The 105899-nt window shown below is 42.9% G+C and overlaps 10 protein-coding genes across 11 annotated transcripts; 3 read left to right on the forward strand and 7 right to left on the reverse strand.

The window, feature by feature from the left end:
• The first annotated feature begins 710 nt into the window (after positions 1–710).
• Positions 711–7292, forward strand: LOC142994106 (cyclic AMP-responsive element-binding protein 3-like protein 3-A). The gene is made up of 9 exons (XM_076144777.1): positions 711–797; positions 1148–1457; positions 3825–3955; positions 4245–4355; positions 4515–4621; positions 5790–5858; positions 6444–6528; positions 6871–6964; positions 7075–7292. The coding sequence occupies exons 1-9, from the start codon at positions 711–713 to the stop codon at positions 7290–7292; spliced, it is 1212 nt and encodes a 403-aa protein (XP_076000892.1).
• Positions 7293–11827: 4535 nt separating this feature from the next.
• LOC142994260 (relaxin-3 receptor 1-like) lies at positions 11828–15578 on the forward strand. Its single transcript, XM_076145008.1, has 3 exons — positions 11828–12031; positions 12878–13318; positions 14861–15578. Exons 1-3 carry the CDS (start codon positions 11828–11830, stop codon positions 15470–15472), a joined length of 1257 nt encoding a protein of 418 aa, XP_076001123.1. The 3' UTR covers positions 15473–15578.
• A 3252-nt stretch (positions 15579–18830) lies between these two features.
• On the reverse strand, positions 18831–24791 carry sirt6 (sirtuin 6). The gene is made up of 8 exons (XM_076145113.1): positions 24606–24791; positions 23946–24073; positions 22231–22413; positions 21473–21532; positions 20090–20185; positions 19764–19844; positions 19305–19428; positions 18831–19185 (listed from the first exon to the last, which is right to left on the reverse strand). Exons 1-8 carry the CDS (start codon positions 24669–24671, stop codon positions 18883–18885), a joined length of 1041 nt encoding a protein of 346 aa, XP_076001228.1. The 5' UTR covers positions 24672–24791; the 3' UTR covers positions 18831–18882.
• Positions 24792–25381: 590 nt separating this feature from the next.
• On the reverse strand, positions 25382–29325 carry LOC142994150 (ubiquitin-conjugating enzyme E2 R1-like). Its single transcript, XM_076144841.1, has 5 exons — positions 28591–29325; positions 27767–27853; positions 27562–27659; positions 27232–27366; positions 25382–27074 (listed from the first exon to the last, which is right to left on the reverse strand). The coding sequence occupies exons 1-5, from the start codon at positions 28774–28776 to the stop codon at positions 26864–26866; spliced, it is 717 nt and encodes a 238-aa protein (XP_076000956.1). The 5' UTR covers positions 28777–29325; the 3' UTR covers positions 25382–26863.
• Positions 29326–29965: 640 nt separating this feature from the next.
• cactin lies at positions 29966–34323 on the forward strand. The gene is made up of 10 exons (XM_076144680.1): positions 29966–30302; positions 30483–31104; positions 31224–31319; positions 31435–31580; positions 31694–31856; positions 31946–32060; positions 32197–32389; positions 32503–32625; positions 32747–33120; positions 33219–34323. Exons 1-10 carry the CDS (start codon positions 30004–30006, stop codon positions 33707–33709), a joined length of 2622 nt encoding a protein of 873 aa, XP_076000795.1. The 5' UTR covers positions 29966–30003; the 3' UTR covers positions 33710–34323.
• sema4e (semaphorin 4e) lies at positions 33875–40792 on the reverse strand. The gene is made up of 15 exons (XM_076144681.1): positions 40496–40792; positions 38860–39147; positions 38595–38740; positions 37984–38046; positions 37795–37893; positions 37572–37671; positions 37368–37478; positions 37126–37277; positions 36730–36908; positions 36485–36641; positions 36105–36327; positions 35906–36021; positions 35641–35798; positions 35499–35551; positions 33875–35420 (listed from the first exon to the last, which is right to left on the reverse strand). Exons 2-15 carry the CDS (start codon positions 38966–38968, stop codon positions 34759–34761), a joined length of 2328 nt encoding a protein of 775 aa, XP_076000796.1. The 5' UTR covers positions 38969–39147; positions 40496–40792; the 3' UTR covers positions 33875–34758.
• A 640-nt stretch (positions 40793–41432) lies between these two features.
• On the reverse strand, positions 41433–45945 carry stap2a (signal transducing adaptor family member 2a). Its single transcript, XM_076144778.1, has 11 exons — positions 45838–45945; positions 44892–44963; positions 44684–44803; positions 44547–44603; positions 44301–44452; positions 44081–44212; positions 43902–43971; positions 43448–43550; positions 43246–43341; positions 42961–43089; positions 41433–42850 (listed from the first exon to the last, which is right to left on the reverse strand). The coding sequence occupies exons 1-11, from the start codon at positions 45943–45945 to the stop codon at positions 42795–42797; spliced, it is 1095 nt and encodes a 364-aa protein (XP_076000893.1). The 3' UTR covers positions 41433–42794.
• Positions 45946–46918: 973 nt separating this feature from the next.
• Positions 46919–55792, reverse strand: LOC142994134 (endophilin-A2-like). 2 transcript variants are annotated; one of them, XM_076144816.1, is made up of 9 exons: positions 55588–55790; positions 53214–53282; positions 52897–53113; positions 52411–52544; positions 52104–52262; positions 50407–50510; positions 49960–50093; positions 49776–49832; positions 46919–48948 (listed from the first exon to the last, which is right to left on the reverse strand). In XM_076144816.1, the coding sequence occupies exons 1-9, from the start codon at positions 55630–55632 to the stop codon at positions 48761–48763; spliced, it is 1107 nt and encodes a 368-aa protein (XP_076000931.1). In that variant the 5' UTR covers positions 55633–55790; the 3' UTR covers positions 46919–48760. The 2 variants fall into 2 exon arrangements, with proteins under 2 accessions (XP_076000931.1, XP_076000932.1); XM_076144817.1 differs by lacking the exon at positions 49776–49832 and having other exon boundaries at positions 55588–55792.
• A 734-nt stretch (positions 55793–56526) lies between these two features.
• LOC142994033 (nuclear receptor ROR-beta-like) lies at positions 56527–69918 on the reverse strand. The gene is made up of 10 exons (XM_076144691.1): positions 69464–69918; positions 63174–63259; positions 62928–63069; positions 61892–62422; positions 60879–61000; positions 60553–60685; positions 60279–60386; positions 59558–59668; positions 59103–59215; positions 56527–59013 (listed from the first exon to the last, which is right to left on the reverse strand). The coding sequence occupies exons 1-10, from the start codon at positions 69468–69470 to the stop codon at positions 58852–58854; spliced, it is 1515 nt and encodes a 504-aa protein (XP_076000806.1). The 5' UTR covers positions 69471–69918; the 3' UTR covers positions 56527–58851.
• Positions 69919–83658: 13740 nt separating this feature from the next.
• Positions 83659–94759, reverse strand: LOC142994191 (semaphorin-6B-like). Its single transcript, XM_076144920.1, has 16 exons — positions 94639–94759; positions 93899–94010; positions 93492–93552; positions 93308–93370; positions 91882–91980; positions 91701–91791; positions 91368–91487; positions 90712–90800; positions 90252–90469; positions 90042–90173; positions 89661–89810; positions 89360–89536; positions 88605–88745; positions 87892–87969; positions 86899–86960; positions 83659–85653 (listed from the first exon to the last, which is right to left on the reverse strand). Exons 1-16 carry the CDS (start codon positions 94757–94759, stop codon positions 84668–84670), a joined length of 2700 nt encoding a protein of 899 aa, XP_076001035.1. The 3' UTR covers positions 83659–84667.
• Between the last annotated feature and the right edge of the window lie 11140 nt (positions 94760–105899).

Here is a 105899-nt window from a genome sequence, read left to right on the forward strand (position 1 = left end):
CAAGGTGATTAGACAAAAGATTTTGGAAATGAAGACAGCCGCAGATTATAAATGTGACTTATTCTGCATTTAAAAGCAATAAGCATAAATATGATGAAACACAAATCAACTCTGTCTTACAGAGAAGATCATGAAACCAACACGTCTTATTATCAAAGCTACCATCTTAACTAATTAGTCAGTAATAGCTGATTGGCTCTCTAACTTGTGAACTAAGCACAGGATTGGACACTGATTACCTGGGTTGGGAGAACACAATACTCTGATATGGCATTTCAACTTTGTCCCGTGAATCAGACTCAAGCTTTACTTCCTCCACATACCACATCTGGAGTGGATCTGTATCTGAACTGGATTTTTATTCCTGGTGGATTGTTGAACTGAACATTCATCAGCACTGCTCTAATGCTGGAATTATGACACTGATTACAGACAAGGTAAGGCTTCTTTGTATTTGAATCACTGGCTTCAGTCAGAGCTCAATGAATAAGTCGTGAATAATTCATACGGAGTGTGCACCAACACAAATAACATATTCAAACAGGCTGTCAGTCTTAACTATCCTACCACCTTACCTGAATCTCTTAGCCATCCTCCTAAACATCCCAGGCCGGCTGGAGAAGCGGCTTATCCTCTGAGAAAACGAGGAGCGTCGGTTAAATCGAATTTCCAATATTTAGAGTAGTTCTTCATTACAGGTACATGGTGGAATGGACCTTATTGACCTCCTGCTCAGGAACACAGATGAAACCATGGGTTACCACAGCAACCAACCTTGGAATACCATAATTCAAGACGTAAGTACAGTTGTCACTCTGCAATTCTCTATTGAATTCATTCATTCAAACATAATCGCAATTGGAAATGTATTGGAAATGAGACAGCTCAATATGATTTGTATAACAAACCTTTGGAATTTGTAAGCTATTGAGTGTTGCACTTAATTTACTGCGCTATTGTGTTCGGTGCGGCTGAATCCAGCAACAGTGATTGACAGCAATGAGGCCCATGGACAACTTATCTCAATGAATTGAATGATATGAGTGCATGTATAGCAACACAATCATCGTATTAAGTCGGTCTGCGAGGGACAGCTGGAAGTGTGAATGCTGATCATCACGTACATGTACTTCTCTTTTCATCTCAGACACTGAGCCCAGAGGGAAGTGGCTCTGATGACTTTCTGGACACCCTGCTGGGTGAGAGTGACTTATCCTCTGCTCCAGCATCCTCTGCCCCAGCGTCCCCCCTGTGGTCTCCCTCCACCACTGACAGTGGAATCAATGATGAACCCCCAACAGATCCCATAGAGAGCCTTCAGCCTCAACCCACTTTCTTCGCAGCTTTCCTGGGCTTTGACACACAGTCTTTTGCTCAGCCTCCACCTCTGTCTGACCATCCACCCTCTAACAAGCTCCCACTACATGACAGCACACCTGATATTTCCATTGATATAGGTAAGGCTGCACTTAATTAAGACATGCTTATTTCACAAATTAAACAAATGTGAAAAGGTCTAGTTGCAGATTTGGCATGAATTGGTGGATTCAGATCATCCATTTGCCATTTTGATAATTAGTGCAGGACAGCATGCTTGTTAATTATAGCAAACTAATGTTGATTTGTGACCCCTGATCACAAAGTGCATGTCTGTACATGTACAGCTACGTTTGCACCATCAGGCACGACTGACCCAATTCCATTTTTTTAAAGCTCTCATGTGGTACGTTTCAAAGATATGTTATTGTAAATAGGTGGAATCAGATGCATTTTGTGGCATATTCATACACAGTAATAAATCTCCTTTGTACCTGATATTTGACAATGCAGTTCAAATAAACACACAGATCATAATGCCCTTGTCATTCTGAGAACCATGTCATAAAATGCAACACTTTGTCACTTTGTCCACAAACTGTACAGAATGAAGTTCAGTCAGTCAGTACCTGTGATCTGAAGTAAAAAGGAGCATAGGAGCCTATTGACTTACTCTTAGCATTAGCAGCCCTGTAAGGCTGTAATGCTAATTTCTGATTACTGGAAAACACAACGGCTTTGCTTGTTGTTTACATTTTGCCATAGATAACTCAAATTAGTTCAGCACCTCAGTTTTATTTAAGATTGGTTATGTGTCACATTATATGCTAATATTTTGTTTAGTTTTTTATAAAGTTTAGCATGTTCAGCATTCCTCTACATGTTTGTGCTTGTTCCTTCGGTTTGTATTCTGGTATTTGCATTATTGCTTCATTAAGAGCCAATTAAAGTTGTTTGCCTTTGTATATGTTTAGTTCTCAAAGGCTAACATTTAAATTAAATCAGTGTTTCTAATTCAGTTAATCACATTGTGAGTGTTGGAACTTTGGGCACTTTTTAATGTGTGTAAAGGTATATACAAGTTATGTACATTTGAATGGCCAGAAGAAGCTGTAATAATCAGTGAGAAATCCAGATTGTTCTATGATAGCTTGGTAGACATCTTTGTTACATGTTGCTAAAGCCTGATGATGGACATTGGGGAGGCTGTGTCTGTTGTTAACAGCAGGATCTCTACACTAGAGGTGGTACAAGGGTGGTACAACACAGGCTGTTTTGCCAAAGGGGAGCACCTGCCTCTTGCAGATGGTGGGTTCCTCATCTACCTTCATGCCTCGCCACAGTAATGGTTTGTGCATGGATGGTGCATAACGTCTTGCTAAGTATGGTGTGCTATGAGCCACCATCCAAAAGAGCATAAGCATCAAATACTTTGTTGGTGCTCTGAAGGATGACACGACTCAACTTGAGAAGCATCTGGCTGCTGCTTGTGGGCCAATCTACATACAGTGTCTCTGAGATGGAATTTACCAAGCAGGTGTTCTCTTCAGTTGCTATGGGCTTACCAGATGCTGCTGGTGCTCTGGTGTTGCCGTGATGCCCACTAAAGCACTAGAGACTTGGAGGGCAAACGACTTGAAGGCTCTGACATCACCACTCTTCATTTTGAGTCCATCCATTAGATTTGAGCTGCCGTTGAGGTTGACCACACATCTCAGTGAGTGCTCTCATGGAAGCCCTTAATGGGAATAGAGCTTTGATTTGTGTTTCATTGTATTTATGTTTAGAATAGAACTGCCCAAAATCTGAATGGCAATCACTACTCAGCAAACATTTAGTGTACAACGGTACACAACAGAAACTATACTCTAACAGACTATTATAGGATAGCGGCTACCTCTGAGTCATGTTGGTCAAACAGCAACTTACAAGTACAACAACAACTATTAAATCTAAATACACAAATATAAACACTACCTGCATGCACCTAAAAAGGAAAATGACTCACATCATTATGGACGCACATGCTACAATAATTGTTCTGTGGTCAACACTGTTATCTGAGGCAGGTGAGGTGACATCATCTGCACCTTGCACTCACTGCTGTGTTCATGTTCATGGCACACTGAGGGAATATGTATAGCAGCATAACCTTTTCTATAGTAGGGAATTATCTATTTGTTTGTAGGCATGCACAATATTAAGAGATTTTCAAAGCATTCAAAAAACGAAATAGATTGGTTCCCCCATTCAAAATATTTAAAATTATTTTTTCAATTTGTCTTTTGAGGCAGCTCTTTTGAGCAATGGTTCTTTTGTACGGGGCTCAATCAACACCCAGCAGTGCATTTCAAATGGGATGTACACATTGTAAAGAAGGAAAGCACAGTAGGTCACACTCAGAGTGATCTCATTAAGTCTCATGCAACAACCTACATTTTGTTTCTGTTTTGTATGAGTGACATGAAACTACAATTTTGTAAGGTGTCACCTGCTGTGTGTTTCAGACTGGGAGCCCAGTGATCTCCAAGAGCAGTTTGGCATCGCCTACTATCTCACTACGAACCAGAACTCCCCACTGTCCTCCAGTCAGGCGCTGACAGTAAAGGATCTGTTGTTATCCAACCTTGGACAAAATGTAAGGAGACAGGAAGAGGAAGTTAAGAGCAGAGTGTTTCTGGAGAAAGAATGATCAATTCTAAAGTTTCAGTCTAACCTAGGAGGATGTTAGAAACCTTCCAGTCACAGTGGGTGAACACACATATTCTCAACAGACCTGCTGGTGGCCTGTTCTTCTCTGAGAGCAAGAAAGGCCATCTAGTGTCAAAATAAACAGAATATTATCTATCATTATACATGAGAGGCTTCTATGGGTAAACTGCCATGAGAGTTCATTTACTGGGATGTTCTGTCCACCTGTTTCACAGGCGCAGCAAATCTCCCAGCAATCCCTGAAGGAGATTGATCTTAATGAAGATGAAAAGAAGCTTCTGGCCAAAGAGGGAGTGGACTTACCCAGCAAACTGCCTCTTTCCAAGGTGAACACACACACACACACACACACACACACACACACACACACACAGAGAGAGAGAGAGAGCCTCTGCCTGCGACAGCCCAACCACTTTCTGCTCTGTTACCTTCCATTCATCATTCCTTCTCATCTCTGTCTTTGTGTGTTTCATCTCCCTGACAAGTTTGAAGAGAGAGTGTTGAAAAAGATCCGGCGGAAGATCCGTAACAAGCACTCGGCTCAAGAAAGTCGGAAGAAAAAGCGGGAATATGTGGACAGTCTCGAGGAAAGGTATGGTGCAACTACATTCAGTATCCTCACTCAACACAACAATAAACCACTCTGATCAGTATCTGCTTAGTCACACACTTGTGTTTCTATCTAACAAACTGCAACATGCACACAGTGTGCACAGAAAACCACCCAGGCAGTTACACACTCAATTACCATGTAAACATTAGTATTCACATTGTACATGTTGTGTTTAATGACCAAAGAGTAATTGCGACAGCCAAGTCAAAACCAAGCCGAGGTGCTCCAGCGCAGTTATAAACAGTACAGATGTTCTTATTTGCCAGGATCGAAGAAAGTTTTTGTACCGTTTGATATCGGTCAGCATAAAAGAACAGCTTAAGTGCGCTACAGTGCAGCTGGGGAGGAGGAGGCTGAAGATGTATCTCTCACCACAGAGGTAGTGGGAGGTTTCTGACCGAACTAGAGTGGAGTTTAGTAATTTGCCTTCTCCAGGCTGTGCAAAATGCCAATCACACAACAATCTTTGGTGTCTGATATACTTTATGTGCCTGTCTCCCCCATGCTTGTGCTATATCACACCACTACAATCAAAAATGTATGGATAATGCAAGGATTGGTAGCGTGTTTCTTCTTTTATGTGGTGAACCACCTCAGTAAGAACGATCTAACAAGGTCCTCTCTGCTGGAGCTGTTATTAAAGCTGTCCACTTCATTTTTCATGAGCACATGGCATTTGTTGGATCTTGATCTTAATAAATCTTTTAAGTGTACTTTGCTCTGCTTGACTTTCCACAGTAGGCACCAAATATTTCAACATCTCACTGTCTTAAAATCCCTTGTGTAACATGCATAGCACCAGCACCTGGAAGTTAAAGCAGTCATTGTTCATGTTTAAGGCTCACTCATGCTTGAGCTGTTGCTGGTGGCAATCGGAAGTTGCATGATGAGACGAGAATGACATTGTTTTGTTTGGAGCCAAGGCAGCTGCCAGCAGAGTGCATCTCCAGGACATCATCATTATCATCAGTCCTCTCAGTCAGGTCCCATCACAGAGGGTCAGAGTTGGCCATATTAGCAAAAGGAGAAAATTAGGTCATACATCATGCACCATCATTACAGTTTTAATTATTTAATATTCAATATTTGATGCCCTCTTTCCCACCTTCTCCTCTTTTTGCTTACCTTTGTCTCTTTCTCCTGCTAGGATGTCTGCATGTAACGCTCACAACCTGGAGCTACAGAGAAAGATCCAACAGCTGGAGCAGACCAACAAGTGAGTCCCCACATGAACCAGAAACACTGTCACAGATCCGGCTAAGCAGCATTTGTTTGATCTGTATTCCATGCAATGGACTCTCTTGTGAGCGTCATCTCAACTGGGCACAATCCCAACAAAGTCCTCTTTTATGTGGTGCCTTAAGCATTTGAACATCTCAGTATGTTTCCTTTTTGTCTCTGCTGTTTGGCTTTGTTATCTCAGCCTCTGTTTAGCTGCTCTGAGGCCTTGATTCATTGTTAAATAATGTCAGGCTGTCAGTTTATTTGCTCACCGTTTCTCTCCACCTCCCTTTGAAATGCTACGTGTACTTGGTCACCCTAGATAAACTTTGTGCAAGTTTCAAGTCGGAACTTATTTTTATTTTCTCTTCATCCTGACATCTCATTATCCCTCTCTCTTCCTAACACCAGCTGAGTGCTGCAAGGAATTGAAACAAAAACATGGGAAGAGTGAGTGTAAGATAGTGCTTCCCTGCTGTGTGCCCTTCACCTTTGTGTTGTTTTATTTACCAGTGATCACAGAGCATAGGGTGACAAATGTACAGTCTATTTCATCCTCCTCTCTGTATTTGCATTGCAGTGCTCTGATGGAGCAGCTAAGCCAACTGCAGGCTCTTCTTCCCTCCAGCTCCAGAGGAACATCACATAGAGGGACCCGTATCTTGGTGAGACATATATAAAATACAACATAACATTGATATGCACTGTTGGGGATATAGCTAAGATATATTGCACCAAGTAAATTTTGGATATATCTTACCAAGTCCAAGCACATCATTGATGCACAGCCTATGCGCCACTGCTGAGTGCTGCAGTGTTTACCATGAAGACTTTCATCTTCAAATGTTTGAACAGAACTGTGCTGCACTCATATTTTATGCAGAATTATATACTGGTTATGATTAGTAACTTCAACTGTTTCTCTCATCTACTTTTGGTCTCTCGTTTATCATTTTTGATTGACATATTTGGTCTGTTTATCTCCAACGGCTTGCCTTCATGTCCAGGTTCTGCTCCTGTCCTTCTCGCTTCTCATTTCCACAAATCTTAAGCCAGGCTCTTACAACCAAGTCAGCCAGGCCGACTACACAGAGGCCAAAGGTCTGTGCACACGTATGCTCTCACACACACACACACACACACACACACACACACACACACACACACACACACACACACCGACTCCTCTCAATGGTTTCTCTACTCCTCAGTGCCGTCACGCTCCCTGCAGTCAGTTGAAGCAGGAGAAGTCCCTCCCCCTCCTCCTCCTTGTCCTCCTTCTCCTCCTCCTCATCTCCCCTTTCGGCCTGACAGAGAAGCTCCGGCCCACCCTGAAACTCCAATTCTCCCACTACCACGATCACAGGACAAAGGATGGGTATTGACCTCCACAGGCTCCCCTAGAGGAGAGACAGCGGGATGGATCTGACGCGGGCTCGGTGCACAGCCTCCCCTGATCCCATTTGATTGATTTTTCTCAGTGCTACTCAACAAAGACTGCCATGTTATGAGATGTTTCTCCACTCAACCACATAAAAGATTGAAAGATTGAGAAAAGATTTTTCCATGCGAGACTGTATGTTCAGTAACTAATGGAGGTCAGTGAGACGGTCATCCATACAGATTTTTTATTTTGCTGGGAAACTGAGCCTGACCCAACAAAATGACCAGAAAGGGTCATGTGTTATATTAATGATGTATCAAAGTGACTTACTGCACGAGATGTATCTGTCTGTGGCAAATGTATATTAATTGTTGTGTTTTATTAAAAATGTTTCATGTTTAATAGCATAATGAAGTGTGATTAATCCAACACTGACTGAGAATGAGGCAGAAATTAAATGTTGCAAAATACCTTTTAGTCATAGTAACTTGTTATTCTATGAATTAATGCTTTGCTTCTCATAATACACTCTAGATGCAAGTACATATCTACTACTGTATCCTCAAAATTAGATTTTCTACACAGCATCTAAGCTGTTAAAAACTGAATTTACTTCTTTTTTTTAAATGAATATCAACATTGTTCAGCCTTTGGAAAGAGAGGAATCAACCCGGAATCATTTCCAAAAGAATCATTTCACTAAGTTATGTTTCTATCCACATTGAAGTGGGTCAGATTTTGTATTCATCTCTTTTCATCTACAGGAAATTAGACATATTGCATGAATTGTTTACCCTTACAATATATTACTAACCTTGTCCAGTTAAATTTCCAATACACCCCACAACACGGCTTGTGTGGAGCTTGTCGGAGACTAATTTGTTCTATCCTTGACCCTCAAAGAAACGTAGAGTTACTGACTGAGTTACTAATGTTCGTTTTCTGTGCTGTTGTGTATTATTCACTGGGGCAATGGGAATTGTTTGGAGGAGGGATTTAAATGACTTTGTTGGAGAGACAAAATAGAGAATAAATCTGTTTAAGGTCCTTAGTAATTCCTTGTGCGTCTGTCATAGAGCTCAGACTGAAGTGATCGTGAATTAGTTAAAAAATATGTTTATTCTTATCATTTATCTTGAAGTCAGATACCTGCGGAGCTACATCATTGGATTTATCTTTGGAATAAAATTATAACTACAATAGACTACAACCTTTTAGAAATCACTGCAGAATAGAAAATGTTTAAGTTGTCTATTCAAACCCTCTCATGTCAAGGTAACTGCATGATATTGTTGCACTGAGAGTGTATTTTGGTTAAGTGTGTGTGATTCTGTTATGTATCCTGTCAGATCTACTTTAAACAGTTTCAAGTCAAACTCAAACTGTTTCTGCATTTTAATCCATCTCGATATTTATGGAACGTCAGAGAAGAACTGAAACCATCAGATTTGCATTTGTTGACAAGTGTTTATGTAACCAGACTGATAAACAGAGCTGAGAATAAATAAAACAAATGACCTCCAACTGCATTGAGTTGATACAGCACAGCATGACAAGCGAGCAACATGGAATGACACAAAGGCACCATTCATCTTGATAAAGCAACCCAAGAACTGTGTAAGCAACCTTGTATAAAACATACACGGTTGAGTAAATTAGTGCTCTAAAGCAGGGGTCTGCAACGTTTTTCAGGCCAAGGACCCCCAAAGTGATGAACGGAGTGGAGACCCCCACTATATATATTGTATAAAATTGTGTTTTATATCAAACTGGGCCTAGTGCCTTGTATAAACATAGATTTTCTCATCAATGTCTGTTGACCTTGGAGGGATTTGAGACTAGTTTGGAAGTATTCAACAGGTTTGTCTTTTACGTGGCTGTGGGTTGTCTCCAAGTGACGCTGCAGCTTTGATGGCTTCATAGATTTGTTTGACAGCACAGTAGATCAAATGACACACATTGGTAATAGATGAAAGATAACATCTTCTGCCTCCATTCATCCGTTCACTACAATATGTTGGATTCATGTTATTGTGTATATAAAGCAGTGGTCTCCAACCATTTTGCCTCATATTAATCTCAAAGAAAACAAACAATGTTATTATTAATTAACTATTTAACTAATACTTAACCTTTCATATTTCACATTTGTCTGTCCACATATCACTGTCACAATTTCCCTTCACATTCCCTGTAGTTCCCATATCATCTGTACTTCACATGCATTCAGTCTGTTCTGATGTTAGTGAGATGACAGTGAGTGTGGTACTATTTTCGTGAGGAATTAAAATAGTTTTGGAATGTTCTTGCAGTGAAGCACGTTCTCTGTCGTACAGTTTTGGAATGTTTTCCTGTTTGGAAGAACATACACTGGATTGAGTGGACATGACGGCTTAATTCTGCAAATTCTGCATTCTGCCTTTATGTTGTCACAATTGTTAAAATGCATCCAAATGCTGCTTTTTCCCAGCTGTCACTCATCTCTGCTTCTCTCTGTCCTGCTCTGTACCTGTAGTAGACCGTCAGCACGTCCCGCCCCTCCCTGCTAAATGTTATGATCCTTGTCTCTTTTCATGTGAATTGGTCGAACAGCACAACATCAGTTCAAATGTTCAGTCTTCTCCGTGTTCATGGCACGGAGAAGATCAACCTATCATTCTGTCTTGTTTTGAGTTGCAGAAAAATAAAAACAGCTCTCGGACGGGAGCCTGCTCTCATCGTTCAGCCGGCTCTTTGAGCCGCTTCGTTCGCTAACGACACATGACGCCCTGCTGGCAGCCGGAAAGTCCGGTGAAAAGTTGCTGTGGACTCTGGTGAAGTGGCGCTCCGCAGACGCGTCCGCACCGCAAACGAGACACGCACACATTTGTCATTCACATCCGTACATTTTTGAAACTCCTTATGGAAATAGTATATTTGTTGCCTTTTATCGGGGCTATTTTCACAATTACCCCAAATCTAATCTGAAACCATAAAACCTGTACATTGAAAATAGCTGCGTTGCTACAAAAAAGTCAAACAACATACATATATAAATATTTATATAAAAAATACATGTGTCAGCATTTAATTCATTTCTGTGAAGAAGACAACTTACTTTAAGGATAATGTTCCCCCTTTTTTGTAATTGTATATGTGTGGGGGCCGTGGGGTCGTCAGTATGTATACATGGTAAAAAGGGGTTTCTTAAGAAAAAGGTTGGGAACCACTGCACTACACGGTTATTTAGAGTTAGCAGAGCGTCAAAGTGAATTCAATTGATGGCAGGAGCAGCATGATGTAATCCTTCTGTGGCAGATTCACAGAGAAACATTAATCACTTTGGTTTCCATCGATTATTTATTGTCTATTGTCATGAAAGCAAGTTTGACAACTCATGAGTTGACTTTTGCTTTCAATTCTTTCATTCAGTCTGACTTTAAATTGATGTTGAGTTTATTAGTGGAATTTTGAAATTCTGAAAATTTAAATTTTAAACAACCTTAGTCAATTTAATGTGTTTATTCATTTACATGGATGCACAGATTACATGTTTTAATATGAAAACAAGTGGACCTGTAACTATGCTGCCATGTGTTTGGTATTGTATTTGTCCTTTGGACCTGCTCGTATCCATGAAGCATTGTTACAGAAGAGTCATGCTGAATGATCTTTCTGCCATCATGTTGTGTGTGTGTTCTCATGAGCTTGCATGAAGTGTGAAGCTGATAATGGTCACAGAAAACAAATGAAGACAGGTTGACAGGGAGACATACAATAACTGTATTTCATACCTCACTGACATTTGACTTCCTTTTCCTTCCTTCACAAATCTGAACACAGCCGTGCAGCGTCTGAATCCCATCGATGACCTACTAGAAAATGCAAATCAAAACACACATCTTCCTCCCTCACACACTCTCTCCCACACCTTCACAAAGATTGAAAAGGGCTCCGAAGCATCTAATTTACTATTCCTCTGATATGCAGTATATCAGGCAAAGAAAACCTTTTTGAAAATCACCCTGTGTAAATTACCTTCATATCAAATGCGTAAATATTTATGGTGATATTTCAGATACAGATTCATGTGCACTGGAACCATGAAATCGATCTTAATTATTGCAGCCTCACGTGTGTGTCAGTCATCACTCAACACACATAACACATGTGGCTGTGTGAGACTGTGGACCTAAACAGCTTTTCATTTCTGAAAGCTTCACTAAAGTCTGTATTTCTGCTCTATGTTGAGGAGGTGAGCGTCTGGATAGAGTGCCACCTAGCGGCGTAAGATGCTTTTATACTAGCAGAGTATAAAAGCGTTCAGTCTGGCTTCTGACAGCATCACTGCTTCATGTCACACTTAGGCTGAACGCTCCACTACTTTCTACTCTGGGTTGTTTTTACTTTAAGATCGAGCAGAAATGCATTGAATTTAGTCAAATCAGCAACTCTGATTCTGATCTTTAAAGAAGACGAAATTCAGTGGTCATGATGGGTGTTTTCTCCATCCACACCTGCACTCTGAGGCTTTAGGGAAGAGGACACCGCAGGAACCGAAGAAGTTTGAAAGTGAAAGGCGCCTTTCCTTCTGCAGGACCATGCAGGATAACAGCAGTGCGCCCGGAGCCCCGCATGGTGTGAGTGTGTGCGGGGAAGAGGCTGAAGGCGACATCTCCAACCTGGTTCACCCCACAGGAGCCGTATCCAGCCCGGGAACTTACAACCTGTCTCTGAACTGCTGGCTCCAGATCCTGTCCAGGGAGTCCACGCTGGACCTGCACGGAGACAGCGCCAACCTGGCGGTGTGCTCACTTCACTTAAGTCTCTTCTCATACAGAGATCGACGCAGCTAGACGTGAATTCTGCGTCAGTCTCGACATATATGCGTAATGAAAATGCGTGCAAATGTTCCCATGTCATGATTGATGTCGCGCGCGCCTGTGTGTGATTATTAATAATTCATAGTCTTGATGGTGAAGTCATGCATTCAAAATGCTGCTCAAGTGAATGCATGACCCAAATAAGTAAAAGAAAGTCAAATAAGTAAAAGTAGCCTAAATAAGTAAAACATTGTCCAAATAAATTGAAGCAATCTTGTTAAAAATGCAAATTTTGGAAATGTGTCTCTTCATTAACGTGTATGTATTATACATCTTAATATATACATTTTTTTTAAAATCCCCAAACAAGAGTTAAACGAGACTATGCTTTCTCCTTTTGTCTGAAGTCATAGTGCCTTTGAGCAAGGCTGAGATGCAGCTGCTTTTAATCCGACACCAGCAGTGATTTTACGCTGGTGGCGGTGACAAGCACGATTGCCTCACAGCGAGATGGTGCTGCGTTCATAGCCCAGTCTCGCCTCGCAGCTTTCTCTGTGGAGTTTGACCCGAGTGCAGGTTTCCTACTGGCACCATCAAAGACACATTATAGTGAATCTTTGACTAATAAATGATGTTTAGAGTAAATCTTGTAACTTGTGACTGTAATTAAATAAAAGTGGAGTAAAAAGTACATTCCCCACTGAAATGTAGTAAAGTAGCCAGATCTGCAGAATGGAAATACTGAAGTAAATACGGAAGTGCCTCCAAATTGTGCAGTACTTCATCTGTGTCAGACTCTAATGAACATGTTGCTTTGATGTCTGACAGGTGCGAGTGCTTATTGCTCTGATCTACCTGGTGGTGTGTGTGCTGGGCCTTGTGGGTAATCTCCTGGCTCTCTTCCTGCTCCACTCCCACCGCCGGGGCCACCACTCTTCCATTGACGGCTTCGTCATGGCCTTGGCGCTGACGGACCTGCAGTTCGTCCTCACCTTGCCTTTCTGGGCCGTGGACACGGTGCTGGATTTCCGTTGGCCCTTCGGTCGGGTCATGTGCAAGATTGTGAGCTCCGTCACCACCCTGAACATGTACGCCAGCGTCTTCTTCCTTACAGCCATGAGTGTGACGCGCTACCACACCCTGATTACCTCTCTGAAGATGGAGAGCCCCAGCATCACCAGGGCTCGAGCTAAATGGGCCAGTTTAGTCATTTGGATTGTGTCACTGGTGGCCACGCTGCCTCACGCTTTCTACTCCACCACAGTCCAGGTTTGTTTAATTCAATGGATACATTACATTACGATCATTTGGCAGACGCTTTTATCCAAAGCGACTTACATTACAGTTACCACCCTTCGCAGAGGGGGGAGCAATTGAGGGTTCGGTGCCTTGCTGAGGGGCACCTCGGCAGGGGCTCGAACCGGCAACCCTCCGGTTCCCAAGAGCTTCCGCTTCCCAAGCATAAGTTCTACCCACTGATACTTGTAATGTGGCCTTGGCTGACATACAAAGTAAACGTTACTTAAACTTGGTTAAATGACAATGTTCAAGTTTGACTTTTTGGACAGGAAACCCCGGAAACATGTTTTGTTGATTGACACTAGAGCAGGGGTGTCAAACTCATTTTAGTTTGGGGCCACATTCAGCCCAATTTAGATTCAAGTGGGCAGGATTAGTAAAATCCTAGCGTAATAACCTATAAATGGATGTAAATGGACAACTCCAAGTTTTCCCTTTGTTTTAGTGCAAAGAAGTACAGGTTCATATTGCAAATACTTACTTTTATTTTACTATCTTTTTACAAAACATATAATGAACAACCGGAAATTTCTTAACTCCAAAAAAGTCTTGGAGGAACATAGAGAGTTTGATTCTGCCTGGACAGTTACAATTTGCTTTCACTGACAACAATACCTGTATTGTTGTCAGTGAAAGAGAAATAATAATAATTAGTAATAATGTGTTTGCTTTATGGAGAGAAATTAAAAAAGAATTATAATAAATAAGAGAAGTAAAAGGCAAAATATTCAAAGACATTTCCAGAACACGCAGCATTTACTGCAAAGTACAAAGCAGGAAATGAAAGTAACATAGCGATTTGGATACTGCTGTGGAAAGCTGGCGAGATCGATTTGAGAAGATCGTAAGGCACGGAATGCCGTTCAAGGACGGAGATTACATGAAAGAATCTTTTACTAAAATATCAGAGAATCTATCCTCGGAAAATCACCTTCCTTAAGCGCTAAACTGACGCTGATATGGAAACGCTGCATTTTAGTGGCGGGATGCCGTGACTTGTCACAAAATCGACATGCGTTGTGGGAAATGTAGTTTATGGACAATTTACGCTTAAAAGCTCTTTGCTCTCACGAGCCACATAAAATGACGTGGCCTTGAGTTTGACACATGTGCACTAGTGGTAAGTGTTGGTATTTGTGGGTAGCTCAAAGGTTTTTTTCATATCAGATTCCATCAGTGGAGGACCTCAATTTATGGATTCTTATTAGTGTGGAATGAGGATTTGAGCAAACTCTACAACAAAAAGTTACATAGTGCAGCTTTAAAGAAAGGTCAACATGGAAACCCATTTAAGCACAGATGGATGTGGCACACAGGCTAGAAAGGAGAGATGGCAGGAGGTCAGCTTTCTATAATTAACAGACTATTTGTAAGATGCAGCATGGCCTACATTCAATCTTGTGGTTCTGCTGACCAATCACGGTGCTTCAGCCTGTAACAACAGTGGGATTTTGGAGCAGTGTCCACGGTTGGTATTGCATTTGACGAGATTCCCTGTTGCTGTGTTTGCAGGTTTCTGCCGATGACGAGTTGTGCTTAGTGCGGTTCTCTGACTCCGATTCAGGCCACTGGGATCCCCAAGTCCTGCTTGGACTCTATCAAATGCAGAAGGTCCTCCTGGGATTTGTGGTTCCCTTGGTGGTGATCAGTGTGTGCTACCTCCTCCTCCTGAAGTTCATTCTGAGCCAGCGCACTGTTGGCTGTGCACCTGGTGGGAGCTCCACAGAGAGGTCAGACTGCGAGAAGGGCCGCCATCGCCGCCGCTCCAAAGTCACCCGCTCTGTCACAGTTGTCGTTCTGTCATTTTTTATCTGCTGGCTGCCCAACCAGGCTCTGACGCTGTGGGGGATCCTGATAAAATTTGATTTGGTGCCCTTCAACAAAGCCTTCTATAACGCCCAGGCCTATGCCTTTCCCTTGAGTGTGTGTTTGGCCCACGCAAACAGCTGCCTCAACCCCGTCCTCTACTGCCTGATACGAAAAGAGTATAGGACAGGTCTGAAGCAGCTCCTTCTGCGAGTGTCTTGCTCCGTCCAGAACGTTCTGACTCTGGCTGTCAGAGGGAGGAGAGTGGAAGAAGCGCCGCCCAGCGTCATCGTGCTGCACAAAGACGTCAACATGTGATTTTGGATTGTGATATTATGCTGCACACAAATATACTTTCATAGATTCCACTCTGACAAACATTCAAATATGCTTCTGAACGAGACACACAAACCATGCAATTACACACACCACAGCTATATTATAGTCACCAAAAATCACTTTGCTTGCATGCTCCTGGGTGATTTTAGTCCAAACTTAAAATTGGTCAAAGTAACAAATTACAGTGGGCTTAATTTTTACACAGACAAGACAAATACAGTCTGTTTGAACAAATTCCACCCTGTGAATGTGTACTTTGCACCCCATACATCCCTGCAGGCAAATCCAATCAATTTTATCATTGCCTCACTTGAAGAATGCAGGGTCTTTCATTCAGAATTGCTGTTTACTCTTAAACTGTCTTAATATGCAGAAAGAGTTGGTGTTCTCGTTGTAAAATGTTATAGTTAGATAGATAGAATGTTTGGTTATATTCATGCCTCTTGGTGTGTGCCTTGCTGTACCATCGTGAATATATGTGTTGTGAGTACATACATGTGCTGTGACATAAAATAAAATTTGTAATATATATCAAGCAAAGGGGGTGGAAGAAAAGGAGAGTTAATCTCATCTGTCGTTTCTCCCCTGACGAAGGAAATGAGTCAGCCACATAAAAAGCTGTTCCGAGTTTTTGCCCTTTTGCAACCTTTAATTCTGAAGTCGGATAGTCATCTTCAGCTGCCAACAGACACGCACACAAACACACACGCGCGCACAAACCACATGCACCACCATTGTTGGTCTATCCCATTGGGCTAGTAATTACCACAATCAAGTGAGTTCTTCATGGGGAGCTGTGATGCAGCGAGTCACTGAGTGGGTCTCCAGGACTGACAGGAGCGGACAAAGAAAATCCAGGGCCTCAGATTGCTTATTGCTTTGCTGCTCGCTGTGCAATCAAAGTCAGGAAAAGTCAGTGCCGATTTAGGACCAAACAAGTCATATTAGTCCTAAACTTCAGTCTTTAAGTCATAATGTGCTCAGTTTAATCTATCAGCTCAACATCAGGGTTCATAGAATTGGCACATATTCCTTTGCAGATTAATTACATAATTACACAGGCATACACACAGATATGAATATAAAGATAAAACATTGATCATTTTACCCCATATTACATTACAAATAATGGGAAAGATATAAATCCATTACAAAGGGGTCAAGTCCAAGTGAAATCCAAATCAGAGTCAAGTTTCAAGTCTTCTGGTTAGAGTTAAAATCACGTGTCTTGAATCCACAATATTCACAATATTGATATTAAAATAATCTGCCTCAACTGACTTTCACTGGTTTGTAATACATTATTCTATAAAATACAACAAACATGCAGAGTTTTTGACCCAATTCTCTGTTCTTACCATACACAGGTAATTTATGCACGTTTTGTGTCCATTGCCCTTTCATTTACAAGTAACTAATAGCTGACTCGTACTTTTTGGACTTTACTGGACTTGACTTTGGTTGTTTTTACAGCCACGGAGCAGTCTGATGCAGCGCTCACTGCACACTGCACACACTGCACACACTCACCCTGACACCAGCTGCTTGGTTTCTGCTGAGTTTGGGTGCTGTCATGATCTCATTCAGCTCATTTTTTTAGTTCAATCCTCATTGTTTGTGATTCTTATGCAACTCCTTATTTACCACAATTAATATGAAATTGTTTCTGTTTATTTCTGCAACGCGAGGTTTATAATCTCCTATAAGATAATGGATGGATTTCATGATTTATAATACAAATATATCGCAATCATTACCAAACTACTTCAGGATTCTATACAAACATATCCATGTAACTATCACAAATGTGTCAAAACTGTTTTTATGTAGTACTGCAACAGCATCTGGTCATCTACACATAAGGTGGTTCAGTGTTTCTTGCCCTAAACAGCAATTCTGGCTCAAGCTTATATTTTAGCCTCCCCAGCCTTATACAAATGTATATGTACCAATGCTATCATTGGATGAATATACAGGACTTTCTTCTTTTTTTTTACAATTTCAGATTGGTGTATTGCTCTTGAAATTGACAAAACATTTGTATCAAACGATGGTGTTTCTGAAAGTCTCATGACTGGATCTCTAATGGAGTCTTCGGTTCGCCTGCCAGTATACATCAAAATCCCTTCATACATATTCAAGTCATCCTGCTTAGCAACAAACAGATGTGTGTTAGACAAAACACACAGACAGTTTGAGCAGATTCAGGAACATTTAAGATGTATGAAGTATATAGGTTGAGAAGGATAAAAGCATTCTGTGCAAAAATGTGTTTCTCTGTTACATTTGTGTTGGGTGACAATACGACTTAATAGCCGAAACATATTCAACATCAGGCACAAAGCAACATGTCCACACCAGCAATTACCTGCTTGCACAGACCCCTGGGGCCCTGGAGATGTCTGCAGAACAAGTTCAGATCATGATACAAATACATGATTTATCCTCTTCCTTCCTCTATCCTGGAGAGTTGGTTGTTAGGAGAAGGCGGGTTTTATTTCCTACCATGGTGCATAATCCCAAACGCCATATGTTGCATCCAGCATGTTATCAAGGCATCACAGTCACCTTTAAATACATGAAACAGTCCTTTACAGCTTTAACCATCTATTAGCGTTAGCATTTTCAACGACCTCTGTGACGCTAATGAGTTCCACAGCAAACAGAGAATCAAACCATTATCTCACACCCACACACACATGCTTCCACCTTCTGCTTTGAAATGTGTAATTAAATTCACATGTCGGGTACGAGTGACTGACAGGATACATACCAACACAGTGTGTACACAGTGAGGATCACCAGCTGTTTATTATAAAACACATGTATAAAAAACAGTAAAGACAACAGTGTGTACCATGTTGGAATGCAGTGGTTCTCTCTTAGGAACATGGAAATGTGTTGCATGATCAATCATCTATGAACCAATGAACACATGTGTTTAACCATGCTGTTGTTACGGCAACGGACTCATATGTGAGCTGAAGACTCCACACACCCTAGCAGCACGTCCTACATGTCCGTGTGTCCTGCAAACCTGAAAGCTTCCCTCTCTGGCCCAAATCTTCCATGCAAAGTGTCTCCATGGGGACGTCACAGACTGTCCATGGTTGAATGGACTCTAAAGCCTGACTGGTCTGGTGGACGTTAAAAGTAGTGTACAAAGAAACAACATGAACCTTAAAGAACCTAACCTTGTGCTGTGTCCTCACCCTGAGCACGATCACGTAGCTAATGAGGCTTTATTAGGAGGTCGGTTTGTCTATCTGTCTGTTTGGCTCCGTTTCATTTGTCTCTGCGAGAACGTCAAACACCAGAAGAGTTTTTGCTCCAGTGAGCATCAGATCAGAAGATAACTGGACAAGTTTTGGGATGAAAAACACCCCAGGCTATTTCTCATCTTTTATCCGAGCTGGGGATTCTGCTCTTTCTCTCTTCAACAGAATTGTCTCTTCCTTCAGATCGTCTGGTTGTGTCCTTTTCCTCTCCTCCTTAGTCATGTCCTTTTCCTTCTTTTTCTTTGAGGTGACCTCGTGCGGGGGTTTAACGTCGCTGCTCGACTCAGAGTCGGCCGTGGAGCTCTCGCAGACGGTCGGCCCCTCCCACTTCGGAATGTCCAACCCCAGCATGTCCATCAGCTGTTTCATGACCTCGTCCACATAACCATGGATGAGCAAGGTCGCCTGTTTGTCCTACGTGACGGAAAAAACAAACACGTAGAGGAGAATGAGACGCAACTTCCATCTGTAGTCCCATTTGATATACGCTTTCTGAGATGTGGTTGTATGCCGCGTCTAGGAATGTGACTCACATGCTTGGTGGGCTGCAAGTTGACGATGACCACTTTCCCGCCTTTGCGCTTGGTGAGGAGAGGAAGATTTCCGCTAGGTTTGATTTGCAAGGAGGTACCCAGAGTCAGTGCCAGGTCTGCTTGTCTGTGTGCAGATGTTAGAGAAATATCACGCATACACGTGACATTGTTCTTGTTTAATCTCATTCATTAATCAGCATTCATCGATGCAGATCAGGCTCAGGGACGTCTGGCTAATCAGTGGTAGGAGCAGCAAATCACCTCTTTGTCAGTCAAGTGTTACAAAAGCATCTATGTGGGTCAGAGTGAAAGCGTGACACACATTTCAAGTAGAAATAACAACAATGCTAAATGTGGGTGTGGTATAGAGAGGCACATGGGGGGGGGGGAGAGATTTGAGAGCCTGATGCATGGAGACATTTTGAATTGAGGGCTCTTTGGTACGACAGGACACCTCACCTGCTGCACTCCTCTGCTTTGCTCAAGTCCTTGTCTGGAAGAGGGTCCTCCCAGTCCAGTATGGTGCTGATCAGCTTCCCTCTGTTTACGCACGCGCACACACACACACACACACACACACACACACACACACACACACACACACACACACACACACACACACACACACACACACACACACACACACACACACACACACACACACACACACACACACACACACACACACACACACACACACACACACACACACACTTGTGGCTTGTGGCTTGTGGCTCATGTAAGGTTGAACAGCAAAGTTGTGCGGCAGCGAGCGGGCTGTTTACCTGCAGGCTCTGAGTCCCCTGGAGCGGACGACATCGCAGCGCCGCCCGGTTGGCTTCAGCCCCATCACACCGATCACCTTCTCTCTCACGTACTGGCTGGAAAACACAGACTCATACGCTTTAGTTCTTTAGTCATTTTAAAAGGTAAGTAAGTATAAAACGAGACATTTCATGCAAAGATAGGCTATAGGAAGTGTAACGATAAACACCCAGTTGCCACTTGATAATGCTCACCCACTTACTCGTACTGCCTACATCAGGGGGGGCTAACCAGTCCAGCTCAAAGAGTCACAACCAAACCCAACAACATTTTCGAAGAGCCGCACTGATACCAGACCATCAATAGCATGAAATGGTTCAACCTAACAAAAGAGCCATAAAGAAGAGGTGACGGAGAATAAATCAACAGTAACTTCGGGGTTAATCCCGTCACCTTTTCCAGCAGCAGCAGAATAACGCACAGGAAACTCGGTCGTTCTTGGGAAGTTGCCAGCTTTATTTCCACCAGTCGCTGGCACACTGAACATTCATATCTTCATACCCAGCTGACCCTCTCTCTCTCTCTCTCTCTCTCTCTCTCTCTCTCTCTCTCTCTCTCTCTCTCTCTCTCTCTCTCTCTCTCTCTCTCTCTCTCTCTCTCTCTCTCTCTCTCTCTCTCTCTCTCTCTCTCTCTCTCTCTCTCTCTCTCTCTCTCTCTCTCTCTCTCTCTCTCTCTCTCTCTCTCTCACCATAATTAAGTACAAACCACATTGGATTACCCCCCAAAAAAGTTTCCCATGTCAATATCTTATCCAAAATCTTAATATCTTAATATAATTTCCAGTAAAATTGAATTACAGAGACATTATTTCCTGCTTTTACACTGCAATAATTGATTTTTCTGTTCCATTGTAAAACAAACAGGCCTGGGTTTAGTTCAGGTAGAGTCAAAGTCCTTCAGAGTGGGCCGGCATTCTCTTCATTTTCATTCTCTGATCCAACAGCCGAGGCAAACTCCTCTCTGTCAACTGTGACGCTCTTTCACTGCCGCCTCCGTCAACGAGAACGTCGTGGGAAGAAGGGAAGTTCTTAAGGGAAATATTCTGTCGAGTGTTCTAGAACATCTACACCTGCCTTTTTACTCATTCTCTAATTTAGACTGGCGCCTAACTGAACCTGAACTTCAAGCTTTTTACTGTGTGCTGCCAAGGACGTTTACCTAATCAATTAGCGGACACTGAGCTGAGGATAATTTAAGGGTTTTAGGATTAAATAGGTGTGTGTGTGTGTGTGCGTGTGTGTGTGTGTGTGTGTGTGTGTGTGTGTGTGTGTGTGTGTGTGTGTGTGTGTGTGTGTGTGTGTGTGTGTGTGTGTGTGTGTGTGTGCGTGTGTGCATGCACGTACCTGCCACATTTCTCACACTCCTCTACGAACATGTTCCCATGAAGTTCTGCCAACAAATCCCTGGCAGAGTGAGACGGAGACATTGAAAGATTGAAGATCACAAAAACAATATTCACTCAGATTCATGTTAATACGCAGGTCAACACTTCCACGCGTCCAAAAACTTTCCTATTTCCTTTCTTTACAGCTCACTTTGAAAAACATTCTCAGCACTCCGCTCTACTTCTGTTCCATTTGGGACCTGCACAGATTAGTGCCAGCCAGTTTACTTTAGCCAGCTTCTTCCTTTTCTCAGTGATTTCCTCAGAGAATTACATTCAAGTCTCCTCTGCACCGTCGGAGTTTGGAGGGACAGGTAAGAAATGGCTTCCCGCAAAGGTGCGTCTAATGTGTGAAATATTACATTCCTGGCCTCAGGTTATTCGGGTATGATTGCTTAATGCAGACCAAGAGTTTTTCCATTACACTGGCCATTATTTCTGTAATTGAGGTGCCGCTCATTTCAGACATTCCACAACTGCTGTGATCGCCAAGCTGCTACTTCATATTTAACACCTTTAACACCTTTTCACTTGTATATAAAGCTGGATCTTAGGCTTCATCACATAGTACCTCTATATGTATTTGTTTTTTGAAATGGAAATGGATTAAATAAATTAGGTGGTTAGATTAGAACCGTTGTTTGCATTTTTGATACAGTTTTGAAATGAAATGTGTTGGTAGTTGTTCATATTTGATGGAATGTAGTGCAGTGTTACCTGGGGAAGCCAGATCGGACGTGCAAGCCGTCCACGTTCTGGCTGATGAGGTATTTGAGGTACCCGGCCCTCTGCAGTCCCAACAGTGCCATGTGAGTCAAACTGGGCTGGGCCTCTTCAAATGTGATGTCAAAGCGTGGTGACTCACCCTTTTCCTCCAACGTCCAAACACCCTTTGGACCCCTGAAACACAACACAGTACATTTATCAAGACCCTGACAACTGCTAAGCTGTTTCCAGGACACACAACCTATCTTTTTGAAAAGGCTTTGCTTCATGAAAACGCTCCAACAGAGGCATGACAGTCCCATCTCTCACTTTGCATTTGATATTCCCAGCACTACAGATGCAGCTCCAAGATTGTGCAGCAACGACCAGCACAAAAAAATTGGCAAGAGCATGAAGAGAGAATCCTTGAATTTTAAGACGCTTATTAACGTGAGAAAGATGCTGCAGAGCATGGACGCCTGTGAGGAGGTGAGAAGATGAAATGTAAGCACATGGTATCCTTGAGTCGATTAACCTGAACCATTTATTACCTTCAACTGGAGCATATGTGTGCACATGAGTGCCTGTGTGTCTGAGGAGTTAATTACTGACGCTATACAAGCAGTCAAGGCTAAATCACATATACACTATATGCTGTGGCTTTAGTTTGAACCTCTGCTGTAGAGTGGCAAACCAATCAAATATTAATTTGTCAAGTTCCCACTGTGGCCATTTCTAAGTGTGTTTCCACAGTTCATCCTTCAAACACTCTTTACAAAGATTTTTCTTGCTTGAGGCAAAATGTGTTTCCATAATAACCAAGGGAATCCCCACACTGTACTAGAATAAAACAAAACCGATTCGATGTAGTTATTGCCTTGTGTATTGTTATTTTGCACAGCAGCTTTGTCCTATGGAGCCACTCACTGTAACAGAAATGTACTGCCCTCATCTGCTAACACTGTGGTATTACAAGAGGAACCAGAGGGCTGACCACAGGGAGGTGCAGATGAGATGCTGTCAAAAGTACTGTGGTAAATATATCGAAAACCTGTGAGGCTGAAATCAACACAGCATGCAACACAATCACAACATATAGTTCAGACTAAATTCAGTTCAGACCACAATGCTTCTCTCAGAATCTCTCAGTGTAGAACTGGTAGTAGCACTGGTAGTAACTCTACTTCCTGAGGAAGTAGAGTTGGTATGTGCAGCAGGAGCTTGCTCCTCTTTTACCAGTCTGTTGTTGACTTTTCAGAATTCTTTGCCTCAGTCGGCTGGGGCAGCAGTATCAGAGCCGGTGAAACAAACAAACTCTGCAAACCGATTAAAAATGCTGCCTCTGTACTGGGAACAACTAGACCCAGCTTCTCAAACGTGATGATTTGCTGCTTTAATCAGATTCATGTGATTCATGTAATCGTCCGTAAAAATCCCTTTCTTTAGCTGCTCAGACAAACATTGTGTGCAGACATTTTAAGCAGTTGACAATTTATTAATGATTTGGGAAAAATACATACTAACAACAATAGGTTAATTAAATCATTTCCCTTAGCTATAGCCCCAATTCAAATCTTTTATATCTGCATTACATAAATAGTTCATGCTTGATCTTAATTTTAAGGACATTTCCCAAAAGATGAAAGTTGGATAGCTCTATTGGGCCGTTTAAAGAGTGTGTGAGAAGTGGTGTGTGTCAAGTTGCAGTAGGCTTGTAGACGCCTCACCTGAAGTCTGGTATCCCTGCTGAGGTGCTGATTCCTGCTCCAGAGTGGACGACCAGGTACTGAGATTCTTTTATGAGCTGAGCCAACGTCTCCACCTTTGCCTTCAGCTCCTCAGGACTATCAAACACCTGTTAACACACACAACACAGAAAGTTCAAACAACACTGATATCATACTCTCCAAACCAGGGAAACAAAGATAACATTTCAGATTTGCTACAATGTTATAATCAAAACCCCTCAAAATATATAATTGCCATATTTATGTTATGAGAATGTGTCACCCAGATTAGATTTCTCAAGACAATAAGGCCACAGGTTATGTCACTGGAAGGGGGCAATCTTACTGTCAATACTCTGGAGAGTTCATATGTTATCATACATCACAGCATAGTAGTTACGATCAATGAGCATAAAACCCATTCGGAGACTCGATGTGAAGTTAGGAATAATGGCTAAATTCAATAAGCAGGTTCCACCAGAGAAACTCACATTTAGCCATTCATTTCATTGTTGTAACTGATGGTGGCATAGAATTGTTGTATCTGGATGGCTTAAGGGGGGTCATATTTATCCCAAATATTAAATACAGAGCAGGAAATGAGGCTCATCGGTCCTCACCTAGCCAACAAAGCTAACAAATCTAGCATTAGTTCTTTACCTCAGGAAGTCCGCATACGCCTTTATTATCATACGAAGAGAGTCCAGCAGCATAATTGACAGACATGGCTGCGGGTTGACAACCCTTTTTGTTATTTATAGTCTTAAAGCCGCTATCATATCACGCGAGCGGCAAGAAAGAGACGAATCTTTTCAGCGGCTTCTGAAATGTTTCTGGTGACATCATCCCAGCGCGACGCGTGGATGCGTGCTGCCTTTACTGACACGGAGAAATGGGTTTGCTTTGCCTGTTCACAACAATTCTAAGGTGTGGCTGAGAAACCGAGATGAACGTATTAAATGTACAGTTAATGATGATAAACCGAAAAATGGACGGAATCTAAAGGCTGAATACATCCGTACTCCGTCCGTCCGTACTCAGAAGAAAGTTGCGGGTTGTTGTGTACTTGAATGCAGCACGATCGTTATACCAATATAGACAGTTTGTACTGCGGTGTACGTATGTTTAAATAGGAGGTTACATGACAAATGTTATACGTGGGTTTTTGTCTGATATGTTCTGAGCTCAACAAATAGATCTGGGGTGTTGCCATTTTCAACGGCATCTTCCAACTCCACACCTTCTCCAACAATGCTGGAGGGAGTTTCAGCCAGTTTTACTACGTCTTCCATGGCTGTTCTCCACATCATCATCTTAAGCAAGTGGTGAAAATCTGATCAGGTGAGTCCACCACACAGGGCAGATCCATAATTTGAGAGGCTCAAGCAAATAAGTAAAATCATTACAGCAACAACAGGCATATTAACACAGTGCACTTCTTCCCAATAAATCTTTATTTTTCAGTTTTCACAGGTGAATAAAACAATAAGGTGCTCACCCATACAGCTACATGTGCATATCAGTTATGTTTCCTGTTGAAGCTGTAAACCTTCTTTGAAGACCACCTAAAAAGTAAAATAGCTTCTTGAGGTTTAACATTTTTTTTTGAATGTAATTATCCTGAGAATTGCAGAATGAAGTCCAATTTGAATGAATGAAACAAGAGATATTGCTCTTAAAACTCTCCAAAGCATATCAATACATGCCCACCCTCCAGTAGCACACAAAAAGAGTAAAGAAACGTAAAACATGGTGGCCTCAAACTGTTTTACTACTAGGGACTTGAACCATAGTTGAAAAATATTTATAACCCTGACTGATACAACAACATTTTTGACAAACTCTACCAAATAATAATATACCCAATAATCTCATCACAAAATCCATTCTCAAAGCAGGCAAAATGTCTAACCAAAGAAAACGACTAAAAAAACACAAAGCAAGAGTGAAAACAAAAAACATGGACGAGATTACAGCAAACATTAGTCATGAAATGTTTTGCGCTTTCTTTTACACTCATGACTTTGGCTCCATCAAGCCTCTCAGAGAGGGAACCTGAGGACAAACACGATTCTAATCATTAATTAGTTCCGCCCCCCTGATAAGCGTCATCATCTTACACAACACTTGACCATAGCTACTTCAAAAAACACAATAACTCAAAAAGACAGATAAACACATGACAGTTATCGCAAGAAAACCACAGCAAAGATCAGTTTCATGTTACTGAAATGTTCACATGAAGCTTTGACCCAGGCTGCTCCTCCCGCTAAAGAGTTCTCTGTGATCGCCATCATCACAAGTGTTTATGATCTCACTGAGGTGAGGACACATCAATAGGTAAACAGTCCACCTGTAAAAGAGACAAAAAGCGTCCAAGATGTTCGGGCATGCAGAAGAACTTTGACAAAATCATCTGGTGACAACTCGGGTCCCTTCCTTTAGAAGCAAGACAGACTCTGTACCCTGGAAATGTGAGATTCAAAGTGCCTTTGCCGAAGCAGCGCGAAAAATCCTCAATCTTCTGTCCAACAGATGGTGAGCAAGACCCGGTTACAATTAGGGAAATGAAGATATGCAAGAGAGAGTCGGAGCAAGATTTGTAAGTCTTTGCACCAGTGCAAATGTTGCTTTTGTGGACAGTGGTATTAAACCCATAATACTGGAGAGTGAAAATCACACATATTGTAGCTCCTTTTCAAAGTATTCTATAAAGGTAAGGTTTTGGGTGAAAAAAAAAATCGTATGACTTTTGTGCTGGTGCAAATCTTACTAGATCGGACCCTTCCAGAACAGTCCGGAAAAAAACTGTCCTGTTCTCAGTTAATTAAGTAGGCGGCTTAAACTCTTTCTTCGCTGTAGACGGCAGCAACCCGGAATCAAAGTGGGCAGCATGTGTCAGCTAAACTGGAAGCACGTCACGACTCTTCGTTGCCTGAGTCATCTTCGTCGTAACAGCAGTCGCCATCCTCGTCCTCTAGGTCCTCGTCGTCGTAGTAATCGTCATAAAAGAGGTCAGAGCCTTCGTCGGGGGGCGGGGCGCGTGTACGAACGCAGTACTCTGCCAGTGTGGTGGGCACCTTCACGCCATCACGCTCAGCCTCTGCTTTGGTGGCCAACACCTGTTTCCTGAGGAGGGTATTAAAGAATATTTAATAAGAATATTTGCCTGGCTGACAAAGATCTTTGGGTCTTGAAATACAATATATAATAATAAACTGTATGATGTGTTTTGTCAGATCGGGCGAAGCTTTACCTTTAAATTTAAAAGTTCTAATCGGTTTACCTGATGATTTCGACGTATTCCCTGTCCTTGCCTTTGCTGTCTCTCCATTTCCGATACATGACGGAAGCATCAACATTGGCAGGAGAGAACGTATTGGGTTCATTCAGCAGTGAGATGACGCTCAGCAAAATGGTCCTGAAAGCAAACACAACAGAGGAAATAGTTAGTAAATGTATTTTATTCAAAAACACAAGTGTTCCTTTCTTTGTGAGTGAACTTTGACTGAAATCACATATACACAAAAAAGCTCTATTGGTTAAGTAAGATAGAGTTTGGAAGTTGAGAGTAAAAACAAGCAGAGGAGAGTAAATAAAACAAGACGGTACTAACCGGACGTTCTGAGTGGGATTCCATCTCTCTGAGGGCAACTCTCCACTCTGTGGGTCATCCACTGGAGGGTGCAATATAGAAATACACACGTCGCCATTCTATAAACAGAGACAATGAATATGTTGTTTAAATCACATGACATAAACATCACATATAATTCAAAAGTCAAGTTAGGAGAGTTACACAATCAATCATCATATTTCACCTCATAAATGTTTGGGTGCCACATCTTGGTGAGGAAACGGAAGGCAGGAGGAGAGTACGGGTAGTCAGTGGGGAACTTGATCCGAGCCTGGAGCACAAAACAAACCGTTCCATATCAAATTCAGTTAAATAACATCAAGTACAGCAAAATCACAGCAAACAAAAAACAAGACCTGATAAAAAAAACATGAAAACACATTTAATATGACTTAATAACAGTAGTAAAAACTAATAAAAAGGCATAATATAATAATTACTTGTATCCCCTATATTTCTTTTATTGTCGAGTTAGATGACTCCATTCGATTTTCCAGGTTAAATAATCAAGCTGCTGAAGGATGGGTGAAATTTACAGGTTTTGGATTTTAATAATGAAGAATTGACCATAACAATTGCAATAATTCATAATGTATATATATATATATATGTTTTTTTTTTCTGTACAACATTGAGTGTGGTGATCTGTACAATCCATCCACTAGTGTGACAACCATGACATCAGTATTGTGTATTTTCCATGTGCAATATTATAAAGTGCAAAATCTATTTATGTAGTCGTTATATGAAAGTTTAGACTTTAGAGCATAGCAAATGTGCTAATTTCAACTCTTGCCACTGGGTGTAACTTTTCAGCATCTGATATGGGAACTGGGAGAGGCGTTGACCACCATTTTACACTGCATTCTGTTTACAGTTGTATCCTCTCCATCTCTGATAACGCTTCGATTCTCTCTTCAGCTGAGAAAACCCGGGTGCTGCTATAACATGGCGGTATCTGACGTCTTCCCTCCGATTCCCTTGATTGTTCGTTAGAAGTGCCCTTACCTTAAAATAGCCGCCTTCATAATGAGTATTGGGGGGCCCGAAAATAGCCACTTCCCAGTTGTACAAATCGGCTTCATCCACGAGTGTTATCTTGAATCCTTCCACTGGCTCCTCCTGAAGACTCTTCATCTCCAGCATTAGCGCTTTCTGTGAGCTGGCTACGCGAGACGAATCGTGTTGCGCCATACTTTACAAAAACCTAACCTTTCGAGATAATCTGAAGTAAACTGGTCGATTTGTTTACAAAGCTTCCTGCCTAAGCCTCGCTAGCCAACGAATACAATGAACAGGCCAAACCACCCAAACTGCGCACAAGTCAAACAAAGGTTTTGTGTGTATATCCCCTAAACCGACGAGTTATTTACCAACGTCAGTACTAAAAAGTTGGCAAAGTGGCCAAAGCATGGTGACTAAGCGGCACCAGAAGTTATACGCGAACCAACCTGTCAAAGCTGTGACGGAACCGTAAATCTGACGCTAGCTGTTGGCTAACTTCAGACAGCTAACACCCTTTACCTGGAGCTGCGGCTGCACCAAACCGCAGCACGGAGTTTCTAAGTCGCCGCTGCTGGCACAACACGGCGGCGAAATAACAGTAACACACTATAGACTTGAAATAATATTTACGAAACCATCAGTAGGTATAGTGAGAAGTGTTCTCGACGTCCCGAATGTAAGGTCGGGTAAAGAAGAATGTAGCTGAAAGGGGTCCTCTCTTCTCTCAAAACAGGCGAAGGGATCTGGTGCATTCTGGGACTTGTAGTCCGATGTGACACATAAACATGTGATTTTCTTTCTTTTAAAAGCCACAAGAGGGATACACAAGTCTCAAAACATTTACCAAAGTATCCAATTTTACATATAAGTATAAGCTAAATTTGAGAATTCATCAATTTTACGGATAAGATGTATCAAGACTGATATGAGAGAACTACACCCACCTAATTGTCTGACCACAAGACAACACGGAAGTTTGTGTTTGTAAATCTGTTCTGACCCGTTTTTTCTATCAAATTATTTGCGTACATTTACAGATCTCTTTGTATTCACTTGAATGCTACACGCTCAGTGTTCTGTAGGAAGTGTACATATAAACAAAGGATATTTATTTGCACGTAGTTTCTCTTTTCGAGACGTGATTATGAGCCCTTTGAAGTGCGCCGCATTAAGGACAAGACCATTTGAGGTGGCTCTCTGTTGCCTGCGTACATTATTATAAAAAAGTATTTAAACGCAGTTTCTGCTAACAGTTGTTTAAAACCAATGACTAATTCGTGTTAGTAGGTTTGAGAAAAATGTTTCACTAATCCATATTTAAGCTGCGTTCTGCAAGAACGTCAAACCTTTTTGAACGATACCTCCTATTTACGCGACGGGCTACAGTCAGGACCCAATGCTGGCAGACACTTCGAGATGAGTTCGAAAGCACGCCGTCGGTCCCGCTCCAAATCCAGAAGTCGGAGCCGGGAAGCGAGAAACAGGTCCAGGGTAAGCAGGACTCCGTCTCCGGTGGAGAGGAGGGGCCGCAGTCGGTCCATGGATACCAAACGAACCGCTCGGGGATGCAGCGGAAGTTCCAGCGGCAGTGATCGCTCTCCTGGCCGCCGTCGGCCTCAACAAAAAGACCGTCCAGGCTCCAGGAGCGGTTCAGAGAGCGAACCGAGGAGAGTACTGCACCGCCGGAGAAGCAAGTCCAGGGGCCGATCACTCAGGTAGCGATCTGTATGTCTGATTCTGATGGAGTAGATCCATGTGTGGAGTTAAGTTTCATATGTGTCGACAATAACAAATACTTTACGATGCATTGTTCTCCAAAGATCTGATGTCTCCTTCAGTCTACAACACTTGGGGTAAAATGTCTTTGTCTTTGTCATTGTCCTTTTCTATTTTAGTTGCGATTCAGATGATGCGAGCACGAGGAGAATGGAAACGCAGAGCCGGAGAGGAACTTCACGAGAAAGGAGAAGGGAAAGATCCCAGTCCGCCTCAGATTCTCGTGGTGGGAGCAGTGACAGAGAAAGGAAGAGACAGAGGAGTCCTAAGAGAGGGAGTCTAATCAGAGAGAGACAGAGGAGGGAGGGAGAAAGGGAGAAGGAGAGACGAGGGAGCAACAGCAGAGACGGAGACCGAGAGAGAAAAGGAGAGAGGGAAAGAAGCAGAGACGTAAGGAAGAGGAGTGAAGATGGGGACCGAGGGAAGGCAGAGAGAAGCACGGGGAGGGATGAGAGAGACAGAGGACAGCAGCGCTCCAGCTCACCCGAATCCTCCGACAGCTCCATGCCCGGCGGGGAGGGACGCGTAGCCAAAGAGAAGGAGAATAAGAAGAAACAGAAGGAGATGTTGAAGGCTCTGGAGACCCCAGAAGAGAAAAGGGCCAGACGACTGTCCAAGAAAGAAGCAAAGGAGAAGAAGAGGAGAGAGAAGATGGGCTGGAGTGAAGAGTACATGGGCTACACAAACGCAGACAACCCCTTTGGTGACAACAACCTGCTGGGAACCTTCAAATGGCAGAAGGCGAGCATGACACCAGTCTCCTTAAGGCTTTGAGTTGATTTGAGGTTAAACATTTCAGATCCTAGAAATTTTGGAAAGTTGCCTGTTGTGACTCATCTGACATGCTTTTGTGTTTTTAGGCGCTGGTGAAGAAAGGCATCGGTCATCTTGGAGAAAAGGAGCTGAAGGAAAGGAACAAATGCATTCAGGAGGAGAACCGCAGAGAGCTGCAGAAGGTAAGAGCAGTGTGGGTCTGAAGATGCAAACTCAGCTTGTATGTTAGGTTCAGTAACAAGACATCTCTTGCTCATGCTTTGATTTTGTAGTTAAATGGGGAATGTGCGTGTTCAGGTGAAACAGCTGCGACTGGAGAGGGAGCGCGAGAAGGCCATGAGAGAGACAGAGCTGGAGATGCTGCAGAGGGAGAAGGAGGCGGAGCACTTCAAGACCTGGGCAGAGCAGGAGGACAACTTCCACCTGCACCAAGCCAAACTACGGTCAGTGTGCATCAGCCAATACCATCCACTCCTCCCTACCGAGCTGCCAACACCTCAGCACCCTTTTTTAAATTCTCGCGCCGACTCACCAGCCCGTTTTCGTTGCACTCCAGATCTAAGATTCGAATCCACGATGGCCGCGCCAAACCCATCGACCTGCTGGCGAAGTACATCAGCGCAGAAGACGACGATCTCGCTGTGGAGATGCACGAGCCTTACACCTTCCTCAACGGGCTCACCGTCACCGACATGGATGACCTGCTGGAGGACATTAAGGTGAGTGTGTGCGCCCAAATGTGTAGTCTTAGAAGTTAGGGGGACCTCCATGTTTTGAGCTATTGTAATAAAGGTTGTTGCACTGGCAGGTGTACATGGAGTTGGAACAAGGCAAGAACGTCGACTTCTGGAGAGACATGACCACCATCACCGAGGATGAGATCAGCAAACTCCGAAAACTGGAGGCTTCTGGGAAAGGGCCAGGTGCCTAGTTCTATATCCTGTTTCTCTGTGTCTCCTGCTGTCTCGTTACACATGCAGCCATATGCACATTTAATCGTTGTGTCGTGTTGTACTCAGGGTGAAATGCTGAGCGTCTCTCTATGTTTGAACTCCTCAGGTGATCGGCGTGAGGGCATCAACACGGCAGTGAGCACCGATGTCCAGACAGTGTTCAAAGGAAAGACGTACAGCCAGCTGCAGGCGCTGCACCTGAACATCGAATCAAAGATCCGAGCTGGTGGGTCCAATCTGGATATCGGTTACTGGGAGAGTCTGCTGCAGCAAGTCAGGGTCTACATGGCAAGAGCCAGGTACACGTGTGAACCGTACACCTGGCACAATAAACCATATCAAGCCAGTATTGGTGGGCGTCAGTTTCCATGGATAACCAGTTAATGTGTAAAAACTAAATGTTATGTTACAGGTTGAGAGAGAGACATCAGGATGTGCTGCGTCAGAAGCTGTTCAAGCTGAAACAGGAACAAGGAGTGGGAAGTGAACCTCTGTTCCCCATCATCAAGGAGGAGCCGAGGAGCGAGGAAGAAAAGTAAGTCGCCCCCAAACACAAGCTGAAGACATTACATGCAAATTTCACTGATGTTTGTCATTAGTGCTTTTGCAGGCTACAACACTGATGTTCATACGTGTATTGTCGTCTTTCTGTACAGAACAGCAGAGCAGATGGGTGAAAATGCCACAGAACAACCTGGCCAATCATCTTCCTCCCCCTCAACCAGTAAGAACAAAGAGACTGAAGATGAGGATGATAAGGAGGAAGGTCCGACCACATCCACAGCAGGAAAGGCAAAGAATGATGATGAGGATGGGGGAGAAAAGGATGACAAGAAGGAGGAAGAGGAGCAGAGTGAGGCAGTGTTGACGGAGGAGGATTTGATCCAGCAGAGCCAAGCCGAGTATGACTCGGGACGCTACAGCCCCAGACTGCTCACAACGTCCGAGCTGCCGCTGGACACACACACCATCGCCCCCGAGGAGGACATACACAGGCTGCAGCTGGCACGCAGACAGCTACAGGTCACAGGTATGGAGACCACACACACACACACACACACACTCACTGCACTTCTAATCCAAACCTGCGTCAGAAATGGACATCTGACATCCTCTTTGTCCCGTCAGGTGATGCTGGCGAGAGCGCCGAAGATGCTTTTGTGCGTCGCGCCAGAGAGGGCATGGGTAACGACGAGGCCCAGTTCAGCGTAGAGTTTCCTGTCACGGGGAAAATGTACCTGTGGGCAGACAAATACCGTCCCAGGAAACCTCGCTTCTTCAACAGGGTCCACACAGGTTTCGAGTGGAACAAATACAACCAGACGCATTACGACTTCGACAACCCGCCGCCCAAGATTGTCCAGGGTTACAAGTTCAACATCTTCTACCCGGATCTGATCGACAAGCGCTCCACGCCGCAGTACTTCCTGGAGCCCAGTCCCGACAACAAGGACTTTGGGATTTTAAGGTTCCATGCCGGCCCCCCGTATGAAGACATCGCCTTCAAGATCGTAAACAGAGAGTGGGAGTACTCTCATCGCCATGGCTTCCGCTGTCAGTTTGCCAATGGAATCTTCCAACTGTGGTTCCACTTCAAGAGGTACCGCTACAGGAGATAAGAGGCCAAGTACCAGTCAACATGGACCAATAGCCCCCTTATTGGGTTGTGTAGTAAGTAAGAAAATGCACTCAGTGGCCACTTAATAAGATACGCCTGTACAATATCATTGACATAAATTCTACCATTATGAACCTGGGAAGTTTTAGAGGACATCGTTTCTGCCTCATGTAATTTGGTTCAATTATACAGTGAAAGTTTCTATACATTTCAGCCTCACTAAAGGATTTAAAGCGAGGGTGTCACTGTTTATTGGAATGTACCGGCGTATCTACTTAAGTGACCACTGCATAGTTCAAGTTGTATGTTAAAATGTTTGGTGCTCTTAAATGGAAGAGTCGTTTGTTAAAGCTAAAATCAGCTGTTTTGTCTGACAAATTATTTTGTAATGTACTGAAAATTACACACCAATTAAAGATTTGTTTCCCAAAACATTTTAATCTCAAATTCAATGACACTTAATCCTAAAAACACATCTGTGAACTTGAGTCTAAAGGTGACTCATGAATGCAGCTATCTGTTTCACACATTCTTGACAAGACGAGTCAAGTCTTGCTGAAAACTAAACTCTGTCAGCTGCAGTATGTTTGAATACTACTGGAATAACTCAACACATCCGATTTAAAAAAAAAAAAAAAAGAAAAAAAAAAAAAGCACTTTAATACCATAAAAGAATGCCTGCCACTACCTGCAACATGTTAGAAATAAAATGGCTCAATCAGGTAACAAAATCCCTGTGAAAATAATTCCACTCGAGTTAATCAAATCTATAACAGGAATTGCATCAATAAGTCGGAAAACAATCCATTAAAAAATGTTCTTCCAAACAAAAAGTCCAGTGCTGCCAACACTTACATATACAAAACATTACAGCATTGTTTGGCGTATTTCAGTCTCAAAATGTTTCATATATGTTTTGTGAGAATTCAGTTTCCACCAGAAATGTCCTCCAGGATGATTTGCTTGATGGGGCTGTTCCCTCTCGCATACACACACACACAGGCTTTCACTGCACTCCATGGCAAACTCGAAACAAGATGCTCGTTAATTTCAGATTTCCGACTCATCATCGATATATTGCAGCGAGGGCAGGGTGACAATTTCTGAATCATCCTGCTCTGCAGCACTCAATGCCACCTGCCCGCCAGTGTGGTTGTTATTGCTGCTGTGTGCTGACACCAGGGGCTTGTGCTCTGCAAGTTCAGGTCTCGGTTCATCTTGGCGGGTCACACCGGTGCCGCCTTCCCCTTGCTCTGACGGCTCATGGGGGTCAGATTGTCTATTGTTACGTTTGCACACCCAGGGCAGAGGTAGATGGCCTTTGTAAAAGTTCCAGCCCAGAAGGGCGGCAAGAAGAATCACTAAGATCACCACAGCAGCCTGCAATCCAGCCACAGAGGCGCCTTGCCTCTGGGCCTCTGGCAGAGACTTACCTGAACCTCTAAGACTTACGATGACCTGGTAGTCAGCCACAGTGGTGGTGTACTCGGCAGCTTTGGAGCGCTCGACAGAGACACAGCGGTAGCGGCCAGCATCATTGCTTGATGCATTGAGGATAAGCAGTCCGTCTTTTAAGCGCTGGAGGACGGGCGACGGGGTGAGGGGTCGGCCGTCCCTCTTCCAGCTGGTCGTTGCCAAGTTGGAGGGTTTAGGGCAACTGAGCTTCAAGTTTCCGCCTGGCGAGACGGACTTATTCTCAGGCGTCACAGGATCTGAAAACAAACACAGGTCTTCCACATTTGCATTTGCATTTTGACAACACATTTGTCAAACTGTTGTTCTGTACTCACTAGAATCCACGCAGAGACTGGCATTTCCTTCTTTCACACTTTGGATTAATTCTCTGGAATAAACAATAATTTTATGTTTGAGTGTAACAGAAAATCTTACAGAAAAAGTTTGTACACACATCTCATGTATACTGATGCTTACCTTTTAGCGTTAGACAGAGTTGTACATTTGGCAGTAGTTTTGTCCCAGCCACAGTAAGGGTCTCTGGCTAGTACACAGTCCATACAAGAGAAGGACCTCCCACATGTGGCCAGTGGAATCTGTACCGCTCCATGCTGTGAGCCTGCATACAGCTGACCCTGTACAGGACCAATCACACACAAACACAGGGCAAGAACAGTGAAGTAATGATGAATTCATTCATTTGGAAAAGACATTAATTTGATGAATTACTTAGTGTCTTTACCGTGACATTTGAGAATTTGAGAATTTTGATTGGCTCTGGGCCCTGGAAGACTTGCACTTCCTCTATGATGAACATCTCTCCATCATAGTTGACAGCTTTGAGTATGCTGCCTTCCTCTATTTGCAAAAATAACTAACTGTTAAAGGTGATTTTTAACATGATGTATTCGTATCAGAAATATGAAGAATCGTGCACAAACCTGTGCCTATGAACATCACATGGTACTTCTCTCCATCTGCGGCTTGAACCTGGTTGACGATTATGCGTGTAAATGTAGTTCTCTTCCGCACCAGAAGGGGTTTATGTCCTATTGGCTGGATAGCCTGGTCCATGAGGGGCTTGTCTCTGATAAACTGAAGGGTCCGGTCTGGGAGGTCAGTAGTCTGATTGAAACCTTGTTTACGAGCTTCATTGTCTATACACTGGAAACAGTAGAGTGGGAGGAAAGAAAGGAGAGAGCAAGAGATTCAGAACAAAAAAAAGGTAAAAAAAAGAGGCCTTTTGAGATTTGTCTTTGTCTCTCTCTCTCTCACTCATCCATAGAGCGAGACAGAGAGAGAGACTAGTGGACAGACTCACAGCTCCAGGCCGAGGGAAGGGGACTTCACCGCTGTACATCACCCACTTAACAAAGGAGGTTTCAACTGGTACTGGGGTCTTGTACTTCCCCTCTGCAAACACTTTGCTGATGTCAGACACACGGTACACACACACTGCAGACAGGTCAGATGTGTCCCTGAACCACAAAGAAAATGACCATTAGAAAGAAAGAGACCAAATCCCTCCTCTCACAGACACAAACAAATTTGTACAATCCAACGTACGCCTGTGGTGTGAAGATGGCAAAGAACAGGCACTTTTTCCAGTGCTGCTGCGGATCACACCAGCGGTAAGTGTCCTGGATAACATATGGCAGCTGGGAATCCAGGACTGGACAGTCCATCCTGGCTTTCAGGAAGGATGTCCACTTCTTCTGCAAGGTCCTCAAACCTCCAGTGTCCCCCTGGGAGGACAGAGCGACATGAGCGGAACGTAATGCCACACAGACGAGTGGAAAAACACAGACCAGAGCCGGCGTGGGAAGCAGTGCGGTGCAGCGGAAAGGACCGGCGCGCACAACAGAGGGAGTACTGTTAATATGTTATTGTGGCCCTGGAAAGCAGAGGGCGGGGGCTGCAACAAATGAGTACATGCATGATAATGTGCATGTACTTACTGACCTTGCAGACACGGGCCACACGGGAGACCACCAGTTTGTTGTAGCAGTCGCACTCCACAGCCGCCTCACTGAAGAACAGGTAGACTTTGTCATCGTCTCCCTCAGCACTTTCTTCACTCTCTGGCATCTGGGCCATGGAGACAAATGTTGGCTCTGGCAAAAAAATAAATAAAAAGGACTCAGCTTTGAAACATGTGCAGTCTGGACTCATCTCATAGACTCTCAGGTCCGTTACAGTTCTACCTTGGAGCCAGGACCTCATGAACTCAGTGCGTATGGAGACTGGAGAGCTGCGCATCACCACAGGCTGAGAACCCAGGAAGTTCATGGATGTGGCAGAGTACAGGTCATTTCCTGCCAAGAGAGCAAATAAAGAGGGAAAATAAGATAATTCTCATACACAACTTCTTCCCTGCGGCTTTATGCTGTTATGCAATCACTACTCACCAACCATGATGGAGGCGTATCTCTGGAAGGGATCAAACGGACACTTCCCTTTCCCATCCTCTGCTGCCTTCTCAAGAGTCAGTTTGCCATTTTTATATGACTATGCATGCACGCAAACACACAAACAACCCAACTCAGAATGTGTCAATCTTTTGATCGTTCATTTTTTGTACACGATTATGACAGCAGAGTGGAGAACACTGCTGCTCCTCATCTGTCTCACCATATAGTCACATTCTGGATCAAATGCATTGGTTCCACACACATACATCCGGCCGTCCTCCATGGTATGCAGGATCCTGATGTAGTTCTTGCACTCCGACTGTGTATGCAGTTAAAAAAGAGATGAGTACATCTACTCAATATGTGGGCATTGAAAACAGAAGAGTTCTAAATGATTGAAGTGACCCACCGCAGCGTCTTTCCCTTTGTTCTTGCAATCAATGTGTTGATCATCTGTCACTTCCCATTTCACCTAAAGTAAAAAACGATTTTCAAAACAGGTTAAAACGTGTCAACAAGTCATCTATAAATCAATCAAGTGTTTGAAAGTGTGTGAAATGCAATGTCACATCTTGAGGTTATGAAAAACCGGAACTGTTATCACAACCCTTTACTGTTATTCTGACATCAGTTACTATTAATACCAGCAGTGCAAGGGCCTTGAATCTGTTATGGCAAATTGATTGCACAAGACAAACTGTGGTAATATTACCACCAAACCCAAACTTCCTAATATGGTGTGAACAAGTGTTACTGCAACACTGACTCACATACACGACCGCAAAAGCTTCAGCCTTTAATGGAGCATTTCAGGTATTTAATTCTAGTGATAAGTTTTAAAACTTCAAACTGCACAATCTTTACAGAATATTTGACATTCCTTTGATTTCATTCAAGATCAATTACGTTTCACATATTTGTTCCATCTATGCTTTGGGCCAAGAAGGGTTTGGTAAAGTACTTTGCAGCCTGATGTTAACAACTCTCTCTTGAAGTGCGAGGGAACAAAGATGTGCCTACTGAGGCGAGTTTCTTGGTGATGTTGTTGAGGTCCAGAGCGTAAACAGCCTCTCTGGCGCCCAGCACAAGCAGGTCCAAGTCTTCTCTCAGCAGCATGATGGAGTAATCCAAGCCACCTTCATCGTGAAACAGGTTAGCATTGTCCCCTGGAGATGGTAAATGGCTAATGAACAGGGATCGCGCTCAAACTTAAAATATAGACAAAGATGAACTGTCACACTGAAAGTTAAAAGAAAAAAAATATAGACAAGATGACAGCACTCACTATGATACGGCACAGTTCTGCGAGGGACGCAGTCCAACTGTGCGTCATCTTCCATCATGAAGGCCGTGGGCAGCAGCCAAAAGACACCAAGACATATCAGCGGATGCATGGCACCTTTGTTGCAAATGCTAGGAATTTAAGCGTTTATTGTGTATCTAACGGTCGTCATACGGGGGTAAAGACAATATGCAGCATCTGTGACATGAAGAAGCCTGAGTGGAAGAGAACACCGGCCCCTGTGCGGGCCCCGCTCAGCAGCCCGTCCATGGCGAGATGGATGACACAGACCTGAGGGACAAAGAGGAGGAGGAGGGTTGAAAGAGACATGGTTGTAAAGACATCATATCAATGGAAGACTATGAGAAATCTGACATAGAATCCAAAACTTGACAACTGCCAAACAAAACTAAGTGAAATGTTGAAGAGAAACATTCAACCACTAGATAAAACATATAAAAGGGGAGAACAGAAAAAGTGGAGGAAGGGATAGAAAGGGCAGCGTGAGCTAAAGTCAGCGCAGCAGTAATTCTGTCAGTGCCATAGTGATGGTAATGCAGGGCCATGAAAGGCATTCAGCAGGGTGCAGGGATGTCAATTTCAGCTCTCCTGCAGCACCACACACAAGTGCACAATGAGAGAGTCACAGACATTGCCAAAGTCTGGGGAAGCCTACAGGAGGAAAAAAAACAAGCCTGGTGCAAGAGCTGTTGCACACACTTACAGGAAACAGCTCTGCTTTTTGTATAACAAAACACAACCTCCAACCTTCCTAATCCTACCTGTAGGCAACCGGGTAACAAACCGTCTGGGCTTGGTTCAAATCTAATGATGGTGCTGTCACAATAACGGCTGTTGTTTCTGCCATAGGTTTTACCTGCTGAGTGGGTGTGTGTGCTTCCCTCCTAAAAGAGGTGTGTTGTGTTTTACAGATGAGCTGCAGCATGTCAGAGAATGCAAGACCTGATGAGATGTTTCAAATAGTTTCACCTGGGGCCAAAACCTGCTTCAGTCAACACTCACCACCTACTTAAACACATTTGTCTCTCTGCTATGGGGTCATTTTATTGTCTTCTGTTCTTTCCCAAGGATAGTGGTTCTCAATAATGTTCCTGGCACTGGACCGTTTCCCCAGTATTCCCTGATTACATAAACCAGGTGTGTTCACACACCTGATTTAAATATTGTAATCAAGTGTGTACAACGAGGAAAGAGGGAGAAAATGCAGGAATACAAGAGGACCAATGGTCAAGGAAGTACTTACATTTTTGTGACACACACACACACACACACACACACACACACGCGAGAAAGAACGCGCTCAAACGTACAGTTTACATTTTAGTTTGAATAATATCAAACTGCTTTATAATTCCAACACTGGGCGTTTCGAGTTATTTCCCAAACATGCAATACATATTTAAATGGAAAGAGCGGACATTTAATGCTGGTGCACAATTATCTACAACAAACACAACTATGTACACACTCACCTGCTTCCAGACACGCCCAAGGGTGCAAAGGTTTCCATTTAAAATAAAACAATCACAACACCTGCTAAACTCACTCAATTCTGCACACTTCTGCTTCTACAAACGAACTAAGTGGTGATATGTCTTACACTTTACGTGTTGCTTACCTTGACAACAAGAGGAACTAATTCGCGTTACCGCGTAAGAAACGTTCTTGAATGTTGGATGTGCTGTAAGACGTGTAGAAACGCCCAGGTTCAGGTCTCAAACCCCGGGCAGACAAAGCCCGACCCTTGCCCTGCAGTCCTTCGTGTCTGGGGTGGGTGAGACGCCGCTGTCCTCCGGTATTGTTCTCAGAGTTTCGGCGCTCACATCCCGTCGTGTCTAGGAGCTGAATGAGCTGCTTCTGCGTTCAAGCTTCCGTTTTTTTTCTACTGCCTGCTAGCTTCACTGACGGCGAAGGGCGCAGCTCTCTGTTGTAATCAAGTTTTCATTGTTCACACTAATTCACATGCGTGCTAAAACGTGCGTGTGTGTGTGTGCGCGCGCACACGCATCATTTTATAGTAAAACATATGGCTGGCGTGTGTGTGCGTGTGGATAAGCTGCAACTACCAATTATTTTTCGTTATCCATTAGTTCTGTTCGATTGTTTACCCTATATAATGTAATAAAATGATGCCCATCACAACTTCAGTGGCCAACACAATGGCTCATTGTGACTGAAATGAAACTTGAATATATTTGCGTCTCTGAAATCTGATAAGGCATGCTGGGAAAATGCAGTCCCAGGCCAAACTTTAAAAGAATGTTTTGCAAAATCTTGGCAGGTCTTCTTCTATTTGGAGGATATTTTTCATCATATTCTACACACAGATGATTGTCCAGCATTCCGATCATTCTCCGTAATATTGATTCTTTTCTAGCATTATCTAACTTCCTCATTCTTTAGCTATTAATGTTTCTTCTATGTAATGATGCACTTTTCTATCAAGCATGGTCTGCCTCTTTACAACAGAACAATTAATATCCATGCAAAAACAATTTAATGCCCTTGATATTCAACAAACATTATTATTTGATAGTGACAACGTAGACACCACATACAACAACAAAACATAAAAGAAACGCTTCAGTGTAATAAGACATTTATGAGCCAGTTGATCAAAGATTGCCATTACTTCTCAGACACTGCGTATGTATACGTACAAGGACTGGTTCAATAACTGTGCAATTGTCTACCTTCAGTTTTGCAGTAAATGATAAGCTTGTTGTTAAATTTACAAAGGTATGGTGTTTAGTCATCAGTAGAAAAGATCAGGTCTATGCTACAAACAACTTGAGTGTTTTGTTCATCTTAATCTCCCCATAGACAGTGAGTGGAACATTAAGTTCTCACATGGGATTAGAAGTCCCATAAATTGACAAATAGCTATCCCACAAGAGGGCCGCCGCAGTAATAAATACAGTAGATTGACTTTTTTGAGGAACACACCAACAGAAATCTCCAGGCAGGACTGAGCACTTCATAGCACCATACAGTAGCACATACACTGTAGCACAGAATAAGGAAACACTTCATAAAATAAGCACCAACAATACAGTTAAGAGTACTTAATGACCCACTGCATCATAATTGAACCAACCATAGAGTAAAGGATTCTTATTAATCACTAATACAACTTGCAACAGCAGATTGAGCAGGTTTCAGTTTCTGGCAAGCAACACCTCGGCAGTATTCAGCCAAATTCAAAGCCATGTAACACTCCATGAGGTGAATAAGGGAGTTCAAAGTAGAGTATGTTTATCTTGTTTTATCATCAGAGTTGACATTGTCTTGCATTGGTCATGAAAATGTGTGTTTGTGTTTGTTTGCTCTTATCTCCAGCAGCAATAGCAGCAGCTCATCTTGCAGACATAGGCTCAGACAGAAAAGCTCAGCTGGTGGTCTGACGTGTATATGTGTGTGTGTGTGTGTGTGTGTGTGTGGTGTGTGTGTGTGTGTGTGTGTGTGTGTGTGTGTGTGTGTGTGTGTGTGTGTGTGTGTGTGTGTGTGTGCGCACACGCGTGCATGTGCGTGCATCTTGAATATGTTTTCAGCTGCCATTCATATTGGATCAAAGTTAATCTGAACACTTGATTTGTTATGGCACTACCTTTGCTCAAAGGTAATCTGTAAACAGTTAAATGTAACTATACAAACTGCAAGTGGATGTCACCCAAACAAGGAAGGCTGCATTGTGTCAGGTGTACGAATTAAATCCAGCTTTGATCAGACAGCCTTGTTTTCATAGAGCCAATCAGTGGGGTGTTAAGTCCAGCCAATTTAAGTCCAGTAACTACATGCAATTTTGATAGTCACTTGTCTTCCATCTAGAAGGCACAGGATGAATAGCTGCAGTTAGAAGGAGTTTGGCACCGAAGATTGGCTGTGCTTTTCCTTATTGGTTTTGCTGCTTGAGTAAGTCACTCCTGACTGGCTCGTCTCTTTTCCAGTTTCATTTTGAGCTCCTCGTTGAATGCTGTGGCGGGAGAGTAGACAAATACTGTGAATGAACTGTGCATATTCAACTTTGTGCGTGGTTACATCAGTCAGTGCAGCCAGCATGGTGGTTCAGCACGTCATACTCACTCTGTGCAAGAGGTGAAGGAGAGAGAATAAGTCGTCTCATCGGGTTGGTGGGTGATGCTGGTACGGGTGAGGTCAGGATACGGCGGTCGGGAGCCGGGGATCTGGACATGGGACTAGTGCACCAGCGATCTGCAACAAACACAACTGCGCTATCACTCACTATCAGCAATCACTAAATATCACCACTCACAAACAACCTAGCAAATGCCTAAACACACATATTCTTGTAATGTAGGATTTTCGCCTTATTACTGTCTACACATGCACCAAGTGACGAAGTGAAACCTTGTTTTGGGGGCAGGGCAGGAGCCTTTGGTAGGGGGCTGGAGGGGGCAGTGTGGAGGATCCTCTCTCCATTCTCATCATTGGCAGAAACATAAGCTGGGGACACAAGCAGAAGGAATCAATGACACTTAAAAAGACTAATAAAACGATAACTTGGGAGTCTTGTACCACATAATAACAACAGTTTGTGCTGGTTACATACTAATATTCTCCTCATAGGGCTCCTCCAGTAAGAAAGGCTGTAGCGTCCCTGCTGTTTTCACTACCAGGGCGTCGATGACCTCGTGAAGTGTAGCACAAGGAATCTACAATGGCAATCGCAAAGCTGTTGTAATATACCTCAAAGCTGACAACAAACACAGAGACATCAAATGCTTGTCACTGTATGAAGTTAGTGAGATTTGTTCTCATGTTCGTGTTTTATTTGAAATTAATGTTTACATGTTACTTTGTATGTTGAGAAGTCTGTGTGATATTGAATGCTTGACTTTCCATTTGACAAAACTGTTTTGTTTTTAATCTTTTCATACCAAATCTGCAAAGGATCTCTAGTTCAAGTAGTACCATACAAAAGTACAATATAAAATAATTAAAATTCCAAAGTTGGGATGTGTTATCAGATATTTGAAGTCATTTTACTGATTGAATGCACTTACTGGATTTTCTACATCAATGACATAACCACCTTGGTCCCTCTGGGTGACACGGTAATGTCTGAACACTGAGCTAGAGCAGAAGAAAACAGAAATCATGGAACATTTGCAATGGCAACACTGATGATGTCTGACTGTGATCTTTCCAGCTGTGGCTCCGCCTGCGTCCTATCAGGTGTTACCCATTGAGGTCCTGCCGTGTGGTCACAGCCAGTGAGATCCCGTCTCTGCCTGGACGGAGCAACATGTTACCACAGTCTGGATGTCTCTCTAAGAGGACTTCGGCTTCTGTTCGAGACACAGGGCGAAAACACCTGCATGCCACACAGAAATAGTATTAGGTACACAAATAGCAATAGAGATGTAATACGCCAACTCAAAACAATATCGAGGAAAACTTACGCTGGTATCTCTCCTACTAAAGGCACAGATAGAGGTGAGGGGGGTGCACGTGTGGGAGTGCGTGTTCTTCTTCTGCACCTTTCTTTGTCCACCACCTCTTTCAGCATCTGCAGTTGGCCCGGCAGCAGGGTGAGACAGGAGGGCACGTTCAGCTGCGATTGGAGAAATGGGATCATTTGGGGTAACACAGCACAAGTGACATTTTAGTACAAGGATGTGGGTCTGGTGGGTGTAAAGAACATTTACGTCTACAACGGAGTAGAGGAATCCCTTCCACAGCTCCCTTGATTCCAGGTTGGGTGCCTGATAAGATGACAGCACTTTTAGTCCATGCAAATAGGCGGTAATGTGTGTGTAATATGCGTGTGTGAAGGTATTATTACTGTAAGTTTGGTCTCTCCATCCTTCATGCGCAGGAGGAGTCTAGCTGCCTCCAGGTTCCTGTCTCGACTGCAATCGTCCTTCAGCGACACAAACCCACCAAGGTCCAGCTTCTCCACATACTTTCAAGACAAACAGAGAAATAAGCTTCCATGTCAATATGCTAGTGTCCATATGAAACACAATGGCAGGTACACGATCAGATCTTACATGAGTGTCCTTGGCATTATTGAAGAAATACATTGCATTCCCACACAGACAGGTCCACAGTCGCCTGGGTGCCTGTCAAACACAGGGAGGAATGAAAAAAAAAAGAGCATCATAGTGTCAACAACAATGGTATTTTTTCACATCCGTCTAATGGATTTTTTTTTTTTTACCACCACCAGATCTCCTGTCCCCAGAGATGTTTAATGAGTAAACCTCAGCTGCTGTCAATCTGTGGCCATAGATCAGTGCAATATCCTGCACCTGAGCCAGCCTCTCAAATTACAAGTCTATATTTCATTCATGAAGTCCAGTGAGACAGCAAGGGGACACACTGGAAGTTCTGTTTTTTAATCAACATGCAGGAGAATCCGTGAGGAATATCTACAACTTTGCACGTACATATGTTTAGAGTGCATGACAGGGAATATGTTGATCGATTTCAGATCACTGTGTCACTAAACATTTTTTTTTTGGGTTGTACTGAATCACTCTGGGTAATGGAAATGCGTCGCAATCGCGTTCTGACACATACTGTAGGTGCGTGATTATTAAAATACTGGATCCAGTAGCAGATCATCGAAGATAGAAGATCCGATTTTGAATGACGAGATGTTTTGACAACAATCAGCAATCGGGTTTGACGAAAACGACGTGACTCGTTGATGGATTGCTGGACGCTTTGCCTGTCAGATTGTCGCGAAATCAGACACAACAGCACAAATCTGCAATCGGCTATGTGGGGAAAAAATCCCTGGCAGCAGCGGATCGTCTCGCCTCGCCCATTCTAACACAATAAGGAAGTTGACAGCTCGCTTGGAATGGGGGGGGGGGGGGGGGGGGGGGGGATCGGCCGGTACCTCACAGACTCACATCTACACACACCGACCGCCAACTACAGCATGCAGCCGGAACAACATGGCACTGGCTATGCACCGGGCTAACCTACCTTCTCCTTCGGTCCTCGCTTCTCCAGGTAGCCCTCGTAGTAGCAGGGCGGTAGCTGCGCCCGGGGTCCCCCCGGCCCGGAGCGCTGCTTGACGGGTGCAGCCGCCATGCGTGTCGCTGGATGGGGACCGACCGAAGACAAAGGGGCGCCGAGTAATTCGGGGAGTGACACGCCTTCCTAGATGGGAAAGTGCTATGGTAACAATCCAACAGCTGGCTGGTGGAGCCTGCTGTGTGGGGGTCATGCAGACTGGCGGTGCAGATTAAAATGTGAAGGCTTGGAGGATATATGTCCAAAACACGAGGTAGTCTACTCAGCAAAATTAAGCAAGTGAGGAAATAATAATGGATGGATTAATAGATCAATCAGATGCAGGGAAATAGATCATCTATCACTCAGGATGTGTCAATTTATACAAATCAAAGTACAACGCACTGTCTATGACACAAATAGGGTCCAAAATATTTAATAATTATTTATTTATTTATATTTATGAAGAAGCAAATGTAGAGCATCAATCCCCCTATACACAGAAATATACCATACAATGGAGATTATATTTAGAAAATAGGAAATCCATACATCATAAAGATAATCCAGGATAATCCCACATTAAATCTCCCCAAAGAGTGTCAGACTTGCAAAAATAAGGCATTACTTAAGTCAAGAGGCCATAGTGTATACACATGCAAAACAATAACATTTTGACATATAAAATGCCATTAAGACAACTCGGACAACTAAAATAAAGCTTTAAATTCTGATAATACTTCATTCAACAATATTGCAAAAACGATATGATGGGTGTTGAGGTATTACCACCCAAATTTTATAAAATGTCAGCAGGAGGATTTGGACAACTATTTCAGCCGTGACAGCAGCAGAGAAAAATTGATCTTAGCCCTTTGTTCCATGACATCCTTCATCGTCAATGTTGTATGAGCTGCATAATAGCTCAACCTGAGCCTGTGAGCCTGTGACCCTCTCCCCCCCACCCCCCACACACACACCAATCCAGGCCTTTGATTTAGTGTAATGAGGCATGCTAACCCACACCTGAACCACATAGATTACTGGCCGGCACAGCCAAAAACCATATCCCTTTACATAACATGAATAAGATAAGAGATGTATAAACTTAACATTAAGAGGCATATACTATGATTATTATTTATGAGATGATTGTAGAGATGGAGCAGGAGGGCTCAGGAGGCACAATGGGAATAGCGATGGGGCAGATAATGAGAAGGGGGTAGTGGTGTATGGGCAGGTGGTGAATAAAAGGGGTGGGGGGAGGGCATAATCCACTGCTGTGTGCCCTTTCCTACTGAAAAGGCCTGTCTGTTCCGCTCCCTGTTCAATAAAAATAGGAGAGATGAGTGGGGCTGGGGGGGTCGGGGGGGCGGTCTAACAAGGGGATTGTGACAGGGGGAGAAAGTTGGTGGTTTTGTGAACAGTACAAACCATCACAGTTGATAGTCTGCTTGTAATAGGCTTATCTGAAACTGAAAACAGCCATTATCCCACTATTGTGTACAGGGCTTACTAATTATTACTAAGGCCTTTACTCAATTGATGGGTGATAGCACGTTCTATTGAGTTTTAGCATGAAAACAGTGGCTGGTACAAAAAAAAATTCCAATACAAATCAAATTAATTTTCCAGGCTCAAGATAATAAGTTTGAGTAGCAAAGCCAAGCTGAACCGCGCTCTGAAGGAAAATAACCCAGACCTAACATTCATTAACAACGGCAGGTTAGAAGCCCACACAACTTTGGGAGTGACACCGCCTGCAGCATCAATGGAGCCTGAGAAAACTGAATTCAAGCATGTGTGCTGATGACTTTGGTATAATGCTGCAGAATATTACAGGGGAATGTTACACGCAAGGAAACACATTTCTGTTTCTTTGTTTGGTATATTAGTTGTATAAAAAGAAAATAAACAAAGCTAAACTTTTCTCCCTGATAGCAAGAATGAATTTGGGAATCAGCTGTCCGTACCCTGACTCTTCTGAGTGATATAGGGTGTATAAAACATTGGAGTACATTCTCACTGACAACTTAGAACCCAATATATATTTCCATCCAGAAATCAATCCCAAAACTGTTGGTCTAGAATTAAACTAATTCTTTTGTGTGACCAGCATTACTGTAAAAAAAGCAAAGACAGCTAAATGCATTGGTCACCTAACTGCTGACTGGCTCAAAGTATTTTTAAGATCTCTCATTGTATTCAACATCCACACTAAGATTTAGAAAAGCAACCGAATGTGTATTTGCTAAAAGCAATAACAGAAGCTATAACAGTGACGGCAGACCCAACAAAGACTGATCTCTGGTACCACTAGGTGGCATTAGAGGGTGGTCTCAGGAGCAGATCAGTCCACCATATTGATTCCAACACATCCATGATGACAACAGCACTAGGGCCTCAAGACAGAGAAATTGAGAAAGGGGGAGTGTAAGAGCACAGGGCCTTTCTTTGAATACACACAAGCACAGCATGCATGCGTGTATGTATGTGGGAGTGTGTCGAACCAATAGGAACAACACACAGACATTGTGAATATAAAATAGATTAAGAACATGAAAATAAAGTTGTTGCACTTTTTAGTGTTTGTTAATTCTATTGGCGATGTCAAAACACATCCGTCATTGTTGGCGTTTCTTCATTCGTCCGAGGGGGGGGCGCTGTAGTGTACAAGGTGCAAGGAGAGTGAACATGAAGACTATATAGGCTATGATAAATTACACCCAAGCATAATTTGCACCCCTTTTCACCCTTAATCCATTTATACAAATAGAACAAAAAAAGACATTGTCCTCCAGCTTTACTCAATCGCTCCAAGAAACAAAAATGTCGGTCCCTCCATCTTGTCCCATCCTAATGTCCTAACATCACCCGCCTTGCCTTGCTGTTTTCAGTGAGGAAGGGGCACCATCACTTCCACGTAGTTGTTGGGAAAGAATCCGGAAATGCCCCGAACGGTTCCCTCGTACCAGTTTTCGTCGATCTTATTGGTCAAGGTGATGACGTCGCCCTCGTTGAAGCCCAGCTCGCCGTCGTTCTCTGGCTCAAAGTCAAACAGGGCTTTACAGCATGGCTCGGCTGGAGAAAGATACACAGAAGCAGAGGGTCAAAAGGGAAGCGGAAAGAGCAGTGTGGCCATTTCGTGAAAGATTAATTGGCTACAGTGGTGATAAAAAAGGGGAGAAGATAGGCACATAATTGCCCTTTAACGAGATTAGTATACAGTGTTGTAGCAGGATTACTGTGTCACCGGTTTGCTTTGCAGTTTGCACTCTGGTACAGACATGAGGACTAGTCTCATTAAAATAAAAGAGAATTAAGATTAGATTAGATAGATTTTGTTAGATTAGATGATGGAGAACCTTCTGAATCTCAAGATCGAAGTTTCTTCTTTGCAAGAACACCATCACAGGGGTTATGTTCTCATTTTAGGCCTGTGACCTTTCACATTCACTTTCAGAACTCCTTGAAATGGTGAAATGTTGAATATTTTGTAATTGAATATGGAAATGTAGGATTTCATATTGAGGTTCAGAAGTTTTGTTTAAAGTTCAAGAACAAAATGAGAAGCACGTTATTCAGCAAACAATGACTGCGGGTACATTTTCTTAGTGTATTTACATTTGTATTTTATGATCTGACAGCAGGGGTTAAGTTGCCACACATGTGGATAGTCTGAATAAAGGTGGAAGAGAATGGTTTACTGCTTCTATCAGCCTTGGTTAGACAAACATACACACTGACAGGCCCCACCTCACTCTGGGAACCTGACAGACTGCCACAGTGGACAAAAGGATGAGTGAACCCAACAATCACCGATGTTACAATGTTAGTACTCCTGACACATGAATGCGCAACAATGTCTGTGCGATCAGTGGTTTTCTCTCTACATCTGTCTCACTCACACAGTCTGCTCCTGACGGAGGTTCTTTGGGAGGATGGACCTGGATATTGTGCTGGGGCTGGTTAGGTCACAGTAGTAAAGACATGTCAAAACTGAGATCTGTTTGCAATTGTGCTTTCTTTAGAGCAGGCCTGAACAAGTAAACACAAAAATGCTCAAACAAAAGCACACATAAAGAGGTTTACCGGCAGAATAGGACGGAGGGCTTGTTGGACCAGGTGCGTATCCTCCATTGGACTCCTCAGTCTCCCCGTTGTCAAAGGAAGGTCTGGGTCTGGCTGTGTATTCGCGCTTTGGACGAGACTGAGCTTCAGTCATCCTGCATAAGATGACATGTCTTAAGTTTAAAAATGGGGGGCATACAAGGAAAACAACACAAAGCAAAAAGGTTCACAGTGTCTCAAAGTGAAAACTGAAGTATATTTAATCTCACAAATAAGACAGATGTATGATCATTTGGGCCTCCTAAGCTAAAGATAGTTCTCTACAAAGTATAAATAAGTGGTCTGTACTCAGCATCAGGTGCTACTTAAAAGAGCAGGTGGTACTGCTGAATTCCACATCATCAAACAGAGGACACAGCTTCAGCATACAGGCACATCATGTTCCACAAACACTGTCATGATGCTGACCTTTGTCCAAGTTTGTCTGACAGCTCCTCCAGGATCTGTGAGGCCTCCCTGTGGTACTGCAGCAGAGACTCAACAAAGGAAGACAGCTGACTCACCTGCTCCACCTACACACACAAGAAAATATTTTAGGATGAGACCAAACGTAAGAACCTCTAACACATCTTATAAACACCGGTTTAGCAGTGAACCCTTTCCGGGTCCTGTTATCTAATCTCCAACGCTGCCCTCTGTCAGCATGATCACATCATACTGGCATCATGACCTCTTCACTACAAACACACCTTGTTAGGCTCGCTATGATAACTGTAAATACCAAACAGACATGTTAGACAAGTTCAGACTATTGCGAAGCATTATGTAAAAAAAGCCACATCACCTGATGTAGTCTAGCTTTTAGAGACACAAAAGACGTGACCACTTTTGACATAACATTACAGTGAGTCACATGTGTTTCCAGAACCAAATACCAGCAAAATATTATAAGGTCATAGCTCGTCAAGTCAATTTTATTTGTATAGCTTGACTTCACATTCAAAGGGCTTTACTGGTCAACGACAATAGACGGTTCCCAACCCAGCCCAAAGGAGATCCCCCCCCCCCAAAAAAAAACTAAATATATAAGGAAAAGGCAGAAAACTTTCTGGAAGAGATCAAAATAGAAAAAGAAAAAAGGTGCGGCTATCATTCTTTTGTGTTGGGGTCTAGTACATCAAACTAACTTAATGATAAACAATTCTAATAGTTAAGGTTCTGCTGAAGAAAATTACACTAGTGGTTAATTTAAGGTTTAATAAGAAATACAGCAAAAAGCTCAGTAATGTCTCCATCATGTAAGAAAGAAAGCCATGAGGAGATTTTTTAATGGTCAATGGTAGGGCTGGGGTGACGCATTGTCAAGGCGGCCGGTCAGTCGGGCCGGATCGCCGGCCGGGTGGGCCAAATCGCAGGCAGGGCGGGCCAGATTGGCCGGATATTCCCCACCCCTGCTATAGATTAATCGACTAATCAAAAAAATAATCTGTAGATTAATCGTTACAAAAATAATCGTTAGGTGCAGCCCTAGTCAATGATGCTTTCCCCAAAGAAAAACAGACAACTTCTCAAAACTTCTCAAGTGTGTAAACTTTGAAAACAGCAGTGCAGTTTTGTGTGACTACTAATCTACTGAGCACAGTCTATACTTTTCGGCTAATCTATTTAACTGTCTCTTGCGGTGATGCAGCATTTCCACTGGTACTGATGTGCGAGAGGTTTAAACCTGCAAAGTTAATGTTACACCAGATGCCTGAAGCTGAACTACAGTTAAACCATCACGGGTTGACACTATCACAGTGTGATAAAAACTTGAGATTCCGAGACACAATAAAGACATTCTGGTGTACAAATACAGTATGTCTAAAAGTACTTACACAACTCCTCTACCTCTGGCCCTTAAACTTTCTCAATCATCATTTAATGAAAACCGTATATATCATAAAATCTAATTGCAACACTTTTCAAGTACTGAATCATGAATTGAATCTCTGTTAAGACAAGGATTCACATTTCAACTAGTTTAATGAGTCCACATGTGTAACATGACCCTCATGTTAGTCTATACTGAAACATAAAATAAAAAGAACGAAAACTAAGTGCATGAATACATGAGAGATCCTAGTAACTTGTAAGGTGCCTTCTGTAACACATTTGCCACTCACGTCTGTTTCCAGCAGATTGTGCATGGAGCTCTCAGCCAAGTCCTTGGACTCATGGAATTTCTCCAGGGCAGTCCTGATCTCTTCATCTTGAATTTTACCCTGTCGCTTCTTCTTGTAATCATAGTCCAGGCGGCGACTCTCAAGCTTCTTCAGGTGGTGCTGACAGAGCGACAAAGTTTGGGAGAATAGATTTCAGGTATTTCTTCATACCACACTAATGCAGCTGACACATACAGAGAGCTAATGTCATTACATAGTGCCTGAACTGTGTGTGCAGAAACATACAGCACTACTTATTCCATTCTACCTGGATGTCCTTGATGTCCTTATCGGCAACCACTTGCAGTGGGTCAATAAAGTTTTGCTTTACATCAATATCCAGACAGTCCTTGACCTCCGACATCCTCTTCATCGACTTCCCTACATCTGCTAGCGCTCCACCTGAATTGTGCATACACATGAAAAATACAACTTAAATGAGCATTAAAAACTAAGGCAATACATACATTTTTTCAAACATGTCAAAACCATGATTAGACTGATATCAGCAGGGGACAGCATTTGCTTACTGCAAGTTACAGCTCTCAACTTATGCATATATGTCTTACTTGCCTTTTTCCGATGATTGCTGTAAAAACATGCGCGCATGTAAACAAAGTGACTGTCTTTCGTGTTTGTACTTTACATTCTGCTCCAAGCTATCTCCCTCTCTGTTTTTCAAACAAACACATCCCACAGCACCATCTCATCTACCCTGCACCTTGTCCAAATAATACTGACTGATTGATCTTACCAAAGTTGGTGTCCTCTCCCAACTCCATTCCATACTTAGTCATGGATTCCCCAAGGAGGCCCTCGGGCTGTGGGTAGCCTGGACTGTTTACCTGTCCACGGATTTTGGACACTGTGGTGAGCATGGACAGCTTAGCTCTGGTTGTTGGGTTGGGCTGGATGTACTCTGATGTTTTACCAATGACCTCCACCACTGCTTTACAGGTGAGATCTGCTTTCTGGTGACAACATATATCAACACAGTAAAGATGTTGTTCATCTGCACATGAACTTTATATATTCAGTTTAATCATAACTATAAAGAGCATTAAAAGTTACCCTCTCCAGGTCTCTAAAGTCTTCATCCAGTTTGGTCCCCTCAGCACCTCCAACCTTCTCACTCATCATCTTTGAACACAGAACAAACAAAAATGAGGTGGACTACACTCAGCATATTCACAGATCATGAATGAAAGAACAGTCAATGATTTAGAGCTGATGTCAAGATATAAAACTTTGATCAACTCTCACAGGGACATTCTCATTTTGCTCACGCTGCTCCAAAGGAAGGTCAGAGTGAGGTGTTGCGTGAAATATGAATTACAGAAAACATCTTTGCTAGAGCTTCACAAGTTATCTTTTAGCCAAGTTAACACAGTACTTCACTTCTAAATATGACCAGATTTTCCATCAGTGAAGGAACTTCAGCAAGTCTGGAGGAAGCAATGAGTGCTGCAGTCTGGACTTTCCTCACTGTTTAGTTCCAAAAGGAACCAACAAAGGGTTTCCCATTTCCATTAGCTCAGCACAAGCATTGCAGTTTCCTACACCACAACCACATGTATGCATACTTTCATTCAACATCTACTGTATGCTAACCTTCTTGTTTTAGATTACTACTTCACATTCTCACTCACACATGGCACCTACTGTATGTACATACTCACACACGGAGTGACAAACTTGACAAAATTCCTGTGCAGTCGGCTGGCAGACTCAACATTTGCTCATTGTGTGTGTGTGTGTGTGTGTGTGTGTGTGTGTGTGTGTGTGTGTGTGTGTGTGTGTGTGTGTGTGTGTGTGTGTGTGTGTGTGTGTGTGTGTGTGTGTGTGTGTGTGTATGTGTGTGTGTGTGTGTGTGTTGCTTTGTTTTGACTTTGTGCAGCTGTGAGCTCCATACAAACTCTGTGACCAGATGGGTCAATCAATCTGTTCCGTTTATATAATGCTATGGCATGCTTTCATTATTGATTATGGAAAAAAACTGGCCAATTGGTGGCTCCAGTGACATGACTGAGCTCCCACATTCACTCATTATGAACTTCAATCTATTATATAGATTTGTGGTACCAATTAGAGCTGGGTTTTAAAACTTTGTTTTGTTGTTGATCACAATTTGCTCCTGATAATGATACACTTTAGTACAGAACACTGAATAGACAGTTTTGGCCATATGACAGTATGGTTTGAGGAATGACTTGAGGCCACAAACTTAGTTAAAGGTTTCACCTCCTCCCTGTTACACCTCCACCTCTCTTTTCTTTTCATAGCCTGCGTCACAAGATGCAAAACTTGTTTGCCATACCAGTGCTAATAGAGGGTGGGATTCCATTAAAGGTCCCATATTTATACAGTTCCCTGTATATTGTGGCTGCAGTTTAGCCAGTACCACTGCATGACACTAGGTCACTCACACTACTACTAGTTTAAGCTGACACAATCACAGTCAAGTAAAACCCCGGATTCGCTATGTTAGTTTAACTGTTCACTTACTGACTGAGTCCATTGTAAAGTTGGTTTCTAAATGACTGGAAGCTGGTTTGGGGACAGTATTCACATTACAAAGATGCCATTGCTCAAACTGAGGTACACACCCACTAAAGAAGGAGAACATGGCAGCACATTGCTGAGCAGGGACATGTAGCAAGACAGGTGTAATTAAGCTTTGAGCTGCATACCTTTCACGGGAGCTTTAACTTTTAGACTAAGAAGGGCAAAATAGTAAGATGGACGTATTTTGCTCTGACTATGGGGGCACAGAGTGCAGCCAAAGAGTCTCCAAGGAATCCAGAGCTGTGACAGTGACACACTAACTACTGCGACTGAATATTGAACATCACCCTCTCAGACTTCTTTCCATTATCGATTTATGTACATATTTTCTAAATAAATACTTAACTATGGTAAGAGCCTAGACCTCAACTTCCCAAAGTTCCAATGTGACTTGAAAATCATAACAAAAGGACAACAACTCAAAATCACAGGAAGCATATTTAACATCCTCTGCCTGCCTCCTGAGTGAGCAACGAAAGACACTTCCTATATATTTTATAATAAAATGACAACTTGGATGCATATTCTAACTCTCAAATTAATGTCTGCTAGTCTGAACAGGCGGCGCAAAACAATAGACAACTCTAAAATTCGGTTAATATTAAGTTATGTTTACTCTCTAACTAATTAAAGTACCACGTTAACGTAAGATATTTGACAGATAATACAGCGCTTATCAACAACATAAACGCGTAGTTTATGGCCAGGTAAAACATTTATTCTTATACTCAGCCATGAAAAGTGCCGCTTTGGTTTGGTTTGGTTTGGTTGAACCAAAGCAGTTAGCTGTAGGCTATCAACCCGCGGTGAAAATAATGTTTTTGTCAGCTAGCTATGCTAAGCTACAGGCTAATGTTTAAAGGTATGCGTCTTGCTTTACCTGACTTGCTTTATAAAATTGCTTCTTAAATCCCGCGACGGACATCTTGTGAGGGCGTGGAGGATCAATTTTAGCAAGAAAGCGTATTTCTAAAGTAAAGCTGTAAGTTTGCAGTTTACTGCACAGGCGACCGCCGAGCAACGCGTCTTCTAACTTTATACTGTGGATGTGGAACTTGCTAGGCAACCAATATTTCCTGGCCTGGGCTCCATGGGGGAAGTGAACTCACGCACACGCACACGCACACGCACGCACGCACGCGCACGCGCACACACCCACACCTAGAAAATGGGGGGAGTCCTGACTTTCCCCTATGTTTTATTAAAACTTCACTTTATTAAAATGTGTACATCTAGGGAAAACAAAAGAAGAACACACATATTACCCAACACACCAGCATCACCACACACACTGTCCTGTGTCATTCTGCAAACTGGACCATGTACATGTTAGCAGTCCATATACATACCGGGCAATTAAAGGGGCCTCAGTCATGCACTCTGACATCATTTTTTCGTGCTGACAACTGACACTTACCAAATGAATTACTGATTTGACCTCCATGTAAGGGTGAAGTCTATCTTTATCTTGTTCCCTTGAATTTGCATTTTTATGTCTGGGCCACAAGAGGTTTCAGACTTTCATTCAATGGTACAATCCTTTACCACCATGACACATGGCTTTTCCCTTCATCCTCCAAGCTGCCCTGTTGTCCATTGATCCTTCTAATCATGAATATTGAGCTCGGAATAAAAAATCTTAATTTTTTAAATGTTATTATTACATCTTTGATTATCCAGCACCTGTTGTGTGTATATTCCCCCAGCATACAACTACAGTCTACTGGTCTATCGTTACACTTGAGAGCTGTGCTTAGCTGCAGTACAATAACTTGAGATGAGTAACTTCTTTTGTGAAATAACAAGAAACATTTCAAAAGAAAAAGAAACCATTTTATTACATTCTTAAAACCACATATAATGTATCCCATTGGACAACAATATCGAGCTGTGCGTCTCAGTTACTAGTAATATACCTCTTGTACATTTTGTCATACAGGGAAAGAGCAGGGAGACAAACTATTCTTGTTGCGTGGTTTCCTGATCTTTCATCAATAAAAAAATTATCACCGACTTTACAAGACAAAAGGTGAAGACACAAAAAGTGTGTAAAAAGTGGATAAAAGACTGAAAAGTAAATGAAAATCACAGCAAAAGAAACATTAAACCCCAATAATCTAACCGATTTGTTTTTTTTATTCCTATGTCTTGCACATTTCATGTTACAATATTAGGACAAATGGGAAGGGCTTTGATAATTTGTGAGCAACATTCACAAAAATAGAGCTTACGTCCACAGTGATTATGGTTATGGGTCTCATCTTAGGTGCAAAGGTGTGAGGAGTACAAGGCTAGAGGACAACACTGGTAATAAACAGGGACAAGAGATCACAGCTAGCTCCCTGAGTGGCAGGCAGCAGGTCCTCGGACTCTGCTCAGGAACTACAACCCCTCCCCCCCCGAGTAAGACATCATCATCTCAACACTATGACAAACATCAGAAAGTATGTATGTATGTATATGTAAAACATAAACACCCTGTATGATGGGATACGGAATAAAAAAATAAAACAATGTACTGGAAACTGCTAAGTCTTACTGGCATTGAGGCCCAACTCAGGGGGCAGCTGGTAGCTCTGTCTGGCCTTAGACTAGTGTCCAGTGAGAAAGAGGAAAGTGTAAGTGCTTGCTATTTGGACAGGTGTCGGGTTTGGTGCTAAAGGAGAGAGGAACAGCAAATGTACAAAAATAATACAGTTGCTCTAACCAGCACGGAGGGTTCTTGATGCATGTGGACCACTGTCAGTGTGGCCTTTATCCAACTGAACCACGATGAGGGAAAGACAAGTATAGTACACCTGCTGTACTTGCTGCTGGTTAGAAACAAATAAGGAGACGTCACGTATCCCCTGTGATAGAGTTCATGAAGCCAAGTGTTGCCTTGCTGCCTCTTCTCCTCAGTGTCCTGTTAGTCCTCTGGTCTCTTTGGGCAGGGAGGGGGACAGCAAAAAGCTCTCCGAGTTCGAATGCAAATTAAGGCAAATGTTTTTGCCTCTGTGTGGGGCGTCTGCCTGCCCTGCCATGACGTATTTGCAACAATTGTCCACCCCACTGCTTGCATGACAACTACAAATAACCCAGGCGCGTTGCTGTCAGGGCAAGGGGGGTTGTTGCTATGGAAACCTGAGAGTAATTTCAAGAGAGAAATAGTCCAGAAAAAGAGTCCAAACATCTGCTTTCCTAAGTGAAACATCCACCCCTCTTCATCTGTCAATCCATTTTTCTCTCTTCCCCTCTCTCTCTCTCTCTAACGCCCTGAACTAAAATCACACATTGTATCTCTCCCTATACTTATACAGTCATCTATTTACATTCTTATTTAAAATATTTTTATAAATGTGTATATAAATTAAAGATAATTTCATCTTTTCCTGTTTCTAAGTGGCATTTACAAGGGAAGGGGTGTGTGGGACTGAGGTTTCTCATTGCATTATAAGAGCCTACAAAAGGCAGCACCGAACACCATCTACATGTGTGAAATTGGTTTTCAGCTGAACCAGAGGGCCAGACTAGGCCAAGACCCATATATTATCTGTGTATCTCCGTTTACATAGGAGAAATTGACTTAAGAGATTGGTCCCTAAGAGATGGTCAGTTTGAGGATAAGGTCTGTATGAATACGTAAATATGTATACGTACCATACCGAGATGTATAACTATGGTGATAACACACAATAACTGAGGGCTAGTAATATTTAGACCCGTTGATCAAGACAACCTCATTCTAATACTATACGTAAAAAAACTGGCAGGGTTGTACATTCACTGTTGATGTGTTCTGGCTTGTGCATTGGTGCTTATCGATGAGGTACATTCATAACTGGTTAAGTGATCCACAGTGGATCGGATGTTAAACAAGTGTCAGAGCTTGGAGCTGTCGCGTGCTAAGAGGGCCACAGTGTTATTATGACGCCCATTTGCTTGTTGTTAATGCTATGATATAAAGAGAACCATGAGCATGTGTGGCTTGTAGTGTAAGGTGCTTTGCCTGCTGGGTAAGTGAAGGACTACTTTGGATCATGGGAGACTGACTATTTCAAGTCCTAGATTGTCCCTTAATTGCTGGTTCTTAATCTTAAACTCATCTATCCTTCTCTCCTTTTGCTACCTGACCTCTTTACACACTCTCTCCATTTCTGTCCATCTAATTATCAGTGGAGTCAGGCAGAGACAGCTCACTGCCAAAAACTTCCCGGTACAGAGGTGGGAAGTTGTAGGCCGTCTCCGGGTGGACCAAACGGAAAAACTCCAGTTTATCAATGTGGAGCATGCAGATGGACTTCATTATGGGCAGCTTGGACACCATCTATGGAGGACAGATGAGACAAGCATGTGTAAACATCTGCATGCGTTCATCCAGCAGTGTGTGTTTAAAGTTATGACAGCTGGTTTTACCTTATCCAATTTCTTGTCTGAAGCACCGCTCTTCTGTAGACTGTGCTGCAGAGCCAGGTAGACTTTCTCCTGGAGTTTCTGAACTTTTTGGCACTCCGTCAGCCAAGGCCGATCTACAGGCAACACATTAATCATTACTTAAACAATGATGCCATGTGCTACATCTTGTCTTTACCACTCAACTAAATCAAACTAAAGTAAAATATTATTACAGGATATATGGAGAAACTTAAGGGAAAAATAAATGTTTTTTAATGTATATCTTTTGCCAGTAAGTGAAATAATTTCAGACAGAAATAATTACATTAAGACAAAAATATTGACTTTATACAATTAATATGACTTTTTAAAGCTTGGATTACAAGTCATATATATAATTTTAACAATGTTCTTGATACGTATGTACGAAATATGTATGTATGAATATATTAATATGTATGCAGAAAAATAATCACCAGGGGATAGGAGGACAGCAGCACTGAATAAAGCCATCTCTTCATCAGACAGCTGCAGACGGCAGAATACTTTTCCCAGGTCAAACACCGCATTGACCAGGTCCTCACATCCTGTATCAAGGAATGAAATCAACATTTAGTAGTCTATTAGGGTGCAGAACCCTCCAGATCAAGACCTGAAATTTCCACTCTGCTTTGTAAGACAATTCAGTATTTCAATAATTGTACTATTGTGTTAATTTCTCCTTAACAACTGCTGTTGTTTGAATAAACAGTTCCAAGAAATACTACACTCCTGACTACCATAATCCATCATGTAAAATAAGGTGACTTGGCTAATATTTCTTCCAGATTCAATCATTTGCAGGCATAGGAGTGCATCTGTTTCATGACAAGTGATAGAAGAATAGAAAATATTCAGTAAATGTAGCTGATGTGAATCTCGCCATTACAATAATCTCCAGTGAGGCAGGTTTTACAGGATTAATCTGTTGTCAAGAGGATTTCTGTATGTGGTGTTATCTTAATGTCATATAAAGTGATGTTAGTCGAGTTCCTCTGTTTTGAAACAGAATTTAGACTAATTTACTTTCCTTCCTTCTCGGACTGTAGTTGTAAAGGCATGCAGTTTCCCTACGTGAAAGAAGAACTACAGGTAGTTGTGTAATGTGTGGCATCTGTGTCACTCTTAAAAAAAAATACACTCCAATCTGAGCCTCACCAAGTGCTTTGAAGAACGGAGCTGAGGCAAATTTTCCATTGAAGAAAATGGTGCTGTTGTTGACATTAAAAGCTCGGCACATACGGATCAGCAGGATCTCCAGACAGCCTGAATGGATAACCACAGATAGAGCCAAGAAAATGGAGGGAGAGGAGCAATGGGGAGCAGAGTGAAAGGGGGGCAGAGAAGGCACAAGATACTCCAGTTAGGGTTTGTTTACTATGACAGAGTGAACAGTGTGAAATAAGCAGATGAGCATAGACGTTACACTGACCTGCTTTCAGCAATATGATCTGATCGTTCTGGCACAGGTCCATGAAGCCAGCGATGCGTTTGGCAAACTCCACCACATACTGGATGGCATTGGTGATGTGGTGCGCACACTGCTGCCACATCCACTCAGCTGACTGAAGGACACACGAAAAAGAGGAGATTAGACAAGTCTATTGACTCCTGTGTCAGTGGGTATTGATTTAAGTGCAGATGGGATGCTATGCAAACATTTTGACAATAGAGAGGAATGGTGGATATCATAAATACAGATGAGATTCCAGGAGGCTTTACATCTCCTGGATTTACTGTTAAGTATGTGCCAGGTACCTTGCTCTGAAAAACACGCGTTTCCTCGGGTGTGTATTGCCCCCAGGTGAATCTCTTCATGTCTTCAGCACTGTACTGACACGTCTCCAAGTGGGACTTCACAATACCCTGAGTGATGTGCTCTGTTAAAAAACAATTAAACAGGATTAGAACATACACAGAGGAATAGGATATCAGTGGTTGATCATCATGTATATGTGCCTGTACTGTATGAAACAGAAGTACACAGTGTACTTGTTATGCAAGTTGGGCAAAATTATTTATTAATGTGAAGTACTTGGTATAATAACAGACTTTCCGTAGAATTCAAGTGTGTACCACCAAAAGGTGCTTCATGCACCTCCAGTGGTACACATATCACAGTTTGAGAACCACTCCACTATGATTCAGTATCTCATAATCACACCTCTGGCCTTTAAAATCCCTACTAAGCACTTAGAGATTCTGATTATTAATCTAGTGCTCCAAGGGAATAGTTTACATAATCATTGGAAAGTGCAGTAAGAAAGAGCAAACATCAGAAGATTGTTGTTTCCAGCTAAAAGAATGATACAAAAAAGGCACAGAAATGTCTCTATCCTCAAGGTCTCCATGGACCTCATGTCAGGAAGAACATCTTTTAAAAATTCTTTGTATCACAACATCAACCATTTACCTGCTCTTGTTCTGTCTCAAGCTCTTACTGCTTCATGTCATGCCACCCCTTTCCCCAGTTTATCTTATCTTTGTTTCTTTCTTTGATGTGAAATGCTTTCAACAATTCTTTTGAACAACGACCCATCTCTGTTTTTCTCATACAACTTTGGCTTTATCTTGGCTCGAACTTATCATTTATTATTTTACATTTTAAGATGACTTTTATTAAATTATTTGTATTATATTAAATGTACTTCATTATAATCCTTTTTGTTGCCCGTCGCCAAGCCCAACACTGCTAATAATTTGTTCTTGTATTGCCCTGTGTGTTTAAATAAATGATGATTATAGGAAACTTGTCATTTGTTAATACTCACCGAGGTCCGTTAGTGTGCAGTCATCAGGCAGATGGTCCAGCAATGCTGAAACTGTTTGTCCTAGAAGCGTGTGCGCGTGTGAATGCAGGAGCTGGATCCTGTTGCTGTCTGGCACATCCAGCATAGTCTGCTGTGGGGAATTCTGATTGGACAAGGATGAAGAGGAGGAAGAAGGGGATGAGGAGTTGGAGGTGTTCCCAGTGCTGGCTCCTCCACATCCGCCGAGCAGCTCCAGGCTGCAGTACTCGCTAGCCTCCTCAGGAGTCAGCGGCAGGTCAAACAAGTCGGGCAGTGCTGCAATGTCATCCAGATCACTCAGGGTCGAGGTGGAGCCTCCACTGCTGTAGGACCGGCTCAGACCCTCTTCGCCGTCCTCCCCGCCAACGCCACACACGCCATCCTCCCTTGGTGAGGATAAAGCAGAGGAGCCCACACCTCCGGCGCCCTCACACTCCTGAGACTTCTGATGCTTCTGCACCTCTGCGTACAGGCTGTCACGCTGCTTTTTGGACATACGACCAAACTTCACCGCTGTAGACAAAAACATAGCTTTTAAGACTACAGGGCAGTAAAAGAGGTCAAAGATATGTTACAAGTAATTGCAATAACCTGAAGTGAAATGACACCAAATCCATCCTATCCCCATAAAATGTCTATTCTCACATTTACCTCAGTGATGATAAACTGAACTACTTTTATTCAAGGTTACTGTCATGGCAACTATTACGGCCAAAGTGTAGCATGCAAAGATATTTTTGTCTCACACTGGCTCTTCTGACACCTTATACAAGAACTATATGTTCTTGTTAAAACATTCAGTTTGCCATCACATCTTAAGTCTCCATGCTGTACTTTGTTCTCTCTGCAGTCTATAAAAGGGGGACAGCTGGAAATGAAACACTGCGGGCCTGAAATTCTCTACTGCTATCAGCTTTACATTCAAGGAACACATTTACTGGGCTGCACTGGAGAAATTAACTCCCATATCGCCACCATATGCTACTAAAATTTAGGCCCTGATATTATGTGTGTTTACCATCTCGGCTCATGCCCAAAGCCAGACACTTCTGCAGACGGCAGTGCTGGCAGCGGTTGCGGTTGGTTCGGTCGATGAGGCAATTCCTCTGGCGGGAGCAGGAGTACATGGCATTGTTCTGCTGGCTGCGGCGAAAGAAACCCTGGAGACACAAACGCATACATATAACATCCATCTACTATGAATGATGTTTTTTAGACATAACAGGTCAGCTAAAGTTCACTCCAGTGATCAGCATCTCCTCACCTTGCAGCCTTCGCAGGTGATGACTCCATAATGGATTCCTGAGGACTTGTCCCCACAGATCTTACATGGGATGACCTCAATTTGAGCTGCAGGGACAAGAATAACATTGATTAATTAGACTATAAATCTACTGTCTTCTGTACCATCAACACAGAAAAGCATTAAATAGACATCAAAGTGAAATGAAAGAGAAGTGCAGGAGTTAAAACTTTTACCATGTTTGCATGTGAACGTACCGAGTCATACATTGCCAACGAGGCAAACATTTTGGCCCAGTATGTCAGAGGATTTGCCAAGGCTTTACTATTTTTAAGACTTGTAAAAATTCTACATGATGAATATATTATATAATTATATTTTATTGCTTGTGAATAGATTATGTAATTTTCAATAAGTCATCTTTAGAGCCAGTTTGATGTAAATAACTTTATTAGGTGCATGTGACTGGGGTATTATGGACATTAAAGACATCTTCTCAATCTGAGGGGACAATTTTGTGCTCATTATTACTCTATAATATTTTGTCACCTTTAGGCAGCTTGTTAAGCACCATCTCAAGTTCTATAAGTCACTAATCATTTGAGTATGATTTTTACTTTTAGCCTCCCTTTTGATGAATAGGTCACTAGTGATTTGTGACCATGTTTCCTCTAACAACGAATCAGAGGCAAAATTAGGTCTTTTGTAACCTTTACAGCCCTTGAATAGGTCACTTGGGCTTTTATCTTGTCACAGTAGTTTACTGCAACTTCTACTTAGGGGTCAATAAGAAGGTCATCTCCTGCCTGCGGCGGGTACAAAAAAGAGCAGCTCAGCTTTTGACCAAAGTTCAAAGATTTACAGGAAAAGGAAACTTGTTATATTTTAGTTATTAGAATAAATGTGATATCTTAAGGAAGGTCCTTGTCTCTAACACAAATCTCATTATTAACATTTGTGACAACACCTTTGCTGTGCAGGCCCTAGCCTAGGCTATGGATAACAAGCTACCAAATGAAATTATGAACTTCATTATGTGAAAATGTCATTTTCCCTGATATGCTTGTTTTGTCCAACGTTTTAGACCTCTCTATCTACAGTATATTATGATGTTTTATGACTTACGAACTTTGCTTGACACGTGTCTCGTAAAACTTTGAAACGTTAACATTAAGGTTATTATTATTGCTACTGTTAATGTATAATCATTAACACATTGAGGAAACTGATATAAGGGTTATTATCATTATTGTTAATGTAATCATTAACACATTGAGGAAACTGACGGATAAACAGTATTCAAACAGGAACAATCTCTCATCTTGAATAAAGCACAAGCGTTCCAAGCTGCAACAACGCATCTCTCCTCTGTCACATTGTATATTCTTCAGACTCTCCAATGACGTCAAGGACCTTGCAGTGAGTCATCCTACCACGTCCAAGAGACAAGCCCTCTTTACAAGAGAAGACAATTTGTGAGAGACCACAGTACAAAAATAGATATGGAATCACATTAAAGGTGTGATACATACACAAAGACTCCACGAAGACAAGAAAGCAACAACGATACTAATAGTTACTGCTCAGCCTTGTTGTGTGTTAGAAAGATTGGTTTACAAAACAATGCTATTCGTGCCATTCATCCTCAGTGGACAGTGTATGTCTATTTGATTTAAGGCATTGTTGTACTTTTACATATTGGAATAAACAACTTTCCATTTCTTTTTGCTTAAATGAATTACTGTGCTGTCTCTTCTCTCAAGCTGTTGACTAAAATACTCAGACTGATGAGGGCAGCTGCAGGCATGCAGTGGAAAAATCGCTCTCCTCCCCCCGCGACCCTCCCTCTCAGTCTCTCAGGTTCCCCCCCACCCCTCCCTCGTCTCACGATTATATAACTCGTCTGTGAGCATTCCACACAACACTTCAGTGTGCTTGCTCTAGCAACACCGACACCCCGCCTTCCTCCGCCTGTTGTTTTCCCACTGGCTGAACGGCGCACAGAGCCTTGTTGGTATTGGCTGAGTCATCCATCACTCTGGTGCTGTAGCCTGTCAGCCCATGTGGACATTCTGTCCTACTGACACACTTTCCCACTGCAGGGGGGAGGGAGCAGGCGTGATCGCGGCTCGCTGCAGACCCGTTTTAAGGTGGAGCTGGAAAAAGCTCAGACTTCTCATAAAACATTTCATTGAGTGCTCACAGCTTGCATCAGAAAATTGTGTATGTTACGTAACAGCAACATTTACCAACCGAGGCCATGATATCAGGCCTTAAATAGCACTCATCAGCTCGGTTAATACAAATATAGACTCTTGAGCATGTGGTAAACTTTCAAATAAAATGTTTCCCCAAATAAAATCTACATTTATATGCAATGGTGTTTGTGTAATGGACATTCATACACTGTGTAAATTATGAATAAGAAATCAGATTTGATTTCACTGCGATGAGCCACGCAGTGCCTGGCTCAGGTCCATTGGAACCACACATACTATGAACTTGAATGTCAGCTATTCAGCCCCCACCCCTTTCCCTGTGTTTGACATTGAGCTTCTGCTTCAACCATTCCTATTCTTGTCCTGTGCTGAGAGACAGAATTCACAGATGCCACTGCTGCTTCAACTACACTTGCATGCTTTCTCACTCTGAAGGTCTGCATTTCACAACACAACCCAGAGACATTAAAAGTCCAGAGACAATCCTTCTTTTAATGGCATTTTCTTGTCCACTCTCCAACAGAACATATAAATTAAAAAGTAACAATTAAATGAATAAACCACTTGATAAGGAACAGTAACTACCAACCACTAGAGGGGTTCCTCTTTAATATTTATGGTACCAAAGCGACAGTGAAACCCAATAACAACAAATGTAACAAACCCAAACTCACCACACCAAGAGAAACACAGGAGCAGCAGTCAGACTACATTTTCCTTTAAACCTGAATCTCAACTTTGACCTTGCCCAGACAGCAGTCTTGTACATTTGACCTTTAGCTCTCTAGAGAAAGCTGTCCTCCCAAGCAGATCAATGCAAAGCCTGAACATGATGCACGAAAGCACTTTTTCCACAAAATGGTATAGTGGAGTGCACTCTACTGCATAGAGCAAAGTTGCAAACATGAAGTGGGTTAATGAGGGTACATCTGCTTTGTAGCACACCCAAGCCTTGACTCAAACTAAAATTAGAACAGTAAATTCAACAGCAAACTATCCTGTGTGTTTATCAGTTGGCTAAATGTGTTATCTTGTTATCTGTACAAAAGTGTAATTCAGCAGGGCCGGAGAGAGGAGAGGCAGGGAAAAGCATTGACTTTACTCTCCAATGGTTCACTTGTTCATTTCTAATGTGGAACAAGCAGCCAATAATTCCCCAGCATGCAGCCCCCTGACAAGTGTGTCAGACAGTCAGTGTGTCAGTAGTGTGACAGATAACTTTTGACCGTCCACATATTCAGCACTAATGTAAAGTCACATGAGTACATGCACGCACATCTCCTCTTTACAATGTTGCAGGCCATTTAGGCACAAGTACAGGTTGAACTTGTTTGCTTATTACACAAGGCAAAAAGCATGCCATCATACACGCTTACAAGAACAGAAAACACCTGCAACACACATATTTCAGTGACAGATTACATTTTTACCAACTACTCGAATCAACAATTCACAGCGCATCAAGTATCTGAAATGGGGGTGGGGTAGGCTTTGTGCTTCAGCTCTATACTTATTGGCAATGCTGGAGCACTTGTTGTGTCATGCTACATAGTGAGGTGCAGCCTTTTATTACATGCCAAACAAAAGCAAGCAGCATTACAGTGCGATTGTCCCCTCCCTGTCTTTTGAAATCCTGTTGGGCAAATTGACAGTATGAATGCTTGTGAATAATATCTAAACATTAGATGGGAGTTCACTTGTCCTCAAGGCAGATTTTAACTCCAGGGGAGCAAATACAGTGTGTTCTGACTTAGGAGGAAAAGTCCCCATTTGTGTCCACGTATGCTGAAAGCAGCTGTTTCTTCCTGATTAAAGTTGACACCTTCTACCGTGTAACATTACACCTTCTACCGTGTAACTTTACTCCTTCTACCGTGTAACTTTACTCCTTCAAGTAATGTGATATCCTTCAAGTAAACCGGCAAACTTCAAAACAATGCTTTGGAGACTTCACTCAACATAGACAATATGCACATCTATAATCCAGCTGCCAGCAAGCACTCAACATGCATTTAAATCAATATGCTCAATTTTGAAAGATGCAAATACCAGAGGTCAGGCTGAGCTGAGGCCCACAAAAGGGGGATTAGAACAGAGCGGCCTCCGCTACACCCCGAGTATGTGACCTGCACGTTATGATCATTTAACCTTGAGTCTAGAAGTACAATATGTGCTGTATTAGAGAGGAAGTACACTCTGCTGCACAATAAACCAGAGGAAGTCACAGAGGTGCAGACAGCTCCATAGACCTCTAAATGTCAGTGTTCGTAAGCTGCTGGAATGACTCAACAATATAAATGTAAATATTAAGCTCAATTAAGCTCAATTAAGTTCAAAATGTCTTATACATGTTCAAAATAGGACGAAAATGCTGACATGTTGTTATTGCAGAGCTATTCTAGTCAGGTAAGAAGGAGTAACCTAATGTGTGACTAACCTACATTTTCTGAGGAGCTAAGGCCGGGCCTGGGTTTGTTTACATTTGGATATCCTGCCAGAAAGAGAACCTCCCTCCAACAGAGGCCCCCTCTGCTTCTTCATCTCACCGCCTAAACTCTTCCCTCCCCTGTAGAAGAAGCCTTGAAACTAATCTAACATCCTGCACAACAAAAGAAATGAAATGTGGATCTTTCTATGAGAAAACAAGCAAAACAGGAAGTGCAACGTTAACACACGTTGGTGCTTGCTTCTCTGTGATAAACATAAACACTGCAGCCTGTTTGATACTTGATTTCGGAGGCCAATGTTGATAATGATAATTGAGTGCATGTGAAACAACATGATTGCCAATATTAATTTCTCATCTTCATAGATAACACAACACTGACAATTTGGCAGTTATCTGTCAAATGTACAAGCAAATAAAATGTTCCTATACTGTATATCTATTTTAGATTGAAAATATAGGATTCTAATAATACAAGGCAGATATCAAATGTGTTCTTTACAGCAAAAATATGTATTCCCGGGGCTTGTTGTGGATTTGCTTCCTCATGCAAGAACAGCAAACCATTTTCATTTATTTATTTAATTCTATCTCCAGTATTTAAACATATATTCCAAATGTGGTCCATATGCTTCGACGGTTCGCAATAAAATTCTGAACATTTAACATTGAATATATCTTGAATTATTTTTGTGCTTTCTGAATAAAGTCTGTCTATTCTCCGATGCCCAAGTTCAAGCTCAGCCTGTCAACGAGCGTCAGCGGGCGCTGCAGCGGCACATGGCCCTTCCAACAGCGGCGCCCCCTCCCTCCGCTGTGGATACTGTAATAACGTTGGGTGACATAACTGGGTCAGTGGAACAGCCATGCTCCGCTCCCTCTGCACACTCACACAGCCAGCCATGCTGGCATCGCCATCACATCACAACAACCCCATAACTACGACAACGCTGCCGGGATTCAGCTCACAAAACCGGGGGACATAAATTTAGAGTCATCGCGCGGCTGATTTATGATTCAATCTAATTGAAACTGTCATATGATGAGCGAAATTCATATACACGTAGAACAGGGAAACTATCTTAATATGTGATTTAAATAATGATCGCCCAGAGGTTTACGACAATCACTATGTTTTTCCGATATACTTCAGAAATAAACACTCAAAGTCTAGATTACATAATTCTCGTTTTGATTAACAACAGCCTCCTGTATGCCCCTCCCACTCCTCATTGCATAACTCTTAACATGGATCCCCTGGCAAAAATTTACAGATGGACTCCCAACTGAGATGTGACTCACATTTCTCCATAAACACCTTGTTTGCTTCTTTCTCCGTTAACCACATAAAGCACATATCTGGCGGTTTAAGACTCCTCGGCGATGCGTCAGAAGCACATTGTAACGACTGACTCGGTAGTATTTCTGATTAAATAATACGCCCACCGCCCGGCACTAAGGTTGAGTGTGCAGCAGGCAGGCGACCGCGGCTCCGTGCAGCTATAATCCCGTCATGAGGGATTAATGCTCACCGGGAGGCAAACAGGCTCACATGTGGGCGCGCACAAGACACACACACAACGTTGTTAACCAAGTTCAACCACATATGCAAAGCAGTATGGTGAAAAAATAAAAAATAAACTTACCTCTCATTTTGGTGTTTTCTTTTTCTTGACAAGATGGTTAAAAAGACTCGACTACATGTGGTTAATGTAGATGACAAGACGGTGCGGATATGAAAACGCGCCTGGGCCGTGTTGGCTCTGTGGAGGTGAACTTCGTCTCTCGGGCTAGATGGTGCGCACGGCTACAACTACCCGCCACTCGTCCCTGTCTATCGCTCGATCAAGTCCGGCGTCGGTAGAATAAGAGTTTGGATGATCGCTGCGGGTCGCATGTTAACCGTCCCGGCGCACTGCTCGATGTGTGAACTTTCTTGGTCCCTCGGTGGTCGAGTTGCTCTTACAAACCTCTCGGAGCTCGGACCCCCCGGTCAGTGCTGTGACTCTCGGCCTGCTTTCCTCTCAGTCTACCCTGCTAACCCACTTTCTTCAAGCATGGACTCTCACATGATCTCACTGCCGACAGCTCCTCTCTCAGCACTCTCGGGAGCGCGCACGCGAGAGCGAGTTTAAGGTGGCTTGGGAAATGATTGACTGCTGCCCCGGTTTATATTCATAGCACAAATAATCACATAGATTAATAAAAATAACACCACTTCGTACGGTTCTTTAGTTTAAACATATAAAATCACATAAACATCATTTGTTCTGTTTTTAAGTGGGATTCTTGTTGTTTTCCACTTTCTCTGACTTGACAAAAATAACACCAGTCACTAATAATAATGTCTATACCTTATGAATCTGTGCAATACATTCAGATTCAAACCAGCCTGGCAAGATGTTTCCAACAAGCAGCAACAAGTCACATGAAACAGATATCTCTTGCTAGACTTGTTGTGTAACCACGTTTAACTATGCATTTGGCTTCTTCAACTTAAATCAGTGGCGTTGACCTCGTGCTCTTACATCATACTTTGCCCTGAGTCACCTTGCGTAAATGAAACCTCAAAGTCTGATGCTTTCTAATAGCTGCTGCCTCCCTCGACATCCCAAAACATTCTGCACACTGGGCACTTTGTATTTGCCGTGATTCTTTGATTGCATAATCACCCCGGAAAATAGGAATGGCACACATCCCGTGTTTCCATCAGCATTATCTTTTGGGGGAGGAGGGGGATTGGGATGTTTACAAACTTGAGCTATGCCTTCCATCCCTCCCCTTCTACTCCCAATACAGACATTTGATTAAAGAAATCTGTGGTAAGGAGGATTTCATGGACTTGCTCCGTTGTGGTTTTCTGAAGTAGAAAGCATAGCATTTTCCTTCCCAAAATATTCCTGGCTATCGTCCTTCACCACTTTCCAAATTTGTACTCAGCGAAGTGGCTTCAGATTTTACACCCAGTGACCTTGCAAGCAAGTTAGATATGCAAGTACTTGCTTTCATGTTCACATTAATTAGCTGGACATGCAGTGACATGCCTGGTCATACTGTAACACATGGATTGTTGAAGGGTGCAACTGATGTGCTTCCCACTTCCAGCTGCAACAAACTTCTCCAATACAAATCCTATTTTAAAAAAGTACATAATGTACTGGTGTGTCCATTTCTTTGGACATTATGTACAGAATGTCATATATGTGCCAGGCTCATTTGTGTAGCAGATTCCCAAAGCTTTAATGTACGAAGAAAAGGAATTTGGATTGTGACGTGAAATGATTGTGGTGTGTTATGTGCTGGGACAGTGTGTGACTATGGGTGCGGACCAGGAGGTGGTTCGGTGGAGGGTGCAGAGAGAGAGAGAGAGAGAGAGTGTGTGTGTGTGTGTGTGTGTGTGTGTGTGTGTGTGTGTGTGTGTGTGTGTGTGTGTGTGTGTGTGTGTGTGTGTGTGTGTGTGTGTGTGTGTGTGTGTGTGTGTGTGTGTGTGTGTGTGTGTGTGTGTGTGTGTGTAGAGGGGAGGGGGGGTTGTCTCATGATGCAATGTCCTGGCAGCAGTGTTATGAAACAGCATGAAGGCAGAAATAACTCAAACTAGGTTAGTAGAGCAGCCCTGCATATCTGCAGCCACAGATCTCTCTCTCTCTCTCTTTTTGTCTCCTTTTCTCCATCTAAACGAAGCTTGGCGCGTGTATCCATGCTGAAAACGCACAAATCATTAATTTTACAGCCCATTTTGAACACCCTCAGTCCCTCTCACGGCCGTCTCCGCTGTTTTTCCCCCTCGCTCGCCCCATGCACATCTCCACTAAAGCCCCTCTGTTCTACGTCTCCCTTGACAACAGCAGTGACACTTTGACCCGAGGTCTTACGTAACCACTGTGCAGCTCACTTGACAGAAGAGAGAAGGGAGGAGAGGGAGTGGGAGGAGGTGGAGGGTAAGGAGGAGGAGGAGTAGGTGCTGCTCCAACATGGCTCAGACATGGCAGACATTTTGTTGTCCAATGATAAAGTAAAAGGTGGAAGAAAAGAAAGGGAAGAGCTTGAGAGGAGGATTTTGCAAGTCTGCCAGTAGCAGGAAAAAACAGGATGAGGGAACGCATGGAGGTGTTGACATAAATGATTCATACGTGTCAGAATATCTACATCATTGCTTGTCTGGTAACAGATGGATCAACAACATACACAAGGAAGTCCATTTTCTTTTGGGTGCCCACATTGTTTGTGTCACCAAAGCAAAATTCTGCCTGACAGAAACGTAGTGCAGCATTAAACCTTAAGCTTTTCATCCCATTTCACACCTGCTAAAGATTATTATCACTTCTCTAAGACAAATTACACCGCAAAAGACAGTCACTACGTTTATATGGCAACCTTGAGGCACAAACTCAGCTCAGACAGGTTTCTTTAATAAGAGTGCTTAAGGCAATTTGCTGTGTTGGTGGTTTATTACATGCTAAGATGGTTATAGTGTTAATTGTTTTTACCTGGAACATTAACATTGTGTATAGCGTGTGGCTGTGACCGTTGGGATCATTTGGGTGCAACTGGTGCACATAAATCACTTTTAATAGAGGACAGGAATCACAGAGTGTTTTTAGACTGCAGTTTGAATGCACATACAGATGCTTTGGTTGGTATTTAATTCAAAGGAAGGCTTAAATCATAACTCTACTGTTAGCATTTCGTGCAAGCTGTTTTGAAGGTTGTCTTGTTGTCAGGAGTTGACAAGGTTTTCCCTGGTTTAGATCAAAGCAGCAGAGCCTTGTGACTCCCCAGGGTTGAATTTAAAGGCCTCGCTCACATCAAAGAGTCTTTGTAGGGATGAGGGAGCAACTGTAACTGATTGGCTGCACATGGTGTCAGTGGGGCCCCGTAGCCAATCTCAGTTTTTCCAGCAGCAACCGTACATTCCAGTCTATCTTCTCACAGGCCGTGGTGCAGAAGGTTTGCATTAATTCATTCACGTAAAGGGTTGTTTTTGCATTTTCATTTACCTTCATAGCCGGCTGACGCTCACACAAAGCCAGAAACATACACATACGTGAATATAAGCATGTACTGAACTGTTCCTGTCAGTTTTGTCGGGATTATTTCAGCGTTCTACCATCCACTGAGCTGTAATCCCTCACTCCTACTTCCTGCATTTGGTTAATCTCCCTGTTTTCTCCTCTCTGAAGGTCCCATTAATCCCACTCTCCTCCTCCTTACCCACTGTAATCTGTGAGCTTTGTTGCGTCTCTAGGTCAGTGTGTCAAAAAAGGTACGTTCTTCCATCTTTGCAGCTCCTGTTACAGCTACTAACTCCTGTACTTACTCACTTACTCCCAGCCTCTCATCTTATCAGCTTCATTCTTCATACACATTGAACTGTAGAATTTGATAAAGACTGCTGAATAAATAGAATATGAGTTCAGTCACAGGTCATTAGGTGGAGATTGTCTCACTGAGCACCCACGCATGCCACAGCAAGAGCAGAAACATAACCATTAGCCTCTTTGTTCACTATGCACTCAATTACACCGCTGAAAACACACTCATATTTAATGTGTAATAAGAATAATGACATGTGTAATGGAGCAAAGGGCAACGATTCTTGTGCCATTTGTAACTATACTTACAACCAGCAGCTGTATTGTCTATACAGAACATGGAACATACTAAATCTATAACTTCCACATTTGGAATGTTTGCATTTTATGTACAATCTCATCGGCGACTGTAGAATTTGATATAAATGAATGATAATTAAATCATAATTTAAAATGTACGCTTGCTGCTTTCTTTTCTTAAAAGTGTGATTAAGTCAAACAAACCTTTTCCAACATCATTTAAATTTCGTCTGTTGTTTTATTCTTACTTACACATTTTTATAGAGTAACATACAGTAGTGAGGGATTATGTGTTGAACGTTGTCAAATTTGCCAAACAAAACCTGGAGCTTGACCCACAGGTGTGACACAGCCCTGAATGGTTTGTTCTAGACCTTTACTTCCTCAATATATTCATCAACACGTAACACATTTGGATTTAAGCACACACCTGGTCTGACACACCCGCACAGTACAGTAAATCGCTGGGTGTGCTCGGCTCAGGCCAGATAGATGGGGCCAATAAGAACAGAAGATGTGGAATGAAATGTGCTGTTTTAGCAAATGATGGTGCTGCAGCAAAGAAGAGTAGAAGTGAATCAGTGTTTGTTGGTAATTGAAGTGCATCAGATCTGGCAACACATTTTGTCATGAGAAATTCTTGCCATTTTTGGGTTAGGGTTCTTTTGGCCTGTGTTTTCAAAATATGAACGAAGAAGTCAATTACAAGTAAGACATCACAGAAATGTTTCTCTCAAAATTCTTTAAGGGTTTTTAAAAAATGCATTAATCAAGTTTTAAATAAGTCTGCTACACTGTGACAGATGATACAGTAGCAGCTGTGCCTTTACGAATGACACCATAACTCTGATTATCACACAGGCGCGATCTCGTACAAGCATGACTCCTTTCTCCTGTGTCTCAGATCTCGCTGAAAGACTTAATAGTAAATGTTCGTCCATGGCTGTTTGAGCACATAAACATATATGTGCCTATAGAGTCACAGCGGTGTTTACAGCTTCACTGTACGTCCAAACGTGCCTTGACAAACACAATCATCAGTGTTTCTCCATCCCCCACCTCCATCCTTCTACATCACTCATCCTTTGTTTCTCTTACTGCAGGTTCAACATTGAAAGAAAAAAACATCCGCACCCAAACAGATTTGAATAGAGAGAGAGGATGTGTGCTTTTGCCATTTTCATAGCACTGGAACCCACATTAATTATTATCCAGACACAATACATCATGACAAAAGAATCAGCATGCTCACAATAATCAATATTAACACTTTGTGTTTTGAACACAAATATAATTCAGTTTTTAAAGTGAGACTCTATGAAAATATGTGTAAATGCAAATGTTGATATGTGACATGCAAAGATGTGGTAAGAGGTAATAGGAGGTTTCCAAGGCAACTGGGCTGTGTTTGTCTCCGGTGTGACTCAACGTGCTTTGCCATGTGATCCTGACCCACTTACACACAAGTGACTAAATGCACACACGTAGGTGTACGTACGCACACACACATGCTCATCATTTTCATTTAAATAAGGTCAATGAGTACAGCAAGGTGGAAAAAGGAGTTATTTCCTTGTCCTGCACATTTTCCTCCACTGTGACTCTTCTTCTTGCCTTCCGCCTCGCATCATCTCGCTTCTTCCCTCTTTGGCCTGATGACCGACATCTGTTGTCGGCTCTGTGCCATCCGCAGGGCACTGCTGGACGCTCGTACAATGCAAAAGTTACTGTTCTCTCACCCTCTCATCTACTTTCTTCCTCCTGTTCCTGGAAAGAATACAAGAAGTGGATCTTTTGCTTGATCTGAAACTGTTAAACATAAACTAGTTCCGATTCACAATTTAGAATCAATTACCAGTTAGAATGTAGTTGCAGCTGGTGACCACCTCGTCTTTTTCATCACATTTGAATCTTGCAGAAAATACATCCATACCATTTAAAACACACATTTCTCACCACAGATCCTTGCTTGGCTGCATAATATTCTGATTTTGAAAAGGAGGCCTGGGTGAGTTTTGGTGATTCACTTCACATTATCCTCCTGATGACTCATTGCAGCAGCGCCAGCAGAAACAGAGACATCCAGTGTTTGAATTGTGACATAACATGCTGGATTTATGTGATTTTTGAGACTTTGCCCTTTTTCGTGCGTATTTCATGATACAGTCATGATATATAGACATCATCATGGACAAACAATTATAGCCCAAAAGACGTGGCGGGTTACCAGTTCATCGTTTTTCTTGGTTGAAACAATGCAGCTGAGTACTGTTTCTATCGTATTCTATTGCTTTTATGCACAAACGGCACAAAGAGAAAGAAGCTCTAAAACGATGCCAACAAAGCAGATTCACACACTCATACGGTCACATTGGATTTGACCTGTCCAAATGTCAGTGACTGATCACAGATTGACTGCCAGAAAACGTTACGTAATGCTGGAACGCTGTGCAATTTGTCATCCAAACAAAAAGTTGGACTGAACCGTCGAATCTCTCGATGATTAATAGATCCATATGGTGTAAATGTGTTTAACTGTGGTGTCTGTGAAAGACGTCTGTGTCCAGTTGATGTGTATTTGTTGGATCCAGATGTCATGTCTCTGTATCACTGTCACCAACCGAACAGCCGACTCGGACTTGTGTCCAGGGGTTCGCTGCGTTTCTCTGATCCAACAGAGAAAAGGGAGGTGCAGAAAGGCTGCATTGCGTCACAGCGGGGAAGCGGAGGGAAAAGAGGGGAGAGGGGGGGTGGGCGAGGGGCGCAGTGTGTGTGTGTGTGGGTGGGGGAAGTGGGGAGTGGGGTGTGTCTTCACTGACCTAGATACAGCAGTGGAACACCCCCCCCCCCCCGCTCCCCTCACCTCGGTCCCTCTCTCTTCCACCCACTGGTTCCGCCTTACTACTGACGTGTAGAGGGCACTGTACCAGATAGACAGGAATGAATACAGAGAGGCTGGAGAAGAGAGATACGGAAGGAGCTGACGGGGGTGACCTGCACACACACACTCCATGGCACAAAGGCAGACGTGAGCAAAGAAAAATTAAATAGAGGCTGAAGAGCAGACAAATATACCCACAACCACAGACCGGATCCACGTAACCCGAACTTTATCGCTATGAAAACAGAATAAGCCTGCAAGGATTTAAAATAAATTAATACCAACAACAGGCTACATCCCAAATATCCCACATCCACTCATATCCTGTGCAATATTAGATTCCTTTCTTTTTTTTTTACTGCGAAGCATTGTTTAAATATGAAGCAGCTTCTAATAACAACAGAGCAATAAGTGCAGTAAGAATGCAAACTGTAATTCCTGAAAGAATCTGTGGTTTTGGTGTCCATCTGAAGGTCATTGCTGGGATGAAAATCAGCATTTAGTAATTAGTAGTATATCACAGAAGACTATGTCTCTAAATTTGTATTGTAAGTGAAACTCGTAACTCTACTCTGACTTGTATGCAAACATTGGATATTCAAGACAAAGAACAATGAAAGTGAATCCCATAGAAAGCATTAAGCCATTGAGTTAAACAACGGTAATGGTTAATGAGTGCAAACTAATAAGCCCAATTTCTGCCATGTAGTAGAACATAAATACGTAGTAGCACAAAATGGACATTTGCCACTAATGCTACCTTGTACTTAACCGCAGTATACAAGTGAATATACTGTGCCTGAGCATCACTTACTTCTCTAACAGGTTGATGCTTTGGCTGTAATAATAATAATACAAATAAGCCTCATATGCAGTTTGCAGCCCAACAGTGAGGCGAGTAATGCACAAGTTGATGGGGCGTGTTGAAACACTCACAAACCAAACTGTATCGGCTAAAAATAGATTTCCTGTTCAAGATGACGACTCTCGGTCTGCAAACCTCTCTGCTTTATGACAGATATGATTTCCAATTTCAGTCTGTACTTCAACCATTTGATTTTTCGTTTATATTTTAGAATTTCAGAATTTCGCACTGGGCCTCCGCTGATTGTTTTGCTTGCTGCATATGAGACACACTTTGCTCAGCTGATTGGACGAAATCAAGTGGATGTAACTTGTGATGCCTGGATTGTTGTCGTGATATTGATTCTGTTTTAACCTTTAAAGTGCCACACAAAGACAGGAACGCTTCTATCCCTATAATATGAGGCATGTATTGATGGATGGCTGGCTGTATTCCATCATCAGACACTCCTTCTTTTCCTTCCATTCCTTGCTAACAAAGCCATCCCTCTATTTGCAACCTTCAAGAACTTAATACACAGACTCCCTTTGTATAAGCAATCATGCCAGAAGCCAGTTTCACCAGAATGTTTTCACTTCCCTTCCAATCAACTGTGTTTTATGAAGCAATGACCTCATTTACTGCGCTTGTCGCCCAATGGCGCTCAGCCTTCAACCTTGCACTCCCTGTACAGCCATGTTGCTGTGCACTTATTGGGAAAAAGATTAGGCTGGAGGATGTGATACATATTTTTAATCTGGTTTTAATCTAATTTTATTTTGAATTGTGTGGCCGGGAAATCCCATTAACTGTCTCTACGTCAAAGAGATCACTTTGACGTAATACATACTGAATAATTGGATGGAATCATTTTGATAGCAGCACAGTGGAGACAAAGCCCAGGACTTCGATTCTGTAAAAATAAGCTCAATCGATTTGGTGAATAAAGCACGAGCAAGTGAATCAATCTGCAGAGGAGAACACACACACACACACACACACACACACACACACACACACACACACACACACACACACACACACACACACACACACACACACACACACACACAGATAGTGGGAGATGGAAAGATAGAAAGGTGGAAGAACACAAAGACAACGATTTGCAAGTGGGCGCTGACACACTGACACACATTTCCAAGCAAACAGCCCCGTTACCTGCAAGCATATTGTCATTTTTGATTGCTTTGCTGAAAATTGTTGTCTCCTTTCACACAGCATAATAAAACATCAACCTATTTGTCAGCACAGTCGAGCTGTTTGGAGAGCAGAGGTTGTATTCTACAAATGGTTCCTCTTGCACAATGACAAGATTTATTTTGTAATTTCTTTTCCAGTCTGGCTTTGCAAGGCCAGCTCTCGACCTTTCACTTTCACCTCGTTCACGGCACAACCTTGTTTTTCCTCCGCAACACTGCACTGGAAATCATGTCACTTGAATGTGAATTGAGAATTGTTATACAATTCTATTATTTAGCAAAAAGGTTTCAGGTGTAAATGAAAAGGGGAAATGAGATGTAAGCCTGTTTTCTAAGTAAATTGTTGTTGTTGCAGCATATGCAACGTTGTTCCACACTAACCACATAGAAGTTCAACAGCGCGTGTTTCTGGTTTTTGGTTAATGTTAAGGCCTCTGACACGTACAGAAAAATGAGAAACACGTACACATTACCAGGAACACACATCTCAAGTACACACGCTACCTTGTGAAACATAGAGCTGCTGCACTCACTTTGAAGGCTTTGGGTTTGATTCTCTATTAAGCAGAATTTTGAATTTGAACATCAGCTCAAACAAAGGTGTACAACTCTTGTGGTAAGTATACATTTTATTAATCTGTTTCAGCCATTAATGCAGTTTGATATGTAGGTGGGAATTTCTGTGAAATGCAGAGTTAATGTGTGTTATCAAGACATGCGGCATGAGTTCTGGAAATGAATACATTTGTTTCCATCTGGAGTCATGAACATGAAGTTCAAGTCACTTCTCAGAATAAAGTGTGATAAACAACTTCTAAATTAATAAGGAAATGCCTCACATTTTACTGAATTGTTAGCAGCATATTTTACATTCTGCGTTAGTACTTTTAGTTAGTACAGATAGATACATTGTTTCTGTACTTCCGTAGACACTAGACATTAAAACGCTGGCTGTGTCCAATTGCATTTATTATAGGAGCTGTGTTAAAAAAAACTGAGCAGTATTTATTCCTCTTCCAAGTACGCTTAGATATCCAATGAACAGGTCACAGTGTAATATTCAGGACAGTCAGATTAAATTGTTTCTTATGCATAAGCAGAGATGTTTTGTTGGTGAGAATTTAGAACATATTGCCTTATTAAAAATATGTCAAACACAGCTTCTCTCAGCTATAGCAGAGGAAGAGTGTGTGTTATGAGAGTTAGGAGAGATTTAACACGTTTATTTATTTTTGTTCTTATCGTTCTCTACCTGTATGTGATGGTTTATGGACTGTACTGCTCTCAAAATGTCTTCAATCATGTCAGATATTTTGGACGGGAAATGTCTTATGGATATTAGATTATCAAGATACATGATAAATTAGGGATTTTTTGATGGAATGCTTCTTCTTCCTGCTCTCTGTATTTGATCATTGTGAACATTCATAGAACCTGATCCAGAACATAGACATCCTCTGGATCCTTAGTCTTTGGAGATGTTTCTCACTGTGATAAATTCCGTCTTCTTCCAGAAAATAATGTGCCTCAACAGCACCAACACCAGCACCAATTGCCAAAAAGAGATCCTTCAGGCTGCGGCTTACAGCCCCGTGTTCATCCTAGGTCTCCTTCTTAATGTAGCTGCTCTTTGGGCATTCATTGCCAAGCGACACAGCTGGACAGACACGCACATCTACATGTTCAACCTGGCCATAGCTGACGTCACCCTTGTTCTGTTCCTTCCCTTCAGAATCTACGACGCCTACTATTGTTTAGAGAAATCCTTCTTGTGTACTTCTCTGATTTTCATACATTACATCAACATGTATGTCAGCATCCTGACCAGCACAGCCATCAGTGTGAACCGCTACCTGGCTGTGAGGTTCCCGCTGCAGTTCAGATACTGGAGGTGGAAGAAAGAGATTGCTTCGGCTGTGTGTTTGGTCTTCTGGCTGTTGGTGGGGACATTATGCCTTGTGTGGCGTGAGTCGAATTACCCTGACAAGCTATGGACATGCTTCGAAAGATGCAAAGATCAACCACTTCCTTCAAAATTTTTGATTTTTATGGAAACTTTTGGCTTCTTAGTTCCACTGTTGATCACTGTGTTCTGTTCCAGTCGGATCATCTGTCTTCTGTTACAGCAGGATTACAAGTCAGAGGAAAAGAAAAGCATTGTTGGCATAGTAACAGCTAACATGATTGTGTTCATTATCTGCTACACACCACTGCATGTTGCCTTTCTGGTGAACCTTCGCCACCCACCTCCGGGCTGGCAGAGTACATCTACGCATCAACACAAGTTTGTACTGGTGTCTGAATGGATCGCCTCCACAAACTGCTGCTTTGATTCCATCGGCTATTATTTTTTGCTGAGGGTTTTATTCGCAAATCAGCTGAAGGAGAGAAGTCATCAGTCATCTGTCACATAACACAGTGTTTTCACAAAAATGTCAGGTTTAACCACCAATACAAATGTCACTCATACTCCAGAACATCCATTGATTCCAGAAAGTAATAAAGAATAATGTGCACATACCTAAAGTAATTTGATTGGATTTAGTCAAGAGAATAAAGCTATTGGAATGACTGTTGATATTTTAATTGGAACAATTGTTTATCAAATGTATGTATAGGATTCAAGTTTTTATCTTATAAGAAAAGCCAAGTGTTTAACAAGAATTCTGTACAGAACTGTAAAGCCTTATATTTTCTATACTTTCAGGAAGCACATAGCTTCTAAAATCTGTGTTAGCCCTAGAAGATCTGGAGCTCTTGGTTAGACTCTAACCAAGCTTACCTGATGCCTCTTCAGGGGAGAAACTGATTGTTAATATTTGGTTGTTTGCCTCCACCAGTGCATCTTTTCCAACGATCCCAATTTGTAGCCTTGATACTCCCTGAAAATTAATGTATTGTCAATGTACCTCATGTTGTTTAATCAACGAGACACTTATACACACATTTTCAATTGTAATTTTGTCCAGGCAAAAAAGGAAACTTGTTCCAGGTAAGAGGGTCACTTCCCCGAATCGGAACCGGAAATGTAAATGCCTATTCTGAAGCACACAGCTTTTCATTGACCGAACATTGTTCTGTTTGATGTTCAAAGGCATATATACTTTGTTCCAAACCTGCGTGTAGTCTGCTCATTCACTCGTGCACCCATAGGAGCTTTGGACTTGCAATCTCCACCTCAGTACCACCAAATGAATCAGGGCCAGTGTCCAGCTCCCTCTTGTGGCGAAGAGAAGAAATGCTTGTATAAATAAACTGTAATTATGACGTGAATATATTTTGAGAGTGCTATAAATAAATGAGCGGTATTTCTTAATATGTATTTGTGTGTATGAGTGAGAACAAGTGAAATGTTAATTCATCAAGTGCATTTGATCTATCCGACACAACACGCAACAACGTCAGCAGTCAGTTATTATGCCATTTAATAGCAGTACTCCAAAGATTGATGGTTATTATAACAGCAGTGTCATAGCAACTGCAAAAACTCAGCAGGCATCAGTCGCATGAGAAGGTTCTGGCTGACATCAGGCCTGCAACTCTACTCTAATAACAGAAAACAGCTGAACTCAGCAGTCAGCCAAAGTCACGTAAATACTGTACATACATCTTATTCACAGCAGTGTCACCCCAAACAAATGATCTCACACTTCAAACATGGTCGTACCTCGGAGGAGAACGAACGATCTCCCCCGAACCAAACTGAAAACGATACACTATACCCCCAGGATGAGTATTTACACTATTCACAAATGGTACAATACAGCTCCTTTGCCAAATGCAAAAAGAAAAGTTCTTGTGCTTTTCCTTATTACTGCACAGTATTATGACCATAAAGCAAAACATGAATACATTCGTTCGCTCGGGATGCTGACAAGTATTTTCAAGAGCTCCCAGTATGGCAGTTCATTGGCAAAGACACACATTCAATCACAAGACAACAAAACACGACAAAATGAGAAATATGAAACATCATGATACATAATGTTCCCTCACAGCATTTCCGAAAAACACCATTCGAAGGTTTGCTTATGAACTACTTATAAACCATTATTAAGACACATTAACTATTCTGACAGGACATTTCAATGATAGAGTTCATGACAAAGTGTTTGTATTCATTCTTACATATTTACAGTATATAATGATGCATTTTGTGATGTCTAAAAGTAGCTTATAAACAGACCCTCAAACACTGTTGGCACCCAGAGTCAATAGCATCTGGACATGATTTCAACAGTACAAGCCAACATCTAAATGGAACGTAAAACATTCAGCGTGTAAGGTCAAAGGTGTACCTACCACAACAATACTGCAACACGTGACACCGATTCTTCAGCATCACAGTACATAAGTTAGGTGAAATGGACTTCATGGCACTTTAAAAACAAGTTTCACTCCATTTTTTGCTTTAGTTTTCAAGCATTATTTTGACGTTCGTAGCATGAATTTGGCACACAGAGACGTGAAGCGGTATGGGGTACCTGTGTGTCATGGTTGCTGGCGGAGTCTAGGAGCAAGGTTGATGATGGAACCCATAATGCTTGATACACGATCTTATCAGTGGTTGCCTTATTGTTTCTTGTATGTTATCATCATTTTATATAAATTAAAGTTTACTATGTACAGGTAAACCATATATTGCTGTTTACAACAAGACCAACACTTTCATTTGATGGCAACTGACAGACCGAGAGTGAACATCAATTCGCTCGGTCACAACAAATCAATTTGTTGTAATTTTCTATGCGCTTCTCTCCGTACATTTCATTTCACGGAGCCTCACAGCGCTTTGCTTCTGTCCTCTTCATCCCCTCCTTCTTTATGTCCGCCATCTCCTCTCATACGCGTTAAAGCCATGTTGTGTTGATCTGAACATCAACCATTTCATGGCACATGACACTTTGATGGGCAGAATATATAGTCCCATTTGCCTGCTGAGAAAATTTCCATTACCCCTCTTGGCTTTGAGTTAAATCAAGCGTTTCAATCATCACCACTGTAACTGCCACCTTGTACTGTATCATGTCTGCAGGACCTTGACCCACTGCGGGCTTAAAGGGACAATCTAACAATAAAACCAGACGGTGTCCTATAATGTGGCATTAATGGTTGCGTGTACATGTGTGTTGTCAGTGTGTGTGTGTGTATGCGGTAGGTGGCTAAATGCTCAAGGGAAAGAACAAGGTGTTCATGTATTGCAGTGCATTTAACTCTTTGTATTCTCGCACTCTAACAACTCCTCAGGCTAAATCTTTGCAACCTGCTGGAACTATTGGTCATTAAAAGGTACATGGGAAAGAAGGGATAAAGTGATGGAGGCAACGGAATAGAGGGATGCATGGAGGAGATGCCAACATGTCATTACAGAGAGCATGCTGTTGGCAGAATTAGTGCTGACATTTCAGTCCTGCATTCTGCTCCACAGAGACGTGAGTTATGGTCCCATACGCCTATGAGACAAGTTTGAGGGATTTGGCACGCACGTTTGGCTTCTCATATACATGGAAATGCCCGTCACCTCTGCAAATACATGTACGAAGCCATGTGTGTGCAGTAAGGAGGCAGAGAGGGGAAAATAAACTCCTCATCTTCAATAAAATTTCTGCTTACAGCCACAATGAATTCAGCCTCAGTTAGTGTTTTTGCTTTATTAAGCTGATGAATCACCTGGAGCTTGACATTCAAGAAGGTTTCCTTTTTTCGATGAAGAGAATTTGCAATTTCACTGCGAGTGCCTAGTTGGCAATCATACAACCACAGGTCTACATGGTGGAGAACAGATGGTGGCATTTTTCTTAATGCTCCAAGAGGGGATAACAGAGTAGTATTTGACTGGCCTTGCAAGCCACAGTTTGTCTTTGTGCTGCCCAGTGCACAGGGAAAGTGGTCTCTAAGTGCAATGTCCATCTTCATCTCTGTCCGCATCCTCTCTGCCCTATTCTGCTTTCTTCCTTTCCTCCCTTTCCTCTCCTGCTACTGAGAAGCAGCACAAAGAGAGAAGGAACTCTGCATTGCAGACACAGCAACAACCTCAGCGTGTCTGACCAATTAGTGTGAGGCAGGATATGAGTGGCAGTCCAAGCAGCCAATCATGAAGGGAAACAGATCTGCGGGTGAAGGAGGTGTTGTTTGAGAGACAGACAGCGGAGATCTGAGGGTCTGAATGACAATGAAGGCAAGATGTAGGAGAGAACGGGGGAATGGATGGAATGAGGAGAAAGAGAAAAGGGAAGAGAGAGGGTGGGGAGGGAAGTCTGGACAAGGAAAGACTCCTTCTTTTCCCTGAACATTCACTGGCCGGGCTGAGTCCTATCACTGCAGTTTTTCTTACTCATCAGCTGGCTCAGATCCACCAGCTCTCCCAGCTCTCCTCGTTCTAAGGCTCCTCTCAGCAGAGCCCTGGTCAGCCCAGGGGTGTGTTGCTGGGACACATATGACTGACCACTGGAGGCGGGCATGGAGGGCGGAGGCAGAGGGACGGGCACCATGCCGTGGCTGCTGAGAATGTATCCTTCCTGGGCCGGCCAACGCAAAGGCAGAGGCTCCCCGTACTCCACTGGGGCACTGGGGGCTGAGACCACCCTCCGACGCTCAGGAGAGTCCTGGGGGGTCATGGGGTAGACGTACTCTCCTGCAGACTTCCTGAGTGGGGCTTTAGGTGTACCCTTCACTGCTTTCTCTTGCTTGCTCAGGCAGACATACTGCTGGCGTGGTGTATCATTCCCCCGGCTTTCGCCACCATGTCTCCCGCCGCCCCCCTGCTGGAAGAGTCTGGTTGTCAGGTAGACGGAAGGAGGCATACGGCAAGGAGAGCCCAGACCCACGGAGCCTCCTCCCAGGTAGGTCTGGCTGGTGTCCCAACCACCAGAATTGGAATCTGACAGACGCAGGCCGCGGCGTTTCTGCTGAGGCGTGTGCTCCGGCGTGGGCAGGAAACCGGGATCGAGCTCGCCAGACTTCACCCAGCCATTAGGCATGACGAACAGGGTCTCCCCACCCTGAGAGCAAGTGCGGTCCCCACCTCCCTGCCTCGTTACACTGAGCACCGAGCCTCCCATCCCGCCACCATTGGTCAGCAGGCCCCGTTCACGTCTCTGGATGGAAGACTGAGGGGTGTTTCCATGGCGACGGTTGGCCGGCTTGTGAGCCATGATCCAGCAGACGGCAAGGCCGGACAGCGCCGCCCCAATGGTGAATGCTGAGACTGCAGATGCCACAAGCAGGTTGAGGGAGACGAGGCTCTCAGGCTCAATTAGCAGACTTTGCTGCAAAATTCCTGAAAACATGAAGACAATTATGAAGTTGACATTTAGTGTAATAGTGGTTTGGACATCCTCTCTGAAAGTCTGTCCACAGGGGGCAGTTCAAAATGATCATTATTACATATTGTGCTATTATGGTACTTATATTTAGTGCCTTACAAGGATATAACTCAGGATAGAAATCAATAACTGTAATACAACTTATAATTCATGATCACATCGTTTGGTGTTAAACCTCATTTTGAACAATAAAAAACCTCCTCCTCTCCAGCCAGGCCTTGAGGCTCCACAGGCTCCAGGTTCAGGGAGGCCTGCACTTGTCATCAGCGCAACTCAGACCACAACAGCTGACTCTCCTTTCCTCCTATACTCCTCTCCTCTCCTCTCCTCACACTTTCCATTCCGCAGCCTGGCCAGAGTCGCTCCATGCAGTAGACTATTACCTCAGTGTTTCCACCCAATTCTAATCACTTCCATCTGCAGACACAGCAGCACATGTCTGTCTGTGTCTGGCTTCGCCACTTGGATTAGAGTGTGTCAGGTCTGCAGCCTGGCATCACAGAGCCAGAGCTATTAGTTTGTCAGATTAGGATATGAAACAATCTAATAAAGCCATATATCAGCGTTAAACAAATGGAATGTGCTCTGAACTCTATTTATTGTTTTCTTTTTGGAAATGCTGATCGAGATGGATTTGCAAATTTTTAATGAGCCTTATATGGAAACACACACAGAAAGAAGGAACTTGAAAGAAATCATTTTGGGGGATATTCTTATTTAGTTAGGTTTTGACTTTCCACACCACAACAGGAGTTCCACATCTTGCAGTCTTGCTTTGTCACTGCTAACAGATTTTTCACATCCACCTTTATGTAACTGTCTGACACTGGGAGTCTTTAAGCCTGAACAGAAGCTGAACTTGAAACCAGAATCGCACTTCCACCTGATTCGCCTCTGACAAAGATATGAAAGGACACAATTGTAACTATCAAACATGACTGAATATCTTCCTGATGGATTTTAATCCAATACAATGAGCTGAGGGGGAATTACATTGCACATAATAATGAATGATAATGAAACTATGGTTCCAGGACTTGTCAAGAAAATTCCCTCTTTTGGGAGTATCTGATTTACGACAGAACAAAATGTTCATGACACCTGGATGGTGTAATGAGACATTAGGCCGCTAGGTGGAGACTGCCCTCAGTCCACTATACAGCAGCCAGAGGCATCCATGTCATTGTGCTGTAACCTACCATCACAGTCTCCTAGATGGGAGGTGGTGTTTCCATATTCCACATCCTGCTGGAAAGGAAGCCTGCATTCACAGAGAGATTAGCAGATGATGATCTGAATGCAAATTGCACACATTTCACATTCCTACACAAATTGAGAAATATTCCAGTCTAGGAAAGCGGCAGAAAAATATGATTAATATGGATGTGGAGACACATCTGTTATAAATTGCAAATGAATTGGGACATTTGTTCATAATAGTGTAAATAACATGGTGTACATTCATGTGTTTTTCTCTGTGATGGGATACACTATTGACCCAATTATTGATTTCCCCCTGTGCCATGACCCACATCAAGAAGGTCAAAGTTCAGGGTCAGTTATACAAGTGGTGACAGGATCTTGTAGTAGGGTGTTAAATTAACCATTAATGTGTGCTTGTATTGAATACCAATACTTGAGAACTGTTTGTTAGAATATAAATGTGAATACGAGGTTATTATTATTAATTAGGGAGAGTAATTCTGCATAAACTAACACAAATCCTATTACAAAAACTTTCAACCAAAACAACTTAGCTGGCATAATTATTTGTAAAATGAATACTCATAAAATTAAATAAAATCACCAGCCGCACTCTACATAATGCATGTAAAAATAAGTCATTATTTCACAAAATTACCCTTCATAACTGCAATGCCTACATAAAACAGCCTGAAGCAGCAAACCTGTGGTGTGTGTATGTGCTTCAGGGACTTTTGTCTCACTAGAGCCTCAAAAATAAAATGGAGCAGAGTTTTATCTCTGCAAGAGCCTTGCAACTACAATAAAAAGGATGAAACTTTTAATTGTTCATGTGCCCTATTGCTCAAGAACACTTCGGCAGGATTTGTTGGATGATGACTATGAGATACAACCCCATATAAATTCAGCAGTATCTGAGCAGACAGACTGCGTGTGTGTGTGTAGGTGTGTGTCTGTGTCTGTATCAGCTGTGTGTGTGTTCTTCTCACCGTGTGCCTGGTCTCAGGAAGGAGCAGGTGCTGCCTCTGGTCCAGCCACAGTATGGGTCTCTGGAGGCCAGGCAGCTCCTACACTCACACACACACACACACACACACACACACACACACACACACACACACACACACGCACACACACACACACACACAGACACGCAATGTTGAGCAGTGACTTCTTTGTTGCGGGTAATTCTCCCTAGCGACGGATATAAATGTTACCTCCACAAAACAGAATATTTCTTATGAGTCTCAGGAACAGACCCGGCAATAACCGTTATCCATATCAGTACACAACAGTCAGACATAACTGGGTTACTGCTTTGTTGCAGTTTTCCATATCCATGTGTGATGTATGGCTGCTGTGAGAATCAGGACCACATCGCGAAGATTCCACCTTAAAACATCTACTATGCTATAAAACTAAATCCAAAAGATGTACAAACATGTTTAATGGTATTTTTCAAGTAAACAAATACTATAAATAAACAACAAATAGTGATGCTCTCTGCCATATATCTGTTGTTGACTGTAGCAAAAGTCGAATTGCAAAATATTTTTGGGACCACTACACAGACAAAGAGGTTGATAAAGAGCAGTGTGGCTAATTACCATTAGCCAATTAACACTAAACTAATGATCCCAGCAGCTGTTGTGCACAAGGAACATTTTCTCTGAGGCGATGAGGTGGCAGTGGCGTGACTCACTTCATACAGCGCGAGTGCAGGTGGCAGCGGGATGTGGGCACTCTGACCAGGCAGGAGGGAAAGGCCAGCAGCAGGGTATGGCTGATCCGGTCCAATGACAGGGACAAGAGCTGACGGGCCTGAGGGGAGTCCTCACCACACCTGGACATGATGGGACAGAGACGTGTGGCAGAGGAACACTTGTTTGTGTTTTGGCTTAAAGACAGACAGACTCAAAGACTCTAACCCTCGTACAACCACTCACATCATCAATTGAAGTGGAATTGAATCTAGGTTTAAACAGACATGTTCGCATTGTGGCGTCGATGAAAGAAGGCAGTCGTTCTAACAAGTCATACTATAGTCTAAATACTGTATCTCTACTGAACGTATGCCTCCCAGCCTGCTGAGGATCAGGAATGTTGTCACCATAAATGAATGATTGGAAAGAACCCATGCATGTTTAGCCTCCACCCAATAACTTGATGGGATAATTTCTGGCTCAGCTCCTCTGCCTCCAACAAATGCTTGTCTGACTGCAGCTATTATGCCACTTCAGAGCAATCACTTCAGTCCTGTAATTATACCTGTAATGTATATGATCTAACAAGTTACTGCATTGCCTACACTTCAACATTTTAATTGTCAAAATTGTCAAACATTCATCAGCATTTCTAACACGTTATATGTCTGCAGTTGTCAGCTGCAGACATATAACATGGAGACCTATCTGCTTGGATAAAGTCCCATTTGCCAAGTGTAAAAGGATTACTCACTTCTCTGGGTTGAATCCCTCCACCTCCTCTAGAAACACACTGTTGTGTGAGATAAAATCTCCATTGGGAACCATTAGGAACTTGAGGATGGTCCCTCGTGTTGAGCCCAGGAACAAAACTGTGCGATTCTTATGGGGGCCGGCTTCTGTGTCCACCACCATAGTAGTCAGCTGGTACCTAGACAGACAAATAGAATGAGCAAAGAGTTGGGGGGAGATAGAACTCATTAAAGCTTCTTGTTTGGATGCCTCAAAACATGATCACTATGGAGTGTGAGTCACAAGTGAGTCACTTTGTATACCGTCCCATGGTCTTCACCACCCAAGGCCTGTGCCCCAGCAGTGGAACAGTCTCATCCATCAGCGGGTGGGTCTTCACAAAATTCAGCACCTCATCTGGCAGTGTGGTGGAGGAACTGAATCTGGAACCCTGGACTGCGCAGCCTCCTGGTCTACAGATAGACAGATGCAGAAAAAAAGGGATTAGAACCGTAAGTGAGAAGAGGAAAGAGCCAGGAGACTTTTTATGTTCCTGGAGGCTCCATTAGAATATTTGCTGAATAGCAGTGAAGTTGTAGTGTGATTGACAGATAGAGCTTCGAGCAAAGCTTAGACAGATACTCTGGAGAACAGCACTGCAGTATTTTGTAAGTTCTGCATGTGTACACGCTGAATAACAATACCTCGGTTTAGGGACGGCTTCGTCTGGTACAGGGGTCCAGATGGACTCGGGGGATTTCTGCTCCTTGAACCTGCCCTCAAATACGTGGGCGAGCTGCTGCATGTCAAACACACACACCGCAGAGCCGGGGATACTGCCAAAGGAAAGACAAACAGAGGTGAGAGAAAACACTCTCTGTGTGCTTGCAGGCAGACAGTGTGTATCTGCATACCTGTTCGGCGGCGTGGAGAAGAGACCCAGGATGACATCTCTTCCCTGCATGTGGATGATGCCACTGGTGGCGTGTAAGAGGTTGAAGTAGAAGTGCGAGTCTCCTGGGATGGAACAGTTGAGCCGTGCCTTTAGGAACGTCGTCCACTGTTTCTCGAGCACACGCTGAGATCCGCCTAAGTCTGCCTTACAGACACGCGCCACTCGGGACACCATCACCTGGAAAAATGGGGGGAAGAGTATAGTAAGAAGCAGAGAGAAGACAGAAAATAAAGGGAGCAAACACATGGAGGTGGTGTGTGTGTGTGTGTGTGTGAGAGAGAGAGAGAGAGAAAGAGAGAGAGAGAGAGAGAGAGAGAGAGAGAGAGAGAGAGAGAGAGAGAGAGAGAGAGAGAGAGAGTGAGTGAGAGAGAGAGAGAGAGAGAGCGAGAGAGAGAGAGCGAGAGAGAGAGAGAGAGCACCTTCTCTAGGTGGTGAAACTCCATGGCCATCTCTCTGAAGAAGAAGTAGATATGAGGTCCCCATTCCATAGCACTCACAAAGTAAGGTTCTGAAAAAGGATATGAACATTTTTCCTTTTAGACTTATTTATGAACAAATAATAAACAAACACACACGATGCAGGTGCCGCGCCCAGGGCTAAGAATAATACTCTGACACACTCCTTATGGTAACAGTCAAACCTGGATGGCTGATGTCCACTAGAGCCATTAAATATTCATGTCATGTTTATTTATCATCATGGACAAAGGAGGAACATTATCATTTATTCATCCCGCTTTGACCTAAACAGACTCGACTGAACGCCAAGGGCTTGTTAAAACCTTGGAATCTATAGAGTCAAACTAACCTCAATACATCACTCTATCGCACTGTGTTCCACTTATAATAAAGCTATTAAGTCAATGTCATGCAGGCTTATCATGTCTGGTTTCCCCAAATGAATTTGACTCTCCAAAATCAGCCTAATTCCCAGAGGAGCCAATCATGAAAAGAAACCACAGCCTTTCAATTTCCTCTGTCACTGAAATAAATGGGGATGTTTTCTCTTATTTGTTTCCTGATTGTCTATCGAGGTGTCTGGCTCATTTCAAATGTGTCTGCCTAGACGAAGTACCTCTGAACCATTTGGAGTCGTGCTTGACCGTGCGCAGGGCGGGGCTGTCGCCAAGGCTGCGATAGATCACAGCGTCAATGGCCAGAAAGTCTGTCACCGTACCGGTAAAGAGACTCCCATCTGAGAGGGATGAGGAGGAGGAGATTAAGACGAAGGGTGGGGATGCACACGTGGTGATAGCACAAGGTCAAGGAGATTAAAACCAAACAAACCGTGCAGTAAGAGGTCCCATTATAAATCATTTGTTAAGGTAAACACAAGGGCACAGACGTTCTCCTGTCTGAGCCTGACGTATGCAACAATCCCTGAGGTGTAAAAAAGCCAAAACACTACCTGAAAACAAAGCCACGTTGGCGTGTCGTGGATCGTACGGACACCGAGCCATACCACTGACAGGCTCTCCCACCATCTCCAGACTGTCTCTCTGCAATGGCGGAAATTGTCTTCAAACAAATCAAACTCATGCACAGTAGGAATAGTAGGATAAAAGTCAAAGAGGTTGCTGGATACTAACAGTGTAATTAGAACACAGCGGGTTGAAGGCGTTCGTTCCGCATACAAACAGGCCGCCGTGCTGGCTGAGTAGGACCTTGATGAAATTACGGCATTCTCCCTGCAGGAAAACGCAAGGAGGAAAAGAGGAAAAGGAGAAGAAAATCAACAGGTAGATGGTGACTTACATAGAGCTTATAGTGAAACAAGGAGAACAGAGCCACCATGGAGGGCGATGAACAGTGGAGCTTTAAACAATCGGGAGAAATCACACACTCAATAACACCTCATATGGACAAACAACAGGGTGGGGAATATGTAGTCGGCATCTAAGTGAACGCTGCAGATGGCTTGATTACTCATTGAATATATGTATATATATGTAAACAGCTTTGCTACCACAGGGATTAAAAATGATGAGGTGATTGAGCAAATGGAGAATGTTTTTGGAATTTTCAATATCATTGTTTTTTGTTAACATGTTGTGAAGGTTATCAAGTTTATTTGGATGGCTGCACGAACTGCAACAGGATCAAGACGTTGCATCTTATTTACACTATATTTCCTGTATATACTGCATATTCTGTATATTCTTTTCACATTATTCCAAACTCCACTAGACTTGAACTGATTCAAACTCATCAGTAAATGGAGACAGGATAATGTAAATAAAGCCATTGTAATTTTGCCTTATGTCTTCATCTGACTTGTGTGAGTGTGTGAAGATGTGTTTGGTCACAGCATCAAAGCTGTCAGTCTCTCCTCCATCTTCTCCTCTTAACTCTTCTGTTATCCGTCTTCTCTCCTTCTTATTACTTTGTTTACCCTCCATGTGTGTTTCTTATACACTTTCCTCCGCCTACACACATTGTGGGTGCACCTTTACCTTCTCCCTCTCATTTGATTTCAATTACTACCTCTTGCCCGAGGCTCTGTCCCTCTCTTTGCTCAGTTTGCTCTCTAATGTTTCTGGTTGCTTCTTCCCTCTTTTTTTCCCCATAGGTTCCACTCCAAACAGATTGGATTGTGCTACCTTTATATTATAGTTCTGCTTATAGGCCTGTAGACCCGGACACCTTTCCGTACACTCGGTCCCGATCTTGATGAAGAAAGCTGACCCTGTGGAAATGTGTATGGAGCATCACCATGGAGCATCACCATGGAGCATCACCATGGAGCATCACCATGGAGCATCACCATGGGCAGCTTTTGGCCTACTGTGTTTGGGTAATGTTTCACTGAGCTGTGTGATTAAATGATGTGCTGGTTCTGTATCAACAACATCAGATTTGTGTAAATATGCAGATGCACCCAAAGGATATGGTTTCTTTCACAGCTGTCATCTCTGTTCATACGTGTGATAGTGTCACGACCACAATTTCAGCATGTGTAAGGCTGTGTGTGTGTGTGTGTGTGTGTGTGTGTGTGTGTGTGTTTGAGCGTTATACCTCGTGTTTGCCCTTCATCCGACACACTCGAATGTCATTCTTATTGGATTCCCATGTCCGCTTCTGCCAAAGGAATAAACAGCTAATATGCAGAATATGTCAGGTGTACATTCTGAATCTGCAATTTTTTATTGTAGTGCTTGCGTGTATTGTGTGTGTGTGTATGTGTAAAAAGGAGCCTCACCTTGCTGTAGAACATCTCATCACCGGCCATGTTATCCAGTTCCACTCTGTACAAGTCATCTCTACAAAACACACAAACACATTGAATTAGCAGAGAACTCATAAGATATCAGGAGTGATTCCACCTACGCCACAATCTGATTTTCCATCTCAAGGGGGGGGGGGGGGGGGGGTGCAAATGTAGTTTGGCCTTAGTGGAGTGATTTAGTGCTCTTCTAGTGGCTCACATTCATTTAGAGATTTACATACATTACATTTCACATCGCAATTCAAATGAGTACAACCTCATTGAGCAAAATGTCCGCGGCAGAGTGACAGCAGGTGGGAGGTGTGGCATCAACTGAAAGCAAAGAATATTAACATGTATGCAGCTCTAACACACAGTCAAGGGCGGTTGCTGTTGGTTACCTGGCTCCGATGTAGAGTGTGCGGTTGACTTGAAGGACTGTCTGGATGTGCAGCTCCTGCCTCTGAGCTGAGCGATGAGCTCTGCCCAAGAACACCGGATATCTCCTCACCACTGACACGCAGAGAGGGAGAGAGATGCTATTGAAATACGGAATCCTGGAAATCTAGACAGACGAGGTTCTATTGGAGCGCCTGGAAATAAAGTGCCTTGCTCGTGGGTGCATGCAGCTCCTGACAACTTTCCCTGTTAATATTTATCCACCTATTTTGGACTTGGAGAATTAACTCTGAATGATTTTGTAGAAAACAAGTGACTGTGACCTTCACTTCATTTTAATTGCGTCTTAACTCGTCGTTGATATTTTTATGTAGGAAAACACACAGATAATGGCAGAGACAACTGTAAGAGAAAAAGGTACCAAATGGCATTGAAACATCATTTCACTTCACATTTAATCCTCTCAGTCTTTTCGGCTTTTGCTGATGTATGAGGGAAGCATTTGTATAAGATAGATAGATCGATAGATAGATAGATAGATAGATAGATAGATAGATAGATAGATAGATAGTCTCTTTTTTTCCCCGGTGAGCCTGGATTGCTGAAAAACAGCTCCACACTAAGGTTATGACCCTTGACCCCTTGGTTTCCACATTCACCACAGGGCCATTCATTATAGCTGTGCACGTCCCCGTCCCCCCCCCACACACAGACACATATACACAGAGGGAAGGACACACACCCTCTATGGGGACGTAGCTGAGCGGACTGGGCTCCTCTGGGAATGAGCCGTCAGCCAGTTGAAGCAGCACCAGAAGAAATGTGAGGGGAGGAGCCATGGTCGCCATGGCAGCAGAACACATGCACTGTTAACAGAGAAAGAAGAAAATATTTTCAGTGACTGTCGAGCATGTGTGTATCGACATTTTGACAGATTTCTAGATGCAGAGGAATTGAACAACAGGTCTCACCCATTGTCTCTGTGTGTGTGTGTGTGTGTGTGTGTGTGTGTGTAGGGTCAGAAGTGCAGCAGTGTGACCCCTGCCACCAACCTTCTTTCAGCAGGGAGCTAATGTGCTACTATTGTTTCCCCCCATGTGTAATGTGGATGCATTGTTAGAAATGTCACTCCATTGTCGAGCAAGTTGAATTGAAGTGAATTCTCAAAGCCATTTACCTCTACGAGACAATTCACAGAGCCACTTTGGGGTGGTAATGTTCTTTTCACTAATGTTTCTATACTACCATATGGAGGCTTTATTACTGCCAATTAGCCTTAAAAAGGGAGAGCTGTTCCTTATAGGGGGTTGATGAGTGAGACAGGGGCAAGCTGGAAAACATTGTCCATCTCTTTCACAGGGCAGAAATCAAAAATGCCCTAAATCATGGGAAGGGAAAAGGGAGGTGACAGTTTGAGGGCCATCAGGCTGTTAAAGGCTCATGTCTGTGAGAACACACATGCTCCAAAACACGCAAAGGGTCAAACATTCAAACCCAAAAGACTGGCGTTCACTCAAAACGCCTAAAATAGACCAACACGATATCAGAGCCGTTTTGAAAGAGAAGAGGAGTTCTGAAGGGAAAAGAAGAGGATGCAGGATTGGGGCTCCGAGTGCAGGAAGATATGGAGTTTGATAGAGCATGGACGAAAAGACAGGTTAGAAATGGTAGAAATTACCATCGCACAATGAATGCTGTTCTAACCAAATCAGCCTGAATGCCTCCGTCCCTCTTCACCATCCCCAACTTATTTCCTTTCATCATTCTTCTCTCTCTCTCTCTCTTTCTCTCTCTTCCCCCTCCACCTTTTTTGTTGTTTTCTATTTTCCTGCTCATCTGTGCCCTGATATAAATGGAAGAAAAAAAAGCCCCTATTAATGTTGTCACCAGGTAGACGTCTTAGTTGCTACAGTGATAATAGCTACTATTTGAAGCTCACAGAGAAATTCATCCAGACGTCACACACAATCATAAGCACCTTAGCGTACACACACACACACACACACACACACACACACACACACATACGCTCTGATTGTTGTTTTCAGCAATTTACGGTGTGGACGGTAAGCACATATTGCAGTTTGAGTGACAACCCGTTTGAAACCATCAGCGGGCTAAAGTGGGGTGCAGACGTTACTCTGGGGCCTGTTTCAAATGAAATTGTAGCCCAGAAATTGCAGGTTTGACATCTATAAGCCGCCTCCTCATCAGCCGCACGGGAACAGCCCTGTGGGGCGTGTGAGTGAGTGAGTGTGTGTGTGGGTGTGTGTATGTGAAAGGTTTGTTTCATCTGACTGTCCATTAGGATTCCCTGGACTAGAACTGATTGAGTTGGGGTCAGTCAGTGTCTTTTCATAACGGTGAATTCATGAGGGGGATCCAAACATACACACTTGATTACAGCCTGCATACGCAACATACAAAAACCCCACGGCCAATCATTGATGAAGACTCCTCCTTAGAGTGCGTATTGATTAACATCATTGATCAATACCATAAAACATCCAATCTGGGCCAAGGCCATCATATGATAGCTTTGCTGGACGTTTCATTTTCTTTTTTGTTGCAAAAACCCTCTGGCCTGGTCTGGAAGAAAGCAGACAGGACACACTTTGACTGTTGCTTATCAGGGGCTCTGATTTCCCGAGGCAAACGAATGAAGACAGAGATTAGGGATAATAGATCCCCAGGTCTGGATAAAAGGCCAAAAAAGGGGAGACGTGCCTTAATTGGTCAATCATGCAGTAAAGCCAAGAAAGAGGAGCGAGACAGATGGATGGAAGATGGAGGGAAAAGAACAAAGAGAGAGAGAGAGAGAGAGAGAGAGAGAGAGAGAGAGAGAGAGAGAGAGAGAGTGTTATACTATTGGTTACAGTCTATCAGATGGTGTTTGTGTCAGGAGTAAATGGTGTGTCACAGCTATCATGGGACGCATGCAATGATGGCGATTGCCACGCAACGTCATTTAAACTGATCAAGCCCCTCATTAGCAAATCACCTGTTCACACTCACATCATTAACCAATCAGCAAGTCAGGTGAAGGAACAGACTTATCTTGTCCATATGTTTCACCCTCATCTGCCCGCTGACACTGAGCTCTTTCGTAGGATCTTTTTCTCCAGGTGGCCCCTGTTCACCAAAACAACAACTGGAGCTGGAGCCACAGGGAGAAGGCAGTGTGCTGGAATTTCTTTATGCATGGCAATAGACCTCACAATTAGTGCGGTGTGCTTACGATCTATTTAATATTGATCAGGTTTCATAACCTTTAATGCCTCAGTGGCTTTGTATACCGGAATGTGAAGATGCTAAATCTGCTGAGCAAGATACACATTTCATATTATCAATCACAAACCGAATAAAGAGCACTATTCCATAATGCACAACAGAGCATTTACTGACCACAGAGCGACATAGAGACAAACACAAGCCACGGCCTGCCGCCCACAGCAACCATGTATGATTTACTGAGCCTCACATCAAAGATGCTGCAAGCTCCACACTTTACATGCATGAGCCATGACCTGTGCTGCACCCAGCCACAGTACAGGCATTAATTACACCTCCGCATCTGTGTGTGTGCGCGTCACAAACTGGCCACATCTTTCCATCTCCATGACATTTAGATGTTCAGTATATTATGTGTTCTGATGTGTTGCATGAAATCTGTGAGGCAAACCATCTCTCTCTCTCTCTGTCTCTCGCTCCCTGTTTAGCTGCTGCAGCCACTCAACTCTGTGCCTTTGTTACCGTGGCAACCAATAGCAAAGCAGCGATGTTCTGTTGCAATGGATGTAAAAGAAAGGAGGGTTCGCCCTCTCACGGATACATGTGCAAATATCTATGCATGCACACAATTACTCGCCAATGCATACACACTTACACACTTACACACACACGTTACCACATACTGTAGATACGGACACACATTAACACATATATGGAGACGGACACATAGAGGAGGGGGGCGCCCTTTCTGTGAGTGTGGAGGGGGATGGGGGATCAAGAAGCATTATGTCGTCACGTTGTCAACACGTTGTCAACACGTTGATGGGAAATTAGGGGGCCAAAAACGGAAAAACTTAAAATGTATACAATTATATGTTCAAATAAATAAGTCTGGATGTCCTTCCTTCTGTATTTACTACAATCCACTCAATAATGTTCAAAAACAACAACTTACTGGACATAACGCACTGTAAGCTGTCACACTGCTAAATCGATTTTGGGAAAAAGGAAGCACACATGCAGATCAATGCGCGGTGGATAACTTCCTTTTATTAGAATACTTTTACTCCCAGTGCAGCCCTGAGACGTGCATTCCCCGGAATTATCCTGACAGTTTGAGTCATTTGAAACGCACACGCGGATGAATCGAGGGAGGACAGACAGGTTGAAAAATTGAAACTGTCAAGAAAAACAGACATGGTGAATCAATGCTCAGACAGGGAAAACAGAAACCATCACGCCCTCCTTTTGTTTGGTGAGAGACCAGCTGCTGTTTGAGGAGAGGATATGGGTTTGAAGCCTTGAACAAAGCGGGATAGCCTGAGGGTAGAGCAACACAGACACGGGCTAAACTGGGAGAAGTGGGTCACCTTGACATTTCACAACGACACCCGACAAGGCTTCATTTATAGTCTTCAAGCAGATTTCCACTGAATATTTAGCATCTGAGTCATTTGTATGCCACTCGTATTGGTCCACATCACTGAATAGCATCACTGAATAATATTAAATTGTTGTAACGGGGAATAAAGGAGAGAAAGGAGCTTGTCCGTCCCTGTACGCTGACGTGGAGCTGAAAAAGAGGTGACTGACAGGAATTAGACTGTTTCTGAACACGATGTACTCTGCTGCCGCTTTCATACAGTGGTTAAAATTCAATTCTTACTGTATAACTCAGCAAACTTAATCGCTCAAATCAATCAAGGGCATAAAGGCTTTATGCACAGCTCGGAGAATGGAAGCTTGGAGAAAGAAAGCAACTTTTGATGAGAAACGAACGCTGAAATCGGCAAATTAATTTCAACATTTAGAGAGACAAAGCGTCCCGTCCCTGCAGGGTCTACTGTCTCCGTCGTGGCATGTTGTGACTTGATGAGGATACTGATAGACCTCTCTGAATATTGAAATTCATTCATGCATGAGCGTGTAGGCGTTACTTTCTCATCAGAACTATCTGATGGACCTTAATCTAAACTTAACACTTACAATGACAAAACCACTGAACCTGTAGCCGACGATAATCTCCCATGACGCACTTGACCCAATTCAAAACTGTAAAATATAAAGTTTTTCATTACTGAAACTATACTGTCGAAAAATATACCAAAATACACAATGTGTGACTCACCAATCTACCAGGATTCAGCCTTCACAATGACTTGGTTGCTCATCATTCCAGTACTTTGTCTGATTACTGTGCTTGATTGTTCTCAGTAGTGTGCAGATGAACCTGTAATTTTATAAAGTCTATATACAGGTGTCGAGTTTCACAGGGCAGAGAAATTATCCCTGGAACCAAAAATCCCCCTTAACAGGTGGTACAGCTTTCATCAAACAAAACAGGGCGGAGAGACCACAGAAATTAATATGGAATTCATATTACACACACACACACAAAATCATGCATTCGCGCTCTTCAGCTATATAAAATACAATTCCATCTATAGTACCATTATATGCTAATGCAAAGGTTACCACTGCAAAGCCCTTTGATGCAGCTGTGCGCAGTTAGAATGCACATACCTGTGTGTACATGAGGCGGAGAGAGAGACGGATATATGGAAAGAACAGTAGAGAGACTTAGGGGATGATGGTGGAGAAGGAGAGGAGCTCCAGAGACAGAGAGGTGGGGATTCATTCCCTCGGGTGAGCGCTATAGGTAATTAAAATAGGATGGACAGAGCTGGAGCTGAGCCAGAGAAAGCTCCGTCTCTCCTCAGACTTCTCCTCCAATGAGGCCTCCTGCCTGCAGCCACATTGATGCTGGTAATGGACACAGCGTTCTACAGATGCAGCAAGTTAGCTTATGGATAATGCACACACAGCTCAGAAACATAGAAACATAAATCAAGCTTTCAGTATACAAGCACAAAAGACTACATCGCTGGGTAGGTAGCTGTTGGTTATCACGCTGCGCTGAAACGACACAGAGGCGAACATGGATACAGCCATATCCACGTACTCACAGACACACACCTACATTTATGGTGCTGCAGCAAGGGCAAACGTTACTAACCAGAGTTTGACTGCAGTAAGCACATATACATTCACTGCACAGCTCTGAGCTAGAGGGGAGCACATGAGTATGCAGTACACACACTCGGACACACACTATGATCACAGAATCGAACACACACACACACACACACACACACACACAAACACATTCCTCATATTCTTACTATCATATGCAGTATGAAGAAAAACAACTCTTATCCTCTCACATCCAAATTTAAGTGCTTTCATTTAAGTATTGATCATATTTCTTATATATTGGTGGCTGGAACGCCTCTGTGTTTCATAGACCACAGCTCAGGACGCCGCTGGCTTTTATGATTCCACTCCAACAAAGAGAATGCAAATAGACTGTGATAATATCTGAGTGTGGCAGCCATTACCATATCTCATACCCTGTTAGCAGGCATTGTGGTGCTGGTGTAGAAGGATGCACGGAATGTGAGGTAGCATATTATGGACTTAAGTGTGTTGTGATCTCCAGGAAGGGTAAATAAAGCTCTTTTGGCAGATACCTGCTAAGAGGATCATGGCTCACAATAGGTGGTCTATACACAACAAAACACCAAAGAACCGGCTTGCAGATTGACACACAAACACACACATACTCAAATGCACAGACACACACACCCGCAGATGCATGTGCGCACATGTACACACAGGGACGGCACCTCCCCTGAGAGCTTGCTCGCCTCCTCGAAGGTATAATTGTGTTTCTGCTATGCTTTGCTCCGTTCCCCTCAGCTGCGACTGGGCCCCAGATGAAAAGACATAATTAAAAAAGAAAAGTTGTGTTTGTGTGAAGGAGGGGACGCTTAAAGGGAAGGACAGGATGAAGGAAAGAATTAGCCTGGACAAAGCTTCACCTGACCGCAAAACCATCTCGGTGGAGGCTGGGAGACAAAGGACTCGGCTGACCTTTTAACACTAGATAAAAAAGTCCTTCAAATCCCTCTGGCTAAGCTGCCAGGACTAAAGCTGAAGTTGAATTTGTTGGGCAACAAAGGAGGCAACATTTGATAAAACAGACCAAGCTTCCATCTCATTTAGTTTGGAATTGTTAAAAGTCAAGTACAGCAGCAGTGGCATTTTGGAAAAGGTTACTTGGTTATTTGCTTTTGTTTTGTTTGTATGTGTGTGTGTGTGTGTGTGTGTGTGTGCATGTGTGTGGGCGTGTGTGTGTGTGTTTCAGTTAAGGCATGAAGTCTATACTCATTTGGTCCTGTAAATGAGATCAAATGAGATCACAGAGGGTGAGAGATTAGAATACTTTTCTAGATTGAAACAGCTGTGATATCACTCACAACCAAGTTGGCAGGCAGTTCAGTTTAATGAGCAGCTTGACTGCATACAAAGGAGACTAACTTGTAAACACAATAGAATGGTCATTGTGTCTGTGTGTTCACATTGAAGCTGCACCTCGGGGGAGAAATCACTTAAGACGATCCTAAATGGAAGATGAAGCAACCTAAACTAACTGTAACACCGTGTCTGTGGCCAGTCCAGCAAGCAAATTCATCCCTTTCATCAGGCTTTGTACATTTACTAAATTCAGAGTTTGTCCCGGTTTAAGCTCCTCAGCTATTATCTTGCTCTGGTCCCTCTTAAACATCTGAAAGGACGGGATGGAAAACGCCCAGTTAGGCTCATAAAGGCTTATTTTAAATACCTGCCTCGATAAATTAGCTTCTTTCTTGCAACGAGAAGATGTTGATGCTTGCACGAATCTTGACCCTTTGGCCTCTTAATTCTGCAGAATGACTCCCTTGGGTCCAGACACTGAGGACCCTGCTGACTCAGGTCATCTGGCAGATGCCTGCCCCACTCGGCTCCTCAGATCTCACTGGCCTCCAGTGTAAAGACTTTTCTTAACTGCTGTTTTTGTGCAGCAGAAGCCCATCCTCCCACAAAATAAACATTGTTCTCCGTGTGAAACTAGAACCTCAAAATAAGTATTTCTTCACCTCTTGACATAACTTTTTACTGAATACTTCTGTTTATGAGATTACTGTAATTGTAGGTAGGAGTTATAGAGGAGGTATGACGTCTTGTGCTCATCGCAACATCTGAGGAACGCATACTGACATTCCTTCCTAGATAAGCAGAGCAGTGGGTATCGCCGACTGTGGTAAACAAGGAGTAATTAGCCTCTAACATGCCTTAAAAGAAGCATTCAGTTATTCATCCAAACATTAGGAGTCTACGAAAACAGTTCCTGGGGTGAAATTGGACCAAATTCAATCCCACTCTCTGACCTAAATGAGGAAATGTAAAGTAGAAACAGGACACTACTGGTTTACACCTACTCAGATGAGAGTGCATCTGTTTAACAACCAGGAGTGTTTGAGTCAGTTGGTCCTTTTGTATCTGAAGCAAACATGCAATTTGTCACCGATTGCTTGACAAAGTCTCTTGGTGAAACGCAGAAGCTGTTTGGGTACATCTCTTCCCTTCCCACATCCCTTTTTCTGTTTCATCTCAGTCTGTGCAACACACTCACTAACACACCAGACACACAACCTAACAATCTAAGGATTTCCAGAGATCTGCTCCTTGGCAACCTTCACATATTAATATGCAATTGATTTAAGCTCTCTCAGGGAGTGGTTGACTTATGCTAGAATCCTATCAAAATTCCTGTGCTTGAGATGCCCTGTTTGTGGCTTAGCATGTGTGATTGAATAGGGCCCTATGTGATCAATAGAGCTCATTAAATGTCCCCAGGGGCACTTGTCTCACCCTGAGGCTTTCTAAGATTGCTTTTACCTGTTGATGTTTATTGCTCGAAGTGCTTCCAACTTTTCAGTGTCATAATTATCCATAGGGTCCTTTTGCTTTCTCCTTGCAAGCAGGGGGTTTGGGTATTTTGTTGTTGTGTATGTTTGTGGTGCGTGAGTGTTAGACGGCTGTCCAAATGGGAGCTAAAGGAAAGCAGGCTGCACCTGTTGTTCCCTGTGGTTACTGTGTGGTGGGGTTAGCACCTGCTCACACGGCTGCTGTGTGGGCAGCAGGGATAACAGGGAGACCATTCACACACGCTCAGACTGTCTGACTGCAGCCCGTCTCCCTCAATGCTCATTCACTCTGTAGTTCTGCTCTGTCTATCGTTTCCCTTTATTTTCTGCCTTTTTCTGTCCGTGCTTCTCCCCTGTAGCCTATATTCCAGATTGCTATCTGGCACTTTACTGTTTGTATCCCCCGATCTGTCTGTCTTACTGTCTTCCAATCACCTCCTCCTCCTCTTGTTGTGGTGTCTCCAACCTTCGCCTTTTCCCTTCCAGCTCACACAGAAAACACAAACATAAACAGTAGCAGCTGGGGGCTGTTATAGTCCTTCTGTGGAACTTGATAGCTTTTAGAGTGAGGACGGAAGCCGTAAACAATAAATAACATATAACTACTAAATCACTTCAGCAATAGATGGGAGAGCAGTGACTGAGCATTCGACTTGGATTGAACTTAAAGGCCATTCCTGTACAGTGTCATTACATGAATCTTGGGTAGTAAGCACATGTTATGTATTTTAGATTATTGATGAGTTTTTTGTTAGTTTTCCGTGGAGCTTTTTAATGGCCGTCTGTAATGACTGAAACTGTCTAAAGCAAAAATGCTGTGGCACGGAGGGGATCCATGTCTGAATCATTTACCCTATGTGTCCCCATCCCCACACTCTCATTCTGCAGCCAAATGACAAAACCACATATATTCATTTTAAATTCTAGAGGAGATGTCAAAAGTCTTCAGAGAGACCAAAATATGTGTACACATTTGGGGGAAATTTGCATAAAATGATGCACAAGACATTGGAAACAATCGGAATTTTATGGGAAATTAAAATGCCATAGTTTAAAAAAACTAAAGGTTTCTATCACAGATGATTAATCGTCCATTCAGTTGTGTATTATCTGAAAATACATTTTTCATGTAATCTGAAAAAAATAGTTTACAGGGTTGTTAATGTTTTTTTTTTGTGAAAGGTGTGTAATATAAAAATAAAGTATAATGATAAATGCCGATCAAATGACTGTGGACTGTGGACGGCTGCGCTTAAATTGCTCCTAATCTGATGCAAATTACTAGTGTACTAGTATTTAAGACCTTAAGTTCTCTTACATTTCCATAATTATGTGTCTTTACGTTTAGCTTGCAGTACTCCGGGGGTATAATGACATTATCAATTGGCTTTATGGCTTCCAAATCATCACACTGAACCTTCAGACTTAAAACACTTCACACTAAATAAAGCATTGGCCTTACAAATGTACGCTGGGGGATGTATTCACCATTAACATCCAAGATTAAGCTTTGTTTGGATGAGAACCTCCAGGTCCTGATCTAAATAATCGTTTCTTTGGGCTTTGTGCTTGCCCTTGTGCTTACAAATACAAATGTACAAAACGCATCCCATCAAACTAAACAACAGGGATATCGTGGGATCCTATGCAACCTGTGAGAGGACAATCATTTCACATATGATAAGACACAAAGACCAGATCGTGTCCACAAAGGTCCACGCGGTGCCACAGAGACACGTACCGCCTGTAGCAGCGGTGCTCTTTAATGCAGCACCGCGTTTGGTGGCAGTAATCAAATTGCGCACACATGCTGTATATACCTGCAACTGCACCCTTCAGTGTCTCTTCCCCCCCGCCCCCCCTCTCTCGCACGCACACACACACACACACACACACACACACACACGCACGCACGCACGCACGCACGCACGCACGCACGCACGCACGCACGCACGCACGCGCGCGCGCACACACACACACACACACACACACACACACACACACACACACACACACACACACACACACCCGTCTCTCTGTCACACCATTTGGCTTACTCACCGCACCAGATGGCCAGGTATAGGGAGGCTGTGGCAGGTGCCTCTTCCTCTTACTCCTCTTCCTCAGTGTGCAGAAAAGGCTGCTGGATACCCTCGGTATCCCAAAGCCTCTCTGAAACAGCAGCAGCTCCTCAGCCGCACCTCACCTGTCTCTTCCCCACTACGGCTTCTGCGCGTCGCCGTAGCATCATCAGCCGTTTCCCGAGCGCGTCCAGGAGACGCACGGCACGCTGCAAAATGTTTGGGTGGGAGAAAGAGAAGAGCAGAGAGTCAATGTGCAGATCTCAGCCTATTCTCCTCTGGTCCCGGATCCAGGGTTTGTCTCCCGCCACTCTGGCTCAGTCCTTCGCAAAATTCCAAATCCTGCAATTGCCCACAGACTGTATGAACTCTCCCGTCAGAGGGGACCGACCAGTTGTCTGCACTTGCTCACTGAAGGCTTTTGAAATCAGTGGTCAGCAAAATCCTTCAATTTACAGTGGCGAGCTGAACTGTCCAATGCAGAGCAGCCACAGTGACAGCGGGCCCCCATAACTCACAGCCCCCGAAACCCTGAAACCCTGAAGCCCAGTCCTGCAGTGGATCAATGATGAATGGAGCTCTCTCTCTCTCTCTCTCTCTCTCTCTCTCTCTCTCTCTCTCTCTCTCTCTCTCTAAACCCCCCCTCTCCTCTCTCACACGCGCACACACTCTCGCTCTCTCATACAGAAACACACACATTCACTAATGTGAACGTTTCTCGCTTATTGTGCTCATTGTATAATGTTGGCCATGCAGCTGTATACTATATTATAGTATTTATGAGCTCTAACAGTTTGACTTGTCATATTATGGGGGACATTTTGATGTGAAACGTCAACTCAGATCTTTGAAGGAACAATGGCTTTGTGATTTAAAGTGTT

The sequence above is a fragment of the Genypterus blacodes genome, unplaced genomic scaffold (assembly GCF_046128005.1).
Source record: "Genypterus blacodes isolate CSIRO-AG114 ecotype Tasmania unplaced genomic scaffold, CSIRO-AGI_Gbla_v1 ptg000029l_1, whole genome shotgun sequence".
Lineage (NCBI taxonomy): Eukaryota > Metazoa > Chordata > Actinopteri > Ophidiiformes > Ophidiidae > Genypterus > Genypterus blacodes.

Excerpts from the sequence above, each read along its gene's own strand:
- LOC142994106 (XM_076144777.1), top strand. The coding sequence starts at position 711 with ATGGACCTTATTGACCTCCTGCTCAGGAACACAGATGAAACCATGGGT. Across the intron at positions 798-1,147 it reads GGAATACCATAATTCAAGAC|ACACTGAGCCCAGAGGGAAG; the intron begins GTAAGTACAGTT and ends TTTTCATCTCAG. Across the intron at positions 1,458-3,824 it reads TGATATTTCCATTGATATAG|ACTGGGAGCCCAGTGATCTC; the intron begins GTAAGGCTGCAC and ends TGTGTGTTTCAG.
- LOC142994260 (XM_076145008.1), top strand. The coding sequence starts at position 11,828 with ATGCAGGATAACAGCAGTGCGCCCGGAGCCCCGCATGGTGTGAGTGTG. Across the intron at positions 12,032-12,877 it reads GAGACAGCGCCAACCTGGCG|GTGCGAGTGCTTATTGCTCT; the intron begins GTGTGCTCACTT and ends GATGTCTGACAG. Across the intron at positions 13,319-14,860 it reads TCTACTCCACCACAGTCCAG|GTTTCTGCCGATGACGAGTT; the intron begins GTTTGTTTAATT and ends CTGTGTTTGCAG.
- sirt6 (XM_076145113.1), bottom strand. The coding sequence starts at position 24,671 with ATGTCTGTCAATTATGCTGCTGGACTCTCTTCGTATGATAATAAAGGC. Across the intron at positions 22,414-23,945 it reads GCAGGGATACCAGACTTCAG|GGGTCCAAAGGGTGTTTGGA; the intron begins GTGAGGCGTCTA and ends GTTGTGTTTCAG. Across the intron at positions 20,186-21,472 it reads GAGTGTGAGAAATGTGGCAG|CCAGTACGTGAGAGAGAAGG; the intron begins GTACGTGCATGC and ends TGTGTTTTCCAG.
- LOC142994150 (XM_076144841.1), bottom strand. The coding sequence starts at position 28,776 with ATGGCGCAACACGATTCGTCTCGCGTAGCCAGCTCACAGAAAGCGCTA. Across the intron at positions 27,660-27,766 it reads GGCACCCAAACATTTATGAG|AATGGCGACGTGTGTATTTC; the intron begins GTGAAATATGAT and ends CTCTGTTTATAG. Across the intron at positions 27,367-27,561 it reads AATCCCACTCAGAACGTCCG|GACCATTTTGCTGAGCGTCA; the intron begins GTTAGTACCGTC and ends GTTTGCTTTCAG.
- cactin (XM_076144680.1), top strand. The coding sequence starts at position 30,004 with ATGAGTTCGAAAGCACGCCGTCGGTCCCGCTCCAAATCCAGAAGTCGG. Across the intron at positions 30,303-30,482 it reads TCCAGGGGCCGATCACTCAG|TTGCGATTCAGATGATGCGA; the intron begins GTAGCGATCTGT and ends TTTCTATTTTAG. Across the intron at positions 31,857-31,945 it reads ACCTGCTGGAGGACATTAAG|GTGTACATGGAGTTGGAACA; the intron begins GTGAGTGTGTGC and ends TTGCACTGGCAG.
- sema4e (XM_076144681.1), bottom strand. The coding sequence starts at position 38,968 with ATGCATCCGCTGATATGTCTTGGTGTCTTTTGGCTGCTGCCCACGGCC. Across the intron at positions 38,047-38,594 it reads TCACCAAGAAACTCGCCTCA|GTGAAATGGGAAGTGACAGA; the intron begins GTAGGCACATCT and ends TTTTTACTTTAG. Across the intron at positions 37,479-37,571 it reads ATACGCCTCCATCATGGTTG|GAAATGACCTGTACTCTGCC; the intron begins GTGAGTAGTGAT and ends CTCTCTTGGCAG.
- stap2a (XM_076144778.1), bottom strand. The coding sequence starts at position 45,945 with ATGGCGGCTGCACCCGTCAAGCAGCGCTCCGGGCCGGGGGGACCCCGG. Across the intron at positions 44,213-44,300 it reads TTAGTAGGAGAGATACCAGC|GTGTTTTCGCCCTGTGTCTC; the intron begins GTAAGTTTTCCT and ends TGTGGCATGCAG. Across the intron at positions 43,551-43,901 it reads TCATTGATGTAGAAAATCCA|ATTCCTTGTGCTACACTTCA; the intron begins GTAAGTGCATTC and ends TTGCCATTGTAG.
- LOC142994134 (XM_076144816.1), bottom strand. The coding sequence starts at position 55,632 with ATGTCCGTCGCGGGATTTAAGAAGCAATTTTATAAAGCAAGTCAG. Across the intron at positions 50,094-50,406 it reads TCAGACAAACTTGGACAAAG|GATGACTGAAGCTCAGTCTC; the intron begins GTCAGCATCATG and ends CATCTTATGCAG. Across the intron at positions 49,833-49,959 it reads CCCTCCGTCCTATTCTGCCG|CCCCAGCACAATATCCAGGT; the intron begins GTAAACCTCTTT and ends TGACCTAACCAG.
- LOC142994033 (XM_076144691.1), bottom strand. Across the intron at positions 62,423-62,927 it reads TTTGGGCATGAGCCGAGATG|CGGTGAAGTTTGGTCGTATG; the intron begins GTAAACACACAT and ends TTTTGTCTACAG. Across the intron at positions 59,014-59,102 it reads CAGACAAGAAATTGGATAAG|ATGGTGTCCAAGCTGCCCAT; the intron begins GTAAAACCAGCT and ends TGTCCTCCATAG.
- LOC142994191 (XM_076144920.1), bottom strand. The coding sequence starts at position 94,759 with ATGTGTTCTGCTGCCATGGCGACCATGGCTCCTCCCCTCACATTTCTT. Across the intron at positions 93,553-93,898 it reads ACACTCTACATCGGAGCCAG|AGATGACTTGTACAGAGTGG; the intron begins GTAACCAACAGC and ends TGTGTTTTGTAG. Across the intron at positions 93,371-93,491 it reads ATGAGATGTTCTACAGCAAG|AAGCGGACATGGGAATCCAA; the intron begins GTGAGGCTCCTT and ends TTCCTTTGGCAG.